This window comes from Oncorhynchus masou, chromosome 9 (genome assembly GCF_036934945.1).
Source record: "Oncorhynchus masou masou isolate Uvic2021 chromosome 9, UVic_Omas_1.1, whole genome shotgun sequence".
Taxonomy (NCBI): domain Eukaryota; kingdom Metazoa; phylum Chordata; class Actinopteri; order Salmoniformes; family Salmonidae; genus Oncorhynchus; species Oncorhynchus masou.
The window spans coordinates 38,594,173-38,738,351 of record NC_088220.1 but is presented as its reverse complement, the minus strand read 5'-3'; the positions used below and the strand labels follow the sequence as shown (position 1 = coordinate 38,738,351).

Sequence of the window (144,179 nt, the reverse complement as noted above, 5' to 3'; positions counted from 1 at the left end):
TCAAACATCACACATACAACTTATGTCTCTCCTGAGTTCTGCAAAATAGGAAAAGTCCCTAATTATTTTATTAAGCCGAAGTCCATCCCTAGTGATGTCTCTGCATACATCATTACCTTCTACTCATCAGACCAAGCCCATGCATACACAGCTATGCAAACTTGCAAGAGAGCTACAATAGTTCCAGTGTTTTCTAAGGGCTCAGTAGTAAATGTCCACTCCCCAAGTTGATTTATAGAGGTATGTCTGACTAGTCCCTTATCTCTTTTCACTCCCTGGCAGGGTTCTGTGTCTAATCTCTTTTAGCCTAGAGGTGCCTTCTCACAGACACCCTGCAATAATTCACACATCTCTCAGACCATTTCTTTATAAGAGGCAGAGACCAGAAAAGACTGGAACAACATTAAACCTTACAATGAACATATATTGTTAATCTGTAGGCTAGGACCCTATAAATGTGGAGGAGGTTTCCCATAGCCCCTCCCCTTCTGTTAATACAACATTCACATAATCAATTATAATAAAGGATAATCAATTATTATAATACATCAAACATTTGGTGCAGCCCCTGTCATGACCCCAATTTGACCCCATCAAAGGCCCTAAAAATTGTCAAAGACTCCAGCCACCCTAGTCATAGACTTTTCTCTCTGCCACTGCATGGCAAGCGGTACCGAATCACCAAGTCTAGGTCCAAGAGGCTTCTGAACAGCTTCTACCTCCAAGCCATAAGACTCCTGAACAGATAATCAAGTGGCTACCGAGACTATTTGCATTGCCCCTTTTCTGTGCTGCTGCTACCCTCTGTTATTATCTATGCATAGTCACTTTAATAGTTCCACCTACATGTACATATTACCTCGACACCGGTGCCCCCGCACATTGACTCTGTCCCGGCACCCCTGTATATATCCCCGCTATTGTTATTTACTGCTGGTCTATAATTATTTGTTAATCTTATCTCAACATTTTTTGGGCTATTTTCTTAAAACTGCATTGGTGGTTAAGGGTTTGTGAGTAAAATTTTATTTGACCTCACTAACCATATTTTTTCTGATGCGAATTGAGTATATAGAATGCTTATTGGTCATAGTATGGATATAGTTAGTATGCCAAAAGTTCCCGAATGTTGTAATGACTTTACCAAAATACGATGTATACATGCAGAGGACACTATTTCCGTACTTTTAGGGCCCATAATTCAATTATTCAGAAAATGGTTGTGGCTTCACAACATTTTCAGATTTGAAGAAAATGGCGGAAAATATGCAGCAGAAGTCCGACGAGAGCGAATTCAAATTCATTGAACTAACTAATGACAAATGTAAATAAAATGTTGGCTAACAATGTGCTAGCCACGCTATCCCTTGAATCACATAGCATTACTGCAGTATGTACCAGTATGTTTTAAAAATGTTATTTAACTAGGTAAGTCGGTTGAGAACAAATTCTTATTTACAATGACAGCCTAGGAACAGTGGGTTAACTGTCTTGTTCAGGGGCAGAACAACAGACTTTTACCTTGTCAGCTTACCTAATGTTAGTTGGATACTAATACATCGAACATGCCAGGCAGTTTATTAACTCTGTTATCTAACTAGCCAACATTTATTGACAATTATTCACATCATTCTTAGCTAAGTGGTATAGTCATTGTGCGTTTCAATGGACATGGTTAATTCTGGCTATACACTACGATTTCAGAGCACTCTTACGCACTGTTGAATATGGTTGGTGTCAGTGAACATCGGCAAAAAAAGCGTAATAAAATGTTGCCAGCAGGACAGTTACAGTCATCAACACTTTGGATAACATGAAAACAGCCTTGCAGCTCTGCTATGGTAAGTAAAATGGTCAGTGTTGTGTTCTCTCATTTGTGTCTGGAAGTAGCAAGCCAACGTTAGCCAGATAGCTAAAGCTGGACGCTCGGAACAATCGTACTAATTGGCCAGAGAATCCTGTGTGCACTCGAGACGCTCCGAGAGTAAAACGCTCTGAATTTACTATCTGACAACGCTCTGCATTTACGAACGCCCAGAGCGCACTCTGGCACTGCAGGTTTAATTTACGTTTAGCTAGTCATTTGTTATGCTAACAAGCTATCTAGAAGTTACATAGCAACAGCATCAACTTCCGGTAGACAGGCGAAGCTCTAGTACTACAAACTATAGTTTGTTAACAAGTCGGTTAGGACATCTACTTTGTGCATGCCACAAGTAATTTTTCCAACAATTGTTTACAGACAGATTATTTCACTGCATCACAAATCCAGTGGTTCAGAAGTTTACATACACTAAGTTGACTGTGCCTTTAAACAGCTTGAAAAATTCCAGAAAATTATGTCATGGCTTTAAAAGCTTCTGATAGGCTAATTGACATCATTTGAGTCAATTGGAGGTGTACCTGTGGATGTATTTCAAGGCCTACCTTCAAACTCAGTGCCTCTTTGCTTGACATCATGGGAAAATCAAAAGAATCAGCCAAGACCTCATAAAAATTATTGTAGACCTCCACAAGTCTGGTTCATCCTTGGGAGCAATTTCCAAACGTCTGAAGGTACCACGTTCATCTGTACAAACAATAGTAGGCAAGAATAAACACCATGGGACCATGCAGCCGTCATACCACTCAGGAAGGAGATGCGTTCTGTCTCCCAGAGATGAACATACTTTGGTGTGAAAAGTGCAAATCAATCCCAGAATAGCAGCAAAGGAGCTTGTGAAGATGCTGCAGGAAACAGGTACAAAGTATCTATATCCACAGTAAAATGAGTCCTATATCAACATAGCTTGAAAGGCCGCTCAGCAACGAAGAAGCCACTGCTCCAAAGCTGCCATAAAAAAAGCCAGACTACGGTTTGCAACAGCACACGGGGACAAAGATCAAACTTTTTGGAGAAATGTCTTTTTTGATGAAAAAGAAATAGAACTGTTTGGCCATCGTTGTGTTTGGAGGAAAAAGAGGGAGGATTACAAACTGAAGAACACCATCCAAACCTTGAAGCACGGGTGGCAGCATCATGTTGTGAGGTGCTTTGCTGCAGGAGGGACTGGTGCACTTCAGAAAATAAATGGCATCAGGAGGAAGGGAAATTATTTGGATATATTAAAGCAAAATCTCAAGACATCAGTCAGCAAGTTAAAGCTTGGTCACAAATGGGTCTTCCAAATGGACAATGACCCCAAGCATACTTCCAAAGTTGTGGCAAAATGGCTTAAGGATAACAATGTCAAGGTATTGGAGTGGCCATCACAAAATCCTGACCTCAATCCCATAGAAACTTTGTGTTCAGAACTGAAAAAGCATGTGCGAGCAAGGAGGCCTTGAAACCTGACTCAGTTACAGCAGCTCTGTCAGGAGGAATGTGCCAAAATTAATCCAACTTATTTTGGGAAGCTTGTGGAAGGCTACCTGAAATGTTTGACCCAAGTTAAATTGTTTAACTTCTTTCAGATCAGCATCCCACCTTGACAACATCCGGTGAAATTGCAGAGCGCCAAATTCAAATTATATAAATATTTAACTTTCATAAAATCACAAGTGCAATACATCAAAATAAAGCATAACTTGTTGTAAATCCAGATGCCGTGTCAGATTTCAAAAAGGCTTTATGGCGAAAGCAAACCATGCGATTATCTGAGGACAGCGCCCCGCATACCAACACATGAAAAACATATTTCAACCAGGCAGGTGCGACACAAAAGTCAGAAATAACAAAATAAAATCATGCCTTACCTTTGAAGATCTTCTTCTGTTTGTACTCAAAAATGTCCCAGAAACATCACAAATGGTCCTTTTGTTCGATAAATTCCTTCTTTATATCCCCAAAATCTCCATTTATTGGGCACATTTGATTCTGAAATACACCGGTTCCAACTTGCCCAACATGACTACAAAGTATCTAGTAAGTTATCTGAAAACTTGGTCCAAACATTTTGTTACGAATCCCTTTTGGCCCGACAGTCTAGGGGGGGTTGGTAATGAGACCCGTAACATAACTCATGCAATTGATAATAGTGACAAAGTAAAAGTGTGAACGAAATAACCACGACAACTGAAACCTCCCGTCAAACTCAGGGTTTATTGTAAAACACACGGTAATGGGGGGAGCAGGAAAAGGGGCTGAGCTGGACCCAAGGAAAGAAATAATAAGTATTCAAAAACACCCCTAAGCTAGACTAGCCTGTTTCAACAACAGCTAACTAACTAACCATAAATACAGTGGGTGGTCCGCCCAGTTCTAACTAGGGTATTTAACAAAGTTTACCTACGGGTAGTGTATGCCCATGGGCGACTTGTCTTGGTTCCCCCTTTTCCCACCAGCAAACAAACAAAACAGCATAACCAAAAACAATACTCACTGGTGATGACAAAGTGCTATGGAGGTGCTCAAACAAAAGAGAGGTCAATACACATAGAGAGTGAAACAGAGAGACCTACAGACATGGCATTTACAGAGAGATTGAGCTCCACAGCAAACAACTGACAGGGTTTTTAAACAATGGGAAAGGAACGGTGATTGGGTAGGAAACAGGAGGAGGTACGTCTTCTGATTGATGATTGTTGATTGATTGGGGAATGATGATTTTCACCTGTGAGGGGAGAAGGACAGAAAAGAAACACACACACAGGATACACACACAGGATACTTGTATCCGTAACACATTTCAAACAACTTTCCTAATCCAACAGGCAGTTTACTTTCGGCACACTTTTCATCCGGACGTGAAAATACTGCCCCCTATCTCAATTAAGTTTTAAAGGCAAAGCTACAAAATACTAATTGAGTGTATGTAAACTTCTAACCCAGTGGGAATGTGTTTAAAGAAAAAAAAGCCGAAATAAATTACTCTACTATTATTCTACATTTCACATTCTTAAAATAAAGTGGTGATCCTAACTGACCTAAAACACTAGGACACTAGGATTAAGTGTCAAGATTTGTGAAAAACTGAGTTTAAATGTATTTGGCTAAGGTGTATGTAAACGTCTGAATTCAACTGTATACTCATTAACTATGTAGTATACAGTATGTTAGTATGGGTTTCAAACACAAGCCATGGTCTTTTTTTATTATTCACTTTATTAAGTACCATACTGAGTAAGTGTGAGAAAAATATGCTGGCCCACACTAACATGCCACTCCCACTGGCTGTGTTCTATTGAGCTGCATTGAACATGTTCCCAGAGGAAAAAAATGCAAAGTGTAAAATGAAAAACATTTGTTTTGGAAAAATGCATCAGTGTCTGATAAAAAAAAATATGTTCATGAAGAGTTCCTTTCAAAGGGTCTCAACTGGGTATTGACAGCCAGTGAAAATCTAGAAGGTGTTATTGGTGGCATTCCTCTGCAACAAATAACGTTAGCTACTTAGTAATGCAATTATCTAATGTTATAGCTAGCTACAATAAGGGAGTGAACGTTATTTATAATAAGGGTTACTTGAAGAAAATTTGATCTCTCTGAAATGAAAATGGACGGCCCTCTGTTCAGCAAAATATATTTGACCTAAACCCTCCCTGAATGCTTAAAAAAAGTGTCACTCCACTATACCTCAAATAACAATTAAAACAAAGTGGATAGCAGAGAACATGACTACCACTTACCATCACTTCTTGGACAGACCAGAGCCCTACATGCTGACGAGACGGGGTGGGCGGGTGCTTTAATGTTTTCCATCCACACCATATGCGATCAGGGCATGCAGTTTTGGCATTTGATTAGGATCCCCATTAGCTACTCTTCCTGGGGTCCACAGAAAACATGATACAGAATGACATAATACAGACAAGAACAGCTCAAGGACAGAACTACATCATTTTTTAAAAGGCACACGTAGCCTACGTATCAATGTATACACACAAACTATCTAGGTCTAATAGGGGAGAGGCGTTGTGCCATGCTTAATCTGTTTTATGAAACCCGGTTTGCTGTTTATTTGAGAAACTTGAGATGGAAGGAAGTTCCATGCAATAAGGGTTCTATATAATACTGTACTTTTTTTTGAATTTGTTCTGGATTTGGGGACTATAAAAAGACCCCTGGTGGCATGTCTGGTGGGATAAGTGTGTGTCAGAGCTGTGTGTAAGTTCACTGTGTAAACAATTTGCGATTTTCAACACATTCATGTTTCTTATAAAAAGAATAAGTGATGCAGTCAATCTCTCCTCAACTCTTAGCCAAGAGAGACTGGCATGCATAGTATTTATTTCAGCCGATTACAATTAAGAGCAAAACGTGCCGCTCTGTTCTGGGCCAGCTGCAGCTTAACTAGGTCTTTCCTTGCAGCACTGGACCACACAACTGGACAATAATCAAGATTAGACAAAACTAGAGCCTGCAGAACTTGCTTTTTGGAGGGTGGTGTCAAAAAAGCAGAGCATTTCTTTATTACGGCTAGACTTCTCCCCATCTTTGCAACCATTGAATCTATATGTTTTGACCATGACAGTTTACAATCTAAGGTAACGCCAAGTAATTTAGTCTCCTCAACTTGTTCAAACGCCACACCATTCATTACCAGACTCAGCTGAGGTCTAGCACTTAAGAAATGATTTGTACCAAATACAATGCTTTTAGTTTCAGAGATGTTCAGGACCAGTTTATTACTGACCACCCATTCCAAAACAGACTGCAACTCTTTGTTAAGGGTTTCAGTGCCTTCATTAGCTGTGATTGCTGATGCATATATGGTTGAATCATCAGCATACATGGACACACATGCTTTGTTTAATGCCAGTGGCAGGTCATTGGGAAAAATAGAAAAGAGTAGAGTACCTAGAAAGCTGCCCTGCGATACACCACACATTACATGTTTGACATTGGAGATGCTTATATTAAAGAAAACCCTTTGAGTTATATTAGATATAATAGCTCTGAATACACAATATGGCAGAGGTTGAAAAGCCATTGCGCTTAAGTATTTTCAACAACAGGTTATGGTCAATAATATCAAAGGCTGCACTGAAATCTAACAGTACAGCTCCCACAATCTTCTTATTATCAATTTATTTCAACCAATCATCAGTCATTTGTGTCAGTGCAGTACATGTTGAGTGCCCTTCTCTATAAGCAGGCTGTAAGTCTGTTGTTAATTTGTTTACAGAAAAATAGCATTGTATTTGGTCAAACATAATTTTTAAAATGCACCTAATTCATGAAAGTTGCCAATCGCAATATAAAGTCAAGAGAAGAAAAGTCCTGGAAGGAAGAGAGATGACTATGGTTAGCAAATTTGCTAGCAAGAACAAGCTAACTAGCTAAATTGCCATAAATGTTTAATGCTTTTCGACCTGTCCCCAAATTAATATAATTGGTTCAGAGTTTGTGTTGATATTTGAACCTGTGTGTCGTGATCTCTTTTGGTGTGGGGGGACAAAATTAATGTATGCACGATGGCACGCGCGCAGACGGTTTGGGTTCCCTATGAGAATGGACAGAGAGATGGGCCTTTGTGTTCATCTTATCATTTTTCTCCAATGCCAAATCAGCGTTTCTTGTTTGCAACAAAACTGTCCATGTTTACAAATAATTAAATCTGTGATTTCATTAGGAATCTGAGCATGTTACTTTCAAAAGTTTGGCCTACCTTTCCACCCCAGACAGAGTAGCCCTACCAATGCAGAAAAATGTAAGCGTTAACAACAAGAGGTCACAAGTGTTTCCCTAAAAGCTGTCTGTGTTTAATCATCTTTTATTGCACAGAAAGTGAATGGCTTAATCAACTGATAGAATACTTCTGAAGCAAAGTCATTTTTTTGATTCCTCAGCTATAGGTTGTAGCTCAGCCTCTGAATGTTAACGAAAAAATGATATCCCCATATGTATCGGAGTCACGTCTTTCCCGGGTATTTTACAACTTGTTTGTAGTATAAAGCATCAAAAGGACATAAGCTCTGTTATAGATCACTTTATATATTATGATCCGTTTCATTTGCTTCCAAGTCTAAAGCTGACAAGCCTGTGCTTTTTGCCATTTTCTTTAATAAAAAGGTAGGCAGGCCTATGGCATACCCTCTCATACCCCCTCAATTCAAGTCTTGGTTTTAATTTAAGAGCCATTCACTGACACAGCAATTGACCGACAAATATATGGATATAGCAGCCAGTAGCTTCATTTCCTCTGTCAAACAGGTAGGCCGACCTCTTATATTTTAAATAGGAAGAAACAGGCTCCAACACAAAGCCCTCTTGTTGTTAGCAAAGTCAGATTAAAATGAAGACTGTTGAAATGAATTATGCCTACTCAAATTTGCCTACTTTCATCACCATGAGCTGTCCATGTCCGATTGATTGCTTCAGGTTTCAACACCACACCGTAAGTTACTCGAATCTGGCTTATTGTGAGGTAAATAACTCAGATAAATATGCCAACATTATGGGCAAACAAATATATATTATAGTAGCAGAAAGCTATCAAAGTTGACCTCCGGTCCTTCTTCTCACTTAACGCTCTCCTTCTCAAACTGAACAGAACATAGGCTATAGGGTAGTCCGCGCGTAAGATATTGCATTTTTTGGACTAGGCCTAATAAATATAAAAATCAGAAGAAGATTTTACTCCCATCGTAGCCCTACACAGCACAGCCATTGTTTAAACAGCAAACAAAAAAGTTGAACAGGCTGAGGCTCAGGGTTGTAATATCCATTGCAGTGTGTGATGCAGCCTAGTTTAATTTATACCATCCCAGCAGCTATCTTTGAAATATAACTTTGCTCTGTGTATGCCATTTGTAGCCTATAGATCATTTGATTGAGACCACACTAAATAGCCTATAGGCACACTTGATATTGAGTGCCCAGCTGAGAATCAGAGATGAGGGGTGGCAACACATCAATATATAGCCTAGTAAGCAACTAATTCAAAATCAGATTTAATAAATTACACATTACATGACCCACCCCCAGATTAGATAAAAAAAATAAAAAATACTAAACATTCCCCTTCACTGAAATTGAAAAAGCATGACCCTCCCCCATTTTCCTCCAGTTACAGATCTAGAAATGATACTATGCATGTCAATTTTTTTTTTTGCATTTTAGCTAGCATTTTAGCTAGCCCTAAGCCTTTATCTAACCATGCAATTCTCCTAACCTTCTACATTAATTCTCCTAACCTGCAATCTCTCCTAACCTGCTACGAAAGCTAATTTTTGACATAAACTGATCTCTACATCTCGTCAAAACCCATGAGCTAGCCTATACTGCCCTCTGCTGCATATACAACATACTAAAAATGATCTGTCTTATTTATGTACAGTTGGAAATGTAGCCTTGATGTAGGCATTTTCCTTGTTCCTGAATTAAAAGTGCACTAAACATTTTTACATTCCCCTACTCCTTAAGGAATAAAATTATTTTGCACTATATACAGTCTGGTTTACAAGTTGCAATGAATTTAGCCCCTAAAATGCATCGCCACCAATAGTGGACTTGCTTTGATTGTTCAAGAAAAAATGTATCATGATTACAGATTGATATTGACTTCCGTCATAGAAATGGCACTCCACTGCACACAATGACAACGAGAGCCACTATTTTAATACAGGCACAGAAACAGCAGCTGGACAATATTATATCAGCTAGTTCAGTGAGGACTGCTTGCGAGTGGCATATGATCCCCTCAGTATAGCAGAGCCATGCTCAAAAGAGGGGGCAATATGACAGAGGAAACAGAGAATCCGTTCGCTTCGCTGCATTATTCCAATGTTTACCTCACCATACTGGCACTGTTTTGCTTCAAGCTCTTTATTAAGATAAGCCTCAACTGCCTCTCCTACTTTTACATCATCAGAGGGAACCGCAAGGAGGCAGCCAGGATATCTGCAGAGTTTTATGATTTTGGTCAAGGACACAGTGAGTACACACATCTCTCTTTTACATTGATCCATTGTCCCCAAAAAATTGGAACATTGGAATACTGACTATATTCAAATGATTATGCTATTTATATTTGCCATTGCATTTTGCCTTGTAACCTGGAGAGTTCATATTTAGGAAGAGATTAACTGATGGAATGGAAGGGTCTCTTGTTTTATGATTAGGCTACACACTGAATACTGAGAATAACGCATATACTCACTTTAATGACCTTAACATGAAAAGTACCTGAAACGTGTCTGTGTATACACAGTACATACTGGTCAGTTCAATTTCTACCCTGCTGTATTAATAGAACGGGACCACGCGCTGCCTCCCCACCCCCTTGCCCTAGTTTCCATTCCTGTCTGTCTTGTACTATTGCTCCCGAAAACCCTTCTCCTTATGCAGAGTTTTCAGCGGTTACATTCGGCCACATTTGGCTCCATGAGAACTACAATTCCGACGCTGTCTTTTAACGTTTAAAAAAAAGTCAATAGTCATTGTTTCAAAACAGTTTTCGAAATCAGTGAGCAATTATCTTTGAAATAAAAAAGTCATACTTACTGTAGAAGTTGTGCACAGATCCACAAGCTGTGTGGTCCTCCAGTTGACCAACTACATTTCCTCACTGTTAAGCTTACACACAGGTGTTCAGAGCACGCTAGATAGCTAACTAGAACAGGTGGCCGTCTATGTCTTCCATCTGGCTTCCGTAAATAAGTGATGTAACATGGAGATATGCTGTGTGGGAACACTAACCCTAACCAATAAATAAATAAATAAATAACACTAACCCTAAACCTATGAAAGTATTTAGAAATGTAACCTCTTGTCTTTAGAAAATTATTTCGCGCTGATATGAAAGATTTGATTTATTATTTATTTTACTAGGCAAGTCAGTTAAGAACAAAATCTTATTTTACAGTGACAGCCTACCCCTGCCAAACCCAGACAATTCTTGGCCAATTGCGCAACGCCCTGTGAGACTCCCAAATCACAGCTGGATGTAATTCAGCCTGGATTTGAACCAGGGACTGTAGTGACACCTCTTGCAGTTCCTTAGACCACTGCACCACTCGGGAGCCCAAGATACATTCCTTATGTTTCCAAAAACGTACCACAAGTGTTGCGTGTTTAGAGCAAGCTTCAAGGCTCTTAACAAAACTCCCCCAGTCAGAAGATACTATCGTCAATCGGCGCTAAAGCATTTAGAGTCTACGAATAAGGTATGTGTACTGTAAACACTTAAACTTCTCAGTGTCAGTGACAGACAGTGTGCCAACATGCTTGGTCCATGGAAAGAGAGCACCAATGCAGCAAACAGCAACACAAAGTAAAATATTGTTGTGCGTCATTAAAGGCCAGTGATGTAGTTCACAGAACAAGTTTTGTTTCTGACTAACAGTGGCTTGGTCTTTGATTGCTACATCAAGCAGGTTATTTCAAGATAACTTGAACCGAGAGTCAAACGATTTTCCGGCTATTCCCAGTGTAGACATATTGGCTCAGTATGTATTCATCCCACGATTGGACTGCATGGAACTTTAGTACTTTACCTCAAACTAAGAGAAATAGAATACAACATTTTCAGCAGTGTTATAGATCTGCGATATGGAGGGAGGCAACAATGATGACGCAGTCTGGAACACATCTGGCGTTATTCTGGATATTGACCCAGGTGTATGCATTTGCCCAGTGAAATGGAATCATTCATCAAAACTGTAAGACTGTAAGTTGTTATGAGTGACATAAGCATTTATGTTTGCACAGGGTCCTGGGCAGACCGCTCACCCTTACATGATGCTGCATGCCAAGGTCGTCTCTTCGCCCTGAGGAATCTCCTTTTACAGGTGAGCCAAAGGTAATCCAATTCAGTTCAGTGTGTGCACCCACTTACCTTCTTCAATGTACTATGGTCGTGTTCTGCTGCTCCCACAGGGCCACAATGTAAATGCAGTCACTATAGACCATGTGAGTCCTCTCCACGAGGCCTGCTTTGGAGACCATGTAGCATGTGCCAGAGCTCTGATCGCTGCAGGAGCCAATGTGAGTCACTGAAGAAGATACAGTTATAATCAAGAATACTGTATTTTTTATGAAACAATAATAATTATTAGAAAATAATGAATTAAGAAATGTGTCAATACTTCTTGTTCTCTGTAACTTGTTATTTTTCATCTGCCCCAAAATGGTGCTATGTTATTCAGCTGAGCGGTCAGAGTTAACATGAGACTTTGTGCAGGTGAACATCACCACCATTGACGGGGTAACTCCCCTGTTCAACGCGTGCTCAGTGGGTAGTGTATCATGTGCAGAGGTCCTCCTGGAGAACGGGGCCAAACCCGAGGCGCTGGTATTTCAGCCCTCGCCCATTCACGAAGCCAGCAGTAAAGGTATGCTCAGTACCTGTATCACTCCAACATCCTTATCTTAATTAATCTAGTACAAACCTTGAAGTATGCTTCACGGACCTTTGGGCTGTATTCTAACTTGGGATTGAGGCGAATACATTCAACTTAAAAATCTGAATCAAAATGTCACCGATCAGAGTACATATTTGATGTAACAGTGCACGTTTGAGATACACAAACATAATTCAAGTCAGAGTATGTCCCATAATGCTTAGAGGATATTACGGGTGCAGAAATGATTAGCTAAGACAACCACCGCAGTAATCGGAAAGACGATCCTAATGACTCCCATGTATGTGCCCATTGTGGGCAGGCAGCAGTGAGTGTGTGGAGACTCTAGTCAGATGGGGAGCAGATGTGGACTTTGAAATTCCTCACCTGGGAACGCCCCTCTACACCGCCTGTGTCTCTCAGGAGATAGAGTGTGTCCGGAGGCTGCTGAGGGAAGGTGAGGCACATGCACCTCTTCTCTGCCAAAGCACCATAGCATGATGAGAGGAGGAGTGAAAACTAGTGGTAAGATTATTACTGTCTCCCAAAGTAGTGAAATGTACAGTAAATGTATAACACTCTCACTATGCAGTAGTAGCTTGGCCTTGGTGGGATAGCTCAGAGCATCTGCTCTTTTCTACACCACTAATATGTTGCACCCACCTGCATAAAAGTGTACACAAGTCTAAATACATAATGTTATACCAGCGATAGAGTACTCAAATCCTGTAACTGAATGACCAAGGACTATTAAATGTGTATTAAATCCATGGTATGCTTACCTTGGTTTCCCTCCACACAGGAGCAAATGTACAGAAAGGTATATATATGGAATCTCCCTTACATGCTGCTGCTGAAAAGGACTGCACAGCCATTGTTAAGCTGCTGTTGGACTTTGGGGCAGATATCAACGCCAGGAACATGGAGTTCCAAAGACCTGTGGAGGCCGCTCCCCCCAGCAGCCTGACAGAGGGGTTCCTTTTGGTCTATGAGGGTAAGTTCTATAGTCTTATCCAGTCATCTTTTGAAATCTGTAAATTCCTATATCCAAAGTCTCGTAGTGTTTTTGCTTCATTTCCCAAGTCCAACTAGCTGTGATATGTTTTTTTCCTTTTTTCAGCCACGCCCCAACCACTGAGTCAGCTGTGTCGCCAGCTCATCCGTGACTGTGTGGGCCGCGACAGGTTTCACCTCATCAACCATCTACCCCTGCCCAATCCCCTCAAGAACTACCTCCAGTACAGATGATAAGCAGAGAGCATCACAATTTCATACTCTGTGGTGGTGGCTTCGTCCATGTGTCAATCATTCATGGGAATTCAACAGCCTGCAATGGTTGAAGGAGCACTTTTGACACAACTGGCACTTTAAGGAATGGAATACATACTTGATTTAGCTTATACTTGATTTTAGTGTGGTTCACAAGATCAAATGCTCAAATTTGGGATTGGAGCAATGACCAACAACCATGGTTTGCTATGAACATTTTCAAGGGAGAGATTCATGTAAATCCAGAGCTCAATTGTAAAACACACTTAGAAATTGAGTGCCTCTTTTCACTATTTAGTCAATAAAAATGGCTGGCACATATGCTCATACATGTACAATAGCACAATTTAAAGTGCATGTGTTTTATGGAAACATTTTCTCAATTTGGATTATTACACTATAGTGGTTTATCACCTTGTTCTATGATTTACGTTAGACGTATGCATTGGCAAAACTTGAAATTCATCAAAATCCTTACCAATTTGGAGAACAAAAAAATTATGCATTCATATCCTCCAAAATATAGATATACATTTGCTTGCTTGGTGTGTTTTATTATGTGCAATATCATTGTCTGAGCTGCGAGCTATTATCTTATTAAAACACTTTGAATTCAATGTTACAGTTTGCATTTCGCAAGTCTTTCAAAAGCAAGCTGCTTTCAGTGCGTGGCAACATTTTCCATTCCCAGTGGGTTGCAACAATGTACCTTCCCGTGAAAACATTCACTTTCCCGAGAGAAAGGAGAAGTAGGGCCGTTGCCATAGAACTGTTGATCAACGTGAAATCTATCATATCATTATGGGCTAGTAAAGCAGGTTAACTTAGCTAGCTCGTTTACCAAAACAAGACTCAGTATTTTATAGCAACAACTTTAGCTAAATACTGAATCGGAAAAGTAACAGCAACAGTAAATAATATTTTCGTGTCATGTCATAAGCATGTGGCTGGTTCATAGAAGCTACAGCTGATTGGCTAGCTAACAATGACCTATGCACAGACTTTTTTTTCCCACAGACATTTTACAGTAAGGTCTTCACTGTAGGCTTTCTTTCAATTCTACTCACTTTTACTTTTTTAGAGCCATGTGAATCATCCATCGGGAGCAAAGTCCTATGTTTCAGGGTGATTGAGGTGCATCAGACACACACTCGCTGATTACAAATGAAAAGGCCAGGAGGTGCAGCCGTTTGGTGTGTATTTGTGAGAGATGCCTCTGACTTGCCTCTGACATGATAGCTCTAATAAAAGTACCTCTACACCTCTATGAACTAATAAAAGCACATCAGTTCTTAATAACTATCATGGAAGGTATTATCTAGTTATTCACTAGTCCATTACACTTACAGTAGCTCAATCGTTAGTATTTGCTCTAAAATTACAATTTCAGCTGGTTACCAGCAGGTGGCGGTGCTGTGGCTGGTTTAAAATCATGGGCAAGGGAGTTTGAATATCAAAGCACGACCAACGGCAGTTTTGAAAAATGCATGTTGTATTATAGCTCCGTGCTATCTATTAACATTACAGTTATAACATACACAGCTTTTAATAAAATAATGTGAATAGGACATTTGTCAGCCTCTCTTGTCTGTCTGCAAATTCTCTCATTTCATTTGGAGTGTCAAGTCTCGTTACTACAGTATATTTTAGTGCTAAGTAATATGCCTAGTGCATCTATCTCAACCATGTTGATTTATGACTACCCAGATAACACATTTGGTTCCTTGGGAGTTGTTGGAATAAAGCCATACGTTTCTTGACAGGTAAAATGTTTTCTAAACATTCTGAGAACAGTCGTGAAAGTTTTGCTTGTTCTGGGAATGTTTATTTTTAGGTTGCGTGGAGGTTCGGGGAACGCTTTACTCTGGTTCCTTGAAAGCTTTGTTGTTTTATTAACACTCTGAATATGGAAATTCTAGGTTATTTGTAGGTTTTTAAATAACAACTTTCACTGAATGTTTGAATAAGACTTCAGTAACACTGCTAGCTTATTTTAGCTTAACCTTTTTGAACTCCAAGCACAGATAGGACACACATTTCCTTACACATTAATCATGCAAACACACATTTTTTCTTGTGCATCAGTGAAACGGCATCAGTGAAATTTTAACATATAATGTTCTGTACTCGAATCATAGAATTCGGCTAGTCCCCTAGTCCACTGCACCACCAGGATGGAGCTCACAACTGACTGTTTTTTATGCTTACAAAGCTGTTACTTTTAGTCTACAAACACCTTTTCAAAGGAAACAAGCACTCATTAAGATCAGGTGTGGTCAATTAGTGTGCGCAGCCAACACATCTGAGCACACTTAACAAGATAGAGCATAGAGATAGTTTTGATGATGCTGAAAATGGAATGTATATGTTTATTTTTAAACATTCTCAGAACTTTCTCTGAACATTACTAAAGTTTTCTTATGGTTTATATGGAAAGTTTTCTTAACATTCCCATAACAATTTGAGAACATGACTTTAAATAGAAACATGAGGAAAACTGTTTTGCTGGAATACAAAAATTCTCACGGAACTACGTTGTTTCTTAACATTCTCTGAACCATTTGAGAACATTCGGAATGTCAAACCATTTGGAGAACATTCCCAGAACATTCCAGAAATTGAAATGAATAGTAACCATGTTTGAACTTGTAGCCTAGGGTCCAGGAAAAATGTTGACTTTTAGAAATGCATTTCACACAATTCTACATAATTTTAGATGACTCCAGACTTCAGCAGAATCTTTTTTTAATACCTCACAAATTATCAAAATGACAGGCTACTTTGACACTGACAAACTTAGAATCTGGGATCAATAAACACGACCTTGTCTTGAATCCATTGTGTGCTTTGTTTGCACAGCTTATACAACGGGTTATATCGGTCCGCTAATACAGGCAAGGCAGGCACGCTATTTAGTCAGAATTAGGCAGCCTCCTATGGCGGCAGATTGAAAAGACAGACATTTTCTGAACTGAACTGACCAAGACGCACCTCCAACAACACATAAAACCTCACATAATTCAGCCCAATGACAATTTCTCTCAACCAGTGGCATATGGGCTGTTTGGGTGAGTTCTGATGCCGCCCTGTGATCCATAGTGCCCACTTTGTCAAGGGCAGAGGCGGAAAACATGTTGCTTGTTCATTCCCAGATCTCTAGGGTGCTGTTGGAGAGAGGCATAAATCATGTAGCAGATATAGTATATGGTAGAACGAGTATGTGCCCTTTTCTGTATCCTACAGGCTGGAGATAAAAATGTATGACAATGTAATGAGACAGGCATTTTTTTATATAATGCCGGTTTCTCCGATCAAATAGCATAACCAAAATGGTGCCCAATCAAATGTCATGATGTCATGACCAATGGTTTCAATTTTGTATGAACTGATTCAAACAAAAAATTAAATACATACGTGTTTCCTGCTGTGTAAACACATTGCAAATAGGCTCAGGATAACTCCTGATAAAGTGGGGTAGCTGATATTCAGAGCTTAAATAGCCAAATTGATTAGTTACAGGAATCAGGACTAATAAAGCCAATGCAACAGCCTGTTTTACAAATGGTGGGCCTAACACATGGATGGGCATTCATAAAATTCCATTGCAGGCCAACACCAGTAGGCTACACCCAAGTAAGCGCGGACCGAAGCCAAAGTCTTTTGGACATATTTTTTTGTTCCTGTCCAGACCAGCCTTGATTTCCCAGCACGTTGGTTTTTGGTCCGTTCTAGACCAGCCTTGATTTGTCCCAAACATAGACCTCTGTGTTTGGTTCAGAATTCATCTGAATCGACCTTGTTTTGGTTGAAATATAGACATGGATGTCTTTTCAACTTTCATTCAGAACCGAAAATGACCCTGATTTCACCATATTTATTTTTTAATTGTCCGGAAAATATGTATTTTCAATGAATGGAAAATACATATTTTCAACTTTCATTCAGAACCGAAAATTAACCTGATTTCAACGTCTGCAAAAGACGTCTTTCACCTTTCATTCCGAACCTATCTTCAATGTCATTTTGCTTACTGAGTCTATTCTAGTTTTGTGGGGACTAAAATATTTTTGGATCACCTAGGGCATCAGAATGGCGAGGACCAGCCCTAAATACAGGAGTAGTAAAGGCACAGTGCACTACTTTTGTAAAAAAAGCACTCCTACTTTCCACAGCCATAAACAGAACCATGCTTCTAATTATTAGGACAGTATTTTATTTACACAACTGTTTAGTTGATTGGAACTGATCTGATATTTCAACTGCCAGAGCTGGTGTCTGCTTATATCAACTGCTTATTTCAACATGTTACAATTGTATTTAAAATGTGCCATTTAGTAGATGCTTTCAAACCTTTGTTAGGTCAGCTAATATGCCTGTTAACTGCTGGCATTGCATCATCATAACGATTTTCATTGCATCAAGACTGTGTCACGGCAATTGCCATACACTGTCAACTGTCATGACATCTGCTGTCATTGAATGACAGCATTTTGTACAGTACAAAGTTTAAAGTAAAGATTTACCCTCATAAACACTTATTATTATTTTTGTTTGGAAGAGTTTCTTATCATCCTGAATAATTTGGGAATATTTTGTGAGAGCGCTTGCTGCTGTTGCTGTTTGCTTTCCATTTCGATTGAGAGTAGTCCGATTACACTGAAAGCCAATTCTAACTCCCGATGGGCTGCTCTGTAGTTTCTAAATCTCACCGCAGCCTGTGCCCCTTGATGCTCAATTTACAATTGAGCTATAAACTTATTTTTATGGATGACAGCCTGATACATTTTTTTGTCTGTGTGCCCAGCCCTTCATGTGGTCTGTGAAGCCTGTGGTTTAGCAAATAGGATAATGCTCTGGAAGCCTGGTCCCTCAGGCTTGACACCCATCTATCTGGCTAGAGATCTCCTGGAGATAATGTGAAGAAAGGGAGAGACTGCATACTGTGATATACACTGAGTGTACAAAACATTAGGAACACTATGACATAGACTGACCAGGTGAATCCAGGTGAAAGATATGATCCCTTATTGATGTAATTTGTTAAATCCACTTCAATCAGGGTAGATGAAGGGGAGGAGACAGGTTAATTAAGGATTTTTAAGCCTTGAGAAAATTGAGACATGGATTGTGTATGTGTACCATTCAGAAGGTGAATGGGCAAGACAAAGATTTAAGGGCCTTTGAACGGGTTATCGTAGTAGGTGCCAGGCGCACTGGTTTGAGTGTGTCAAGAACTGCAACGCTGCTGGGTGTTTTCTGCTCATCATTTTCCAGTGTGCATCAACAACAGTGGTGTAAAGTACTTAAGTAAAAAATACTTTAAAGTAATACTTAAGTAGTTTTTTGGAGTATCTGTACTTTACTTTACTATTTATGTTTTTTTACAACATTTACTTTAACTTCACTACATTACTAAAGAAAGTAATGTCAACAACAAAAAACAAGAAAATTGTGCCGTCTGGTTTGCTTAATATAAGGAATTTGAAACGGTTTACACTTTTACTTTTACTTTTGATACTTAAGTACATTTTAGCAATTCCATTTACTTTTGATACTTTAGTATATTTTAAACCAAATACTTTTATACTTTTACTCAAGTAGTATTTTACTCACTTTTACTTTAGTCATTTTCTTTGAAGTTATCTTTTACTCAAGTATGACAATTGAGTACTTTTTTCCACCACTGATCAAGAATGGTCAACCACCCAAAGGACATCCAGCCAATGTGACACAACTGTGGGAAGCAATGGAGTCAACATAGGCCAGTATCCCTGCGGAATGCTTTCGACACCTTGTAGAGTCCGTGCCCCGATTAATTGAGGTTGAGGGAAAAAGGGGGTGCAACTAAATATTCATGTTTTGTACACACAGTGTATGTGTTACCATTTTCCCAATGAAAATGTATACATTTTCTGATTTTATGCATTAACTGTACATAGCTTCGTGTGTTTATTGCACCAATGTTTCTGGTAAAGCGAAAGGTCAAAATTCTGCTACAATATACTGGCAAGCCTTATATTTTTCCTTTGAACGTTGAGGCTATTTGATATCCAGCATCTGCTCAAAGCCGTCAGATATGCATGTGTTCTTTTACCCTTTTGCCCACAGATGATGTCTATCGACAAATCATATGCAAACTACTAGCAGCATTTCTTAAGTGTCAGCTGCATGCTAGTTGATATGCAGCAAACATGAGTCATACTAAATAACTCGCCATAGTGGTTTTGTGGTGTCTTTCCCTAAAAGGAAACATCAATTCTCTCTCCGTGGCTTCATTCAAACAACCCCCGTCTTGTTACCATGGTTGTCAAAGAGAACCAAAGCCCTTTTCAAGTATTAACCTCCTCACTGGTGTTCTGTAAACTTTAACCTCTTGAATATGTCAGATTCTGTTGATTTCTCTCAGCTCAACTGGGCGTGAACACACATTAGCACTTAACACCGAACACTCTCTTGGCTTGTTCGGTTGCCCAGTGATTTGTATTGGAATTGCTGGGTTTTCGAGGTTGAGCAAATAATACAGTATATTTCAATGGTGGGAGTAAAATGCCACTGTACAAACACATTTTGTGAACTTTTTTTAATGTGTTCATCTGAAACAAGTAGGAATAAACCATAATGATGAATAGAGCAAGTGGCTGAGGTTACAGAGGAGCTGTTTTTATTTATTCCATACCTGTTCATCTTTCCTATTGAACAATATCTGGGGCTGGTTGCTAAGGCAACTTGTGAGCACATAGAGCACAAACTGGAGAGCAACCAGGGACAGTAATAAGCTTACTGTGAGCTTCTTTGGCTCCCTCTGTTTGTGATGAGCAACAAATGCTGGCATATCATTTCAAATGGACGCACGTACACAAACACATTCATGCACACACGCACATACTGACACACACAAACACACGCAAACTCTTACACATCATTTCATACAGGGCTTGGCAATGCCAGCCAACTGACGAGGGATGCGTACTGCCTAGATGCCCTCACGGAGCGTTTCGCCATCTGCCGTTTTTCTCTCTCTTTCCATCCATCAATACCGACAGTGCTAAACAGGAGGGATGGGGGGGATGAGAGGGAGGGAAGTGGGCATGAGGAGGGGGGAGGTCAGCCCCCTCATTGATAGCGCAGACAGGAACATGACTAGCCAGGGTGGTATTGCGGGGGCTTGCGAGCTGAGGATTCCCCCGAAAAGCCCCAACAGCAAATCTCCCAGCCCTATTAGCAAAGCAGCCACGGCAGGCCTGTGTGTGTGAGGCAATGGTATCCAAGCCAAGGGTGGGGCGCTTTGTGTGTGTGTGATTGTACGCGCGTGTGTGTGTATGTGCGCGCGCGCGTGTGTGTGTGTGTGTGTATTTAGTGGTGCATCCTTTATAGCAGATGCTAATATGTTCCATTATTGTGTGGGCAATGAACCACACTTGCTTATTTACATATTTTATTACATTTGGTAAGAACAACATGCATTCAGGACTAATTAGCTGTCAGCTACTTTACTGTACATGCTAAATTCTCATAAGACTGATTCAAATACATTTCCCCTTATTCCTGAGATAAAAATGTCAACAGAAATTACCAAACTGCCAATGACAGTCCAATGAAAAAGTAATGTAGTGGGAGGACACTGCTTTGCCCCAAATGGCACCCTATTTGCAATACAGGCCCTGGTCAAAAGTAGTGCACTATAAAGGGTAATATGGTGACATTTGGAATGTAAACTGAAATTCAGCTATCTTGTGACATTTAGTGGCAGCCTCCCACCACTCTATTGCCACTGTATCTAACCTTAGATAACTCCATGTTAGTAATGCCCTCTGACAGGACCCCATACCTACACTGTAACAGCAGGCCCTAAATTGATCCCTTTTTATTCTCTCTATAGAAGTTAAATATAGCATATCATTGGGAAAAGACAGTGGAGCAGATGTACTCCCCGTTTAAACTATGTTTGGATAGATAGTGGAATATAACCACAATGAAATACAGAGATACTGCAAATGTTTGTTTGTTTTCTTTGAAATTTCATCAGAGATGTGAACAAATATATGAACATGTTGTTAGATTATTTAAATAAATGTTCCCAATCATTGACCAATGGTTTGAATTTCACTCATAGAACATTCACAAAAGGTGTCTTTTTTCCCGAATGTATCAAGCTACTCAGTGTAGGATTGCTGATTTAGGATCAGTTTTGCCTTTCAGATCACCACGACTACATGGACAGTGGGACGGATCTTTTTTCCATCTACGTAACATTGCAAAAATCAGAAACTTTCTGTCTAAAAATGATGCAGAAAAATGTATCCATGCTTTTGTCACTTCTAGGTTAGACTACTGCAATGCTCTACTTTCTGGCTACCCGGAGAAAGCACTAAATAAACTTCAGTTAGTGCAAAATACGGCTGCTGGAATCCTGACTAGAACCAAAAAATTTGATCATATTACTCCATTGCTAGCCTCCCTACACTGGCTTCCTGTCAAGGCAAGGGCTGATTTCAAGGTTTTACTGCTAACCTACAAAGCATTACATGGGCTTGCTCCTACCTATCTCTCTGATTTGGTCCTGCCGTACATACCTACCCGTACGCTATGGTCACAAGACGCAGGCCTCCTAATTGTCCATAGAATTTCTAAGCAAACAGCTGGAGGCAGGACTTTCTCCTATAGAGCTCCATTTTTATGGAATGGTCTGCCTTCCCATGTAAGAAACACAGACTCGGTCTCAACCTTTAAGTCTTTACTGAAGACTCATCTCTTCAGTGGGTCATATGAGTGTAGTCTGGCCCAGGAGTGGGAGGGTGAACGGAAAGGCTCTGGAGCAACGAACCACCCTTGCTGTCTCTGCCTGACCGGTTCCCCTCTTTCCACTGGGATTCTCTGCCTCTAACCCTATTACAGGGGCTGAGTCACTGGCTTACTGGGGCTCTTTCATACCGTCCCTAGGAGGGGTGCGTCACTTGAGTGGGTTGAATCACTGATGTGACCTTCCTGTCTGGATTGGCGGAGATCTTTGTGGGCTATACTCGGCCTTGTCTCAGGATGGTAGGTTGGTGGTTGAAGATATCCCTCGAGTGGTGTGGAGGCTGTGCTTTTGCAAAGTGGGTGGGGTTATATCCTTCCTGTTTGGCCCTGTCCGGGGGTGTCCTCGGATGGGGCCACAGTGTCTCCTGACCCCTCCTGTCTCAGCCTCCAGTATTTATGCTGCAGTAGTTTATGTGTCGGGGGCTAGGGTCAGTTTGTTATATCTGGAGTACTTCTCCTGTCCTATTCGGTGTCCTGTGTGAATTTAAGTGTGCTCTCTCTAATTCTCTCTTTCTCTCTTTCTTTCTCTCTCTCGGAGGACCTGAGCCCTAGGACCATGCCTCAGGACTACCTGACATGACTCCTTGCTGTCCCCAGTCCACCTGGCCGTGCTGCAGCTCCAGTTTCAACTGTTCTACCTTATTATTATTGGACCATGCTGGTCACTCATGAACATTTGAACATCTTGGCCATGTTCTGTTATAATCTCCACACTTCACAGCCAGAAGAGGACTGGCCACCCCACATAGCCTGGTTCCTCTCTAGGTTTCTTCCTAGGTTTTGGCCTTTCTAGGGAGCTTTTCCTAGCCACCGTGCTTCTACACCTGCATTGCTTGCTGTTTGGGGTTTTAGGCTGGGTTTCAGTACAGCACTTTGAGATATCAGGTGATGTACGAAGGACTATATAAATTGATTTGATTTGATTTGATTCGATCTTACACCCCTTTCAAACCAAGACGAAAAGCCTGTACTTTAATTTCCGCCAACCCGAGGTAGTCATGATTGCAGTAATATACTGTATGTAAAAGTCCCGCTAACATCTCAGTATAAGCATCTGCTTTCATCTTACTGGCTTTTGACTGGCAAAAAATCATGAACATTCTATTGTTGTTGTCCGACATTAAACTTGTCCTAAGTATAAACACATAAACGGTATAACATGCTCTATTTTTTTCACGCAGAAAACCCCTCTGATCTAAATGTATTTAGAACAAGCCAGGCAACTAAAAGCTATTTTCTACTAATGTTTTGGTTCATTGCTATCTTGTTAGCTACAGATGAAGGATATTAATTTGATCACCCTGTTGCAGAAGAACCATCCTTCAATGCAGGAAATGTAAAATGTGTAATGCATTTGAGGTTTAAAAAGGAATCTGAAGTTTGTAAATTCCACTTTGAAATGTCAAGCTTCAAATGAAATGCTATTTGTCACATTCTTCATAAACAACAAGTGTAAACTAACAGTGAAATGCTTAAGGGCCCTTCCCCACAATAACAATAACACAAGGAAGACATGCACAATAATTCATGATAAATTGGCTATATATACGGGGTACCAGAATCGAGTCGAAGTGCAGAGTTATTTGTATTTATTATGGTTCCACATTATTTGCTGCCAAGGCAGCAGCTACTCTTCCTGGGGTCCAGCAAAATTAAGGGGCAGTTATACAATTTTAAAAACTTTACAATACATTCACATATTTCACAACACACTGTGTGCCTTCAGGCCCCTACTCCACCACTGCCACATATCTACAATACAAAATCCATCAGTTACTTGATGTGGAATAGAGTTCTATGTATTCATGGCTCTATGTAGTACTGTTGTGCACCTCCTGTAGTCTGTTCTGGACTTGGGGACTGTGAAGAGACCTCTTGTGGCATGTTTTGTGGCGAGGTAGATATGTTCATATACAGTGCCTTCAAAAGGTATTCACACCCCTTGACTTTTTCCACATTTTGTTGTGCTACAGCCTGAAGTTAAAATGTATTACATTTAGAATTTTTTGTCACCTGCTTACACACAATAGCACAAAATGTCAAAGTGGAATTATGTTTTTCAACATTTTTACAAATTCATTAATAATGAAAAGCTGAAAGCATGCGCAAACCAGCTGGCTGGTGTGTTTCCAGATACAGTATATTCAATCGCTCCCTATCCCAGTCTGTTGTCCCCACATGCTTCAAGATGGCTACCATTGTTCCTGTACCCAAGAAGGCAAAGATAGCTGAACTAAATGACTACTGCCCCATAGCACTTACTTATGTCATCATGAAGTGCTTGACTAGAGACAAGTCAAGGATCAAATCACCTCCACCTTACTGGCCATCCTAGACCCACTTCAGTTAGCATACAGACCCAACAGGTCCACGGACGATGCAATAGCCATCACACTGCACACCGAATATCCCATCTGGACAAAAGGAATACCTATGTAAGAATGCTGTTCATTGACTACAGCTCAGCATTCAACACCATAGTTCCCTCCAAGCTCATCATCAAGCTGGAGGCTCTGTGTCTCAACCCTGCCCTGTGCAATTGGGTCCTGGACTTTCTGACGGGCCACCCTCAGGTGGTGAAGATAGGAAACAACATCTACACTTCGCTGACCCTCAACACTGGGGCCCCACAAGGGTGCGTGCTCAGCCCCCGCCTGTACTCCCTGTTCACCCACGAATGCGTGACCATGCACACCTCCAACTTAATCATCATGTTTGCAGATAACACAACAGTAGTGGGCTTGATTACCAACAACGACGAGACAGACTACAGGGAGGAGGTGAGGGGACTCGGAGTGTGGTGTCAGGAAAACGATCTCTGATCAATGTCATGATCTTGGACTTCAGGAAACAGCAGAGGGAGCACCCCTATCCACATCGGCGTACATATCACAGACAAACTGAAATGGTCCACTCATACAGACAGTGTGGTGAAGAAAGCGCAACAGCACTGCTTCTACCTCAGGAGGCTGAAAAAATTTGGTTTGTCACCCAAAACCCTGACAAACTTTTACAGATGCACATTCGAGAGCATCCTTTTGGGCTGTATCACAGCCTGGTATGGAAACTGCACCACCCTCAACCGCAAGGCTCTCCAGAGGGTTTTGCGGTTTACCTGCCCTCCATGACACCTACAGCACCCGATGTCACAGGAAGGCCAAAAAGATCATCAAGGACATCAACCAAATGAGCCACTGCCTGTTCACACCGCTACCATCCAAAAGGCGAGGTCAGTACAAGTGCATCAATGCTGGGACCTAGAGACTGAAAAACAGCTTCTATTCCAAGGCCATCAGACTGCTAAACAGCAATCACTAACTCAGAGAGGCTGCTGCCTACATTGAGACCCAATCACTGGTCACTTTAATAAATGGATCAGTTATCACTTTATACAATGCACTCTAAATAATGCCACTTTAGGAATGATAACATATCTTACATTACTCATATCACATGTATATACTGTATTTTCTGCCATCTATTGCACCTTGCCAATGCCGCTCGGCCATCGCTCATCCATGTACTTACATGTACATATTCTCATTCACCCCTTTAGATTTGTGTGTATTAGGTAGTTGTTGGGGAATTATTAGATGACTTGTTAGATATTACTAGATATAACTAGAAGTACACGCATTTCTCTACTCTCGCATTAACATCTGCTGACAGTGTGTATGTGACAAATAACATTTGATTTGATTTGCAATATCTTAGGTCAAGTATTCAACCCCTTTGGAATGGTAAGCCTAAATAAGTTCAAGAGTAACAAATGTGCTTAACAAGTCACAAAATAAATGACATGAAATCACTCCGAGTGCAATAATAGTGTTAAACGTGAGTTTTGAATGACTACCTTACAGTATCTCTGTGCCCCACACATACGTTGTTAGGTCCCTCAGTCAAGCAGTGAACTTCAAACACAGATTCAACCACAAACACCAGTGAGTTTTTCCAATGCCTCTCAAAGAAGGGCGCCTAGTGGTAGATGGGTAAAAAAATAAAAATAAAAGCAGACATTGAATTTCCCTTGGTGCATGGTGAAATGATTAATTACACTTTGGATGGTGTATCAATACACTCAGTCACTACAAAGTTACATGCATTAAACATTTAGAGAATTACTTTACAACAGTTAGAGAGTTAATGGCTGTGATAGGAGAAAACTGAGGATGGATCAACAACATTGTAGTTACTCCACAATGCAAACCTAATTGTCAGAGTAAAAATAAGGAGGCCTGTACAGAATACAAGTACTCCAAAACATGCATCCTGTTTGCAAGAAGGCACTAAAGTAATATTGCCCGCCAAAAATGTGGCAAAGCAATTTACTTTTTGTCCTCAGTACAAGGTGTTATTTTTGGGCATCATGTTATGGGTACAGTATGCTTGTAATAGTTAAGGACTGGGGAGTTTTTCAGGACAAAAAATAAATAAACATAATGGATCAAAGCACAGGCAAAATCCTAGAGGAAAACCTGGTTCAGTATGCTTTCCACCAGACACTAAGAGATTAATTCACCTTTCAGCAGGACAATAACCAAAAACACAAGGCCAAATATAGACTGGAGTTGCTTACCAAGAAGACAATGAATGTTCTTGAGTGGTCGAGTTACAAATTTGACTCAAATCTGCTTGAAAATCAATGGCAAGACCTAGAAACGGTTGTCTAGCAATGATCAGCAACCAATTTGAGCTTGAATAATTTTGAACAGAACAATGGGCAAATGTTGCACAATCCAGGTGTTGAAAGCTGTAAGAGACTTACCCAGAAAGACTTACAGCTGCAATCGCTGCCAAAGGTGCATTTACTCAGGGGGTTGAAGACTTATCTAATCAAGATATTTCAGTGTTTAATTTTTCACAAATTTCTTTCCATATTGTGGATTATTTTCAGACTTTGACATTAAAAAAGTATTTTGTGTTGATGGTTGACATAAAATGACAAAATCAATTGTGATCCCACTTTGTAACATAATAAAATGTGGGAAAAGTAAAGTGTTGAGAATACTTTCTGAATGAACTGTAGTTAGGGGTAAATTGACGAGGTAACAGGATAGATAATAAACAGTAGCAGCAGCGTATGTGAGTCAAAAGAGTTAGTGCAAAGAGGGGCAATGCAGATAGCTATTTAGTTATTAACTATTTAGTAGTCTCATGGCTTGGGGGTAGAAACTGTTCAGGGTCCTGTTGGTTCCCAACTTGATGCATCGGTACCGCTTGCCATGCGGTAGCGGAGAGAACAGTCTGTGAAAATGTATCAACCCCTGCAAAAATGTAAATTAATTATATTCCACATTTCCTTTTGCAGCAGGGTTATTTTTCTGCTGTAGCAAACTCAAATGATAATTCTACGTCTGTAGCTAGCCAGCTCACATAATTACCAGAACATTACCAGCCCTCTCTTTTCCTCCTTTTGGAAAATCTGACCATGACTCAATTTTGCTCCTCCCCACCAACAAACAAAACCTGAAGAGTATGTGACAGGGTCTTTTAAGGATCACGGGAAACAAAAGAAAACCAGTATTTCGCGGACACCAACGCCGCTCTACTGGACGAGCTAAACACTTTTTTTCTCGCGCTTTGAGCATAACTACTCTGAGCTATGGTCTCCACGGAGGACGTATGTACGTCGTTCAAACAAGACGACATCCCTAGCCAGGCTCTCAGAGCATGTGCAGACCTGCTAGCTGTTGTGTTTTCAGACATTTTCAATCTCTCTCTAGCTCAGGCAGTTACTCCCACCTGCTTCGTCCCCATGCCCAAGAAAGGGAAAGTAACTGAACTGAATCACTGCCAACCAATAGCTCTCACTTCCATCATCAAGAAGTGCTTTGCTAGGCTAGTCAAAGAACACATCACCTCCTCCCTCCCCAACACAGTCAACCCTTTCCAATTCGCCTACCGCCCCGACAGATCCACAGATGATGCAATCGCTATTACACTGCCCACTGCCCTCACCAACCTGGACAAAATGAATGCATATGTGAGGATGCTATTCATCGACTACAGCTCGGCCTTCAATACCATAGTGCCCTCCAAGCTCACCACAAAGCTCAAGGCCCTGGGACTAAACTCCTCCCTATGCAACTGGGTCCTGGACTTCCTGACGGGCTAGCACCAGGTGGTGAAGGTTGGCAACATTACCTCCTCCACACTGATCCTCAACACGGAGGCCCTCGAAGGGTGCATCCTCAATCCCCTCCTGTACCCCCTGTATACCTACAGTGGGGCAAAAAAGTATTTAGTCAACCACCAATTGTGCAAGTTCTTCCACTTAAAAAGTTGAGAGAGGCCTGTAATTTTCATCATAGGTACACCTCAACTATGACAGACAAAATGAGAAAAAAAATCCAGAAAATCACATTGTAGGATTTTTTATGAATTTATTTGCAAATTATGGTGGAAAATAAGTATTAGGTCAATAACAAAAGTATATTTCAATACTTTGTTATATACCCTTTGTTGGAAATGACAGAGGTCAAACGTTTTCTGTAAGTCCTCACGAGGTTTTCACACACTGTTGTTGGTATTTTGGCCCATTCCTCCATGCAGATCTCCTCTAGAGCAGTGATGTTTTGGGGCTGTTGCTGGGCAACACAGACTTTAGTATGTTTTCATGTGGGAAGGGTTTGTGACTTGAAATGATTTCATCCTAAGAACTGTTTTTGTAAGAAAGGGTTATGCGATGTATTTATTTGAGTCAATACAAGTTAGAATAACCTTTGGCAGTGATTACAGCTGGGTAAGTCTCGAAGATCTTTGCACACCTGGATTGTACAATATTGCACATTAATCTTTAAAAAATTATTATAGCTCTGTCAACGTGGTTGTTGATCATTGCTAAACAGCCATGTTCAAGTCTTATCATATATTTTCAAGCAGATTTAAGTCAAAACTGTAACTAGGCCACTCAGGATCATTCAATGTAATATTAGTTAGCAACTCCATTGTATATTTGCCCTTGTGTTTTAGATTATTGTCCTGCTTAAAGGTGAATTAATCTCCCAGTGCCTGTTGGAAAGCAGCCTGAACCAGGTTTTCCTCTAGGATTTTGCCTGTGCCATAGCTTTATTCTGTTTCTTTTTATCCTAAAAAAAACTCCCTAGTCCTTGCCGATCACAGGCATACCCATAACATGATGCAGCCTCCACCATGCTTGAAAATATTAATAGTGGTACTCAGTGATGTGTTGCATTGAATTTGCTCCAAACATAATGCTTTTTATTCAGTACATAAAGGGTATTTCTCTGCCACATTTGTTTTTTTGTTGCAGTTTTACTTCAGTGCCTTATTGCAAAAAGAATGCATGTTTTTGTTATGAACTTGAGTGAAGACCCAAAAGCGGTTTTAACAGAAAACAGAGTTCTTTAATGAAAAACAGGAATGGCATAAATCCTCTTCCAACGTTGACAGCGGAACAAAAAGAACGTTAGTATAGTGCAGGAAGCACCTGCCAGGCAGACTCCGACAGGACAGGACAAGGTGGAAGCAAACGAGACGACAGCTTGCTTCTGGCATCAAAAAACACAAACAAGAATCAGACACTGAAAGTAGCAGGAACAGAGAAAGAAATAGAGACCTAATCAGAGGGGGAAGAGAGAACAGGTGTGAAAGAGTGAATGAGCTAGTTAGAGGAGATGTAGAACAGCTGAAGAATGAGAGACAGAGAAGGTAACCTAAAAAGACCAGCAGAGAGAGAGAGTGAAGAGAAAGGACAGGAACAGACATAACAAGACATGACAGTACCCCCCACTCACCGAGCGCCTCCTGGCGCACTCGAGGAGGAAACCTGGCGGCAACGGAGGAAATCATCGATCAGCGAACGGTCCAGCACGTCCCGAGAGGGAACCCAACTCCTCTCCTCAGGACCGTACCCCTCCCAATCCACTAGGTACTGATGACCACGGCCCCGAGGGCGCATGTCCAAAATCTTACGAACCCTGTAGATGGGTGCGCCCTCGACAAGGATGGGGGGGGGAGGGACGAGCGGGGCGCGAAGAACGGGCTTAACACAGGAGACATGGAAGACCGGGTGAACGCGACGAAGATAGCGCGGGAGAAGAAGTCGCACTGCGACAGGATTAATGACCTGGGAAATACGGAACGGACCAATGAACCGCGGGGCCAACTTGCGAGAAGCTGTCTTAAAGGGAAGGTTCTGAGTGGAGAGCCATACTCTCTGACCGCAACAATATCTAGGACTCTTGGTCCTACGCTTATTAGCGGCCCTCACAGTCTGCGCCCTATTACGGCAAAGTGCCGACCTGACCCCCTTCCAGGTGCGCTCGCAACGCTGGACAAAAGCCTGAGCGGAGGGGACGCAGGACTCGGCGAGCTGAGATGAGAACAGCGGAGGCTGGTACCCGAGGCTACACTGAAAAGGGGATAGACCGGTAGCAGACGAGGGAAGCGAGTTGTGGGCGTACTCTGCCCAGGGAGCTGTTCTGACCAAGACGCAGGGTTACGAAAAGAAAGACTGCGTAAAATGCGACCAACAGTCTGATTGGCCCGTTCGGCTTGACCGTTAGACTGGGGATGAAAGCCGGACGAGAGACTGACGGAAGCCCCAATCAAACGGCAAAACTCCCTCCAAAATTGAGACGTGAACTGCGGGCCTCTGTCGGAAACGACGTCAGACGGAAGGCCATGAATTCGGAAAACATTCTCGATAATGATCTGAGCCGTCTCCTTAGCAGAAGGGAGCTTATCGAGAGGAATGAAATGAGCCGCCTTAGAGAATCTATCGACAACCGTAAGAATAACTGTCTTCCCCGCTGATGAAGGCAGTCCGGTGATAAAATCTAAAGCGATGTGAGACCACGGTCGAGAGGGAATGGGAAGCGGTCTGAGACGGCCGGCAGGAGGAGAGTTCCCAGATTTAGTCTGCGCGCAGACCGAACAAGCGGCGACAAATCGACGCGCGTCACGTTCCCGAGTGGGCCACCAGAAACGCTGGCGAATGGAAGCGAGCGTACCCCGAACGCCGGGGTGGCCGGCTAACTTGGCAGAGTGGGCCCACTGAAGAACGGCCGGACGAGTAGGAACGGGAACGAACAGAAGGTTCCTAGGACAAGCTCGCGGCGACGGAGTGTGAGCGAGTGCTTGCTTTACCTGCCTCTCAATTCCCCAGACAGTCAACCCGACAACACGCCCGTCAGGGAGAATCCCCTCGGGGTCGGTGGAGACCTCAGAAGAACTGAAGAGACGAGATAAAGCATCAGGCTTGGTGTTTTTGAGCCCGGACGATAAGAAATAACAAACTCGAAACGAGCGAAAAACAGAGCCCAACGAGCCTGACGCGCATTAAGTCGTTTGGCTGAACGGATGTACTCAAGGTTCCTATGGTCAGTCCAAACGACAAAAGGAACGGTCGCCCCCTCCAACCACTGTCGCCATTCGCCTAGGGCTAAGCGGATGGCGAGCAGTTCGCGATTACCAACATCATAGTTACGTTCTGACGGCGATAAGCGATGAGAGAAAAACGCGCAAGGATGGACCTTGCCGTCAGAGAGAGCGCTGAGAAAGAATGGCTCCCACGCCCACCTCTGACGCGTCAACCTCAACAACAAACTGGCTAGAGATGTCAGGTGTAACAAGAATAGGAGCGGATGTAAAACGATTCTTAAGAAGATCAAAAGCTCCCTGGGCGGAAACGGACCACTTAAAGCACGTCTTAACAGAAGTAAGGGCTGTGAGGGGAGCTGCCACCTGACCGAAATTACGGATGAAACGACGATAGAAATTAGCGAAGCCCAGAAAGCGCTGCAGCTCGACGCGTGACTTAGGAACGGGCCAATCAATGACAGCCTGGACCTTAGCGGGATCCATCTTAATGCCCTCAGCGGAAATAACGGAACCGAGAAAAGGGACAGAGGCGGCATGAAAAATGCACTTCTCAGCCTTCACATAAAGACAGTTCTCCAAAAGGCGCTGGAGGACGCGTCGCACGTGCTGAACATGAATCGAGAGAGACGGAGAAAAAATCAGGATATCGTCCATGTAAACGAAAACAAAAATGTTCAGCATGTCTCTCAGGACGTCGTTAACTAGTGCCTGAAAGACAGCTGGAGCGTTAACGAGGCCGAAAGGAAGAACCCGGTATTCAAAGTGCCCTAACGGAGTGTTAAACGCCGTCTTCCACTCGTCCCCCTCCCTGATGCGCACGAGATGGTAGGCGTTACGAAGGTCCAATTTGGTGAAAAACCTGGCTCCCTGCAGGATCTCGAAGGCTGAAGACATAAGAGGAAGCGGATAACGATTCTTAACTGTTATGTCATTCAGCCCTCGATAATCCACGCATGGGCGCAGGGACCCGTCCTTCTTCTGAACAAAAAAAAACCCCGCTCCGGCGGGAGAGGAGGAGGAGACAATGGTACCGGCGTTGAGCGAAACCGACAAATAATCCTCGAGAGCCTTACGTTCGGGAGCCGACAGAGAGTATAATCTACCCCGGGGGAGTAGTTCCCGGAAGGAGATCAATACTACAGTCATACGACCGGTGTGGAGGGAGAGAAGTGGCCTTGGAACGACTGAACACCGTGCGCAGATCGTGATACTCCTCCGGCACCCCTGTCAAATCGCCAGGCTCCTCCTGTGAAGTAGAGACAGAGGAAACAGGAGGGATAGCAGACATTAAACAGGTTACATGACAAGAAACATTCCAGGATAGGATAGTATTACTAGACCAATTAATAGAAGGGTTATGGCGCACTAGCCAGGGATGACCCAAAACAACAGGTGTAAAAGGTGAACGAAAAATTAAAAAAGAAATGGTTTCGCTATGATTACCAGAGACAGTGAGGGTTAAAGGCAGCGTCTCACGCTGAATCTTGGGGAGAGAACTACCATCTAAAGCGAACAAGGCCGTGGGCTCCCTAACTGTCTGAGAGGAATGTCATGTTCCCGAGCCCAGGTCTCGTCCATAAAACAGCCCTCCGCCCCAGAGTCTATCAAGGCACTGCAGGAAGCAGATGAACCGGGCCAGCGGAGATGGACCGGAAAAGTAGTGCGTGATCCAGAAGGAGAGGCCTGAGTAGTTGCGCTCACCAGTAGCCCTCCTCTTACTGATGAGCTCTGGCTTTTACTGGACATGAGGTGACAAAATGACCAGCGGAGCCGCAGTAGAGACAGAGGCGATTGGTGATTCTCCGTTCCTTCTCCTTGGCCGAGATGCGGATACCCCCAGCTGCATAGGCTCAGCATCCGAGCCGGCGGAGGAGGGTGGCAGTGATGCGGCAGGTGGCAGTGATGTGGAGAGGGGAGCAGCGGAGAACGCGAGCTCCTTTCCACGAGCTCGGCGACGAAGATCAAACCGTCGCTCTATGCGAATAGCGAGAGCTATTAAGGAGTCCAGACTGGAAGGAACCTCCCGGGAGAGGATCTCGTCCTTAACCTCGACGAGGAGACCCTCCAGAAAACGAGCGAGCAAAGCCGGCTCGTTCCAGTCACTTGAGGCAGCGAGAGTGCGAAACTCAATAGAATAATCCGTTATGGATCGATTCCCCTGACATAGGGAAGACAGGGCCCTGGAAGCCTCCTCCCCAAAAACAGAACGGTCAAAAACCCGTATCATCTCCTCCTTAAAGTCTTGATACTGGTTAATACACTCAGCCCTCGCCTCCCAGACTGCCGTGCCCCACTCACGCGCCCGTCCGGTAAGGAGAGAAATGACGTAGGCGATGCGGGCTGCGCTCCTGGAGTAAGTGTTGGGCTGGAGAGAGAACACCACGTCACACTGAGTGAGGAATGAGCGGCACTCAGTGGGCTCCCCAGAGTAACACGGCGGGTTGTTGATCCTGGGCTCCGGAGACTCGGAAACCCCGGAAGTGGGCGGTGGATCGAGGTGGAGTTGGTGAACCTGTCTTGTGAGGTCGGAGACTTGGACGGCCAGGGTCTCAACGGCATGTCGAGCAGCAGACAATTCCTCCTCGTGTCTGCCTAGCATCGCTCCCTGGATCTCGACGGCGGAGTGAAAAGGGTCCGGAGCCGCTGGGTCCATTCTTGGTCTGATTCTTCTGTTATGAACTTGAGTGAAGACCCAAAAGCGGTTTTAACAGAAAACAGAGTTCTTTAATGAAAAACAGGAATGGCATAAATCCTCTTCCAACGTTGACAGCGGAACAAAAAGAACGTTAGTATAGTGCAGGAAGCACCTGCCAGGCAGACTCCGACAGGACAGGACAAGGTGGAAGCAAATGAGACGACAGCTTGCTTCTGGCATCAAAAAACACAAACAAGAATCAGACACTGAAAGTAGCAGGAACAGAGAAAGAAATAGAGACCTAATCAGAGGGGGAAGAGAGAACAGGTGTGAAAGAGTGAATGAGCTAGTTAGAGGAGATGTAGAACAGCTGAAGAATGAGAGACAGAGAAGGTAACCTAAAAAGACCAGCAGAGAGAGAGAGTGAAGAGAAAGGACAGGAACAGACATAAGACATGACAGTTTTCCCCAAAAAATTATTCTGTAAATACACTTCCTTCTTTTCACGCTCTCATTTAGGTTAGTGTTGTGGAGTAACTACAATGATGTTGATCCATCCTCAGTTTTATCCTACCAAAGCCAATAAACTATATAACTGTTTTAAAGTCATTATAGGCCTCATAGGGAAATCCCTCAGCGAATGCCTTCCTCTCTGGCAACTGAGTTAGGAAGGATGTCTGGATCATTGTGGTGACTGGATATATTGATACACATCCAAAGTGTAAGTAATAACTTCACAATGATCAAAGGGATATTCAATATCTGCTACCAATAGGTGCACTTCTTGGCGAGGCATTGGAAAACCTCACTGGTCTTTGTGGTTGAATCTGTGTTTGAAATTCACTGCTTGACTGAAGGACTTTACAGATAATTGTATGTGTGGGGTACAGAGATGAGGTAGTCACTCAAAAATCGTGTTATTGTTTGCACACAGTGAGTCCATGCAACTTATTATGTGACTTGTTAAGCACATTTTTACTCCTGAATTGATTTAGACTTGCCATAACAAAGGGGTTAAATACTTATTGACACAAGACATTTCAGCTTTTTATTTTTTATTAATTTGTAAAAAAAAAAATTAAATACATAATTCCACTTTGACATTATGGGGCATTGTGTGTAGACCAGTGACACAAAATCACAACATGTGAGTCAAGGGGTGTGGAAACTTTCTGAAGGCACTGTATGTATTTATGGAGACAAGCAGAAGAACCCTTTTTGGTTCTTCTTGGCACCTGTTTTCTATGAGTGTATGCCGCAAGCTAATTTTGGGATTCTATGATTTTATCACTGTGGTTAATGCACATCTTAAGGTAAACAGCTAAACTGATATTCTACATTAAATATAGTTTAATTCTTTGTTGTATGACCATCATTTTCCCGATATTTTTGTGTTTAAAGTGAACCGGTTTTTCAATGGAGTACTGCAATGGCAGCCTACAGGTGAAAAATTAGGGACCCTGAATAAAAACATGTTTTAAAACATTATTTGATAGCGAAGGACACGTTCAATCAAACAAAGCAACTCCTCTGCCTGCTCGGGTCAGTTTTCATTGTTGAGACTGTGTTTCTCCCATTGCCTCTCTCTGCTTTCTGGGCACCTGTGCTTGCTATCCCGCCCTCCTGCAAACATACTGCCTACTGAGATCCCCCCTTTTCTCTACTGTAGAAAACAGGTTTTCCAGCACTTGCCAGAGCTGCTCGCAATGGACAGCGCTGTGAAGATACAATGATCTCTTTCGCGGCACGACCAATTGAATGAAATCACTGTTGACAAGCGGTCTTAACACAGAACCGAGAGAGACCGAGAGGGAGAGTGAGAGACCGAGAGACCGAGAGGGAGAGTGAGAGACCTAGAGGGAGAGAGAGAGACCGAGAGGGAGAGAGAGAGAAGGAGAGCTCTGTGGACTATCTTTGACACAAAGAAACAGGGTTTTGAACCTGCAAACCAAGGAGCTTCTGTCACATCTCTAGTTGCTCTACATCTAGAATAGCCAAGATGGAAGAAGACTTGGATGACGGTCAGACTCAGAAAGGTAAGGAAAGAGAAAGAGTATTTTTTTTTACATTTAAGTGGATGGATTGAGATTTCCCTAGAGTAAAATCTTCCCCTAATTTCTTTGTCTGTCTATCATGTGGACGATTTATTCAAATAAGAGTTGGGTAAATAGTTGGTTAATAATCTGGGTATAAAAGAGCATCTGTTTTGGTTGTTCCTTTGTCCACTGAGTGTCTGCTTGACTGAAGTGTGTTTGTGTGTGTGTGTTGTCTGCTGTCGAGACAGTCAGAAAGTGGTGTGAACTGCTTCTCTGAGCATTGACTGTGAAAGCACAGGGAGAATTGTCTTTGTTCACAGGCGTCTCGGTAAGGCTCTCGCATGCCTGTCGAGATGGCTCAGGGGAACATTGAAGACAAGAGACCTCGAGCCAGCTCCTTTCACTAATAAAACCATTGTATCCAGGCTATCCACATGTCCAGCTATTGTATTTAAATCAACACTATTTTATTATTTTAACAACCCCCCACCCCCAAAAAATGATAAAAGCATCTGAATTTGATGCATGTCAGAATTTCTCTCTTGTTCATGTGCATGCAGGGTATGTTGTTCGCTTTGTGCAGAGGGGTTGCTATTTAAAATGCAAACCCACCCCCTCCCATTCACCAGTGTTTAAGTGTATGCTTGAGGGGTAAATAGCTGTGTACTGTATAAATCCATTTATGATTACCAGGCACTGGCATTAGTTTGAATTTGCATTCTCCATATTAATAAAATTGCTCCCTGTATGAAAAAAGGATGCTATCATTCTCTGAGATGTGTCTCCCCCTTCACTCCTCCTTCCTTCCTTTTTTCCCTCCATCCCAAGTTCTGTGCACGTGACAGGGCTTCAAACGTCTGTGCTTCTTTTCTTCCCACCTCCCCGTCCCTCCCATCCTGCTTCCTCTCATCCCTGAAAACCAGTGTGTGCTTCACAGGCATGAGTGAGAGCTGAAACAGTTACCATGGCACTGGCCAAGTCTAGTCATCCCTGCAGATGTCATTTTGGTACCCTGGGCCAATCAGTTTACTCAGTGTCTGTGTGCATATGAGTGTGTTTGTGTGTGTGTGAGTGTCATGGATGCTAGTTTACCTAGAAATACTTATTGCAAAGTGACATACCTTTATTGTCTGGTAAGGTGTTAATACCATTAGTGGCTGCAAAATGACATTGGCTCAGGAATTCTATTTTCACAGTATGGTTCATGACTCTATAAGACTATGATGTCTCAAACCTGTGGGATGACTACTAGAAACATCCTGATAGCAGTGTTGATTAAATGCCGATCAGTCATTCGTGTCTGTAGTACACCACGTCCATTAATTTGGCTGAAGTAACCAGCTTGTTAGTCCACATATAATTACTTAGCCAATCACGCTTTCCACTACTGGTGCTGTGGCCCCACTGGCCCAAATGTGGCTAACTGCCACATATCTTCTTCATCAAATCTGGAAAGTTATACATAAAACATGGCACTAAAGCAGTTTGGCTGAGTGCTGCTCCACATTAACGTTCTTCTTTACTGCTTCCTCACTAAATCAACACACTGACTGATGAACTTCAGTAACCTGGTCCCAGACCTTTTGGTGCAGTATATCCAACGCCTCTGGCCTTACGTCATGCTAAACCATGACAATGATCATAGGAGTTGGATATACAGCACAAACAGGTCCGGGACCAGGTGTAACCGGTGTGAAATGCCTAGCTAGTTAGCGGTATGTGCTAGTAGTGTTCAACCGGTGATGTCACTCGCTCTGAGACCTTGAAGTAGTTGTTTCCCTTGCTTTTGTGTGCAGCGATACGTAATGGAGCTTCGTGGGTGGCGGTTATTGATGTGTTCAGAGGGGCCCTGGTTCAAGCCCAGGTTCAGGTAAAGAGAGGGATGGAAGCAACACTGATACACATGCTAGAACTTCATCTAGGGACACTTAGCTAGATGTCTTGTGCTTGAAACAAGATGATTTGATGCTCCTGTTTGCAATTATGAGGCCCGAATGCATGAATAATGCAAGTGCCAATGTAATAGGCTGGCCTACATGCTGCTACAGTACAGTATATGCAGTGTGTCTTGTCCACTAGAAAATAATGGAATTTTGGTTCTCGTTTAATAATTGCAGTTTGGTTCCACCATGCAAACCTAATCCCCCCCCCCCCCCAAACAGTAAAAGCAACAACCTCAAACAAACAGAAATATGCCCCAAAACTATCATGACATTTAAAGTACTGACACAATGAAATACATTTGACTATACACAGCTAGAGTAGCCATATTGAGGGTGATTGTGGTATGGGCTCACAGTATTACCCTCACAGTGAGGTTATGTGTTTTATGTTATACTTTAAAAAAAATAGCAGTCATAATCCACAGTGCAGCCATAAATAAACCTATTATTTGGCAAGCACCAAAACAACAATGAGTTATAACTATGCAATAATGATTAATAGACGACATATTATCTAATAATGATCTATAAACTACCTATAAAACTACAACCCCTCATAAAGTGAAGATTGGGCCTTACTCTTATATTTACGGGTTCGAAGTCTCTTGTCACTTGGATGAGACAATTTTTCACATGAGCACTGCAAATTGTACTAACTTGGTGCTACATGAAAAGAACAGCATGGTCACCTTGCTGGTCTGAAAGACTGGCTTAAGAGCACATGACAGCAGAGATTTAAAACCCTCCTGGGAAGAAGGACAATTAATGACTTGGAGTCCTTGCCTTGAGGGCCTCTCAAATGGCTTCATGATGCCTATATTTAATGTTCAGTTTTTTTGTGTTTTCTTAGATGACAAATTCATTTCTGTTCTTTGGAGTTGTGGAGATTATTTTACATTGTTGAAAACAATGAATGGGAACACTGCTACTGTAGCATTGATTTTAGTCTGAACTGAAGTCGTAACTGTACATGCATTGTAAAAGAGCGTATTTTTATACCCCTCAGTGCTACTTTGTAAATCCTGAAAATAACAATAAACACCCACAAATAGTTTGCTTCACATTCTTTCCTTTTGTTACCATTAACAAAGGGTTACAAGGTCTATTTTAAGAGACTTTCAATTGTCATGTCACAGTTATTGATCATCTTAGTGTTGATATTCTGTTATATTGCTACTGATATTACAGATCTAGTTTAGCTTTCTAATGGAAGATGAGTACTTCTTAATAATAATGTCAATTACAGAGTTATAGATTGGGCCTTACAATTATTTTAGGGTTCAAGAAACTGACCAAATATTGGAAAATATTGTATTATGGGTTCTCTATGGTCCTTGAACCTCCTCCTCAGACTGAAAATCTCAGATTGTGAGTCAGATGCACCAGCTGCTCTCTTCATCTGTTAGCCAAATGTAGCGCTTCATGCCGCGTGCCACAAGTCACCAACAACAACAGCGGACAATCCTTATTCCCCAAAATAAAATGGCTTAATCAAATGAATTTTTTATGTCAAAACATAAAATTAAGTCATCATCATCTGTCCTAGCTTGATATGGAGGATTCAATTCCACTTTAGGTAGCATTTGTAATGACATACTGCTGTGACTGCTCCAGCTCCGAATTAAAGGGAAAATATAGTAAGGCCCACCTGTTAAGACTACCTGAGCCAAGCGAAGGAATTAGTTCTCCTTCCGTTCAACTCGGTTGATCAAGTTCTATCGCCAATGTGTGATAATGTGCTCAGGAGTCAAGGCTCAATAGAGGGAAAATACAGCAAATAGAAACATATCAGATCTATCCTAAAACATTAATTGAACTAGGAAAGCTATATCATTCAGGTATTGTATTGCTGTAGTATATTACATTTAAACCAATGATATGTGTGGTCCGGAACCATTATCACACACCGTATGCTTCATTGTCCCCTATAAACTGGACATTTGTATAAGATGCAGCATTGCACATTTTGAGCCCCTCTAACTTGGGCTGTGACTTTTCATGGTTTGATACATGGTTTTCCCTCTCCCAAAATCCTGAACTGATTATCCATGGAGTTAATCTTCTCACACAGTGAATTCTGGCTTTCTTCACTGCCAGCTGACCTGCTCTTCCATTTCCATTGTTTTGGACTCCAGCTGCATCCCTCCACCCTATGGAGGTCAAGGGAATTCCACCAATTGTTCCCAAATGTTCCCCAAACTTCTGTCACAGTTATTAGGTGAGAGTTGGGTAAGTTGAGTTGAGGAAGTTGATCTTTTATAATCAGCATCACTCCGCCAAGGGAAATATGAAACACTTTCTAACAAAGATATCTACACACTGTACCGGTCAAAAGGTTGGACACACCTCCTTCAAGGACTTTTCTTTACTTTTACTATTTTCCACATTGTAGAGTAATGAAATAGCACACATGGAATCATGTAGTAACCAAAAAAATGTTAAACATATCAAAATATATTTTATATTTTGAGATTCTTCAAAGCCCTTTGCCTTGATGACAGCTTTGCACACTCTTGGCATTCTCTCAACCAGCTTCACCTGGAATGCTTTTCCAACCGTCTTGAAGGAGTTCATACATATGCTGAGCACTTGTTGGCTGCTTTTCCTTCACTCTGCAGTCTAAATATTCCAAAACCATCTCAATTGGGTTGAGGTTGGGTGATTGTAGAGGCCAGGTCATCTGATGCAGCACTCCATCAACCTCCTTCTTGGTCAAATTGCTCTTACACAGCCTGGAGGAATTTTGGGCCATTGTCCTGTTGAAAAAAAATGATAGTCCCACTAAGCGCAAACCGTTTATTTGGGCTGCAATTTCTGAGTCTGATAACTCTAATGAACTTATCCTCTGCAGCAGAGGTACTCTGGGTCATCCATTCCTGTTGCCATCCTCTGGAGAGCCAGTTTCATCATAACGCTTGATAGTTTTGCAGCTGCACTTGACTGACCTTGGTGTCTTAAAGTAATGATGGATGGTAATATATCTTTGGTTATTTGAGATGTTCTTGCCATAATATGGACTTATTTGGTGTTTTACCAAATAGGTCTGTCTTCTGTATACAACTCCTACCTTGTCACAACACAACTGATATGCTCAAACGCATTAAGAATTAAATAATTTCCACAAATAACCTTTTAACAAGGCACAACTGTTAATTGAAATGCATTCAAGGTGACTACCTCATGAAGCTGGTTTAGAGAATGCCAAGAGTGTGCAAAGCTGTCATCAAGGCAGAGGGTGGCTACTTTGAAGAATCTTAAATATAAAATATATTTTGATGTGTTTAACAATTTTTTGGTTACTACATGATTCAATGTGTATTATTTCATAGTTTTGATGCATTCACTATTATTCTACAATGTAAAAATAGGAGAAATAAAGAAATAAAGAAAAACCCTTGAATGAATAGGCTTGATCAAACTTTTGACTGGTCCTATATATTTAATTCGCACGTTCGTCATATCGATGAGACCAAGGCGCAGCGTGATTTGAATACATTCTTCTTTATTTACAAAGAACACTAAACAAATGTGATGCTAATAATAACGAGTGCTAACAAGCAACTACACATAGACAAAAAAACACAAAAACCAACATGAAAAATGGCAACCTAAATAGGATCCCCAATCAGAGACAACGATAAACAGCTGCCTCTGATTGGGAAGCAATTCAGGCCACCATGGATCTACATTTACTTAGACATACCAAAACCCCATAGATATACAAAAAACCCTAGACAGGACAAAAACATACATACCACCCTCGTCACACCCTGACCTAACCAAAATAATAAAGAAAACAAAGATAACTATGGTCAGGGCGTGACATTCAGGGTGTTGTGCAATTTGACACCATCACAATCACTTTTTGTCTTTCTGTCATTTTAATCATTTTAATTTTTTCAACACGTTTAACACTTTTTTTCATCTTTATTTAACCAGGTAGGCTAGTTGAGAACAAGTTCTCATTTGCAACTGCAACCTGGCCAAGATAAAGCGTAGCAATTTGACACATTCAACAACACAGAGTTACACATGGAATAAAAAAAAACATACAGTCAATAATACAGTAGAACAAAATTTAAAAAAAGTCTATATACAGTGAGTGCAAATGAGGTAAGTAGGCCATGGTGGCGAAGTACTTACAATATAGCAATTAAACACTGGAATGGTAGATCGGCAGAAGATGAATGTGCAAGTAGACAAAACGGATGGCACTGTGATAGACTGCATCCAGTTTGTTGAGTAGAGTGTTGGAGGCTATTTTATAGATGACATCCCCGAAGTCGAGGGTTGGTAGGATGGTCAGTTTTACGAGGGTATGTTTGGCAGCATGAATGAAGGTTGCTTTGTTGTGATATAGGAAGCCAATTCTAGATTTAATTTTGGATTGGAGATGCTTAATGTGAGTCTGGAAGGAGAGTTTACAGTCTAACCAGACACCCAGGTATTTGTAGTTGTCCACATATTCTAAGTCTGGACGGGCGAGCAGGTGCGGGCAGTGATCGATTGAATAGCATGCATTTAGTTTTGCTTACGTTTAAGAGCAGTTGGAGGCCATGGAAGGAGAGTTGTTTGGCATTGAAGCTCGTCTGGAGGTTAGTTAACAAAGTGTCCAAAGAGGGGCCAGAAGTATCCAGAATGGTGTCGTTTGCATAGAGGTGGATCAGAGAATCACCAGCAGCAAGAGAAACATCATTGATTTATACAGAGTAGAGAGTCGGCCCGAGAATTGAACCCTGTGGCACACCCATAGAGACTGGCAGTGGTCCGGACAACAGGCCCTCCGATTTGACACACTGAACTCTATCAGAGAAGTAGTTGGTGAACCAGGCGAGGCAATCATTGGAGAAACCAAGGCTGTCGAGTCTGCCAATAAGAATGTTGTGTTTGACAGAGTCGAAAGCCTTGGCCAGGATGATGAATACGGCTGCACAGTAATGTCTCTTATCGATGGCGGTTATGATGTCGTTTAGAACCTTGAGCGTGGCTGAGGTGCAACCAAGAACAGCTCTGAATCCAGATTGCATAGCGGAGAAGGTATGGTGGGATTCGAAATGGTCAGTAATCTGTTTGTTAACTTGGCTTTCTTAGACCTTAGAAAGACAGGGTAGGATAGATATAAGTCTGTAGCAGTTTGGGTCTAGAGTGTCACCCCCTTTGAAGAGGGGGATGACCGCTGCAGCTTTCCAATCTTTGGGAATATCAGACGATACGAAAAAGAGGTTGAACAGGCTAGTAATAGGGGTTGCAACAATTTTGGCAGATAATTTTTAGAAAGAGAGGGTCTAGATTGTCTAGCCTGGCTGATTTGTAGGGGTCCAGATTTTGCAGCTCTTTCAGAACATCAGCTATCTGGATTTGGGTAAAGGAGAAATGGTGGGGGCTATAAATACTATATAAATATAAAGTATAAATACTTTAGAAAAAAAGAAAATCCACGCCACATTGGGTGAGGCGGGTTGCAGGAGAGTATTTAGAAGTTGAGGTTTAGCTAAACATTTTAAAAGATAATCGAAGAAAAATATGTAAAACGGTATATACAAGGGACACTTTTAACATATGCCACTTACCCCAAGGCAAACATTTAGACTATTAGCCCACACAGTGACAAGAATGCACTTTCATGCCTGGTTTAGGACCTCATATTGAAGCTTATAGAGATCTTTAAAGTAGCTACTTTGGTTTAGATACAAGCTTCATGTAACCTCTAACCCAATAAATGTATTTGACTTGGTGAAAATCAGTTTTTCAAACCTAACTTGCTTACCACTTTTCCACATGGTTTCTTTCTTCACAGACTACGTGAAATGATTACCTCTTCATTAATATTTGGCCACATTATATATTTTGTATATTATTTCCTATAAAGGGTGGCTCAACTGACCACTTCGGCTCAACTTACTTCGAAAGTTATATGACTTTATATGATGTGATCATATTAATATAAATATGAATTGTGCATCTAAAAACTTAATTTTAATGGTAAATATAATAATTTGGGACTGAACTTAAAATCACACATTGGAGACAACTGCACGAAACCTGCTCACATGGTTAAATATTTCACCAAGCATTACAGAAACATGTACATCATTTGGGGGGCTTGATTAATTCAGTCCCTTTCAAAACCAATGCCTGGGCTTTCAAATCTGACCTGGGCCTGCAATGTACTTCACCCCAGAGGGTTATCTGTGTAATGAGTCTCATTCACCATTGTCCTAGTGAATTTGTTGACACAAAGTAACTAGGTCACAGCTCTGAAGTACCCTTGTCTATTCTCAGATTTTGCACCGTGGTTGACATGGCAACCATACTGGTTGATTAAACATGCGCAGAGTAATAAGGGACACGGAGAGCTCTAAAAACCTGCATGCTCCAGGCAGGGGAAGAGGCCCGAACAAACGGTATCGGGAAAGCGAGCGTGGAGACACACACTCTTCCGACATTCACAGACTAGAACATCCAACCATACCCCCCACTGCTTAGTGTAAGTCTCCAGGATTCCAGATCTAGTGAACAATAAACGCGCAAATGTACCTTATGTACACCACAAGCCACTCCAACCACACTCATTTGCTTTCTCTTATGTATTCTCTTTCCTTCTCTCTCAAGATCTCCCTCTGTCCCCCCCCTCCTCACCTCTTCATCATCAAACTTTGCATCATCAATGTTTTATGAGAGGTGACCATTATATGATGGCAACCTCAACCATTTATATGAGTCATGGGTGGTTGAGGGTTTGTGCATGCGTGCACGTTTGTGTGCCTATGTGCATTTGTGTGTGTGTGTCTGTGTTCCCCTTTTGCCTGTCGGACATGATGCAGACAGATGGGAGAGAGGTGGGAATGGGGAGGGGGCATGGGAGGGGGGTGTCCTTTCTCTTTGTATTAGAGAGAGACGCCTGCTGTTGATTGGACTGGAGAGACGGGTCACGACCAAATTACAGGCTTAAATTTTTGAAGAGGGGCTTTTTGTGCGGGAGACAATTGATCCTTCTCTAAGCCCGCCCCCCTTGGTTACTGTTGCAGCGTCAGACAACATTTCCCTCTGAAACCCAATTCCTAATTCAAACTACTAAAACCACTTCAATGATCTCAAAATGTGGTTGTATTACACAGTGAAATTAAACACAGACTACCCCTTGCTAATCAGAAGATTCTTGGGTATGTTGTGGTGGACTGCATACAGTCAAATCTACCACTTTTGGAGTTAACTTGCTCTCAAATCATATCCTGATGTCGACAGCAGATGAAAGTTGTATTCATAATATAAACTCAGCTAAACAGGAATCGTACCTTTTTCAGGACCCTGTCTTTCAAGGATAATTCGTAAAAATCCAAATAACTTCATAGATCTTCATTGTAAAGGGTTTACACACTGTTTCTCATGCTTGTTCAATGAACCATGAACAAAGAACAAACATGTACCTGTGGAAGGGTTGTTAATACACTAACAGCTTACAGACGGTAGGCAATTAAGGTCACAGTTATGAACATTTAGGACACTAAAAAGGCCTTTCCACTGAATCTGAAAAACACCAAAAGGAAGGTGCCCAGGGTTCCTGTTCAGCTGTGTGAACGTGCCAAGGCGTGCTGCAAGGAGGCATGAGGACTGCAGATGTGGTCAGGGCAATACATTGCAATGTTCATATTGGGAGACTCCTAAGACAGCGCTAAAGGGAAACAGGACGGACAGCTGATCATCCTCACAGTGGCAGACCACGTGTAACAACACCTGCACAGGATCAGTACATCCGAACATCACACCTGCGGGACAGGTACAGGATGGCAACAAAAACTTCCCTAGTTACACCAGGAAAACACAATCCCTCCATCAGTGCTCAGACTGTCCGCAACAGGCTCAGAGAGGCTGGACTGTAGGCCTGTTGTAAGGCAGGTCCTCACCAGACATCACAGGAAACAACATCGCCTATGGGCACAAACCCACTGTCGCTGGACCAGACAGGACTGGCAAAAAGTGCTCTTCTCTGATAAGTCTCAGTTTGGTCTCACCAGGGGTGATGGTCGGATTCACGTTTATCGTTGAAGGAATGAGCGTTATACCGAGGTCTGTACTCTGGAGCGGGATCGATATGGAGGTGGAGGGTACTTCATGGTCTGGGGCGGTGTGTCACAGCATCATCGGACTGAGCTTGTTGTCATTGCAGGCAAGTTCAATGCTGTGCATTACAGGGAAGACATCCTCCTCCCTCATGTGGTACCCTTCCTGCAGGCTCATCCTGACATTACCGTCCAACATGACAATGCCACCAGCCATACTACTCGTTCTGTGCGTGATTTCCTGCAAGACAGGAATGTCAGTGTTCTGCCATGGCCAGTGAAGAGCCCAGATCTCAATCCCATTGAGCACGTCTGGGACCTGTTGGATTGGAGGGTGAGGGCTAGGGCCATCCCCCCAGAAATGTCTGGGAACATACATGTGCCTTGGTGGAAGAGTGGGGTAACATCTCACAGCAAGAACTGGCAAATCTGGTGCAGTCCATGAGGATGAGATGTACTGCAGTACTCAATGCAGCTGGTCACACCAGATACTGACTGTTACGTTTGATTTTGACCCCCCCCTCCCTTTGTTCAAGGACTCATTATTCCATTTCTGTTTCATACAAATATTTACACATATTAAGTTTACTGAAAATAAACGCAGTTGACAGTGAGAGGACGTTTATTTTTGTACTGGCTAACATACAATTGGAGTAAACAAATCATATTAACTAACTATCTAGCGTTCTAGCATTAGAAACACTTTCAATGGTGGTCAATGAGACTGAGATCTAGCTAACCAGCAACCAAGCAATTTCAGATAACCAAATACTCCAACAGGCCTTGCATTTCAGGAATCACAGTTGCAAGTACCCTTGGTAAACTGTTTGGTTATTTAACCAATTTAAACCATTTATTGTTTGATAAACTCTCAGTTTTTGCCATTGCTCTCATTGGCTTCAAACAAGTTGAGCTTGTTCGAGGAGTCGGACTTGATGCCAGTTGCTATCCACCAGAACTTTGCGATTGGTTGCTCCAAATTCTGGAACAGGGCATAGCGAAGGGTCAATTCTGTTATATCAGGTGCCAACAGAGATGGCCGCCTTGCTTCGCGTTCCTAGGAAACTATTCAGTTTTTTGTTTTTTTTACGTGTTATCTCTTACATTAGTACCCCAGGTCATCTTAGGTTTCATTTACATAGAGTCGAGAAGAACTACTGAATATAAGATCAGCGTCAACTCACCATCAGTACGACCAAGAATATGACTTTCGCGAAGCGGATCCTGTGTTCTGCCTTTCACCCAGGACAACGGAATGGACCCAAAAAAACGACTCCGTAAAAGAGGGAAACGAGGCGGTCTTCTGGTCAGACTCCGGAGACGGGCACATCGTGCACCAGTCCCTAGCATTCTTCTCGCCAATGTCCAGTCTCTTGACAACAAGGTTGATGAAATCCGAGTAAGGGTAGCATTCCAGAGGGACATCAGAGACTGTAACGTTCTTTGCTTCATGGAAACATGGCTCACTGGAGAGACGCTATCGGAATCGGTGCAGCCAGCGGGTTTCTCCATGCATCGCGCCGACAGAAACAAACATCTTTCTGGTAAGAAGAGGGGCGGTGGGCGTATGCCTTATGGCTAACGAGACGTGGTGTGATCACAGAAACATACAGGAACTCAAATCCTTCTGTTCACCTGATTTAGAATTCCTCACAATCAAATGTTGACCGCATTATCTACCAAGAGAATTCTCTTCGATTATAATCACAGCCGTATATATTCCCCCCCAAGCAGACACCTCGATGGCTCTGAATGAACTTTATTTTTGTCTCTTTGCAAACTGGAAACAAGACTCCCTAAATTGTATCAGCATATCGATTGCGCAACCAGGGCTGGCAAAACCAGCCATTAGTGAGGTCTGCACAACGCATCACCGGGGGCAAACTACCTGCCCTCCAGGACACCTACACCACCCGATGTTACAGGAAGGCCATAAAGATCATCAAGGACAACAACCACCCGAGCCACTGCCTGTTCACCCCGCTATCATCCAGAAGGCAAGGTCAGTACAGGTGCATCAAAGCTGGGACCGAGAGACAGAAAAACAGATTCTATCTCAAGGCCATCAGACTGTTAAACAGCAACCACTAACATTGAGTGGCTGCTGCCAACACACTACTCAAGTCCAGCCACTTTAATAATGGGAATTGATGGGAAATGATGTAAAATATATCACTAGCCACTTTAAATAATGCTACCTAATATAATGTTTACATACCCTACATTATTCATCTCATATGTATACATATATACTGTACTCTATATCATCCACTGTATCTTTATGTAATACATGTATCACTAGTCACTTTAACTATGCCACTTTGTTTACATACTCATCTCATATGTATATACTGTACTCGATACCATCTACTGTATCTTTCCTATGCTGCTCTGTACCATCACTCATTCATATATCTTTATGTACATATTCTTTATCCCCTTACACTTGTGTATAAGACAGTAGTTTAGGAATTGTTAGTTAGATTACTTGTTGGTTATTACTGCATTGTCAGAACTAGAAGCACAAGCATTTTGCTACACTCGCATTAATAACATCTGCTAACCATGTGTATGTGACAAATAAAATTTGATTTGATTTGATTTGATTGGAGGTGGAGCCTGTCTCTTGAGTCAGCATTTATTTATAGCTTAAAGCGTCTCCACATGTAGCCATGTTTTTATGTACTGTAGTAAGTTCATTGTATATGTAATGGTGTCCTAATTTAAAGGTTTCATACAGTAAAGTCCGAGAGCATAGTATGATCATCATTTAAAGGGATAGTGAAAGATTCTGACAATTAAGCAGATGAGTCAGATGAACTCATGGATACATGGATAACATTTTTTATATCTCTACGTGCAGTTTGAAGGAAGTTGTTGGTAGTTTTGCGAGCCAATGCTAACTAGCATAAGCACAATGACTGGAAGTCTACCAGACTCTCCCACCATCCCTTTAAAGAGCGATAGCCCCTAAAAATAAACTTCTCATTTTGAAAATGACCTTTGTGTCATCGATATGAGTCAGGACCATTTATTCTAGAGTGAAAATGTACTACAAAGAGTAAATAGGATAATTTTGGTTATAAAGTCAGTCTCTTCCAAAACTGAGATATGCGAGAAGTTAGACAAAATATACATACAGTACCAGTCAAAAGTTTGGACACACCTACTCATTCAAGGGTTTTTCTTTATTTTTTTACTATTTTCCACATGGTAGAATAATAGTGAAGACATCAAAACAATGAAATAACACACATTGAATCATGTAGTAACCAAAAAAGTGTTATACAAAACTAAATGTATTGTATATTTCAGATTCTTCAAAGTAGCCACCCTTTGCCTTGATGACAGCTGTGCACACTCTTGGTTTTCTCTCAACCAGCTTCATGAGGTAGTCACCTGGAATGCATTTCAATTAACATGTGTGCCTTGTTAAAAGTTAATTTGTGGAAATTATTTCCTTCTTAATGTATTTGAGCCAATCAGTTGTGTTGTGACAAGGTAATCAAATCAAATCAAATTTATTTATATAGCCCTTCGTACATCAGCTGATATCTCAAAGTGCTGTACAGAAACCCAGCCAAAACCCCAAACAGCAAGCAATGCAGTTGTAGAAGCACAGTAGGGGGGTATGTAGAAGACATATTATGGCAAGAACAGCTCAAATAAGCAAAGAGAAATTACAGTCAATCATCACTTTAAGACATGAAGGTCAGTCAATGCGGAAAATGTCAAGAATTTTGAAAGTTTCTTTAAGTGCAGTCGCATAAACCATCAAGCGCAATGATGAAACTGGCTCTCACAGGAAAGAAAGACCCAGAGTTACCACTACTGCAGAGGATAAGTTCATTAGTTACCAGCCTCAGAACTTGCAGCCCAAATAAATGCTTCACAGAATTCAAGTAACAGACACATCTCAACATCATCTGTTCAGAGGAGACAGTGTGAATCAGGCCTTCATAGTCGAATTGCTTCAAAGAAACCACTACTAAAGGACACCAATAAGAAAATGAGACTTGCTTGGGCCAAGAAAAATGAGTAAAGGACATTAGACCGGTGGAAATCTGTCCTTTGATCTGTCAAAATTTGAGATATTTGGTTCCAACCGCTGCGTCTTTGTGAGATGCAGAGTAGGTGAACTAACGATCTCCGCATGTGTGGTTCCCACCCTGAAGCATGGAGGATGAGGTGTGATGGTGTGGGGGTGCTTTGCTGGTGACACTGTCAGTGATTTATTTAGAATTCAAGGCACACTTAACCAGCATGGCTACCAAAGCATTTTGCAGCGATACACCATCCCACCTGGTTTGTGCTTAGTGGGACTATCATTTGTTTTTCAACAGGACAATGACCCAACTCACCTCCAGGTTGTGTAAGGGCTATTTTTCCAAGGAGGAGAGTGATGTAGTGCTGCATCAGATGACCTGGCCTCAAAGATCACCCAACCTTAACCCAATTGAGATCTTTTGGGATGAGTTGGACTGCAGAGTAAAGGAAAAGCAGCCACCAACAAGTGCTCAGCATTTGTGGGAACTCCTTCAAGACTGTTGGAAAAGCATTCCAGGTGAAGCTGGTTAAGAGAATGCCAAGAGTGTGCAAAGCTGTCATCAAGGCATAGGATGGCTTCTATAAAATATTTTATGATTTGTTTAACTACGTGATTGGTTACTACGTGATTCCAGATGTGTTATTTCAAAGTTTTGATGTCTTCACTATTAGTCTACAATGCGTAAAATTGTAAAATTAAAGAAAAACCCTAGGTGTGTCCAAACATTTGACTGGTACTGTATGTCACGTAATGAAAGGTACCGTAACAGTGTTCCTTGGGTTGGGTTGGGTTCATGTTAATCCTGCCCACATACCCACAGCTGGCAACACCTAAGTAATTATACATCATTATACAGCTGTTTGGCTTGGGGGTGTGGTTTGATGTGGGTGTTTCTTGGGTGTGTCCTTTCCATCACCAAGACACACACATCTGTCAGAACCTTGCCTGCAGAACAAACAAACCTCCTGCAAGTTTAGTTCAATAACTTCAGGCAGATGTATGGTGAGATGCCAAAGGAAGCTTTGAATAGGTAGGTCAGTAGCCTATAGTGTAATATGAGAAGAATGCAATTGCTGAATTTATGTAGATATTCTAATCTAAGTGTTTTGATAACTGTCAAATGTAGTAACAGATCCATGTAGAATAAACAACCCTTACATAATACCATAGAAGTAGTGTTCTGTTAATATAACAATGTCCACATTTCATCTTTCATTGTAATTCCCAGCCGATTCAATAGCTATCAGCATTTTATCTTGTGGTAATAGGGCTACCTTGGAAACATGTCAGAGTGGTCATACTGTCCTGTGTGGTGTCCCATATTTTTTATGGGCTCCAAACCAACTGTGCTATTTTTATTTTTTTTCCCATTGTTTGTAACTAATTTGGTACATAATGTTGCTGCTACCGTCCCTTACGACCGAAAAGATATTCTGGACATCAGAACAGAGATTACTCACCTCAAACTGGACGAAGATGTTTTCTTAAATGAGTCAGATGCGAAGGATATACTGCTATGTCAAGACAAGGTCCAAATCCCAGTCACCTGTGTGAAGAAAAGAATGAGAAAAAGGGGGAGTGCCTTCTAATAACTTGCCAACGAGTAGGTAAACCACCACCACCCTCCATATTATTGGCCAACGTGCAATCATTGGAAAACAAACTGGACTATTTACGATTAAGACTGTCCTACCAACGGGACATTAAAAACTGTAACATCTTATGTGCATCGGCAGGACAGAGCGGCTACGTCCGGTAAGACGAGGGGCGGGGGTGTGTGTCGATTTGTCAATAACTGCTGGTACACAATGTCTAATATCAAAGAATTCTTGAGGTATTGCTCGCCTGAGTTAAAATACCTCATGATAAGCTGTAGACCACACTATCAACCAAAAGAGTTCTCATCTATATTAATCGTAGCCATCTATTTACTACCACAGACCGATGCTGGCACGAAGACTGCACTCAAACGAGCCAAATACGGCCATAAGCAAACAAGAAAATGCTCATCCAGAAGTGGCGCTCCTTGTGGCCGTGGACTTTAATGCAGGCAAACTTAAATCCGTTTTACCTCATTTCTACCAGCATGTCACATGTGCAAGCAGAGGAAAAAAAACTCTAGACCACTACTTCTCCACACACAGAGACGGATACAAAGCTATCCCTCACCCTCTATTTGGCAAATCTGACCATAATGCCGGATGTAGACTGACTGGCTCCAGATTGAATTAGATTCAGGTCAGTGAATACGTTACAGTATGCAACCAACTGTGACATGTTTTGCTATGGCCCTGGGTTGGTTTGTGTTTTTTTTGCTGCTAGTTAGTACACTGTTGAATAGTAGTCAGACATGAGTAAGCTAGGACCACCATAGCTGCATCCAATATTTATTTGAGCCATAGACATGGGTTGCACCTCGGATGCTGGTGACTGTTTAGTCTAAATTACACTAAGATACAGTGGCATGGAAATATGATGACATCGCTAAAGTAGGCAAATAATTAGTAGGAAACAACTTTTCCATATGATGTGGTCAAATGTATTTTATATGTCAATGTTGCCATTACTGTAACTGGCAGAATTCGTAAAAAATACACTATATATACAAAAGTATGTGGACACTTCAAATTAGTGAATTTGGATATTTCAGCTACACCCCTTGCTGACAGGTGTATGAAATGACCAAATACATAACCAGCAATCTATGGTCTAGCTGCTGGTATACTCACCACCACTGCGGACCAACAAACTCCAACCACCTATTCCGCATCATGACAGGCTCCAACCATAGTTTTGGCTGTTCACCCTGCTGGAAGCATGCATTGCATGTTCAATCCATGTAGGGCTTTTCAGTCTCAAATGGCAGTGGTCCTTTGTACGCGTTGGTTGGGGGTGATGAAACAAGATCCCCAGTCAACGGGGAAGCAAAGTGGACGTGGACATGCCCCTTTGTGGAGCTTGGCAAAAAGGGGCATGATTTGTTGAGATAATTATAATCCAAACCCAACCTTCAATTACTCATTTGGACGCACTGTTCCAAACTTTGTTTTTGACGGGACTGACTTTATGACCAAAATTATCCTATTTACACTTTGTAGCCAATTTTGAAGCTAGAATAAATGTTTTTGACTCATATCGATGCCACATAGGCCATTTTCAAAGGGATTAGTTGTTTTTTTTAGGGGCAGTCGCTCTTTAAGCATCTTTTAACACAGGCTTAACGCCTAACAAACATTAAATTATTTTTTGAACACTTTTAACATAGGCCAGGCCTGTTGCTACCTCCTATCCTAGTGACGCCTTGCATTATGCCTGGGAAGAAAACTTTTTGTCTCAACTTTCCATTGTCTCAACCATTGGCTCAACTTACCCCAAGGCAAACATTTGTATTATATTATCCCACACAAGGATGCACTTTCATGCTAGGTTTGGACCTCATATCGAGATCATTGAGACCCCAACTTATGTAAAGAACAATCTTTAAAGTATCTTCTTTGGTTTAGATACAAGCATCATGAAACCTTTAACACAAATCAATTTGACTGTGAAAATCTTTTTTTTTTTACCTAACATTCTCCATGTGGTTTCTTCCTTCACCTCTTCCTAAATATTTTGTGTATGGTTTCCTAGAAACCCTTTTTGTTTTATTTCCACCACTCTCTCCTACATATGAAGCTGTTCTATCCGCATGCATTGATGTCAAAGGGACAAAAATAGTTTTTGTTGTTGACATTAACTACTTTGTTGTTGTAATATGACATGGCAGTTTCGTCAGGATTCCAGGCTGGTCATGGCTCACATCAACATCATTATCCCAGAAACCCTAGACCCACTCCAATTTGCATACTTCCCTAACAAATCCACAGATGACGCAATCTCTATTGCAGTCCACACTGCCCTTTCCCACCTGGGAAAAGGAATACCCATGTGAGAATGTTATTCATTGACTACAGCTCAGCGTTCAACACCATAGTGCCCTCAAAGCTCATCACTAAGCTATGGACTCTGGGACTAAACACCTCCCTCTGCAACTGGATCCTGGACTTCCTGACGGGCCGCACCCAGGTAACAACACATCTGCCACGCTGATCCTCAACACGGGGGCCCGTCAGGGATGCGTGCTCAGTCCCCTCCTGTACTCCCTGTTCACTCATGACTGCACGGCCAGGCACGACTCCAACACCATCATCAAGTTTGTCAATGAAAAGCCTATAGGGAGGAGGTCAGAAACCTGACCGTGTGGTGCAAGGACAACAACCTCTCCCTCAACGTGATCAAGACAAAGGAGTTGATTGTGGACTACAGGAAAAGGAGGACTGAGCACACCCCTGTCGTGACGTTGTATTAGTTAATATGACAACTGTTGCTCATCAAATTATTAAAAGTTTCTAATTACGTGATTAACTAAATCAAGCAATTATTAACTCATTAACCTGGGGCACCATGGGAAAACTAGTTTTTATTGAGTTTCTATTTCCCAAATTAACTCAAAGAATATCAGAATATCGATTTTACAACAGCCTCTAATTAACCAGTTACCTCTACAATCTAGTTCTGAACATCATATAGTCCGTGAATCTGCACGGACCCAATCTTAGTTTATTTACTAGAAAGCTAAAATGATAATAAAAGATACACATAGACAAAACACATTATAGGCTATTGATGATAACTTAGTATAACGGGCAAACACACTATGGCGCGTGTTACCCAAAATGGGGATTTCAAAGAGAGGGAGGAAAAAGTAAGTACACGAGAGAAATATACATTGCGGTGAATTTGTCAGCTATGCTATTCTAACCCTAGCCTTGCCCCAAACTGCCGCTCTTATGGGTCAGAATATAATGATGTAATTATGTGGGGAAGATCTCAGAGGATTCTCTGCGTGGACCGTTCAGGTGACGCACTTCTCCGGCGCACCTTTCTGGTCATCCTCACGATGTCAGTGTTCTTTTGGCTTAGGAGTCTGTTCCCTCACCCTTGCTCTGGAAGGGGTCTTCTAAGAACAGACAGCTCTGTAGCTCAGAGCTCACAGCATAGGAATGAAACCGTTTAGATACCACGATTCGCTGGGATTGGATGCTAGGGGGTCCGGCTTGAATTCACCCGCTTAGACACAGCTACTCATCCGTAGCTTGGGTAGAAAAATATTTCTTTGTCTTCAGACTTGTGTTTCGTTCTGGGTTCATTTACTTTTTAGACCTTGGCTGCAGCTTGGGTCATGTAGTCTTATCTCTAAATTCTTTACTCACAGGTTTTATACCCTCGTGTCAGAAGTGGCCAATTCTCTGGGCATACCAAATTAACAGCAAGGTCTAGGTTTTTCTCAAATCCAATTGTAGACAACTAACTTCACATTTCATCTTTACCAAAACATTCCCTTTGATTTGGACATTTTCCACACAACGTATAATGTATAAACATAAAACATATACTAGGAAAACTCTTCCTGTTACAATGTTTTCGTAATAACGTCATCTATTAACCTTTAATAACAAAACAAAGATGACATACATTTTCATATTCCATCTATCGTCATGACCACCATTGTGGCTGACGGAAACCATGGTTCCAAAGTCCCTTTATTTCATGTTTAATGTTCTGAGGCTGGTTCTCCATAGTAACAGGACAAAGGAATTTGTCTGTGGCCTGAGATTTACTAGGGGCGTGAGGGGTCATAAAACCCCCACATCTTCAGACCCCTAGATCTCTCCTCCTCTGTTGGGGTTGAGAGATAATCTGCAGGGTTGTGGTCTCCTGTAACCTGACCTGATCAGGACAGTCATGACACCCCCATTCTCATTGACGGGGCTGTAGTGGAGCAGGTTGAGAGCTTCAAGTTCCTTGGTATCCACATCACCAACAAACTTACATGGTCCAAATGTTATGTAGCTGTACCATCAAGAGCTCCAGAGCTACTGGTTGCATCACTGCCTGGTATGGCAACGGCTCGGGGCTCCGTACGCAAGGCACTTCTGAGGGTAGTGCGTACGGCCCATCCTGGTCCTCTATGCAAGGCGGTGTCCTAAGAAGGCCCTAAAAATTGTCAACGACTCCAGCCACCCTAGTCATAGACTGTTCTCTCTGCTACTGCATGGCAAGCGATACCGGGGTGCCAAGTCTAGGTCCAAGAGGCTTTTAAACAGCTTCTACCCACAAGTAATAAGACTCCTGAACATCTAATCAAATGGCTACCCAGATTATTTGCTATGCCCCCCCCGACTCTTTAACACTGCTGCTACGCTCTGTTGTATGTACATGTACATATTACCTCAATTACCTCGACTATCCGGTGCCCCCGCACATTGACTGTACAAGTACCTCTGTATTTAGCCTCGCTGTTGTTATTTTACTGCTGCTCTTTAACTATTTGTTACTTTTATTTCTTATTCTTATTTTATTTTATATTTTTAGGTATTTTTTATTATTGTTTTTTTTTTAACTGCATTGTTGGTTATGACTTGTAAGTAAGCATTTCACTGTACCTGTTGAACTTGGGGCATGTGACAAATACAATTTGATTTGATTTGATTTATAAATATGAGTTAAGTCGGCTATAAAATACAATATATGTAATTGTTAACCATTATCCACCTTTGGCCAATCTGTAAAAACAGATGTAACAGTTAATTTAACTTGTCTCCTAGCAACACTGTAGCTGCTCTCAGTTTTGGTATGACAAGGAGTAGCAAGAAGTGTCATGATGTTACAAACAGACTGGTACCTACAGTAGGCTAGCAAACCTTGGTTTCTTGCTAAATACATCGCTAGAGAGAGTGAATGCTCCCTTTCATAACATATACCCAAAAACACTTACAGCAGGGATGCTGTAATATGTTTTTACTAAGGAAAATAGTACTGTAAAATAGAATACAGCATCTTCGCTGTAAAGCAAAATTACAGCATTAAGATGGCAACTCTGGCGCGTTTTTACAGTTCACCTAAACTGACCTTGGCCAGTTGATACCCAACAACAACACACCCAATCCTCTTTCACTGTGAGCACAATCAATTGGAACCCCAGTGGCAGCTCATTCAACAGGGATCTTTCTCATCCCAGGTAATGTAACACCAATGCAGCCGCCGTGGAATAACGGATGGAAATGGCTGGCGCTCTGCTGTGCTGTTCCTGTGCTGCCTTGCTCAATTATGAAGAAAGCGTCCAGTGGCTCTTTCAGTCAAATCACACTAGTTTGTCATTTTCCCTAGCATCGCATCAACACACAAAGATTTGAGTTAGGGACCTCAAGATCAATGTAGTACTGTGAAATTAGACTGTGATGATGGGAGGAGTAGCTGTTGTTTTCCAATGGAGAGTTGTTGAGATTGAAAACTTGTGAGAAGACAAAAGTGCCATGGAAATCTGTGTTAATGCCAAGATATTGCATCTCCTTCTCCTATAAATATTGAATGAGTAATGAAAATATGGCCATATTATCTTTTGGTCATATATGCGGCCGTTGAGATGATTTATACAATATATTGATGACATACTGTTCATTATTGGCCTATTGGTCTAATGCGAATTTGCTACCGATCCTTGTCATTATTTGATACCATCAATTGCCTTTATACTGACAAAGCATACCGTAACCTCAACTACCTGCCAATCATGAATTCCCTATCCCTCGAGACAGAGTTTGGTGTGATCAACCCATATCCGCCCCAGTTGCCATGGCAACACTATCCCATTTAGCTTTAGTCTTCATTGTCAGGTCACAGGGATATTATAACAGTATTTGTCGTGGCTAGTGATCCATAAATCCCACCACCGCCTATTAACTCTGTCCAGTCATAAGCAGCCACGGTGTTTCATTATTGATTAAAATGGCAGGTGTATACATCAACACTAATGTGAATTCTTTCAACGTTTCTGCAATGGAAGTGTGAAAGCCAAGCTATGCCAAAAAATATCTAAGTTATGAAAAGAAGACAAACATTTATATATACTGTATATATATATATATATATACAGTATATAAACCCAGGGTCGTTACAATATATATATAATATATAATATAATACATATATTATATATATATATATATATATATATATATATATATATATATATATATATATATATATATATATATATATATATATATATATATATTATATACAGTGCCTTGCGAAAGTATTCGGCCCCCTTGAACTTTGCGACCTTTTGCCACATTTCAGGCTTCAAACATAAAGATATAAAACTGTATTTTTTGTGAAGAATCAACAAAAAAGTGCAGGTGCATTTATACGGAGACTTGATTACACACAGGTGGATTGTATTTATCATCATTAGTCATTTAGGTCAACATTGGATCATTCAGAGATCCTCACTGAACTTCTGGAGAGAGTTTGCTGCACTGAAAGTAAAGGGGCTGAATAATTTTGCACGCCCAATTTTTCAGTTTTTGATTTGTTAAAAAAGTTTAAAATATCCAATAAATGTCGTTCCACTTCATGATTGTGTCCCACTTGTTGTTGATTGTTCACAAAAAAATACAGTTTTATATCTTTATGTTTGAAGCCTGAAATGTTGCAAAAGGTCCCAAAGTTCAATGGGGCCGAATACTTTCGCAAAGCACTGTATATGTTTACCGTAGGTTCCTATTTTAAACCTGTGTAGTTTACATGTGTTGTAACATACTAATGGTTTGTAATGATAAATAGACACAACTTAGTGTAAAGCATAACAAAGTTTCAGATTACCCTTTTAAAATCCAGCTCAAATAAATGTGTCCTCCAATTATGGGTGACATATCTGAATAATGCAAAAGCCTAGTAAAACCATTTTAACAAACATGACATGAGTCATTCAAGTGAAGAGAGCCCCTAAATAGAGATGTCATAGCTGGGAAATGATGTGAATCGGCCATGACGACAAGACGATACAGGCTGGCATTGGATTACAACTGTGAGGATCCAGATAGGCAAGCCTAGGATGAGGATCAGTCTGAGACGCTCAGCCCTCCCCAACCTAAGCAGGCTGTGGCGGAGGTAGCAAGCTAGACTACTTGGTATTCCATTCACAGTCTGTATAGAAACATAAGCAGAGCGTGGAGGAGGGAGGAAGAAGAGGGCTATTGCGTTCGCATCGCAGAGAAAGGGAAGCTCAACACGAGGCGTGATAGAGGAAATGATTGCCTGGCTGCGATGATGGAGTTGCAATTGATTGGTATCTTTGAGAATTACAATAAAAATGGACTCTGCTTGGTTTATAGACTTTTTCATTTTGAATGGGAAACGTGAGCGGGGATTGAATAAGGATGAATGGGGAAGAGTTCATCAAGTGATGTAGATGCACTGAAGGAAATTCTCCAGTCATATGAGCGTGAAATTACATTTGTGCATTTCAATAGCGCTGTTCATTGATTTGGGGAGCATATTTCAGAGTGCAGTGGGAGGAGAGGAAATACTATTTGACTCAATATCAGTTTATACCTGACCGTGAAAGAGTGAGGTTCACTAATAAAATTGAAATGGGACAAACCTGATGCATATTGCATTAGCCTGAAAGAAAGCTATGCATGTACAAAATGTATTTGTAGAGTATGTTGGCATAGCAGCCATAACTCATAGAATTAACTCACTGTCCAGATACGTACACAAGCAGCAACATACAGGAACCTTTAAATGGGTGTGTGATGCTTTCTTAATATGAAACACAATAATCCAGTCAAATACATGCTTACATTCCATTCCATTCACATACACAAAGACACAGACTGAGGAACGGAGAACTCTATTAACTATTTCTCCTGATCCAATGGGATGTGTGGCCAGACAGAGTGGAAGGCCTGAAAGCCTAGAGGTCAGACTTCACCTAGGGCTCAGGCTGAAAGGGTCAACTGCACCAGAGTTTTGCTGGGTTCAGTAGGGGTTCCATTGAGTTCATCTCATTCCTCATACTAACCTGCATATCAATTTCTGGACCGAGACTGCAGTTCACCACCAATGTGTAGAGGATGACCACTGTGTATAAAGATACGTACTGTACTACATTGTTCTTAGGTGAAGAATCTCCTGTGTCGAAACCCCATGAAGTGTGCCACCCAGTTACATAATATTTGTGTTTAAAAACAGTTACCATATTGATTATGGTAACTACTACTATGGTTACCAACTATCATAACAACATTTTAGTTGTTGTCGTGGTCAAAAAAGGCCTTGAACTGACCCCAGCTTAGTCTGATTGATTCCTCTCAAGATTATTGTATAGCACTCTCAACAAATACTCTCAAATGTTTTTCTCCAACCTTCTGTTGTCCCGTGGCTGTGATGTACTGTATATAGTGACAATTCCCTTTTATCTTTCATGAGTGATGTCTGACCTTCTCTGTCTCACGTCTCTGTGTGTGCTCAGGATGCCTGGAGTGCTGCATCAAATGCCTGGGTGGCATCCCGTACCCGTCGCTCATCGCTACCATCCTGCTGTACGCTGGGGTGGCACTGTTCTGCGGCTGCGGGCACGAGGCCCTCTCCGGGACCGTCACCATCCTGCAGAACTACTTTGAGGTGGTCCGGGGACCCGTGGATTCCTTGGACGTGTTCACCATGTGAGTAAGCTACACACCTAGGAGCTACACTGGAAACATTCAAGATGTACTGCTGTGTACCAACTGAAAGTTACTCCTATACCAGGTAGCTGCTATGTACTTTGAGGAACCTTACATTAAGGAACCTAAATGTACAGTAATTGCAGACGGGGCAGAAAAGACAAACATTGTATTCTGGTAAAAGAACACGGTCTCAAACAAGTCTACAAACATGTCCCCCACGAATGATGTAGCGCTCCTTCTTGTTCAAATTAGTGACAATTATTCCAAATTATGTTGCGTGGATTTATGGATTAATGAAAGAGAGAGAAAAAAAGATTTTTTCCCTTTGCTGGAAATTTTAAGTTGATAGCTGACTATGGCTGGTTTGTTAGAGAATGGACTATACTGCTTGAAAGGTAGATGCATTTATATAAAAAAGGATTTGATTTTATGGGCAGACATTGATACTGATAGTAGTCTTGCAGGATTATACTGATAGTAACATAATGGTTGATCTCAATGAATTGACTGTGACATCATTACATTGATAACTTCCAAGACGTGTGTATTTGTCTTGTCCCGTCCTGTCCCGTATTTACATCGTTTTCTTCATATATATTTTAATTTCTTATGTATGTATTTTAATGTCACTTTCCATCTACGGACTGAATATACTCTCCTGCAACCCGCCCCACACAATGTGGTACGGATCTGCTATTATAATACTTTAGAACCGGAACCCCCATCAGAAGCTAGCCAGCTAACTAAATTCAGCCAAAAAAGAAACATGCTTTTTCAGGACCCTGTCTTTCAAAGATAATTCCTAAAAATCCAAATAACTTCACAGATTTTCATTGTTTCCTATGCTTCAATGAACTACAAACAATTAATCAACATGCACCTGTGGAACGGTCATTAAGACACTAACAGGTTACAGACGGTAGGCAATTAAAGTCACAGTTATTAAAATTTAGGACACTAAAGAGGCCTTTTTACTGAATCTGAGAACACCAAAAGAAAGATGCCCAGGGTCCCTGCTCATCTGCGTGAACGTGCCTTAGGCATGCTGCAAAGAGGCATGAGGACTGCAGATGTGGTCAGGGCGATGCATTGCAATGTCCGTACTGTGAGACGCCTAAAACAGCGCTACAGGGAGACAGAACGGACAGCTGATCGTCCTCGCAGTGGCAGACCATGTGTAACAACAACTGCACAGGATCGGTACATCCTCACATCCCTACTGCGGGACAGGTACAGGATGGCAACAACAACTGCCCGAGTTACACCAGGTACGCACAATCCCTCCATCAGTGCTCAGAATGTCCGCAATAAGCAGGACTGAGGCTGGACTGAGGGCTTGTAGGCCTGTAGTAAGGCAGGTCTTCACCAGACATCACCGGTAACAATGTTGCCTATGGGCACAAACCCACCATCGCTGGACCAGACAGGACTGGCAAAAAGTGCTCTTCACTGACGAGTTGCGGTTTTGTTTCACCAGGGGAGTTGTTCAGATTTGGATTTATCGTCGAAGGAATGAGCGTTACACGGAGGCCTGTACTCTGGAGTGGGATCGATTTGGAGGTGGAGGGTCTGTCATGGTCTGGGGCAGTGCGTCACAGCATCATCGGACTGAGCTTGTTGTCATTGCAGGCGATCTCAATGCTGTGCATTACAAGGAAGACATCCTCCTCCCTCATGTGGTACCCTTCCTGCAGGCTCATCCTGACATGACCCTCCAGCATGACAATGCCACCAGCCATACTGCTCGTTCTGTGTGTGATTTCCTGCAAGACAGTAATGTCAGTGTGCTGCCATGGCCAGCGAAGAGCCCGGATCTCAATCCCACTGAGCAAGTCTGGGACCTGTTGGATCGGAGGGTGAGGGCTAGGGCCATTCCCCCCAGAAAAGTCTGTGAACTTGCAAGTGCCTTGGTGGAAGAGTGGGGTAACATCTCACAGCAAGAACTGGCAAATCTGGTGCAGTCCATGAGGAGGAGATGCACTGGTGGCCACACCAGATACTGACTGTTACTTTTGATTTTGCTCCCCCCTTTGTTCTGGGGACACACTATTCAATTTCTGTTTGTCACGTGTCTGTGGAACTTGTTCAGTTTATGTCTCAGTTGTTGAGTCTTGTTATGTTCATACAAATATTTACACATGTTAATAAGTGTACTGAAAATAGTGCCTTGTTGACAGTGAGAGGACGTTTCTTTTTTGCTGAGTTTAGCTACTAGCTAGTAGTCAGTTAGCCACTGCTAGCGGTCCTCAACGTTACCTCAGACATCAGCCAGCCTCAACCCGGTCAATTCCTGCCAGTCTGCACAGCGCGATATCAACCCAGAGCATTTCAAACTGCTTTTTGTCTACCACATTTTCCTATCGTAAGCTCTGAACCTTTACACCGGATCATCGCAGCTAACTAGCTGCTATCCAAGTGGCTACTCCTGGCTAACGCCTCTGTCCCAAAGCAAACACCAGTTAGTCTGGAGCTAGCCACGAGCTAGGCCCATCTCCCGGCTAGCCAAAGAGGTCCACTAGCTAATTCTTGGGCTACAATACCTGTTTTGCCAATTGGCCTGGACCCTTTACTGCCGACATTGAGCCCCGTCGATCCAACACGACTGGTCTGCCGACGTGTCCGTCCGAGGTGGTTTCAGCAGGCTCTTCCATTGCGACGTCGCCGGATGCCCATCTGCTAGCCCCGGCCTGCTAGCTGTCTTAATCGCCGTGGCTCCAGCTCGCCTAGCGAAGCAGTGACTACGGAATTGACTCCCTGACTCATCTAGTGCTACTCTTTGGACCCTATCATTACTTGGCTACACATGCCGAGTGTCAATATGACAATATGCCTTGTCTATTGCTGTTTTGGTTAGTAATTATTGTCTTATTTCACTGTAGAGCCCCTAGCGCTGTCCAATATGCCATAGATATCCATTTTTTTCCACCCACCACACATGCGGTGACCTCACCTGGCTTAACTGGTGCCTCTTGAGACAAAAACTCTCTCATCGTCACTCAATGCCTAGGTTTACCTTCAATGTACTCACATCCTACCATACTCTTGTCTGTACATCATGCCTTGAGTCTATTCTGCCCCCAGCACCACTCCCATAACCCAGGCGCTCTCGTTTGTTGACTTCTGTAACTGTAAAAGCCTTGGTTTCATGCATGTTAACATTAGAAGCCTCTTTCCTAAGTTTTGTTTTCTTCCACTGCTTTAGCACATATTCCGCCAACCCTGATGTCCTAGCCGTGTCTGAATCATGACTTAGAAAGGCCACCAAAAATCCTGATATTTCCATCCCTAACTATAACATCTTCCGACAAGATAGATCTGCCAAAGGGGCAGAGTTGCAATCTGCTGCATAGATAGCCTGCAGAGTTTTGTCATACTATCCATGTCTGTGCCCAAACAATTCGAGATTCTACTTTAAAAAATCCACCTTTCCAGAAACAAGTCTCTCACCCGTTACAGTTTGTCATAGACCCCCTTCAGCCCATAGCTGTGCCCTGGACACCATATGTGAATTGATTGCCCCCATCTATCTTCAGAGTTCGTAATGTTAGGTGACCTAAACTGGGATATGCTTATCACCCCAGCCATCGTACAATCTAAGCTAGATACCCCAATCTAACACAAATGATTAAGGAACCTACCAGGTTCAACCCTAAATCCATAACAATGTGCACCCTCTTAGATATTATCCTGACCAACTTGCCCTCTAAATACACCTCTCCTGTCTTCAACCAGGATCTCAGCGATCACTGCCTCATTGCCTGCATGCTTGATGGGTCTGCGGTCAAACAATGGAAACAATCTGGAACCTCTCTTTATAAAATGATCAGCCAAAATTGTTGCAACCCATATTACCAGCCTGTTCCTTCTCTCTTTCGTATCGTCTGAGATCCCCAAAGATTTAAAAGCTGGGGGTGCCACAGGGTTCAATGGGGGTGCCACAGGGTTCAGCTCTCGGGCCAACTCTTTTCTCTGTATATATCAATGATGCCGCTCTTGCTGCTGGTGATTGTCTGATCCACCTCTACGCAGACGACACCATTCTGTATACATCTGGCCCTTCTTTGGACACTGTGTTAAAAACTTCTTAGGGATAGCCCCCTTTAAAAAAATGTTTTGTCTACATTACATACCCAAATCTAACTGCCTGTAGCTCAGGCCCTGAAGCAAGGATATGCATATTATTGGTACCATTTGAAAGGAAACACTTTGAAGCTTATGTAAATGTGAAATGAATGTAGGATATTATAACACAATAGATCTGGTAGAAGAAAATACAAAGAAAAAACGAAGTGGTGTTTTTTTACCACCATCTTTGAAATGCAAGAGAAAGGTCACTGTTATTTCCATCACCCTGGTTACAATTCCGATAGTGTCAAAGTTTCAAATTGATAACCTGGAGTATGATTGATCCTCAAGACTTTTAGTGTGAAGTCCACATGTACATTTGGGCAAATCGTTTAGAAGACATTCGCATTCATATTCCATTTTTCTGCAAGAATATCGTCAAATCTTTATACTTGGACTTTGATTAAGTTTTCCAAGTATTAGTAGCCATATTATAAGTTCAAAATTTGCAAAACAACCAACAACTTCATAACCCATAATCCTTATATTTTTTGTCCAAAATGAAAAGGCATGGTGTCGTACAAGGTAAGAAGCTACATTTTACTACATAAAAGTTTACTCCCATAAAGCCCAGCCCATTGGCTATCTAGCTAGCTTTGTTTGACCACGAATGGTGCTTATTTGACCAAGATACGGCATGCCATGAAGGCGTCGCTCTCTGAACAAATATGGTCCCTATAGGATATACTACACCCCTAATGAAATAGTGAAGTCTTGTTACCTTCTAGGATCTCTGAGGAATAGGTACGAATTTGATTTGACTCGTTGAAACAAAGTTCAGGGTGAGAGTTTCACAGATTCCTTTCTTTGCAAATTGAACGAGTGGAAATACAACATCAATAGTGCATGCTATATGGACCTTTTTAGGATATGAAAAAGGATTTTATCTAACAAAACAACACTTCATGTTATCTCTGGGACCCTTTGGATGATAATTCAGAGCAAGATTTCAGAATGTAAGTACACATTTCACCTTCAGAGGAGAATTTATCCAACCTATTGCAGTGAAAAAACTGTTTTGTTAGGAGCTCTCCTCAAATAATAACATAATTGGACAGTGCAGTTACATTAACAAGAATTTAAGCTTTCAGCCGATATAAGACACTTCTGTGTACCGACATTTGTTCTTACTCTAAAATGTGTGATCTTGACATAACGTGCTGAATGATTTACAACTGTCCCGTTGATGGGATGCCAATCCTTAACTAAATACCTATTTGTAGTTGTCCACATAATCTACGTCAGAACCGTCCAGAGTAGTGATGCTAGTTGGGCGGGCGGTTGTGGGCAACAATTGGTTGAAGAGCATGCATTTAATTTTACAAGCATTTAAAAGCAGTTGGAGGCCAAATTGCAAAATTAAATCTAGAATTGGCTTCCTATTTCGCCCCAAAGCCTCCTTCACTCATGCTGCCAATAATACTCTCGTAAAACTGACTATCCCACCGGTCCTTGATTTCGGCGATGTCATTTAAAAAATTTCCTCCAAAACTCTACTCAGCAAACTGGATGTAGTCTATCACAGTGCCATCCATTTTGTAACCAAAGCCCCATATTCTACCCACCACTGCGAACTGTATGCTCTCGTGGGTCAGTCCTCACTACATATTTGCCAGCTTTCGCTGTAAAGCCTATTTGAAATCGGACTCTGTGGTGGGATTAACAGCACGATTACCGTTAAAAGGGTATAAGATACATGTATGTTTGAGGAATTTTAATTATGAGATTTCTGTTGTTTTGAATTTGGCGCCCTGAACTTTCACTGGCTGTTGCCATATCGATCCCGTTAACGGGATTGCAGCCATAAGAAGTTTTTCAGCATCAGCTGTCAGAGCAGCTTACTGATCACTGTACCTGTACACAGCCAATCTGTAAATAGCACACCCAACTACCTCATACCCATATTGTTATTTATCCTCTTGCTCTTTTCCACCCCAGTATCTCTACTTGCACATCATCATGTGCAAATGCTAAATTGTAATTATTTCACCTCTGTGGCCTGTTTATTGCCTTACCTCCCTACTCTTCTACATTTGCACACACTTTATATAGATTTTTCTAATGTGTTATTGACTGTACGTTTGTTTATATGTAACTCTGTGTTGTTGTTTTTGTCACACTGCTTTTCTTTATCTTAGCCGGGTCGCAGTTGTAAATTATAACTTGTTCTCTACTGGCCTACCTGGTTAAATAAAGGAGAAAAATGTATTCATTGTTGTCTATCATTTACATGCAAATGGTGTCTGTACAGTAGGCATGTAAAACGCTTTAAAGGCATTTGAGATTATTTGACTGTTTGATTACTCACTTTAAATTATTATCAAGTACTTGCAAAAAAAGCGAGATGAGAATATCTAATTCATGCACAATTATGTTAATAATTAGGCTTATGTCAGCAATTCTATTGTTTTAACAAATAACCAAGGTTTTTGATCAATAATGAAAAGAAGTTTGAAATGAATTTATTATATCTGTCAAAGTACGAGAAACACAATGAATGCAAATGTGCAATGTTGTGTAAGGACTGTGTAAGGGCTATTTCACCAAGACGAAGAGGGATGGAGTGCTGCATCAGATGACCTGGCCTCCACAATCACCCGACGTCAACCCAATTGAGATGGTTTGGGATGAGTTGGACCGCAAAGTGAAGGAAAAGCGGCCAACAAGTGCTCATCATATGTGGGAACTCCTTCAAGAATGTTGGGAAAGCATTCCAGGTGATGCTGGTTGAGAGAATTCCAAGAGTGCAAAGGTGTCATCAAGGCAAAGGGTGGAAGAATCTTAAATATAAAACATATTTTGATTTGTTTAACACTTTTTTGGTTACTACATGATTCCATGTTATTTCATAGTGTTGATCTCTTCACTATTATTCTACCATGTAGAAGATGGTAAAAATAAAGAAAAACCTGTGAATGAGTAGGTGTGTGCAAACTTCTGACTGGTACTGTACATTCTAACATAAATTCATCAGTTTTTCTGCATTCTGGCACACACAGCCGAGAGTGTTCTGAAACAGTTGTTGCAGTGACATTCTATTGCAATGATGTCTTTTGTTAAGTTTTACTACACGATACATTAAAAACTGAGTTAGACAGGAATAATTACATATACTGACCAGCTCAAATAGACAGAAGCTTGCTATATGGCAGACCAATCCAAACTCATCTCTCGGCATGTCCAGCCCACTCTTTGTCTCAGCCAATCATGGCTAGCGGGAAGGTTGCTTGCTTTTTCTATGTTTTAACCAACTAGACTTGTAATTTAACAATTTTATTCTTATTTACAGATGGCATACAAGTTTCTTTTTAAACACATGAAAGTTCACGTTTCGAGAAGGCATTTCTACCCAAAAAGATATTTTGATAACAAAACAAAAAAATGTCTTTCCTGTGAAGTAGTGACCCATGACATACGCCTAGTTTCCTGAAATGGGTCACGTATATGGGAACTCCTTCAAGACTGTTGGAAAAGCATTCCAGGTGAAGCTGGTTGAGAGAATGCCTAGAGTGTGCAAAGTGGTCATCAAGGCAAAGGGTGGCTACTTTGAAAAATCTAAAATGTCTTTTGATTTGCTTAACAATTTTTGGGTCACAAACTGATTCCATGTGTGTTATTTCATAGATATGATGTCTTTACTATTTTTCTACAATGTGGAAAATAGTACAAATACAGGAAAACCCTTGAATGAATAGGTGTGTCCAAACTTTTGAATGGTGTTGTATATGAACATTTCCATGACAGAAGACATGCTTGTTCAAAGTTGGATTTTTCCGTTGATTACTATAGCGCCCTCCCTTGGGCCAATCGGTGTAATTTTGGAATTTCAGTTGAGTACTATAGCACCCATCTTTTTCCAATCAGTGAAATTTTGTGGAATACGAATCTCTATGGCAAGACATTCACCCAAGTTTTGTCAAAATCAGTCCAGTGCTGTCTGAGATATCTCGTGTGACGAACGCACGACCGTACTAATGTACTAACGGACGGAGAACAGATCCACTGTCCCCTCCCCGATTTCATTGTGGGGGAGAATAAGTCACTTGTATAATTACTGTATAATAAAAGTACACATTTGCCCTTTTCCCTCTAGGATTGACATAATCAAGTATGTGATCTATGGCATTGCCTCAGCGTTCTTTGTCTATGGCATTCTGTTGATGGTGGAGGGCTTCTTTACCAGCGGAGCCATCAAGGACCTGTATGGAGACTTCAAGATCACCACCTGTGGACGTTGCGTCAGTGCTTGGGTAAGGGATAACTGTTCACTGAATGATGAGGTTTATTGACATTCAAGAGTATCTCGTAATGTTTTATATGAATGACCTGTATGTAATGCGATGGCCCTTAGGGGCAAAGTTGCTTTTAAAATTGTTTTGCCATATATCACAATTATTGTCATAATTTAGAGGTTAATGGGCATAATGTTTCCCAAATTTCTTTTGAGTAGCCCCATCCATTCCACTTTCCATTCCAGTACTGGCACACTTGTTTCAAGTGGCCAATCATCAAGTCCATGATGAATTGAATTAGGTGTGCTAGTACTGGAATAGCTCAAATACCTGTAAGTGGAATGGGGAGTACCTGAGGTGATGTTTGGGAAACACCGATACAGACTCTGTCTCAATAAATCCTGATAGGAAATTGGTGGGACGTCGATGTTGTTCCTAAATCGTTCTTTGGAGCACGGTATAACAAATGCATCCTGGATTCTGATGAGTCTCTTCTATCTGTCTCAGTTCATCATGCTGACGTATATCTTCATGTTGGCTTGGCTCGGGGTGACAGCGTTCACCTCCCTCCCCGTCTTCATGTACTTCAACATCTGGAGCATTTGCCAAAACACCACCATCTTGGAGGGAGCCACTCTGTGCTTGGACCCGCGCCAGTATGGTACAAAATCAGGATAAAGCTTGGTCTGATGCTTCTCTCTGAGATTTTTTCCTACATACAGTATTGTCCATGGAGTGGGCTACTGATGGACAGATTTACTAAGTGTTGTTACTGTTGCACAGAAATGGGTTGTAAAGGTGAAACATAGCTTTGGTGGGGGGCATGATGTGTAAAGGACTGCTTCATAGTTTAGTTTGATTTTGGTCTTGTATTTGCAGCAGTGGAAATAACAGGTGCAAATATCTAAGTGGCCTTTGTTCTCCTCTCCTCTCAGGTATTGTGCCAATTGGGGAGGGGAAAACTGTATGCGCTGGTTCTGAGAAGTTTTACAAGATGTGTGAATCAAATGAGGTATATCAAATAAAACACTTGACAAACATTGACATACCATGTGAGTACAGTATATGTTTGTTTATGCAGTATGTGATTCTTGCTTCCAAAGTAATAAAACATCTCAAGTCATATTGAAATATTGACGTTTGAAAGCCATAATAACCATGCATTTTAAAACATTCCCGTTTACACGAAGGCTTTTGCTTTTTCAAGTAATTCATTTGACCGGATTGCAAAAGGTGAGTTTCACGGGGAAGCGTGACTAACATCTCCTCTCCTTTGTCTTTAATACAGCTGGACATGACATTCCACCTGTTCATTTGTGCCCTGGCTGGTGCTGGAGCAGCTGTCATTGCTATGGTAAGACACAAAAACCAGCTACTTGTCTATCTCTGTTGATACATCTGACATTACAGCGTTGATTCATATCCATTTGAAGGCATTATCACATCTAATGGACCACGCCATTTGTATGAACCGCTGACATCTGTACAAGACGCTGTATAGATTATATCTCATGTTCCTCATGTGAGAAAATATGAATCAGACATGTCTGTTTTATTGAACTAGTCTATAGGCTTACAAATGGAAGTACACGGTTTTGATTTGACGTGGCCATTTTATATATGACAATAATAGGTCAAATACAAGCGTTAACTGGGTTCATTTCTATAGCTACAGTAAAAAATCTATGTTTTGCTATATGCGTGTGGGAATGGCTAGTGAGGCTGTATTTGGCGGAGTAGAGAGGGAAGATTTTTCGCTCTCTCAGAGATGCAAGGCATGTCACAGCATTGTCATGGAAACTGGGAGAAGAAAGGTCCAGAGCTTGGTGAAAACATCACTCAGTCATTTGTGAGTGGCCATTTTCTAAGAGAGGGAATGTGGTCGTTAGTCAATGATGATGGTGCAAAGTGCAGCGCAACATTGAACTAAACAAATTGCTGGCAAAATTAAACAGTGGTGGTACACAGATACAGACACCGATCAATGATTATTTAAATGATTAATGAAACAAAATACTAAGACGAGATGATAAACGGAATGGATGTAGTGTTTTCACTATTGCAGTCCTCACAGCTGAGACTGCATCTTTTGTTCGAATCCTTTCGAGACCAGTTGGTCTTTGTGTAGATTTAAATCCATTAGCAGGCTGCTAATAATGTCCATGATTCAATTCGAAGTGTGGCAATGTAACAACTGCAGTCATTTAAGCACAATACATTCACAATTGCAGTCTCAAAGGATCCTTTGCTGCCACGGAAACCCTGCCTACAGCCCAATTCTTTTAATGTACTGCCACCTGCTGGAACATCAGTGAAATTACACAATTGTACATCAAAAATAGAAAATATATCATCAAAACATTGTTTTTCGCCTCGAGAAGACCTATTGTAACTCTTTTTTTCAGCTTGAACAAAAGATGTGGGCCACAATTATAGCACTTTATATTTCTGCTGATGATGTCATGATGTGAACATCTCTCTTCAGCTTGGAGCTTGGAGCATGGAGCTTGATTAGAGGCCTACATTCATTTGTGAAGACTTTTCCACATTTGAAAGAGAATGGACCCAAAAAGTGTGTTTTCCACTTACATGGTGGAAATAGGGTACACTTTCTTCCATTTCGTGGCAGCTATTCTTCTTTCCCAAATCAATGTCAGTGGAGAATCGAAAGACCAATAATTTTCTACATTTTTTTTCTCCATGAATGAACTCATGGGTGTCTCTGTTTCAGATCCACTACCTGATGGTGCTGTCGGCCAACTGGGCCTACGTGAAGGACGCGTGCAGGATGCAGAAGTATGAGGATATCAAGTCCAAAGAAGAGCAGGAGCTCCACGACATCCATTCCACCCGATCCAAGGAGCGTCTCAACGCCTACACATAAGGCCAGCGTGAGGCCAGGCCCTGCCCCCCTGCCCCCATCCCCTCCCCTCCTCTCCACCATCCCCTAAAGAGGGGGGTGGCTGGCGCCCGGGGTCCTCGCCCCCTCTGATGTCACTGGTGCATCATATGACAAAGTGGTCCGGGGGACCCTCATACAACCCCCCCAAACAGCATTTCAGATGACAAGCCCCATTATCACTCTCATGGACTGCATTATTATTATTGTTATTATTATTATTATTATCATCATCACCTGTATTATTGTGTTTTTATAGTATTTGGTAGTTTAGTACGTAGTAGAATTAGAAGTAGCTAGCAGCAGTATTTTTAGTTTACGTTTTTACTTTGGAGAACTTTTATTTGTATTTTATCTAGTGTCATCATTTTTCCTTCTTGTATTATTTATTTCTCTTCATTTATGAGGTGGTCAGTTGGGGCTTAAAAGGGTTTCAAGCACATTTCTCGTGTTTGTGTGTCTATTTAGATTTTAAAGAACTATGTAAATGGTGGGTGATCAGTTTTGAAGACTTCAATATTTTCAATCACACAGGGGAACTTTTATAGCTCCTGAAGCCTTTACATACCAGTACTGCCAGGGATCTAAATCATAACTTTGAAGTGAAAGAAATTTGAATTGTATTTGAATTTATTTAAAAAATTTTACTCCGGTCACACGATAGTGTTACCAAATTTTTATTTAAAAAAATATTATTTTCTTGCTGTGCCAAGACTGTTAATCAGGAAAAACTTAGGTCAATATCAAGGAAGAAATTAGTCCCCAAAATGACAAACAATTTATTATTTTGTTACTATATGAGGCATCTTGCGAATTTAAAGCTGTGTATCTACTGTCACGCAGGGCTCTCCAACCCTGAGAGCGAACATCCTGTAGGTTTTCACTCCAAACTTAATCTAGCACACTTGATTGTAATAATTAGCTAGTTGATCAGCTGCATCAGATTAGTTACAACTGGGGTTGGAACAAAAACCTACAGGAGGGGAGCTCACAAGGAACAGGGTTGGAGAACCCTGTTCCAAGGACTGGGAATGATTTGATTGTCTTTAATCACATGCCACACAAGCACATGCAAATATGTTCTCATGCCCTCTTTTTTTATTTCATAAAGTTGAACTTTATAAATACTAGTATAAAACACATTTTTGCAGATTCTGCGCTGTATATATTGAGATATAAATGCATACTTATATGTTTAGCACTACAAATTCAGGACAATTCATAAGATAATTCAAATAAGTTACTGTGGTTGAATCCACTAGTGATCTCTGTCTTACAAAAATCTCGATGCTAAAAAAAGTTGTTGGTGTAACATGTCACTTTTTGGTGGATTCATCAGACGTCAGAAAAGTGTGTGTCACAACAGTAAGTTATTTTGTTTATGACGTTAAAAGTTTGATTGTCTTGCTTATGCCATAGGACTCCGAAGGTGGCCTACCATTTCATTGCCTGGCAATATTTGTTTTATCAGTATTTCTAAGAGCTAGTTTTGGGAACTTATTTGACCATTTCTATGCTCTCTCTAGGTGTAAGCGCATTGATGTTCAACTCAGAGTTGGATAACTGTAATGTTAGGTAAAAGACTGTGAATTTAGATGTTTTTCGTGGCATGGACATGCATTAATGGTATAGAATTATTAACTCAAAAGTCATTTTATTTACACTTTGCCTGTCTTGCCGTGTCAACCCTTTATGTGCAGTACTAACCCCCTCCCCCCCATGCTAGCAGCATTATACTACTGATATTAGACTGTATTGTTTGAGTTGTCTCTGTTTTGTGATGAGCTATCAACCATGTCTTAAAGTGATTCTTGTGCCAACGTTGCTTCTACAGTAAATGACTTGACAATGTTGTCGGCTTCATCCTCGTATTAGTCTTTTGTACTTTCACAAGAATGCTTACTTAAGTAGTAGCAGGATTTCAATTGGAAAAATGTGCTTGCATAAATAAAAATTACTTGTGTTAATAAATACTTTGTGGGTCTTGTGTGTTTATTCCCTGTTAACACTTTGCAGTGTTGGTAATACTCTGTAACTATTCATGTAAGTACAATGTAATATATTGTAATTTCCTATGTCCAATTGGGTTGGGGTAAGAGTTAGTGTTAATGCAGTAAGCACAGTACAGTGTAACACTGACTAACTACAAAAAGAAAATGGTATGTATTGTGACAGAGAAGCCACCAGGGGGAGACTCGTCGAGGCCTGGTGATAGACGGAGTCTACATTTTTAAATATATTTTACTTTTTTAATATTTTTTCATTTGTTGATATTTGTCAGACGTTCTTTTCAATTAAACATTATAGAGTATTTTGTGTAGACCAATGACCCGAGGCATCATTTGGTTACCCTCCAAACAGCTATCTACAGGACAGGCTTGGGCCACTGCTGCCCTCCATGACAGCCCCAACCCTGCAACAGGAGCCACACCGATGCAGGTTGACATATGCACAAGTGGTGTGCAGACACAGAAACATTACCAACACTGCTGAACCTATCCCCTGCATCCACTGACTTGAGGGAAATCCACCTATTGCTCTGTCTGCTCCGCACACACCTATTTGGTCAGGGACCTTGGCAGAGCGTTTTCCCACTCAACCCCAGCAAATATTAACCACAAACACCACACCTATTTGGTCAGGGACCTTGGCAGAGCGTTTTCCCACTCAACCCCAGCAAATATTAACCACAAACACCTCCCAGTATCAACCACAAACACCTCCCGGCAGACTGGCTACATCCCCTCCCTCTGGTCAAATCATCCAGACTGGTATCATAGACTATAAAAAAAACGTACATCGGGGACACTCATATTTGTATGATAACATATGTTACGTTTGGTATGGATACATAAGATAGAAGGTTAAATAAAAAAGGAACAGAGAGCGGTTGGTCGGGCAGGGTGGTCATATAAGGTGAATGCCAAGGACAACATTAGCATTTGAGCTAATTAGCAACTCTGCAACTACTTACTACTGTTTAGCTTCTTTGAAACTAAGCATGTTAGCTAATCCTAACCCTAACCTTAACACTTTTAGCTAACCCTAACCTCAACTCTAACCACTTACGCTAACCCCTAGAGCTAACATTAACCAGCTACCTAAAATTATCATAAGCCACCTAGCCACCTAGCTATGTTAGCCACAACAAATTGGAATTTGTAACATATCATATGTTTTTCAAATTTCTAACATGTTGTGCATTTTCCATGTCCATAACATATTGTACAAATTGCAATTTGTAACATATCATGCAAATTATAATTTGTAACATATCATACTAAATGGATGATGGACATCCACAAATTAATACTATACGAAACGTAACATGTCTCAGATTTAATTATAGACGCTTTATTTTTAAACTGCTGCTACTTTGCTATTTTTTGAAGTGCACCAGTACCTCCTGCAGCAAAGCAACCCCACAACATGATGCTGCCACCTCTGTGCTTCACGGTTGGGATGTTGTTCTTTGGCTTGCAAGTCTCCCCCTTTTCCCTCCAAACATAATGATGGTCATTATGGCCAAACAGTTTTATTTTGGTTTTATCAGACCAGAGGACATTCCTCCAAAAAGTACAATCTTTGTCCCCATGTGCAGATGCAAACCATAGTCTGGGTTTTTTATGGCGGTTTTGGAGCAGTGGTTTCTTCCTTGCTGAGCGGCCTTTCAGGTTATCTCGATATAGAACTCGTTTTACTGTGGAAATAGATACTTTTGTACCTGTTTCCTCACGCATCTTTAGCGGGTCCTTTGCTGTTGTTCTGGGATTGGTTTGCACTTTTTGCACCAAAGTAAGTTAATCTCTAGGAGGCAGAAAATGTCTCCTTCCTGAGCGGTATGACGGCTGCGTGGTCCCATGGTGTTTATACAGATGAAGGTGATACCTTCAGCAGTTTGGAAATTGCTCCCAAGGATGAACCAGACTTGTGAAGGGCTACAATTATTTTTCTGAGATCGTGGCTGAATTCTTTAGATTTTCACATGATGTCAAGCAAAGAGGCACTGAGTTTAAAGGAAGGCCTTGAAATACATCCACAGGTACACCTCCAAATTAATCAAATGATGTCAATTAGCCTATCAGAAGCTTCTAAAGCCATGACATCGTTTTTTTTTTCCAAGCTGTTTCAAACTTCTTATGGCTGGGAAAAAGTATTTGTCACGTTCTGACCTTTATTTCCTTTGTTTTGTCGTTATTTAGTATGGTCAGGGCGTGAGTTGGGGTGGGCAGTCTATGCTTGTTTTTCTATGATTTGGGTATTTCTATGTTCCGGCCTAGTATGGTTCTCAATCAGAGGCAGGTGTCATTAGTTGTCTCTGATTGAGAATCATACTTAGGTAGCCTGGGTTTCACTGTGTGTTTGTGGGTGATTGTTCCTGTCTCTGTGTTTGCACCAGATAGGGCTGTTTTGGTTTTTCACGTTTATTGTTTTTGTTCGTCTATTCATGTATAGTTTTTCTTTATTAAAGAACCATGAATAGAAACCACGCTGCATTTTGGTCCGCCTCTCCTTCGACTCAAGAAAACCGTTACAGAATCACCCACCACAACAGGACCAAGCGGCGCGGTAACTTGCAGCAGCAGGAGCAGCGCGATAAAGACTTCTGGACTTGGGAAGAAATCCTCGATGGGAGAGGACCCTGGGCAAAACCAGGGGAGTGTCGCCGCCCCAAGGTGCAGCAGGAGCAGCGCGAGGAGGAATGGACATGGGAGGACGAATTGGACGGAAAAGGACCCTGGGCACAGCCTGGAGAATATCGCCGCCCCAAAGAAGAGCTGGAGGTGGTAAAAGCAGAGAGGCGCTGGTATGAGGAGGCAGCACGGCAGCGTGGATGGAAGCCCGAGAGTCAGCCCCAAAAATGTATTGAGGGGGGGCACACAGGAAGTGTGGCGAAGCCAGGTAGGAGACCTGCGCCAACTTCCTGTGCTTACCGGGGGGCGAGATAGACCGGACAGGCACCGTACTATGCGGTGGAGCGCACAGTGTTCCCAGTGCGGGTGCATAGCCCGGTGCGGTAAATACCAGCTCCGCGTATCGGCCAGGCTAGAGTGAGCATCGAGCCAAGTGCCATGAAGCCGGCTCTACGCATCTGGTCCCCAGTGCTTCTCCTTGGGCCCGCTTACATGGCACCAGTCGTGCGCACGGTGTCCCCGGTTCGCCTGCATAGCCCAGTGTGGGCTATTCCACCTCGCCGCACTGGCAGGGTGACCGGGAGCATTCAACCGGGTAAGGTTGGGCAGGCTCGGTGCTCAAGAGCTCCAGTGCACCTGCACGGTCCGGTCTATCCGGTACCACCTCCACGCACCAGCCCTCCGGTGGCAGCCCCCCGCACCAGGCTGTCTCTCCGTCTCATCCCTACAGGTGCTCCCGCCTGTCCAGTTGCTGCCAGAGCCTTCCTCCTCTCCAGCACTGACGGAGTCTCCTGCCTGTCCAGCGCTGCTAGAGCCTTCCTTCTCTCCAGCGCTGCCGGAGCCTTCCTCCTCTCCAGCGCTGCCGGAGAGGCATTCCAAAGGCGCTGGAGCCCCTCATTCCAGAGGCAACAGAGCTACTCAGTCCAGCGCTGCCAGAGCCTTCCTCTCCAGCGTTGCCGGAGCTTCCCGTCTGCCCAGCGCCATCAGAGTCGCCAGTCTGCCCAGAGCCGCCAGTGCCGCCAGTCTGCCCAGCGCCGCCAGTGCCGCCAGTCTGCCCAGCGCCGCCAGTGCCGCCAGTCTGCCCAGCGCCGCGAGTGCCGCCAGACTGTCCAGCGCCGCCAGTGCCGCCTTTCTGCCCAGCGCTGCCAGTGCCACCAGTCTGCAAGGAGCAGCCAGTGCCGCCAGTCAGCCAGGGGCCACCAGTGCCGCCACTCAGCCAGGGGCCGCCAGTGCCGCCACTCAACCAGGGGCCGCCAGGGCCGACAATCAGCCCAGAGGCGCCAGAGCCCCTCAGCCTAGAGGCGCCAGAGCCCCTCAGCCCAGAGGCGCCAGAGCCCCTCAGCCCAGAGGCGACAGAGCCCCTCAGCCCAGAGGCGCCAGAGCTCCTCAGCCCAGAGGCGCCAGTGCCCCTCAGCCCAGAGGCGCCAGAGCCCCTGCCCCTCTGTCCAGAGCTGCCCCTCTGTCCCGAGCTGCCCCTCTGTCCTGAGCTGCCCCTCAGTCCAGTGGGGTCATTTAGTAGGGTCACTGTGGTTAGGAGGCCACGGAAGCGGACAAGAAGGCGGACTAAGACGATGGTGAAGTGGGGTCCGCGTCCTGCGCCAGAGCCGCCACCGAGGACAGACGCCCACCCAGACCCTCCCCTATTAGTTAAGGTTTTGCGGCCGGAGTCCGCACCTTTGGGGGGGGGGGGGTACTGTCACGTTCTGACCTTTATTTCCTTTGTTTTGTCATTATTTAGTATGGTCAGGGCGTGAGTTGGGGTGGGCAGTCTATGTTTGTTTTTCTATGATTTGGGTATTTCTATGTTCCGGCCGAGTATGGTTCTCAATCAGAAGCAGGTGTCATTAGTTGTCTCTGATTGAGAATCATACTTAGGTAGCCTGGGTTTCACTGTGTGTTTGTGGGTGATTGTTCCTGTCTCTGTGTTTGCACAAGATAGGGCTATTTTAGTTTTTCCCGTTTATTGTTTTTGTTAGTCTATTCATGTATAGTTTTTCTTTATTAAAGAACCATGAATAGAAACCATGCTGCATTTTGTTCCGCCTCTCCTTCGACTCCGTTACAGTATTGAGTATCTTGGCTGAATAAGGTGCCCAGAGTAAAACTGCCTGCTACTCAGTCCCAGTTGCTAATATATGCATATTATTAGTATATTTGGATAGAAAACCCTCTGAAGTTTTAAAACGGTTTGAATGATGTCTGTGAGTATAACAGAACTCATATGGCAGGCAAAAACCTGAGAAAAAATCCAACCAGGAAGTGAGAAATATAAGGTTGGTCGTTTTTCAAATCATTCCCTATTGAAGATACAGTGAGATATTGGTCATGTTGCACTTCCTACGGCTTCCACTCGATGTCAACAGTCTTTAGAACCTAATTTGATGCTTCTACTGTAAAGTGGGGGTGAATGAGACGCGTATGAGTCAGAGGTCAGAGGTCTGGCAGAATGTTTTGAGCTCGTGACGCTCGTTCACATAAGAGGTAGCTCACGTTCCATTGCTTTTCTACAGAAAAAGGAATTCTCCGGTGGGAACATTATTGAAGATTTACGTTAAAAACTTCCTAAGATTGATTCTATACATCGTTTGACATGTTTCTACGGACTGTAACGTAACTTTTTGACATTTCGTATGCTCCTAGTGAACGCGCTTCATGACTTTGGATTTGTTTACAAAACGCGCTAACAAAAGTAGCTATTTGAACATAAATGATGGACATTATCGAACAAAACAAACATTTATTGTGGAACTGGGATTCCTGGGAGTGCATTCTGATGAAGATCATCAAATGTAAGTGAATATTTATAATGCTATTTCTGACTAATGTTGACTGCACAATATGGTGAATATCGTTTTGGCTTGTTTAGTCTCTGAGCGCCATGCTCAAATTATAGCATGGTTTGCTTTTTCCGTAAAGCTTTTTTGAAATCTGACACAGCGCTTGCATTAAGGAGAAATGTATCTAAAGTTCCATGCTTAGCACTTGTATTTTCATCATATTTATAATGAGTACTTCTGTAAATTGATATGGCTCTCTGCAAAATCACCGGATGTTTTTGGAACTACTGAACATAACGCGCCAATGTATACTGAGATTTTTGGATATAAATATGAACTTTATCAAACAAAACATACATGTATTGTGTAACATGAAGTCCTATGAGTGTCATCTGATGAAGATCATCAAAGGTTAGTGATTAATTCAATCTCTATTTGTGCTTTTTGTGACTCCTCTCTTTGGCTAGAAAAATGGCTGTGTTTTTCTGTGACTTGGCTCTGAACTAACATAATCGATCCCATTAGCGGGATCCCAGCACTAAGAAGTTTTAAGAGCACAGTCAACTTAGTGTATGTAAACTTCTGACTCACTGGAATTGTGATACAGTTATAAGTGAAATAATCTGTCTGTAAACAATTGTTTGAAAACTTACTTGTGTCAAACAATACATTTGTGGAGTGGTTGAAAAATGAGTTTTAATGACTCCAACCTAAGTGTATGTAAAGTTCTGACTTCAACTGTACATGTTCATGTACAAATTACCTCAACTACCCTGCATCCCCGCACATTGACTCAAAACCGTTACCCCGTGGACATAGCCACATTATTGTTATTTTTATTTTTTATTGTTTTACTTCAGCTTAATTAGTAACCGGGTTGAAGCCAGCAAGTGACGGCTATTTAACAGTCTGATGACCTTGAGAATTGGAGCAGTTTTGAAGACTCTCAATCCCAGCTTTGGTGCACCTGTACTGATCTCACCTTCTGGATGATAGAGTTGACCATTTCAGATCATCAGGGATGTGTACGCTCTTCACTGTGGTCCCGTCGATGTGGATAGGGGTTTGCTCCCTCTGCTGTTTCCTGAAGTCCACGATTAGCTCCTTTGTTTTGTTGATGTCGAGTGAGAGGTTATTTCCCTGGCACCACTCTCCCAGGGCCCTCACCTCCTCCCTGTAGGCTGTCTCGTCATTGTTTGTAATCAGGCCTACTACCGTTGTGTCGTCTGCAAACTTGATGATTGAGTTGGAGGCGTGCGTGACCACAAAGTCTTAGGTGAACAGAGAGTAGAGGAGGGGGCTCAGCACGCACCCTTGTGGGGCCCCTGTATTGAGAATCAGCGAAGTGAAGGTGTTGTTTCCTACCTTCACCACCTGGGGGCGACCTGTCAGGGTGTCCAGGACCCAATTGTACAGGGCAGGGTTCAGACCAAGGGCCCCGAGCTTAATGATGAGCTTGGAGGGTACAGTGGTGTTGAATGCTGAGCTATAGCCCTTTGCTATGAGACTCGAAATTAAGCTCAGGTGCATCCTGTTTCCATTTATCCTCCTTGAGATGTTTCTACAACTTGATTGGAGTCCACCTGTGGTAAATTCAATTGTTTGGACATGATTTGGAAATGCACACACCTGTCAATATAAGGTTCCACAGTTGACAGTGCATTTTAGAGCAAAAACCATTGTGTTGAGGCACAGACCTGGAGAATGGTACCAAAAAATGTCTAGATCTAGATCTGGCCAATATGGCCTAGATCTGGCCGCCCAGCAAAACTGAGCAATAGGGGAGAAGGGCCTTGGTCAGGGAAGTGACCAAGAACCTGATGGTCTCTCTGACAGAGCTACAGAGTTCCTCTGTGTAGATGGGAGCACCTTCCAGAAGGACAACCATCTCTGGGGCACTCTACCAATATCACACCTCTTAGATTTAGATAACAGGTGGAGCTCATTCAAGATAATGTCACAACTTCCACTGAAGTCGGTCCCTCTCCTTGTTCGTGTGGCGTTTGGTGGTCGATGTCACCGGCGTTCAAGCCATCGCTGATCCACTTTTCATTTTCCATTTGTTTTGTCCTTGTCTTACACACCTGGTTTCAATCCCCCAATTACTTTTTCATTATTTAACCCTCTGTTCCCCCATGTTTGTTTGTGAGTGATTGTTTATTGTATTGCAGTCCGATATTGTGGCCTTGGATTTATTTGACGTGTATTGTGATTATTGTTGAGTAAAGTTGTGTACATTACTCATATCTGCTGTCCTGCTCCTGACTTATCTACACCAGCTACACACAGACGCAAAACAGATAAATTCTTACATTACTGATATATTCACCTGGCACGTCACTGAAGGAAATCCTTATGTAAAATGCTGTATTTGGCAGTACATTATATGCTTTATATATTTCAACAAATATATACAATTCTTCAACTAATTTCCCAGACTCCGTACCAAATATCAGCCATAGCCATGAATTTTTTCAACATCAGCCCATACATTTCTAATATTTAAGCCCCATTTATGTACTTTAATTAGCTTTTATAACACACAATTACATCAAACAAAACTGCATTACTCTAGACTGAGTTGAACCTCAAGCACTACTTATGTCATTGTTTCCTGTGTGTGTGTGTGAGTGTGAGTGTGAGTGTGTGTGTGTTCTTGGAGGCCATGTTGTTGAGCTGTCAGTCCATGCCCAGTACAGTCTGGCCTCCCAAGCCACCCCCATCATCTCCTCCAGGGAGATAAATCACTCCCCAGACTACAGCTTGCACCTTTGTGTCACTTGGAGCTCCCTCACGCAACCGTTAGGAAAAGGCCCAACCCAGTGTCAGCACGGGCACGGCTAGTGCCATAACAGCGTAGGTTAGAAGAGCTGTAAGGGAGGAGTCAGCCGTGTGAAGGGACCTCCCCTGGCAGAAGTGTGGTAGCCGATTAGCGCTCGTGACCCCAAGGCTGATTTCCATCCTCCCTGCCCTGGCTTGCGTGACCTAGTCGGCCCCGTAATATCCTATGCTAATCTGGTCTCACTGTCCTCCCCCTCCCCCTTCTCCCATCCTAATAATGGATCACCTGTAAGCACTTCTTATGTGTTCAGGACTCCGGGACTATTCATATTTTTTCCTTTCTAAAATGAGTTATTTTCGACATTTCGAAATTATTTCGGATGTGTTTTCCTCTCCTCTTTCTCCTGACCTTGTGATGTGAGCACTTTGGGTTGATTTGGTGAACCATGCATCATCTTCTCTACGCCCATGTCTTCTTGTGCTGCTTCAGTGTGGCCCATTCCTTTTGTCCTTCCCAGTGCACTTGTGTTTACCACGGACGGAGTGATGGAATGGGGACCAGGTATTTACAATTGTTTCTTAGAGGACGGTGTTTTAGATATTTTATTATAGTGTAATCTGGACCCTTTTCCACAGATATACCATGACTGTATAATAATTATCATAATTCATCATGAGTTTTATCTGGATTATTTGACCTGTTTTGCCATCTGGCAACTATGAGACATTTACATTTTGATTCATTATTATGTCAAGACAGTGGGTCCTTCTCAGGATTTATTTGAATTTTGATCAAATTCATTCATTCATTCTAGCAGACGTGTAGGAGGTTTGCTGTTTGTTTTCCCCTGGAAATTGGATTGTAGGTTTGGTTGAATATACATATCTACAGTAGTAGAACATGTGATCCAAAGGTCTCTAATAATTCACATAATGCCCATCTTAGACTTATTAATGAGATCAATAGAGGAGCACTTTTTTTCTCTCAATACGTATCACACATTTAGGATGACCGGATTCAAGAGTTCTGGACATTTTTGGAGTCTTGAAAAAGAGTCTGTTTGCAAGTAGATGAAGGAAAAGGATGCTAGAACAACTTTTCTAAAGTTCCACAAGTATGTATGAAATAAACTGTGCAGGTGGAAGCACAAAGTATAAGCCTACACGCCATCCAGCTCAGAGGTCTATAATCCCGGACCGTTGTCTGGGCTTTTGTACCAGCCCAGCACTAACACACATGACTCAACATATTAAGGGCTAGATTATCAGATGAATCAGGTAGTTTAGTAGGCTACTGGGCTGAAACAAAATCCTGCACACCCTGTGGTTCTCAAGGACACAGACTGAACCCCCCCCCCCCCCTCCCTGAATTGTAATCACTTATCTGACTAGACTGGGTAGGCCAAATGGATCCCTCGATTTGACCAATCCAGAAAAATGATAACTCCATGGAACGGAGAGAGGAAAGATTTGTGATGCAAACTACATGACCAAAAGTATGTGGACAGCTGCTCGTCGAACATCTCATTCCAAAATCATGGGCATTAATATGGAGTTGGTCCCCGCTGTTGATGCTATAACAACCTCCATCCGCTCTGTTTAAAGTCACTGAGTTATTCAGTAAGGCCATTCTACTGCCAATGTTTGTCTATGAAGATTGCATGGCTATGTGCTCGATGTCATACACCTGTCAGCAATGTGTGTGGCTGAAATAGCCGAATCCACAAATTTAAAAGGGGTGTCCACATTCTTTTATATGTATAATTTTGGTATTCTATTTATTTCCCCTTTATTTAACCAGGTAGGCCAGTTGAGAGCAAGATGTCTTTTTCAACTGCGACCTGGCCAAGATAAAGCAAAGCAGTGCAACAAAAACAACAACACAGAGTTACACATAAACAAACATATTTAAACCAAGTCCATGTTTTCTGTTCCTCTCAGATCGGTGATATGCAATGACCCAGACATGTCCGACATCCCCGTCAACGTCCCCGTGGATACAGTCAAACTGCGGGTGGAGAAGACGGCTGTGCGGCGCATCCCCACCGAGGCCTTCTACTACCTGAACGACCTGCGCTACCTGTGGATCACCTACAACTCTATCTCCTCTGTGGACCATGCCGCCTTCTACAACCTCAAGGTCCTCCACGAACTGCGTCTGGATGGGAACCTGATTTCCACCTTCCCCTGGAAGTCCCTGAAGGAGATGCCCAGTCTGAGGATGCTGGATCTTCACAACAACCGCTTGACCACTGTGGCTGTGGAGGCTACCCCATACCTGGTCAACATCACCTATCTGGATATCTCCAGCAACAAGCTGACCACTCTGTTTTCGGACTTCGTGGATATCTGGCCACCTTTCAATGGAATGCCCGTCTCCTCCAACTTGTCCCAGAAAGTGGTGCTAGGTAAGAGAATAGGGTGTGAGTGGGTGATATGGAGATGAGGGTTTAAGGTTAGGACTTAACATACCCTCACTAGCTACTGGTTGTGCATGCTTTTGCCCATCTCTAGCAAACTTGCTTCTACTGATCAGCTGCTCTTCAGGAAGACTTTGATGAGCTGACTCAGTTGTATTAGAGCAGGGCTGGAGCAAAACCCTGCACTCCAAGTGGCTCTTCGAGAGGTGGGTTAGCCACCCCTACAGCAAAGCAAGTATTCAGAGATAACAGAAGATGGGATTTACCTGCATTGGAGTGTGTAGAGTTTTTGGTCATTACGTAGCCCATAAATGCATTGTGTATACTTAGTGACTGCTAACTTTAATCCAAAGGGATATTTCAATCTTCACATTGAGGTTCCAATACCTATTTGGGTAACTCTTTATTTGGAAAGTCCTACGACAGATGCTCAAAAAAACTATCAACAGACTATCAACATCATGTCCACAACTTTTGGAAGTGGACTTTAAGGTCTAGTACCTACAGGTTACCGGATGCTTGTTCAACAAGGAGAATAGTTTGCGAACCTTCACTAACTTTAGCAAATGTTTGCGAACGTACAATTAATATATACAGTTTGAGGCAACGAAGCTCAAAAAGGTAGCGGGCGACGAAGAGAAAGTGGACTTTGCCGAGATGGATTCAAGTAAGTCGATATTATTTACATATGTATTGAAGAACTAAACGTAATAGACATAACATTCATCATGTTTTCTACTTTGCGTCTATTGATCTTTCATATCATTTTGTTTAGGTTATCCTATTTGTTTTACCCTCTTGACTTGTTGTAACGTTACAGGCAAGAGAGATGCACAACAAGGTTGTGGGGCTACTGGAGAAAAAGTTAAGCCAACTTGTAGCTATCACAAAACAGTAACAGTATGGTGTGTAATTACTTAGCTAGCTAGCTATCTAGATACCCATCTGTTAATTTTTTAGTTGATCAACAAATATGGATATTGGTAATGAAATAGTCTAGCTTAAGATGAAGTTAACCGTTCAACATTATGTGATCTAGCTAACGCTAGCTAGCGAACAGTAAAAGTTAACTTAGCTAGCTAAAAGTTTCCCATTACATCTGTGGTTAGGTGTTACAAGATAATTATAGTTATTATTGTTAAGTCATGAAGTGAGGAGACACAGACACCATAGTTAGCTAGTAGGAAACATGAATGACTTTATCTGTCTTCAACACAGTATTTATCAACTCAGTCACCTTGCACCCCCTTCCTTAGGGAGATCCCTTTCAAAAAAAGATAGAAGTTTTGAAACCACAGTAAAAGTGCATTAACTGCAGTCGACTGGGGCATTTTGGATGCAGTAATTGTGGAATAAGTTATACTGCACTCCAGCTTCAGTTACACAGCAAAATTACTGCAGCCAAAAGTGTATAAAAAGCACCTCAAACATTGAAAGTGCTATTTCTTTAAACATGGACACCAGAGAAAATGTATCAACAACAATTATACATTTTGTAGAGCAGGTACATTATGTTGTCCCTCTTCTGCACAGGATCAGGGACTGGCTCTATGTAATACATGCCACAACAAGGTCTTCATCTACAGAACCAGTAAAAGTTTGGACACACCTACCTATTCAAGGTTTTTCTTTATTTTTACTATTTTCCACGTTATAGGGTAATAGTGAAGACATCAAAACTATGAAATAACACGTATGTAATCATGTAGTAACCAAAAACGTTTTAAACAAATCAAAATATATTTTAGATTCCTTAAAGTAGCCACCCTTTGCCTTGATGTCAGCTTTGCACACTCTTGGCTTTCTCTCTAACAGCTTCATGAGGTAGTCACCTGTAATGAAATTTAATTAACAGATGAGCCTTGTTAAAAGTTAATTTGTGGAATTTCTTTGCTTCTTAATGCGTTTGAGCCAATCAGTTGTGTTGTGACAAGGTAGGTGTGGTACGCAGAAGATAGCCCTATTTGGTAAAATACATTGGTATTCTCTCAACCAGCTTCATGAGGTAGTCACCTGGAATGCATTTCAATTAACATGTGTGCCTTGTTAAAAGTTAATTTGTGGAAATTATTTCCTTCTTAATGTATTTGAGCCAATCAGTTGTGTTGTGACAAGGTAATCAAATCAAATTTATTTATATAGCCCTTCGTACATCAGCTGATATAAATTCTTCACAGAATTCAAGTAACAGACACATCTCAAGATCAACTGGTCAGAGGAGACTGCGTGAATCAGCCCTTCCTGGTCAAATTGCAGCAAGGAAACCACTACAAAAGGACACCAATTTGAAGACGAGACTTGCTTGGGCCAAGAAACACGAGCAATGGACATTAGACCTTGTGAAAATCTGTCCTTTGGTCTGATGAGTCCATATTTGAGATTTTTGGTTTCAACCTCTGTGTCTTTGTGAGATGCAAAGTAGGTGAACTGATAATTTCTGCATGTGTGGTACCCAGCGTGAAGCATGGAGGAGGAGGTGCGATGGTGTGGGGGTGCTTTACTGGTGACACTGTGAGTGATTTATTTAGAATTCAAGGCACACTTAGCCAGCATTGCTACCACAGCATTCTGCAGTGATACACCATCCCATCTAGTTTGCGCTTAGTGGGACTATCAATTGATTTTCAACAGGATAATAACCCAACACACTGCCAGACTGTGAAAGGGCTATTTGACCAAGAAGAAGTGTGATGGAGTGCTGCATCGGATGACCTCAACCCAAAAATATGGTTTTGGATGAGTTGGACCGCAGAGTCAAGGAAAAGCAGCCAACAAGTGCTCAGCATATGTGGGAACTCCTTCAAAACTGTTGGAAAAGCATTCCAGGTGATGCTGGTTGAGAGAATGCCAAGCATGTGCAAAGTTGTCATTAAGGCAAAGGGTGGCTACAGTAACTTGAAGAATCTAAAAATGAAAATATATTTTGAATTGTTTAACATTTCTTTTGGTTACTACATGATTCCATGTGTGTTATTGCATAGTTTTGACGTCTTCCTTATTATTCTACAATGTCGGAAATTGTAAAAATAGAGAAAACCCCTTGAATGAGTAGGTGTGTCCAAACTTTTGACTGGTACTGTAAGACTGGTACTGCCTAATGGATGAGGACCATGTTGGATGAGGACCATGTTGAATGAGAACCAGTTAAATAAGGTTAAATAAAAACATTTAAAAATGTTGTGGAGGACTCAAGCATTCGCAATGGTATCTGTGATTTTCTCCAGCAGCAGCATGTTCAGAAGTTGGAACCTACTCCATTTGCATTTTAATAGCCCAAAGGATGTCTCAATTTTGACTCGGGTGGAGCTGTGGATCTGCTTCAGTCTCTTGTGTTCGTCCAGTTGACCATTGTCCCTGAATGGCACATTCAGATCCAGGCTTAGGGGATACGCAGTAGCCCAAGAGGTGGTACTGCTCTGGCAGAGGGTGGGCCTTTACGTCGCTGGTTCTATACAAGCATGCATCATGCACAGAACTAGCGTTGCCCGCATAGCCCTGCCGCACACAGCTTGCAGCTGGAATCTGGGCTGGCCTTTACGATGTATGTAGGCATCCCGTATTTCGGAAGGCCCCCTGATGGGAATGTGAGTGCCATCACCATGTATGCACCCAATCACACCAGGGAACCCTCTGATCCTCTGGAACCAAGCCTCCAGAACTAGAAACTGGGTGGGTGTTTGTCACTTTATGCAGGAAGTCATCAGCTGGTTCAGGCCATCTACTATTTGGAGCAGTTACTGGAGCAAAATCCCTTTGCAAAGAGGTCAAAAACACCACAAAAACTCTCACAGAAAGGTCCAACAAGCAATCCTATAGGCTTTCTCATCTGTACGGAACCAGAGGGTTGAGTTCCTCACACAATATCTGAAAAACCAAACAAAATTGGATTCTATCATGTTCGGGTTTTGTCCTTCACCACTGTAACACAGAGGCAATTATTAACGATACAATTATCTATTGTTCATCATAGTCTTACTGTTCACAATGTAGGCTACATTTGAATTATGTACCCTTTGTGGCAAGTGTTGATAGATAAGGGGCCTTATAAATAATATACAGTATTTACTGTATAACATTGTAACATCTGCTTCCAGCTCACACTCTCAAATACGTAGATCCCCTGAACGAAGCTTACTTTCCAGACCACTTTCCAGATCACAATCTCAAACACATTGATCCCCTGAACGCAGCTCACGCTCCAGATCCTAATGTCCTGAATTCTGATCACCTGTTCACACACCTGTATGTCATTATCACACACTATTTAGTTCCGTTCTTTGCACCCCATCATTGTGAGGTATTGTTTTGTGACACACTTCTATTCAGAGCTGTTTTTCCCGTAGTTTTGATCCTTGTATAATAGTTTTTGCCTGTCTCACCAACGACGCCTTTAGTCTCTTCCCTGCCTGTACTTTAGCCTATCGGATTTCCTGTAATCAACCTATTGCCTGATCTCCTGGACGACATTACTAGCCTTTTCCCTGCCTGTATTGTTGCTTATTTGGACCCCCTGTGTATGACCTTCTGCCTGCCCCTGGACCCAACTACCTGCCTCCCCCTGCGGTCCCTTACAAATAAACACCTGCTGCGCCCTGCGCTTGAAACAAGCACTCTGTCTCACATCGTGCTCATTACAAACGTGCATAAATAACAATTTTACTGATTATAAAGTAATTGGGTACAGTATTGCATTTTTATAGCCTATTAGTTATCACACTGTCACGCCTTGGTCATTGTATTTTGTGTTTTCATTATATATTTGGTTAGACCAGGGTGTGACATGGGTTTATTGTATTGTATTTTCGTATTGGGGTTTGTAGTGTTTGGGATTGTAGCTGATTAGCGGTGTGTGTGTGTTTAATAGGTTGGCTGCCTGAGGCGGTTCTCAATCAGAGTCAGGTGATTCTCGTTGTCGCTGATTGGGAACCGTATTTAGATAGCCTGGTTTTCGCTTTGTATTTCGTGGGTGATTGTTCCTGTCTCTGTGTAGTGTGCACCAGTCAGGCTGTATTAGGTTTCACGTTCTGTTTGTTGTTTTTGTATTTATTTAGTTATTCGTGTATAGTTCGTTCGTTTGTCTTCCTAATAAACATGAGTAACTTACACGCTGCATTTCGGTCCGACTTTCTTTCAACAAAAGAAGAACGCCGTTACACACACCCTGGCCGTCTAGTTGGTTGACTGTACACCTCACCAACCCAGCTGTCTGGACGGTCAACTAACTTGCTGGTTGGTGTGCATTTGCAATTACTTATAGATAGATAGCTAACTAGATGCTGCAATCATTGGGGATTTCCGTGACGCTTAACTTTGTTAAGACTACTTTAATCAAAACAAAGAGGCCGTCTAGACATGCAAATTACCTGAAAGGTTTCCAAATCAAATTTTATTGGTCACATACACATGGTTAGCAGCTGTTAATGCGAAATGCTTGTGCTTCCAGTTCCAACAATGCACTAATATCTAATATCTAATATCTTAACATCTAGTAATCGAACAAATTCACAACAACTACCTTACACACAGAAATGTAAAGGGATGAATACTAATATGCACATATAAGTATATGAATGAGTGATGGCCGCAGCAGCCTCTCTATGTTAGTGATACACCATCTAAAGTGTAATTAATAATTTCACCATGCTCAAAGGGAAATTCGATGTCTGCTTTTATTTTTACCCATCTACTAAAAGGTGCCCTTCTTTGAGAGGCATTTGAAAAACTCACTGTTGTTTGTGGTTGAATCGTTGTTTGTAGTTCACTGCTCGACTGAGGGACCTAACAATGTATGTGTGGGGCACAGAGATACTGTAAGGTAGTCATTCAAGAATCATGTTTAACACTATTATTGCACATGGAGTGATTCCATGCAATTTATTATGTGACTTGTTAAGCACATTTGTTACTCTTGAATCTTGAATACTTATTGACCTAAGATATTGCAAATCAAATCAAATCAAATGTTATTTGTCGCATACACATATGGTTAGCAGAAGTTAATACGAGTGTAACAAAAAGCTTGTGCTTCTAGTTCGGACAATGCAGTAATATCTAACAAGTAATCTAACAATTCCCCAACAACTACCAAATACACACAAATCTAAAGGGGTGAATGAGAATATGTACATGTAAGTAGATGGGTGAGCAACATATGGTATAAAATACAGTATATACATGAGATATATGAGTAATGTACGATATGTAAACGTTATTAAAGTGGCATTATTTAGAGTGCATTGTATAAAGTGACTCGTGATCCATTTATTAAAGTGGCCAGTGATTGGATCTCAATGTAGGCAACAGCCTCTGAGTTAATGATTGCTGTATAGCAGTCTGATGGCCTTGAGATAGAAGCTGCTTTTCAGTCTCTCGGTCCCAGCTTTGATGTACCTGTACTGACCTCGCTGTCTTGATGATAGCGGGGTGAACAAGCGGTGGATCGGGTGGTTGTTGTCCTTGATGATCTTTTTGGCCTTCCTGTGACATCAATGCTGTAGGTGTCCTGGAGGACAGATAGTTTGATGTGTTGTGCAGACCCCACTACCCTCTGGACACCCTTGCAGTTGAGGGCGGTGCAGTTACCGTACCAGGTGTTGATACAGCCCGACAGGATGCTCTCGATTGTGCATCTGTAAAAGTTAGTGAGTGTTTTCAGGTGACAAGTCACATTTCTTCAGACTCCTGAGGTTGAAGAGGTCGCCAATTGTGCCTTCTTCACCACGCTGTCTGTGTGGGTGGACCATTTCAGTTTGTCCGTGATGTATATGTTGAGGAACTTAAAACGTCCCACCTTCTCCGTTACTGCCCCATCGATGTGGATGGGGGTGCTCCCTCTGCTGTTTCCTGAAGTCCACGATCATCTGACACCACACTCAGGGTGCCCTCACCTCCTCCCTGTAGACCGTCTCGTTGTTGTTGGTAATCAAGCCTACCACTGTAGTGTCATCTCCAAACTTGATGATTGAGTTGGAACCGTGCATGGCCACACAGTCATGGGTGAACAAGGAGTACAGGAGAGGACTGAGAACACACCCTTGTGGGGCACCAGTATTGATGATCAGCAGGGTGGAGATGTTGTTTCCTACCTTCACTACCTGGGGTTGGCCCGTCAGAAAGTCCAGGACCCAGTTGCACAGGGCGGGGTCGAGACCCAGGGTCTCCCCCAGGTGGTGAAGGTAGGAAACAACATCTCCACCCTGTTGATCCTCAACACTGGGTCCCAATAAGGGTGCGTGGTAGCAAGATGTCGATGTCTGCGACGGGGCTTGTTTTCTTTTTGTAATCTGTGATTGACTGCAGACCCTGCCACATACATCTCGTGTTTGAGCCGTAGAATTACGACTCTATTTTGTCTCTATACTGACTGTTTGCTTGTTTGATCGCCTTTGCGGAGGGGATAGCTGCACTGTTTGTATTCGGTCATGGTTCCAGTCTCCTTGCCTAGATTAAAAGCGATGGTCAGCGCTTTCAGTCTTGCATGAATGCTGCCTTCAATCCACAGTTTCTGGTTAAGAAAGATTTTAATTGTCACGGTGGATTCAACATCTCTGATGAACTTGCTAATAAACTCGCTCTCCCAGTCAGCGTCTACATCAATGTTGTTTTCTGAGGCTATCCGGAACATATCCCAGCCCACATGATCGAAGCAATCTTGAAGCGTGGAATCCGATTGGTCAGACCAGCTTTGGATAGACCTGAGCACAGTCAGATATGCCGAAGGCAGGGCGGGGAGGGCTTTGTATGTATCGCGGAAGTTAGAGTAGCAATGATCCAGAATGCGACTCTGACAACATATCCCAAGTGAGCCATGTTACAATCTCTCTGGAAGGCAACTCATGCCCTAATTCCGTCCACCTTATCATCTAGAGATTGGACATTGGCGAGTAATATGTTCTGGAAGCGGTGGATGGTGTGCTCACCTTCTGTGTCTGACCAGTAGGCCACTCCGTCTGCCCCTTCTGCAGCGACCGTGTTGTTTTGGGCCAGCCTCTGGGATAAGATCCCATGTCCAGGGTGAAGGTTCGAATGAAGTATCCGCTTTAGGAAAGACGTATTCCTGGTCGTAATGTTGGTAATTTGACATCACTTTTATATCCAATATTTCTTCCTGGCTGTATATAATAACACTTGAGATTTTCTGGCTCACAATGTAAGAAATAATACATTAAAAAAACAACTGCATAGTTTCCTAAGGACCTGAAGCGGGACGACCATCTCTGTCGGCTCATCCGAAAATGAGACCGAAAGGCGAAGTCGTTGTAGCGAGAGATGACTTTCTCCATAACCATATACATTTTATGAATAGAATGGGCGTCCCCATTTAAGTCCATGATGGCATAATGGGGGGACTGGCGGCTATTGAGATTGTACCCATAAGAGCACAGCAAGAAGCAAAAGCAAGACGCAAAAGCAGAAAGTGTACCCATCAACATGTGCTGTGATTTGTTGATTCAGCTCAACTGACATTACAAAATTTTAATTTCATTGCATGAGCCACATCAGTTAACATAATTTGAATAAACATTCTATGTTACCATGGAAAATATTGTATCATGAGTTTACCAGTGTTCTATTCATTCTATTTCTCTATGCACCTGAACCTTGACTCACTTTTCGGTGTTGATACACCCACTAAAATCTGCAGCCACTCCATGACATCGGGAATAGGATCTGGAAAGTTATCCATTATGGCGGAAGCCATAGCTAAAGCCAACATTTTGCATGGTCGGTCCATTATGTATCAGCAAGAATAGCTCGAACTAATGGAATGCAATGTTTGTGCAATTTTTTTTTTTTTTTTACAAATTATGTTTTTAAACAAACACAGTTCACAGCAAATGTTTGCTAATGCATTGCTTGTTAAATGCACCTCTTGATCCACCTCATAAGAAGTGGGGAGTTAAAGTTATCATGCATTGATAGTCCCTTTCTGACCCCTGGCTTTGACGAATCTAATTTGCTATTTTTCCATGCTTTGATTTGCACAAACATGCCATGTATTGTGGGCTTGACACTAAATCTGACAGATTGTGAAGGTGTCTGAAGGTGTAAGCAGGCCCTCAGATGTACTCAACTTTTAATTGACATGTCAAATGCTGAATGGAAAGCTGATGTACCAACTGATTTATCAACTGATGTATCCAACTTTAAGGGCATTCAGATACAATAAAACATAAAAAAATAAAAAATAAATGGGGACTTGGTTAGGGACTTACAGTTACAGTGGCACGTTTATTTAATTATTGATAATTAAGCAATAAGGCTCGAGTGGGTGTGGTATATATGGCCTATAAACTGTATGGCTAAGGACTGTTCTTAAGCACGACGCAACGTGGAGTGCCTGGATACAGCCCATAGCCGTGGTATATTGGCAATATCCCAAAAATACCTGAAATGCCTTATTGCTATAGTAAACTGGTTACCAACGTTATTAGAGCAGTAAAAATACATGTTTTTTCATACCCGTGCTATATGGTCTTATATACCACAGCTGTCAGCCAATCAGCATTCAGGGCTCGAACCACCCAGTTTAAAATATTCAATAATCAATGGGTATACAGTATATAATTAATTTAAAAGCCAAAAATGTAACAACTGCAGATTGCACCTTTAAAAGAAAAACAGGTAGTGCACTGTAGTATGTTGGGAAAAAAGCCAACACCAGATTTAGAGTTTGCTGTTGGGTTGGCCGCTGTTAAGTACGTCTAATCTGGTTAATTTTACTACAGTGGGCTAAATCAGGGTTTCTTGGTAGTCTTAAACACATCTACTTTGAAACAAAAGTATACACCTCACACATATGGTTATGGCCTTAAAAAAAGTAACACAAGTATCATGTTAGATATAGAGTTGAAATGTATTCAATTTTGAGTTTGCATCACAATATTACACTTTAAGTATATATTTTGCATTCGGAAAGTATTCGGACACCTTCACTTTTTTCACATTTTGTTACGTTACAGCCGTATTCTAAAATTGATTAAATTGTTTTTCCCCCTCATCAATCTACACACAATAACCCATAATGACAAAGCAAAAACAGGTTTTTAGAACTTTTGTTTGAAAATGTATTCAAAAAAAATTATGAAATATGACATTTACATAAGTATTCAGAGCCTTTACTCAGCACTTGTTGAAACACCTTTGGCAGCCTTTACAGCCTTGAGTCTTCTTGGGTATGACACTACAAGCTTGAAACACCTGTCTTTGGGGAATTTCTCAAATTCTTCTCTGCAGATTTTCTCAAGCTCTGTAAGGTTGGATGGGGAGCATTACAGCACAGCTATTTTCAGGTATCTTTTCAGGTCTCTCCAGAGATGTTCGACCAGGTTCACGTCTGGGCTCTGGCTGGGCCACTCGAGGACATTCAGAGACTTGTCCCAAAGCTACTACTGCGTTGTTTTGGCTGTGTGCCTAGGTTCATTGTCATGTTGGAAGGTGAAACTTTCCCCAGTCTGAAGTCCTGAGCGCTATGGAGTAGGTTTTCAGGATCTCTCTGTACTTTCAGGATCTCTCTGTACTCCATTCATCCTTCCCTCAATCCTGACTAGTCTCCTAGTCCCTGAAGCTGAAAGAATCTCCAAAGCATGATGCTGCCACCACCATGCTACACCATAGGGATGGTGCCAGATTTCCTTAAGATGTGACGCGGGACATTCAGGCCAAAGAGTTCAATCATGGTTTCATCAGACCAAAGAATGTTGTTCCTCATGGTCTGAGTCCTTTAGGTGCCTTTTGGCAAACTCCAAGCAGGCTGTCATGTGCATTTTACTGAGGATTGGGTTCTGTCTGGTCACACTCCCATAAAGGCCTGGTTGGTGGAGGGCTGCAGAGATGATTGTCCTTCTGGAAGGTTCTTCCATCTCCACAGAGGAACTCCGGTGCTCTGTCAGAGTGAACATTGGGTTCTTAGTCACCTCCCTGACCAAGGCCCTTTCCGCCGAGTCTTTGTGGTTCCAAACTTCTTCCATTTAAGTACGATAAAAGCCACTAAAAAACCTATTTTCGCTTTGTCGTTATGGGGTATTGTATGTGATGAGTATGTGATTATTCAATCAATTTTAGAATAAGGCTGTAACATAATAAAATGTGGAAAAATTCAAGGGGTCTGAATACTTTCCAAATGCACTGTACATCTCAAAAGACTGTAATATAACAAAACCGTTAGACATAGAAACACTGAATTTTCGGCGTTTGAAAATAAATCATGTTCATTACTTATGAAATTATGAAAAATATTAATAACATTCCACCCACGAGGCCACTAGAGGGAGATTTGTTTATTTGACTGCAGGAAAGGCTACAGGGTTTCTGCAACATACATGCACTTCCGTGTGTGTGTGTGTGTGGGTGTGTGTGTGTGTGTGTGTGTGTGTGTGTGTGTGTGTGTGTGTGTGTGTGTGTGTGTGTGTGTGTGTGTGTGTGTGTGTGTGTGTGTGTGTGTGTGTGTGTGTGTGTGTGTGTGTGTGAGAGAGAGAGACAGAGAGAGAGAGAGAGAGAGAGAGAGAGCGAGAGATAGGGTTTGTGTATTTGTGTTGATGTGTGCAAAAAAAATTATTCTGGGGTGAATTGAAACTGACAAAAAAAAGGAACAACATATAATTGCATGTCATTTCGATTTTTTGTTAATTTCATTATACACAAAAATGTAAAGTTAAACTCAATGATATGACGTAGATGGAGGAAGTAAACTGCAGAGTGGGTACATTTCTGCCCCAACTAAGAGCGCTGAAGCATGAGGCTCAATTTCTCCGCTGTTCTGGTGCCCTGGCTACGACACTGTACACAACGTGAAGCAAACCTGTGCACATGCGCAGATACTTTGTGTGACTATGTGAGTCTACCTATATTAACAAATCCAAGTTAATATAATCCAAGTTAATGTAAGTATCTTGATGCGGGTAACCACAGAGATAGAACATCGAGTGATTTATTTACTCAATTTAATAATATTTCTATAAATGTAATAATTTTAAGTTCGTGCAACAATATGCCACGTGGCTCCGTTTTTAGAGGATTGTGGGTAATTAAAAATGTTTAGACTTGATGATAATTTGACAATGTTTTATGCATGTTTGAAAAAAGAAAATTATATTTCTACTTTAGTATTAACCTGCTGTGCCATGAGATGTAATGGATCAGGATGAACAGATATCAAAACTGTAAGACAAATTGATGTTCAACGATGATACTACCGATTTCTACAATCACCACTTTTCAGGACAGAGGCAAACACAGCGCGCTGCAATGCTGTGGTTCCACCAATGTTTTTCATATTTAAATTTTATTTAGCTAGGTGTTCATTCCTAATTACAATGACAGCCTACCCCGGCCAAACCCTAACCCGGATGATGCTGGGCCAATTGTGCTCCGCCCTATGGGGCTCCCAATCATTCCCGGTTGTGATACAGCCAGAACTAAACCAGGGTATGTAGTGACGCCTCTAGCACTGAGATGCAGTGTCTTAGACCGCAGCACCCCTCAGGAGCCCATTACTGCTGGTGGATTGAGCACTGTGCTCAACAATGCCTGACAAAGTGGGTTAAAATGGCAAATATATTAAACAATGTTAAAGTTGTGTTTGTGAAACACTAACATTTTGGGTTTACTACTCAATATTGTGTGTAATTGTGTTGCCTTGAAGGGACAGTGCAATCAAAAATGTGATTTTCCTGTAGATTATAATGATATTTCCACACTTTGTTGTTGAAATAACACTGAAATTGTGGAAATGATGATAGAGTCCAAGAATTTCATTATGTTCTGGTGGAATGGAGACACAAAATGACAATGATCAGTCGTCTTTTATATGCATATGCATCGTCCTACTTTGAAGGGGTAAGCGGTTTGGTAAATCTGATCATTGCAGAAGGATGGCTCAGTTGTGACACTACTGTATGCATACCTAGAATCAGAACACTGAATTACAATTCCAGCTGTTCAAAAATGTAACTATGTACAGTTTTTGTTATATAATTTGGGTGGAAATATTTATAAACATGGAAATCATAGCATATTATGCAGTGAATGTTTTTTGTTGAACTTGGATATGTACAAGATGTACCGAGATGAGAACGTATCATGTTAGAAGTATACTTCAACTAAACAAAATGTGTATAATTTGTGTATGAGCTAGGATAAACTGCAATTTACGTTAATAGCCACATTAGTATTAGCATTGATCACAGCATTGTTTGCATGTTCTTAATCTCGGATCCACTGCCATGTTCCCAACCTTTTCACAAACACAAATGTAAGTTGAATTTAACATAACAGTCACAAACATTTCCACTTTTGTCCTCTGCAGGTCTTCAGGACAACCCGTGGGTCTGCGACTGCAGGATCTCCAAGCTGATCGAGCTTTCCAAAATGTCTGACACGTCAGTGGTACTAATGGACCAGTTCCTGTCTTGCAGCGGGCCTGAAAACCTGGCTGGTGTTATGTTCCAAAGGGTGGAACTGGACCAATGTCTCAAGCCATCCGTCATGATGTCAGCCACCAAGATCACAGCCTCGGTGGGCAGCAATGTGCTCCTGCGGTGTGATGCCACGGGTTACCCCACGCCTACCCTCATCTGGACTACTTCAGATGGCTCACGTGTCAACAACACAGGTATCAACAGTGACACATTTTATCATAAGAAAATGCATACAGTGTGTTATTCAACATGTTTATAAAAATTGTTTTAAATGAACAAATTCCTTTGTTAAGATTTACTTATGTTCTACAGTTGTGATACAATAAAATAATCTTTGTTCTTCAATAAGATAAAGTCTACATCTTGGCAATGTTGAAGTGTTTGCATTTTCATGATCTACCTATAGTTGTCCAGGAGTCTCCAGGAGAGGGTGTCCGATGGTCCATCATCAGCCTGAATGGGGTCTCGTACAAAGACAATGGGGAGTACAGCTGCAAGGCTAAGAACTTTGCCGGCAATGCAGAGGCTGCCATCACCCTGTCTGTGGCAGGTTATGTCACTACAAACATGCCTCCAGAGAGGCCAGACATAGAGGCTGCAGGGAATAGCCCATCCACAACGTCCTCTACTCCTGAAACTGGCTTCTCAAACTCCCCTAGTGCCCCGTCTACCACCACCGCCCCACCTACCACCACGCATCCAGCCATCTTGCCACCCATCCTCACCAAGAAGAAACCCACGCCCAGCAACGTGCAGCAGATAGCACCATCCAAACCATCCGAAACCCCGCAAGGCAGCGACAGGAAGCTAGCGGCGGATCAGAGTGAAAAGAAAGATGCTTCGAAGTCTGTCCAAGATCTCGAGATCGTGGAGGAAACGCCGGATAGCGCGGTTCTACTCTGGACGACCGAAGGTTTGCCGAGCAATGCACCTCTCACCGTTGTTTACTCCACTTATGATGAGGAGGACAACTCCAAAAGGACAATGGACACCGATGCCGGGAGTGGCAAAGTTCTACTCGAAGGCTTGACTTCTGGAATGAGGTACCAGGTTTGTCTGGTTTCCAAGGGAAGTGCCGCGGGAAAAGACCCCTGTATCAACTTCTTTACTCTGGACCTTGTTGAGGACAATGCTGCGAACAAGCTGCTGATGATCATCAGCAGCTTTGCCTGCGCCGTGGCTTTACCTGTCATTGGTTTGCTGGTCTACAAGATCCTCTCACTCTATTGCAGGAGCAATGTGCCTTCTTCGGACGAGGAGCTATCTAAAGACACATATGTGAAGTTTGAGACAATATCAATGAAGCAGAGGACCTTCAACGCTAATCCCGCTGAATTGTGGACCTACAGGCAGACCAAGGAGTCCCAAGAGAGGATGCTCCTCTGCTCCAGGTCGAGCATTGACTCACAAATAACATACAAGAGTGACAGTTCCAGATCAGAATTTTTGTGCTAGCGTTAGATTAAGACTCTACATGACTCGAAAGTTAATACTAAATCTGGAGAATCTTTTGAGGATAACTACAAGGTTTTGCGTGTTCAAAACTTTTTTGACAATTATTGCCAGATGAATCACTGTTTGTTGCAGCCTTAATTTCTTTGTAATAAAAAACAACAACTTTGAGATACAGTTACCTCAAAGTATTGGGACAGTGACAAATGTTTTGTTGTTTGTATTCCAGCAATTTGGATTTGAAATGATACAATGACTATGAGGTTTCGTGCAGACTGTCAGCTTTAATTTGACTTATAATTTGATTTATATGTGTATTTAAGTAGTCAAACGTGTATTATATGGTCCCATATTCCTAGCACACAATAATTATATGTTGGATGCATTTGCTGTTTGTTTTGGTTGTATTTCAGATTATGCCCAATAGAAATGAATGGTAAATAATGTATTGTGTCATTTTGGAATCACTTCAATTGTAAATAAGAATAGAGTATGTTTGTAAACACTTCTACATTAATGTGGATGCTACCATGGTTACGGATAGTCCTGAAAGAGTTGTGAATAATGATGAGTGAGAAAGTTACAGACCGGCAAGACATGCTAACCTCTGACCATTGCAATAACATGGGAGGTTAGCATTCTTTGGCGGGTTTGAAATGTATGCCTCCATAACTTTCTCACTCATCATTATTCACTATTTCATTAAGGATTATCCGTAATCATGGATGCAAGTGTTTAGAAACATCTCCTATTCTTTTTTACAATATAAGTTACTCAAAAATGATGCAATACCTTACTAAGCATTCATTATTATTGGGAACAAAATCATCTGAAACACAACCAAAATAAAAAACAGCAAATGCATCCAACAAATGAGTAGAATCACAGGCTTGATGTAGTCATTGCACGCTATGAATATTGGACCAAATATTAACTTTTTACTATTTGAATAGTGGCATCGATAATGGCACAGGAGGGAGGCTGATGTTTTACAGGCTCCAAACCAACTGTGGTATTTTGTTTATTTTTTTGCATTGTCTGTAATTTATTTTGTACATAATGTTACTGTTACCGTCTCTTGTGACCGAAAAGTGCTTCTGATATCAGAACAGCGATTACTCACCTCAAACTGGGTGAGGACTTTTCTTTAATGAGTTTGACGCGAAGGATATACTGCTTCTCGGAGACCAGGCCCAAATCCTCATCATTCGCATGAATAAAATAAGGAAATAAATGGGGCAGAGATCGGGGTGCCTTGTGAGAATTCATCGACGAGCGGGTAACCCGCCTCTACCATCCGTTCTATTGGCCAACGTTCAATCAGACATTAAGAACTGTAATATCTTATGTTTCACCAAGTCGTGGCTGAACTGTGACACGGATAATATACAGTTGGCTGAGTTTTCTGTGCATTGGCAGGACAGAACAGCTACATCTGGCAAGACGAGGTGTGGGGGGTTTGTCTACCTGTCAATAACAGCTGGTGCGTGATGTCTAATATTAAGGAAGTCTCGAGGTATTGCTCGCCTGAGGTAGAGTACCTCAGTGGTTGGTCAGACTGTTTTGCTATCACAGACTGGAATATGTTCTGGGATTCATCCAATGGCATTGAGGAGTATACCACCTCAGTCACCAGGTGCATCAATAAGTGCATCAACAACAGCGTCCCCACAGTGACCATTGTTACATACCTCAACCAGAAGTCATGGATTGCAGGCAACATCTGCATTGAGCTAAGGCTAGAGCTTCAAGGAGCAGGACACTAATCCGGAACCTTATAATGAATCCTGCTATGCCTTCAGACGAACCATCAAACAGGCAAGGCATCAATACAGGACTAAGATTGAATCCTACTCCACCTACTCTGATGCTCGTCGGATTTTGCTGGGCTTGCAAACTATTACAGACTGCAAAGGCAAACCCAGCCGTGAGCTTCCCAGTGACGTGAGCCTACCAGATGAGCTAAATGCCTTTTATGCTCACTGTCGAGGCAAGCAACACTGAAGCATGCATGAGAGCACCAGCTGTTCTGGACGACTGTGTGATCACGCTCTCCGTAGCCAATGTGAGCAAGACCTTTAAACAGGTCAACATTCACAAGGCCGCAAGGCCAGACAGATTACCAGGACGTGTACTCAGAACATGCGCAGACCAACTAGCAAGTGTCTTCACTGACATTTTCAATCTCTCCCTGACCAAGTCTATAATACATACCTACATGTTTCAAGCAGATCACCATAGTCCCTGTGACAAAGAAGGGAAAGTAACCTGCATAAATGACTACCGCCCCACACCACTCACGTTGGTAGCCATGAAGTGCTTTGAAAGGCTGGTTATGGCTCATGTCAACACCATCAACCGGGAAACCTTAGACCCACTCCAATTTGCATACCGCCCTAACAGATCCACAGATTACTTAATCTCAATCGCCCCTACCCACCTGGACAAAAGGAACACCTATGTGGGAATGCTGTTCTTTGATTACAGCTCAGTGTTTAACACCATAGTGCCTACAAAACTCATCACTAAGTTAAGGACCCTGGGACTAAACACCTCCTTCTGCAACTGGATTCTGGAGTTCCTGACCAGCCAACCCCAGGTGGTAAGGGTAAGTAACAACACATCTGCCACGTTGATCCTCAACACGGAGGCCCCTCAGGGATGCATGCTTAGTGCCCTCAGGTACTGCCTGGTCACCCACAACTGCGCGACCATACATGAGTCCAACACCAACATTAAGTTTGCGGATGACACAACAGTGATAGGCCTGATCACCAACAAACGATGAGACAGCCTATAGGGAGGAGGTCAGAGACCTGGCAGTGTGGTGCCAGGAAAACAACCTCTCCCTCAACGTTAGAAAGACAAAGGAGCTGAATGTGGACTACAGGAAAAGTAGGGCTGAACACGCCCCCATTCACATCAACGGGACTGTAGTGGAGTGGGTTGAGAGTTTCAAGTTCCTTGGTGTCCACTTCACCAACAAACTATCATGGTCCAAACATACCAAGACAGTCGTGAAGAGGGCACAACACCTTTTCCCCGTCAAGAGGCTGAAACGATTTGGCATGGATATATAGCTGCACCATCGAGAGCATCCTGACCGGTTGCATCACAGCCTGGTATGGCAACTGCTCATCTGACCATAAGACGCTACAGAGGGTAGTGCGTACGGCCCAGTACATCACTGGGGCCAAGCTTCCTGCCATCCAGGACCTATATACTAGGCGATGTCGGAGGAAGGCCCAAGAAATTGTCAAAGACTCCAGTCACCCAAGTCATAGACTGTTCTCTCTGCTATCGCACAGCAAGCAGTACCGGATGACCAAGTCTACGTCCAAAAGGCTCCTTAACAGCTTCTACCCCCAAGCCATAAGACTACTGAACAGCTAATCAAATGGCGACCCAGACTATTTACATTGAACCCCCCTTTGTTTTTACACTGCTACACGCTGTTTATTATCTATGCATAGTCACTTTACCCTTACCTAAGGTACATGTACAAATTACCTGTACCCTTGCACATTGACTCTGTACCGGTACTCCCTGTATCTAGCCTCATTATTGTTATTTTGTTGTGCTACTTTTTATTACATTTTTTACTTCAGTTTATTTTGTAACATTTTTCTTAACTCAATTTATTGAACTGCATTGTTGGTTTAGGGCTTGTAAGTAAGCATTTCACGGGGTCTATACCTGTTGTATCCGTTGCATGTGACAAATACAAATGGATTTGTTTTAAGTACATTTTTCCCAATACTTTTAGTTCCCACATCTTAGGGGACCATGTACAGAAAGTGCTTTAATTTCTAAACGGTTCACCCGATATGGATGACAATACCCTCAAATTAAATCTGACAGTCTACACTTTAACCTCATTTAACCTTGTTGTAATCATTTCAAATCCAAAGTGCTGGAGTACAGAGCCAAAACAACAATATGTGTCACTGTCACAATTCTTTTGGAGCTCACTGTAGGTTTGTGACAATACCAATACCGCGATATTCAGAAGTATAGTGGCAAGTAAACAAACCATGTTTTAATTTCTTGAGGAAAACAGCCCTATTGGAAACAAATATCATTTTATTGTCATAGCATCATCATCATATTCTAATACGCACAGATGTCAATTCAACGTCTATTCTAGGTTGGTTCATTGAAATTACGTGAAAACGTTGATTCAACCAGTGTGTGCTCAGTGGGCTCATGATACTGGTATTGTAACAACTCAATTTTGATATTGCTGTCTTTACAGCTCAACACTTAAATTAAACTCAGTTGAATGCAATTTTACGTACTCAATAGTATGCCTGTGTTCATTCTGGCCTACTTCTTTGTCACTATACACTACACCGTACCAGGTTTAAACAGATATGACATTCATTGATCTCAATATGGTATCAATAGACATACCCGCTAGCCTATTCCAAGTCCAACAACCCATGTATTTATACTACTGACAATGGTGACAAGAATTATTAACTTAAAGTCAAACCTTCAAGCTAATCGATGCCTTACTTTCCTAAAACATTTCCTCGATCCCTCGTAAATTAAAAGATTTGACCTGCCCAACAAACAAATGCCACAGTTTCTGTGTGACCTATTGCATGTATTTGTACATAAAATTGTATTGTATTCTTATTTTTAATAAAAACAAATCTTTATGCATTTCATATTTCATATAAGCATTTGGGTATATATGGCAGTGTTAGTCAGTGTGATGCACTACTTACAGTGCTGTCATAGGCTCTCTGTACAACAACTCCACTATTGTCTATTAGGTGTGGTATTTCCCAATGTGATAATCTCTGGCCTACGTCCATGAAAATTGGGATTCTGTGCCCTTTCCTCACTTGAGCAACAGGTGCATATATTTCTCAATGTTACAACCCTTCCTCTGTCCTCTCTGTCGATCCCACAGTGAGCTCCACTTCCACTGTCTCACAGATGTTAGGTATTGAGAACGTCGATGTCTGTACATACACCAACCATGTGTGTGACTGTGTATATGAGCATGTAAATGTCAAAATATATCCACTGTCACCCATGTGTGTTCCTTTCCTATCCCACTGGCTGGCGAGCACAGTGAGAAAGCGGGACCGTAATCAATGGGTCACGGCCTTCTGGGTGCCTGAACAGGCATGGCCGTAAATCCCGATAACATGGGTGGAGCCGGAAAGACATTCCCATGGATAACCTGTCCTATGCCACCAGCTGCATGTGTCTGGGTTCTGCCCGTCATGCCAGCTGTTCTGTTAACATGACAATGGCCAAGGTGTTTGACAAACAGATGGAATGGTGTGGTGATGGGATTGGTTAGTGGGCCAGAAACCTGCTAGTCCTGAGCACACCCCCTTGCCTCTTTGGTAACACTTTACTGTGTTCTTACTTTTGTGTAGTTATTCTTCAGTGTAACATACACTCATTATAGTGGCTAACACCGTAATAAAAACACTAGTTATTGTGTTACCATGTCCCTCAATATACAACAAAAGAGTTAAGAGTGACAGTATTCCAAGGTGCATTGCATGACATTTCCAAATACATCAGCGTGTTTAGATGACAATGAGAGTCCACTATGTGCAGAATTTGATCGAGAGTGACATTTCAAATGTTGTCAACAGAGGTGAAATCACAAGACAAAGGCCATTGTTTAGGCACGTTTCCAGCTCCACTATAGCTGTGGACACTGAGCCCTTTCCAGCCTCGTTAGCCCTCCTACAGCTACGTCAACGGCCACTTGTGACACTGCTGCTAACAATATGCTAGTCATCCTGGGCATGAATAGGGGTTTGGTTGGTGGAGTCTGACGATTGCACTCCTGAGTAAACAGAAAACAAGCAGGCCACTGACAAGTCTCCTCCACTCCTCCGAGATCTCCCACTTACTCATCCAGCCTGATTCACCCAGGGAGACGGTCATACAGGAGAGACAGATACACACATATAAGGTACACGTTCTAATCCGAATACACATGATATCTGTACAATCTGTACAACAGTGTAAAAATGGGGGAAAGATGATAACAGTGGTGTGTGTGTGTGTGTGTGTGTGTGTGTGTGTGTGTGTGTGTGTGTGTGTGTGTGTGTGTGTGTGTGTGTGTGTGTGTGTGTGTGTGTGTGTGTGTGTGTGTGTGTGTGTGTGTGTGTGTGTGTGTGTGCGCGTTGGTGCGTGTCAATAGGTGTGTTTGACAGTACGTGTCTGTTACCCTATGTGTGTGTACAGATGTGTGTGGAAGGTTAAGGGTGTCAGAGGTCACCTTAATTCTCTTCTGAAAAGAATCCACAAAAGAGTCAGATATCTATGCTAATGGGTCCACACGCACACATACACACAAAGGGGTAGGGGGTGGGGTGAGGACTAGGAGCTGCTGTTGTTTTCTGGGACTTTGCTGCAGTCCTTGTCTCATTACTTGCATATTCTGCATTCTGCTTCAGACACCGACTCCTGTTCGAGGAAAATCCTTCTCCAGCCTGGCCCGGGATGTGTAAAATTTACCACGGGGGTGTCCGGAATTTCATACTTTGCTTCCAAAACAGCTAAGCAACCTGGGAGCCAGAGTGAGGAGCCCAAAAGATCCCACAGAGCCTAGTTTGGGAGAGAATCCACTGGCTAACTCATTGACCCTCCTTTTTGTGTCCACAGCCTCCATCTCGTTTTCCACCTCTTTTGGGATGTGAAACTGGCTTCTCCTTTCTCTCATCCCGCCGGGGCCTTGGAGAAGGATGCCCAACAGCCATCAGCGACCGTCGCAGAGTTTTGGTGGAATTCTCGCACGCACGGTCTGACCAAGATAAGGAATGCCTGGCTGGTGTGAGTAAAGTGCGGCTCCCCGGATTGAGACGGAGCGCAGGATTATGTTGGTTGTGACGGTCGCAGCAGTGCTGGTCTATTTCTCAGTGCAAAACGACAGAGCCTCAGCGGCCCCTGGGAAGGCATGTTGGCTCGGAAACCCGTCAGGTGTGGGTAATGGGAGCTGTGTGGGTGAGTTGGGTTCATATCTGTACTTTAGCAAAGTGTGCACTGGTTGGTACAGTAACATTTGTGTTCACTCTAGAACAGAGTCAAACTGGTTGCATGGACTAAGGAGCATAGTGTTACGTCTATTTACTTTTTCTTTTTAGATTTTGTGAAAACATCTACGTTTAACAAATTGGACCTTAATAAAAATGTAACTTGATCCTAAAAGCCTTCCACTTTGACACGTGTAAACGATAACCGGTACCAGTGCATAAATGATATTGAGCTCCATTATCAAGCATTGACTTTCTGTCTAATATTCACAAATGACCAGATGCATTGTATTGGTAGTACTCTCCTTTAAATTAGCCTTACATTATTTTCAGTCAGTCGCCACACCACTATACATTACAGTACATGTAACCGAAGGCATCTGACACTGTTTCGTTTTTGGCTGTGGCAAGTTGGTAAATAGTGACCCTTACACAAGGGTCACCTTTATCCCTGAGGGAAAACAGTGAGTGGGAGGGTAACAGACGGACTTCTCATGCGTCACAGCGAGCTGGCTGGGCAGAATGTGCGATCTGGGTAGGGCGGTCTTAGCTGGCCGTGGACAGTACTGGTCTCTGGTCAGTTGGAAGAGTGCCTGCCTTTAGTGGTGTCAGTGAAGGCTTAAGTCAGGGTTATCCCCTCACACACCCGGAGAGGTTATCCCCTATGACCGGGTCATGCCACTCCCATCGGCATCAAGTGTAGTGGACGCAGTGGAGACTTGTGGAATGCATTCTCCATGGTCAAGAGGTTATCCCCTAGACTGGGTCACTTCCATGTCAGGTGTACTAGATTATAGGGGGAAATTCCAATTTGATGTCAACATATGTCACTTGTTACACAAATATCTCCAATTTACATAAATGCATGATTTACACAAAATGACCACCATTGTTTAAGGGGATTAAAAAAAAATCTAAAATGAAGATGGCCCCCAAGGATGGCCCTGAATGGTCTCCATTGTGTATCCTAGCAACTTAGAAATGACCTGTTTTTAAAGTTCACCATTGGGCATCATTGACCTCATGAACCACCACACAGACAGATGATTCATTGTTTTTCTGCCCCTGGCCTATGGAGATTCATTGTTGTCTTCATTCCTCAACACCAGTGACTGGTGTCCATGGGTGCACATGATAATGATGCTTCACCCATGTGTTGACATGGGCATGTTAGACTAGATTAGCATATTGTTTTGGGTCAAGGTCAAAGGAAGAGCAATGCGACACAACACATCTGGCATTCATGTTGTTAACCTTTTCAACGTGTCGCAAGACAATGGTTGTCTCAGATGTTCTGTTTCCACTTAACAATAAGATTTTGGATTCACTCAGTTAATAGCTTTCTCTTCCAAACAGCATGAAATAATTATATTTGAGTGAAATATAACATTATTTGGTATGTTACGCGCTACTATGATTTTAAACTTCCAAGGACTGGAAAGTCCAAGACAGTCCTTACTGACATGTGAGGATGTTCACCATGTGAAAGGAGAGTATGAAAGCACATGTTGCTAAGAGACGACTGTTTTATTGGGAAGCAGCCAAAGCTGCCTTGAACTCCGCCCCATTAAACAACCATCAATAGGATTTTAGACAGCCACATTGATTCAACTCATTCAACAAAGGTATCGGCACAGAACAGCACACATTGAAAAGGGACTGCCAGTAAAGTTGCAAATTCTATAGCAATGGTGACTTGTGCAGCCCTGGACGTCTTTCAGTCAGGAAACTATGTGACAGGAAGGAGAAAATGGACAGCTATGGTTTACCAACTGCTACACTATAGTACTGCACACTGTGCACTGTTTACTCACCTTGAAATGTCCGAACTGCGTCTGCATGCCACTCGTTTGATCTCAAGCGGTTTAATGGAATGTGCATTTAGATTTTCTTCAGTTACTGTACCAATGCATATATTCTGCCGAGTTATACGGGCCGTTGAGTTTTGGCTGCATGACACAAGAAATGTGACTATTCAACTTCAGCTCCTAAAGTCTCACTAGAAATGAGGTATGTGAGGTATAACAGTAACATTATAGGCTTCCTTTGTCGTGGTATTATATTATATCATATTATCAGCTTCAGAACATTTTTCCCAGAAATAGTTTTAGTAGCTCTGTGTATTCTCACATTGAAAGCACTCAGTTGGTCCCATCTAGTACCTGATTTCAAATCTTAGGTTACTTCCGGTCTATGATGTGGGTCCAGTGTGTGTCACGTCTGAAATCCCTAACATCACAGTTCTCCAGATTTATACAGTATTTTGGTTGTCTGATGGGACGACGACTATTATCATACACTATCTACCATCTATGATTTAGAATCTGTGTTCCTTTTGGAAAGCTCCAGAGCCCTATCTGATCTTCGGCCATGGTAAGGCTATATACCGGGTGGACCTTGATGGAGGGAATCAAAAAAGGGTTGTGACCGGTGTTGGAAACTCTATCCTACTGGACTTCCACTACACAGAGGGGAGAGTTTACTGGGCCGATAAAAAGACAGGGGTCATCTACAAAGCAGCGATGGATGGAACACAGAGACAGGTGCATCCACATACTACTAGTTCACCTTAAAAAAAAATGTATCACCTTAAAAAAATAAACAGAATGTAATATTACGGTGTCCATATAAGGACCGAGTCGGAGTCAAAAGAGTCACAGTCACCTACCTCTTGAAAAGAGTATCTCGATTAATGCCACAACACCCCGCCTCCCCATCTTTCCCCACCGCAAATAAACAACCTTTTCTTCTCTTGAACTAACGCTTGCACTTTTCTTATTATCATTGCATTTGCCGATAGCTACTTATTGAGGAAGATTCATGTGCTTACTATGACGGTGATTTGCAGTTGTCTCTCTTAGCTACCTTAAGATGAATGCACTGTATGTCGCTCTGGATAAGAGTGTCTGCTAAATTACTAAAATGTAAAATTCTGTCCTTATATGGACACTGTGACTCTGAGGCTTTCCTAATATGGTCACCGTATCCCATGGACAAAGTATTACCTCCTATTTGTCACTGGTCAATATGCTAATATCTATTGTATCCAAGGTTGAGTCAACAACATGAATGGTTGTAGATCCACAACTGTACTGCATCCTTTTCAGAAGCTGCACTCGTCTGAGAAAGGGATCTCAGGCCTTGCGGTCGACTGGGTTCACAATTTTGTCATTTGGACCAGTGGAGAAGTGGGAAGTATCAAAAGAGTGGATACAGATGGGAAAAATGAGAGGACTCTTCTAAGACATTTATCACAGCCAATCTCCGTAGCAGTTGCACCAAATGACAGGTAACGCAATACATTATCTCAACGTGTATCTCTGTATGTTTTCAAGTAACTATGAGTAAGATTAGAGCACTGGTGACAAACATCCCAATGCAGTTCCTTAGAGTTACCCACCATCTTGTTTGTGGGTTACTATAATGCTGGGGTCCTTTAAAGGGTCCTTGTCTATTTTAACATGGCTGGCACATACCTGTAGGTGTAATCTGGCAGATTGCCTCTCACTTACCTCCACTCTCTGGTCAGAGAAAAGGGGAGCCATTTTGACCCTCAGAGGCGATTGCTTCATGCCAGGCAGGTATAAGTGAAGAACACCAAAACGCAGATGCATATATTTTTCCTACGTGAAATTCTCTCCTGTTCACTAACGTGTTCTACACTGAGTGTACAAAACGTTAGGAACACCAGCATATTGAGTTGCTCCCACTTTTGCCTTCAGAACAGCCTCAATTTGTTGGGGCATGGACTCTGCCATACCCCATTCAAAGACACTTCAATCATTTGTCTTGCCCATTCACCGTCTGAATGGCACAAATACACAAACCATGTCTCAAATGTCTCAAAGCTTAGAAATCCTTATTTAACCTGTATCCTGCCCTTCATTTACTGTACACTGATTGAAATGGATTGAACAAGTGACATCAATAAGGGATCATAGCTTTCACCTGGATTGACCTGTTCAGTCTGTATCATGGAAAGAGCAGGTGTTCCTAATGTTTTGTGCACTCAGTGTTGTGTACATTCAATCTAACCTTGTGTTAATGTGGATGGATACATTTGATGTAATCACCAATACCCAGAAATCGCATGTGTACTTGGTTAGGCATGTCTGGGCATGTCCTCTTACCTGATTTCGAGTCTTCAATGTGGGCCACTTCCTTATCCCTAAAACCACTGTACCTTTCCTCAGATTTATATTCTGGCTGTCTGACGGAATCACACCCAGTATTCAGAGGTCGGATGTAGCGGGAGAGATGATTACTACAGTGCTGAAGATTCCGGAGAGACTGGGAGGGCTGTCGGTCGACCGGACAGACAAGAGACTGTTCTGGGTCCAGTTCAGTCTGGAGGGAGAAAGTGCCATTGGGTCATGTGACTACAATGGGAATGTTGTCAATGTCATTGACCAGCCACTACTGTAAGCAGATGTCATTATAGTGATGTCACTCATTTTTCAGCACAGGTGACATATAACTCCAGTGGTTAAATATCACCATTTTGACATATTCTAATGAGGCCATGTTGCAAATGGCCAGCTACCTGTATTTAGCACTAGAGCAGTATACTGTATAATTAGATATATCACTTGAAGATCGGTTTATATTATTGATAACTGCTGAGTATTCTTCCCTCCAGGCCTCAGTCTTTGGGGATGTCTGTGTTCCTGGAGCAAGTCTTCTACACTGATATGAGTTCACGGACCATACGGCAAGTCAATAAGTACTCAGGGGTTGAGGCAGAAATCATCAACCTAAAGAGACTGACACACCCCCCTACTGCTGTCAAGGTGGTACATCCCCTCAACCAGCCAATTGAAGACTCCATGCCTGTCTTTCCAGGTCAGAGTTCAGTGCATTTTAGCTGTTTCTTCAATAAGTTTGGACCAACTCTGTTCCAAAACCTTGAACTCTGTTCTAAACTTATTCCATAACCTTTTTAATACAGTGTGTGATGGTCGTACAGGAGTGTGTGTGAATGTGTGCTCCAACCCAGCTGAGCAGGGGATCTGCCAGTGCACTAAAGGCTTTGCCCTTAGCAAACATGGGAACTACTGTGAAGGTATGGTATTCATTCATTTAGCACCAATGCTGGGTTCTTGTTATGCTTTGCTATGCTTTGATATACAATACTGTGTGATGCTATGAAATTGCAATATCAGCAATTGGCAATTGTATTCATTATTGAGTGTGGAATGGATTATTACCTACAATGATTACTTGTAGACTAAACATACAAAAATGGAATCCTAGATGTCAATGAGTGTGGCCTGTGGGACCACGGCTGTTCCCTGGGCTGTGAGAACATTCCAGGCTCCTACTTCTGCACCTGCCCCAAGGGTTACGCTCTGCTTCCTGATAGGAAAACCTGCCACGGTAAGAAAGCACTTCTGCAAGAAAGAAATTCTCCATCAATGTCTTTGCTGGTCCTTGACCACAAGTGGTATTGTCCTGTTGATTTGGAAAGTATGGTTATTTACTTCTTGAATGTTTCTCTTGACAATAATACAATAAGAGAACAGGGCTTTGTTGTACATGTTGTGTGTTTAGGCTTTGAGATTGTGTGCAATGCCAGCTAATCTTGTGTTCAGTATTGAACACTAGTTACAGCAAATGTTTTTTTTTTTAATTAACCAATGACAATGGTGACAGCCAGTCTTACTGGGGTTCGACATATAACGAAAAATACATAACAGATAAGACTTACATGCATTTAAAAACATTAACATACAGTGTGTGTGTGTGTGTGTGTGTGTGTGTGTGTGTGTGTGTGTGTGTGTGTGTGTGTGTGTGTGTGTGTGTGTGTGTGTGTGTGTGTGTGTGTGTGTGTGTGTGTGTGTGCATATACAGTGGGGCTCTGTAGAATACTATACATTTCCTTGAATTTGTTCTGGACCTGGGGACTGTGAATGACCAATGTGTGTAAGTTGACCAAACAAAAATTTAGCCAAGAGAGGCTGGCATGCGTAGTATTAATGTTAGCCCTCTGAATACAATGAAAAGCAAAACGTGCCGCTCTGTTCAGGACCAGCTGCAGCTTAACTTCTGTGCAGCACTTGACCATATGACTGAACAATAATTAAGATAAGATACAACTAGAGCCTGCGGACCTGCTTTGTGTAATGATGTGTCAAAAAAAGCAGAGCATCTCTTTATTACGGACAGACCTCTCCCCATCTTTACAACCATTGAATCTATGTGTTTTGACCATGACAGTTTACAATCTAAGATAACACCAAGGAATTTAGACTCCTCAACATGTTCAACAGCCACACCATTCATTACCAGAATCAGCTGAGGTCTAGAACTTAGGGAATGATTTGTACCAAATACAATGCTCTTAGTTTAAGAGATGTTCAGGACCAGTTAATTACTGGTCACCCATTTCTAAACAGACTGAAACTCCTTGTTAAACTCTTTGTTAACTTTTGTTAAATAAAGATATGACAGATTGGAGGGGCTATAGAGTCAGCTACAGTACCATCCTCAGTAGCTTTCCATCTAAGTTGTCAATGCCAGGAGTTTTGTCATTATTGATCTATGACAATACATTTTCCACCTCTCCCACACTAACTTTATAAAATTAAAATGTGCAGTACTTTTCTTTCATTATAATTATTTTTTTCATCCTTGAGTACAATGGCTCACTGTTCGTTGTTGGCATTTCCTGCCTAAGTTTGCCAACTTTGCCGATAAAATAATCATTAACATAATTGGCAACATCAAATGGTTTTGTGATGAATAAGTCGTCTGATTCGATGAAAGAAGGAGTTGAGTTTATCTTTATTAATTTCATTTAAAGTACTCCAAAGTTTCCAGCATTCTTTATGTCATTGAGATTGGCTTCATAATACAGTTTCTTATTCTTTTTGTTGAGTTTAGTCACGTCATTTCTCAATTTGCAGTAGGTCAGGGAGTCAGATGTGCAGCCAGCCTTATTAGCCACGCAGTTTTTCAATTCCTTTCAATACCTCATCATGGAGCCTCACCAGTTTTAACAGTACATTTCTTAACAGGTGCATGTTATCAATAATTGAAAGGAGCAATTTCATAAATGTATCTAATAAAATCAAATGTTATTGGTCACATACACATGGTTAGCAGATGTTATTGCGAGTGTAGCGAAATGATTATGCTTCTAGATCTGACAGTGCAGCAGTATCTAACAGGTAATATCTAACAATTCCACAACAAAACCTAATATCTAACAAATTCCACAACATAACCTAATACACACAATCTAGTAAAGGAGTGGGATAAGAATATATAACAATACAATATATGGATGAGCTGTGACAGAGCGGCTAAGATGCAATAGATAGTAAAGAATAGATAGTGAAGGATACAGTATACATTATATACATATGAGATGAGTAATGCAAGATATGTAAACATAATGCCACACAAAGTGCCATTATTAAAGTGACTACTCTTCCATTTTTTTTAAAGTGGCCAATGATATCAAGTCTATAGGTTGGTAGCCGCCTCTCTTTGCTAGTGGTGGCTGTTTAACAATCTGATGGCCTTGAGATAGAAGTTGTTTTTCAATCTCTCTGTCCCAGCATTGATGCACCTGTACTGACCTCACCTTCTGGGTGGAAGCAGGGTGAACAGGCAGTGGCTCGGGTGGTTACTGTCCTTGATTATCTTTTTTGCCTTCCTGTGACATCAGGTGTTGTAGGTGTCCTGGAGGGCAGGTAGTTTGGCCCCGGTGATGCGTTGTGCAGACCACACCACCCTCTGGAGTGCCTTGCGGTTGTGGGTGGTGCAATTGCCGTACCAGGCGTGATACAGCCAGACAGGATGCTATCAATTGTGCACCTGTGAAAGTTAGTGATGGATTTCGGTGACAAGCCATGTTTTTTCAGCCTCCTGAGGTTGAGGAGGCGCTATTGCACCTTCTTCACCACACTGTCTGTGTGCCTAGATCATTTCAGTTTGTGATATGAACACCATTGAAACTTTCCACCTTCTCCAATGCTGTGACGTTGATGTGGGTAGGGGGGGGGTGCTCCCTTTGCTGTTTGCTGAAGTCCACGATCATCTCCTTTGTTTTGCTGACATTGAGTGAGAGGTTATTTTCCTGACACCACACTCCGAGGGCCCTCACCTCCTCCCTGTAGGCTGTCTCGTCGTTTTTGGTAATCAAGCCTACCACTGTTGTGTTGTCTGCAAACTTGATGATTGAGTTGGAGGTGTGCATGGCCACGCAGTCGTGGGTGAACAGGGAGTAAAGTAGGGGGCTGAGAACTCACCTTTGTGAGGCCCCAGTGTTGAGGATCAGCGAAGTGGAGATGTTGTTTACTACCTTCATCACCCGGGGGGGCGGCCCGTCAGGAAGTCCAGGACTCAGTTGCACAGGGCAGGGTCGAGACCCAGGGTCTCAGGCTTAATGATGAGTTTGGAGGTTACTATTGTGTTGAATGCTGAGCTGTAGTCAATGAACAGCATTCTTACATAGGTATTCATCTTGTCCAAATGGGATAGGGCAGTGTGATGGCGATTGCATCGTCTGTGGACCTATTGGGACAGTAAGCAAATTGAAGTGGGTCTAGGTTGACAGGTAGGGTGGAGGTGAAATGATCCTTGACTCGTCTCTCAAAGCACTTCATGATGACAGAAGTGAGTGCTACATGGCGATAGTCCTTTAGTTCAGTTACCTTTCTTGGCAACAGCAACAATGGTGGCCCTCTTGAAGCATGTGAGGACAGTAGAATGGGAAAGGGATTGTTTGAACATGTCCGTAAACACACCAGCCAGCTGGTCTGCGCATGCTCTGAGGATGCGGTTTGGGATGCTGTCTGGGCCGGCAGCCTTGCGAGGGTTAATACGTTTCAATGTTTTACTCATGTCGGCCACGGAGAAGGAGAGCACACAGTCTTTGGTAGCGGGCCTTGTCAGTGGCACTCTGTTGTCCTCAAATTGGGCAAAGAAGTTGTTTATTTTGTCATGAAGCAAGACGTCGATGTCCACAACCGGACTGGTTTTCTTTTTGTAATCCGTGATTGTCTGCAGACCCTATCACATACGTCTCGTTTTTGAGCATCCACTTTGCGACTCCACTTTGTCTCTATACTGACACTTTGCTTGTTTGATTGCCTTTTGGAGGGAATAACTACACTGTTTGTATTCGGTTATATTTCCAGTCGCCTTGCCATGATTATATGCAGTGGTACGTGCTTTGCAGTGGTACGAGCAAATGCTGCCATAAATCCACTGTTTCTGGTTAGGGAAGCTTTTAATAGTCACAGTCGGTACAACATCTCCTATACAGTTCCTTATGAACTCGCTCAACGAGTCAGAGTATACGTCAATGTTATTCTCTGAGTCTACCCGGAACATATCCCAGTCCATGTGACTGAAGCAATCCTGAAGTGTTTAATCCGATTGGTCAGTCCAGCATTGGATACACCTATGCATGGGTGCTTCCTGTTTACGTTTCTGCCCATAGGAGGGGAGCAACAAGATGGAGTCATGGTCAGATTTGCCAAAAGGAGGGTGGGGGAGGGCCTTGTATGCATCGCGGAAGTTAGAGTAGCAATGGTCGAGCGTGTTACTCAGTCGTATACAGCAATTGATATTCTGATAGAATTTAGGTAGCCTTGTTCCCAAATTAACTTCGTTAAAATCCCCATAAATGCAGACTCAGGATACATGGTTTCCATTTTGCATAAAGTCCAGTGAAGTTCCTTGATGTTTGTCTTGGTGTCCGCTTGCGGGGGGATATACATGGCTGTGATGATAACCGAGGAGAGTTCTCTTGGGAGACGATACGGTCAGCATTTGGTTGTGAGGAATTCTTGGTTTGGTGAACAAAAGGACTTGAGTTCCTGTATATTGTTACAATTACACCATAAGTCGTTAATCATGAAACATACACCATCGCCGACAGCATGTCCCCAGCTAGCCATGTTTTTGTGAAACAGAGTATGTTACGATCCCGGATATCTCTTTGGAAAGCAACTCTTGCCCAGATTTCGTCAACTTTGTTAACTAGGGACTAGACATTAGCGAGTAATATACTCGGGAGCGGTGGGTGGTGTGTGCGCATCTGAAGCCTCAATCGAAGACCACTCCGGCACTCTCTCCTCTGGCGGCATTGTTTTGGGTCGGCCTCTGGAATCAGTTCATATGCCCTGGGAGGTGCAGACAAAGGATCCGCTTTGGGAAAGTCGTATTCCTGGTCACCATTTCACAATGGTGAAATGTATGAGAAGACCAACATAAGCCCCTTACTTTGATTGTTTCTCATTGATGACTTCACCTGAACCACTGTTATCCAGATGGATTTGAACTTTTTTAAATCATAAGTTAATAATTGATTCCAAGCAACATAAAGTTATGTCAGCATATTTCAAGAGATTTCAAGGCAGAAAGCTGGGGCGGCTGGTGTTGGACTAGTAACCGAAAGGTTGCAAGATCGAGTCCCCGAGCTGACAAGGTCAAAAAAATCTGTCGTTCTGCCCCTGAACAAGGCAGTTAACCCACTGTTCCTAGGCCGTCATTGAAAATAAGAATTTGTTCTTACCTGACATGCCAAGTTAAATAAAGGTAAAATAAAAAAAAATAATGGCAGAAAGCTTCAATTTAGTCTCCACTTCAGCATTACCAGGCAACTGTGGTACAGCACACACATTCGTTGACTGTGGGCCTTGGACTTAGAAAGCATTCTCATTACACTTTCACCTTTTGGGATGGGATTAGTGCAGACATCTTAAAGGGATTTCATTAAGGTGCGTAGAGGTTAAGAGGATTTTTTCCCACTAACCATCTGGCTTTGTCCAGTGAAAACTGTGTTGTTGCCAAAAATAGGCAAGAGAGTAAAGTTGTCATGTACGCTACTTATTTAGGCCCATAGCTCCTCTGGGAGCGTTGGCCATTGACAAATCCACTCCACTGTTCTGGGCAGTCCTCTCCAACTCCATCCAATTCCGTTTTTTTCTGTGTCTGCTTCTGTAACGTGTGTGTCACGGCCGTCGTAAGAAGTGGACCAAAGTGCAGCGTGGTTAGCGTACATTACTTTAATATGGAATGACGCCAACAAAACAAAAAACAACATAAACAACCGTGAAGTTTAAGAGGACTATAGTGCCACTAAGTCAACTACCCACCACAAAAGGAGGGAAAAGGGGCTACCTAAGTATGGTTCCCAATCAGAGACAACGATAGACGGCTGTCCCTGATTGAGAACCATACCCGGCCAAAACATAGAAACACAAAATTATAGAAAACAAAACATAGAATGCCCACCCCAAGTCACACCCTGACCAAACCAAATAGAGACATTAAAAGGCTCTCTAAGGTCAGGGCGTGACAGTGTGTGCTGGGAGTCGGGAAGCATGTTCAGGGAGTGAATAATCAATAAACTAAACATAATACAAAACACAAACAACGGCACAGACAAGAAACCGAAACAATGACGCCTGGGGAAGGAACCAAAGGAAGTGACATATATAGCGCAGGTAATCAAGGAGGTGTTGGAGTCCAGGTGAGTGGGGATGGTGACAGGAGTGTGCCATAACGAGTAGCCTGGTGACCTAGGGGCCAAAGAGGGAGCACACGTGACAGCTTCAAGCTCCTGCCTCCATGCACATCAAATTATAGGCCTACAATTGAGATCTACCTTGGATTTAAATGTTGTTACTATTAGTGTTATATTATGTGGTGTTAGGAGCATTACGGGATTTTTGGTTTTCATCACTGGTGTAAAGTACTTAAGTAAAAACACTTTAAAGTACTACTTAATTAGTTTTTTTAGGTAACTGTACTTTACTATACTATTTATATTTTTGACTACTTTTACTTCACTTTATATCTTTGCTAATTATCTGCCCTTGCATCAACAGAGACCTCACCATGTCTGGCCAATATGACCCAGTGCGATAATGGATGTCTTGCTACTGGTGAGGGGACCATCTGTGTGTGTCCAGAGGGGTCCCTACTACAGCCAGATGGACAGACCTGCAGAGGTACTACTGCACTAAATGTTTTCCTAAAGCCACTGGAGATGTGTTACAGAGTTGAGGTTTTATCAGTGTTACAGAGTGGAGGTTCGAGCGGTGATATGGAGTGGAGGTTCTATCAGGGATACGAGGTTCTATCAGTGATACGGAATGGAGGTTTTTTCAGTGTTATGGAGTGGAGGTTTATTCAGTGTTATGGAGTGGAGGTTTAATCAGTGTTATGGACTGGAGGTTTTATCAGGGATACAGAGCGGAGGTTTTATCAGTGATACGGAGTGGAGGTTTATTCAGTGTTACAGAGTGGAGGTTTTATCAATGTTACAGAGTGGAGGTTTTTTATATGTGTTTTACAAGGGGAAGGTTTTATCAATGTTACAGAGTGGAGGTTTTATCGGTGTTTCGGAGTGGAGGTTTTATCAATGTTACAGAGTGGAGGTTTAATCAGTGTTACAGAGTGGAGGTTTTATCAATGTTACAGAGTGGATATTTTATTGCTCAGTGTTACTGAGTGGAGGCTGTGTCACTGAATCTCTCCCTTTTTTTGTGTGTGTATGTGTGTGTGTGTGTGTGTGTGTGTGTGTGTGTGTGTGTGTGTGTGTGTGTGTGTGTGTGTGCGCATGCGCGTGTGTGGTTCACCCAGGCTGCACCTCTTCCGACCGAGGGGGCTGTAGTCAGCAATGTTCCCCCATCACTCCTGGTAGGTGGGAGTGTGACTGTCTGCCTGGGTACAAGCTCCACCAAGACGGTAAACGCTGCACAGCCACTGGTGAGTCCTCACTGATACATACTCACACACACCACATACGCAGCCACGCATACAAGTACATGTAAACACACATCATAAATAAACACATAAACACACAGGCACACACACAATCACATGCAAAAATAGGTTTGTTTGCCCTCTTGTTTTTTTATTTGTCATCACTTCATTTCATTATATTCCAGGACCCCCACCTTATCTGCTGTTTGCCAACATAGTAAACATCAGACGTGTTAATCTGGATGGGACTGGTGACCAAAGCCTTGTGGAGGAGCCGAGGGGAACAGTAATAGCTCTGGACTATGATCCCGTACAAAACAAAGTAAGGAAGTGATCTACAGTGAGGTCAGTTTTACTACTTCAAAACTGCAGCGCAAAATCACTCGACTGTTCTGAATTTACTATGGAGCACTTTGGGTAAGCTGTATTCAGATCTGTTGCCACCTATTGGTCATTGCTGATTACTTCATGACTCTCAATGATGAGTTATTGAAACTGTTTGGTCCATGTCAGGCAATGATGCTTATGAGGCATATTGATTAAAAATAATACAAGGTATGTGTTTTCCTAGGTGTACTTTGCCAGTACAGTACTGAAGCAGATTGAGCGTGCTGATTTGGACGGCGGGTCCAGGGAGGTTTTGCTCACTGAGGAGTTGGACTCGCCAGAGGGCCTGGCTGTGGACTGGGTCAACCGCAAGCTCTACTGGACTGACCGAGGGTGGGTGGTGTACCCCAGGGTTCAGAACTGGGGCTAATGCTATTGTCAGAACCTCATTTAAATTTAGCACACACACAACTACATTGACATTGACATTCAGACTGGACTATTCGAAGTTCAAGCAATGAATTATATCATGCATGGTTTGTTTCTATTCTATTCATTCTTCATTCTCCTCAGATTATATCTACTCTTTTTTAATGTATATTTTAGCTTGGGCCTTGGACATTACTTTTGAATTCTGTGTTTCAGCCTCTCAACTATTGACCGCAGCACCTTGGATGGCTTCGATAGAGAGACCATTATTAGCAAAGGCATACAGAAACCAAGGGGAATTGCAGTTCATCCTTTAGCCAAGTACGGTATTTTAAATAGATTTATTTATCAGAATTTTTATACACATTGTCTTCTGCCTTATAATTGCAGATGGGTGAGTTATCATTTCTGTTCTGTTTCTTGAGGAAGTTGTTCTGGACCGATATGGGTACCAGGCCTGTGTTGGAGAGTGCTTCTTTGGATGGAAGTGATCGTGTGGTCATCGCAAGCGCCAACTTGGTGTCCCCTAGTGGTCTGACCATTGACTTCACTGAGGACAGACTGTACTGGTGTGACAGCAAGAGGGGCGTACTGGAGACGGCATCCCTGGATGGCTCCAACCGACAAGTCTTGACAGAGAACGAAGTAGGTGAGGCTTCTGTGGAACACACACACAGTCAAAAGGTTATAGCATATATTAACTAAATATGATACATGTTCTTTTTGTAATTCCATTATCTCTTCTGATTGGTCCAGATCATCCTTTTGACCTGGCAGTGTTTGAGGACAGGTTGTGGATCACGGACAGGGAGCAGCAGCTGCTCTTGAGCATTGACAAATGGACGGGGATGGACCCAGAGCGTCTCCATGGCAACATGGTCCAACCAGCATCCATAGTTGTGGTTCACCCCCTCGCGAAGCCAGGTAGCAAGAAGAGTGAGAGAGACTCCATAATATTATTGTTAAAAACCTATGTTTGCTTTATTGCAGTCTTTTACCAAATGTGTTTAATTGTCATCCTCAGGAGCAAATGTTTGTCTCTATCGAAATGGGGGCTGTGCTCAGGTGTGCGAGAGCAGGCTAGGATTCGCCCACTGCTCCTGTCACTCACACATTGCCCAATCAGCTGATGGCAAAGGCTGCTTGCCATCCTTCAGATCAACAGGTGATATGAACCCCAGTTGACACCTTTCATAAAGATTCAGGTCAAGTTTGATTTAAAAAGATACAACGTTGGTTTGCTCCTCATTTTTCCTACAGATTCTGGAGATGGTGAGTCTGCAGACCCATTCTCTCTGAAAAACAAAACTTTGAACGATGAGAGCATGCCTCTCCCTGTGCCTGGTCTCTCTACTGACGGGGAGGAGGCAGAGGACAACATGGACGAAGGGAGTGAGCCCACACTCTTCATTGAGAAGATGGTGTCAGGTAAAAGCCACACTGCTATAACAACAATGCTGTAGATTTCATAGTAGCACAAATGGCTGCCACCCTGATTTTGTCTACATACACAGTTTAGAAAGTGAAATTGGTATTTTGAAACATTTTCGGCAACATCCTTGCACTTCCAGACCAGGATGACTGTTTCTCTCTCCGCTGTGATGTGAATGCGCAATGTCTACTGGATGGAGGCAACCCCACCTGCCACTGCCTGGAAGGTTTCACTGGGGATGGAGAGCTGTGTGTGGGTGAGTGCGTGTGCGCATACATGTGTACCTTTTGATTTCCAATTCAATTCCTGTTTAGGAGAATTGGGCGGCAGGTAGCCTTTAAGAGCATTTAGCAAGTAACCGAAAGGTCGTTAGTTTGAATCCCCGAGCTGACAAGGTGAAAAATCTGTCGATGTGCCCTTGAGCAAGGCACTTAGCCCTAATTACTCCTCTAACTTGCTCTGGATAAGAGGATCTTCTAAAGGGACTTAAATGTCATTCCTGAACTCAGAAAGGGAATTAGGTGTGTTTCTTGATGTGTAATGTTGTGTTTCTAGACCTTGATGAGTGCATGTTGGGGATGGCCCTGTGTAGTATCCAGAGCTCAGTGTGTGTCAACACTGCTGGTGGATATCACTGCCAGTGTCGCCCTGGCTTCAGTGGAGAGGAGCACCACTGTACCGGTGAACACTCACTCATGAACTTTGATGATTAAAAAATACATTTTCTTCATTTCTTTTTCATATAGTTTACATTTTCACAATCGTTCTCATGTTTATTTTCCCCCACATTTAGATTTTGACGAGTGTAAAATGGGAACACACAAATGTGATGAGCGAGCGGAATGCATCAATACTATAGGGAAGTACAGCTGCAAGTGTCAAGCTGGCTACAGTGGTAATGGACACACATGCCAAGGTGCAGTTCTACACACAGTATCATAACAAACATTACTACTGCAACAATCTCTATGAAGACAATTATGCTCAGCTTCACCTTAATTTTTTTTACGACACCCCTTTGTTTCACCTACTTTTTTATTTGTGTCTCCTCCCTCTCTTTCTCTTCCTCTCTCTCTCTTTCTCTCTCTCTCTCTCTTTCTCTCTCTCTTTCTCACTCTCTCTTTCTCTCTTTCTGTCTCTTTCTTTCTCTCTCTCTCTCTCTCTCTCTCTCTCTCTCTCTCTCTCTCTCTCCCTCTCTCTCTCTCTCCACCCTCCTCCCCTCTGCATGTTTGCAGAGTTGTCAACTACGTCCTCGTGGGTGACCACCAGTAGGCCTATGGACGTCACCAGCCAATGGCTGAACACTAACACAGTGGAGAGCTGCCCCTCATCTCATGACACGTACTGTCTCTACGAGGGAGTTTGCTTTTACTTCCCAGAGATGGAGTCCTATGCCTGCAAGCAAGTACCCCTATTTCCCTCCTTGTACATGGGTCAACACTGTTATTTGCTGACTTGTCAACAACATTAGTGGGGCAAAAATACTGTTTTTATTACTGTTATCCAATCCTTTCAGATACCGTGGCTGGGAGTTCAGGGATAAAATTGTTTTTTTTATAGGGATTTTCACTCTCGTAAGTCAGTCTTGATAACGGCAGTAGGTGGCACTGTTGTTTCATATATACAGCTTGTCTTTACCTTTGGTAACAAAGTGAGATAAAGGATTGCATCAACAGTGGGATAAAGGCTATAGAACAAACAGTAAGATGTAGGATTCTAAAGTTTGCCTCTGCATCGGTCTGCAAAATATACAGAAATGTTCTCAATAAGCATTCCGTCGACTTTTCTCATAAATCAGTCAACACCAGTTTTGAGTTTGTTGTTTTTTCTGAATTTGTGTTGTGTCATGCTGTATGTGTGTGTTATAGTGAGTATTGTGTGTGGTTTTCCCAGCTGTATCTCGGGCTACATGGGAGAGCGCTGTCAGTTCAGTGATCTGGAGTGGTGGGAGCTGCAGCAGGCCGAACAAGAGAAGAGAAGGAACGTGGCCATCGCCCTGGGCATGGTTGTCCTCATCACCCTGCTCTCCATTGCTGCCTGCGTCACCTACTGCTACGGGTGAGAGAGAGAATTGGGAAGGTGGGGGGACTGGGATTGTTGGTTGGGTGGGTCTTATACCACAGTAACCCTCAGTGTAATAAATAATGTACTTAACCTGTAACAGGCTGCTGTAGTCCTTACCACGTTTGGTCAAAAACAGATGTAGCTGTGGTATGCAGTACACACAGTGTTACAGCCTGTACTTATATATTAAGTTCAAGATAATTACATAAGCTATTCCCTTTTGGAACCATAGAGTAAAGTGTATTAAATACCCCAGACACAAATAGGCTTTGTTCAATTTTGCTCAAAATGAATGGTCCAAATTGCTATCAGACTGGGGCCATTTGCTGTGTGTTTACTGCGTATGTGATGTTGGTGTGTGTGTCCATGTAAACGTGATGCGTAAAATTGTATACGAGGCAGAGGCATCGGGAGCATAGGCCCAACAGATTAAAGACGTGGGCCCTCCGTGGGGCTAACACCATGACAAGTATGCAATCTCCTTTGCAGAAACATAAAGAGGTGTCTATCAAACGCAGAGTGGCGTGGTCCGTGTAATATAGGTGACGGCACAACAGCAGGGGAGAAAATACAAAGTGAGCTAATCACATAGAACAAATGGCGGCGTACGGACCCGCATTTTTGCTGAGGTGCCATGAGCATACATAAACTCTATATTCCCGTCCTTTTGATTCCACACGCACACACACCCTCCCTTAACTGAGTTAAGTGGCTGATTCTCTTGAAGGATGTTTTGGTGGCTTAGAGAGACACACGACGGTGTCTCTGCGGCTCTTTTGACTCACAAAGCAGGGCCTTTTACTCTTCCAGGATCGCTTGCTTTGGCTTCCTGCTGAAAGAGGCATGCTTTCAATTACATGCTTGGTTTAGCTTGTTCTACAGCAATTGCACATCAAAATAGGTCATTTCTCTGCCCCAAGATGGACCCACTGAGCTATATCCCGGTTCAAACGCTACACTGGTGACAATAGGCAATAGCTCTTTCCCAAAATTGTCTTTCGCACTTGGCTGCAGGTGCAGATGTACCTTTGTGCAGTTTAGTTTTTGTAGCTGATGCACCCAACACATTTGAGCGTGCGGGGACACATGATGCACACTCACACTCTCTCGCCCTCTCTTGCTCGCTCTCTCTCTCTCTTTCTGCTGAAAATATAGTTACACACACACACGCACGCACGCACACACACACACACACACACACACACACACACACACACACACACACACACACACACACACACACACACACACACACACACACACACACACACACACACACACACACACACACACTCCTCCAGGTGAAAAGACAGGACACAGAGATCAAACATACACCACTGTAATAAAGTAATAGAGCCACTTACTCTATACGACCTACAGTGGACTGTAAAATTGATGTTTCGCCATCCTTTCCTTCATGACTCATGGCTCTTTGCATGTGATATTATCTAGAGGCATGCTGTAGTTCGTGGGTACATGCTTTACTGTGGATCTGATACGGCCTGTCAAAATGATACCACCAGTCAGGACTCCCAGGTCACCATTTACATAGATATGAGCATCCATATTTACTTGTCGGTATTGACACAGCTTACTCTCTATCAGTGTATTATATATCCGGGGGTGACACTGGCATTGTAGTTGTCATGTGTAATGCACTGAAGACAACATAACCCCTATTCCCTCTAGATCTGTGAATGAGATACCCTATGGTTTCCATTATATTATATGAAGGGATGTGTCTTTTGTCATGCAATGCTTGCTAACAACGGCTCACGGTTGCTAACGACAGCCTGTATAAATGCATGTACACTTTAATAATGAATTATGGACAGATGCTTTGCATGTTACTGTATTGTCCACCGGAATGATTTGACGTATACAAGTGACATTTTTACAGGTTAGCAGACACTCTTATCCAGAGCGACTTAAGTAGTGAGTGCATCCATTTTCATACTCGTCCCCAGTGGGAATCAAACCCACAGCTCTGGCATTGCAAGTGCCATGCTCTACCAAGTGAGCCACACAAGACTATATGTTGACATATGACACAATGATACGCCATGTGATTGCAGGTCCAGGAGATTCGTTCGGAAACACCCCTCGGTGGATGACATGAGCGACACAAGCACCAGTGATGACACTATGTCAGAGACCACCGTCCCCAAGACTCCACGGGTAAGTCTGAACCCAGTTAATGGTGACTTCCTTACAGAAAAACAATGACCACTCACAAAAGGCCTTGTGGGTCACATGCAGAGAATATTGTTTGAGCGGTGTCCCAAAACTACAATTAGGCTAATGTATGTTACCTTACTGTGTTCCCCAACTGTTATCCCTTCTGTTTAAGTTCTATGTTGTTTTGGAACACGGTGGCGATGGAAAGGTCATTCACGTCATGGGCTGTCCAAGAAGAGCTGTATGTCCCTCTTGCTCCTCCGAAACAGGTGCCATCACACATGCTTGTTTTAATGAATCCCAATCAAATAAAACATGTAATTTATAGGTTATTAGTATGTAGTTATGGCTTTACTATGTAATTCCATTGTAAGTACCTTCCAATATCTGTATGGTGAAATAAAGCACAACCACATTGTATTATTGGACCCTGGATTGAAGTGAGCTTTGCTTTGATTGGACAGGTGAAAGCCTTGTGTCAGAGGAGGCAATGGCTATTCCCAAACTCAATAAAGGGTATGAGTGCTCTTTTGGATTGGCTACCATGGAGACCAACAAGACGGGCGCTAACCACCTCAAGTCCATCGACAACCTCATCTTCCTGGATGACCCTCAGCCTGCCTCTGCCATCCCTCAGCTCACCTGAGGCCATGCCCACTGATATACCCTTATGAAATGAACCCACCCCGGATTGAGAAACCAAAAACACACACTGGGACCTGGAGATTGCTAGCCTGGAATCCACACTGAATATCGTCCTAGTAGACGGTCCAACTGCCCATCTATTGGAGCTTCTCCAGACTGAGTTCAGGAAACAACAGTGAAACAAAGTGATATTCAGTGTCAATTCCAGGCTAGGAGAACCCTTAGGTTGCTGAAGACTGTCTTTCCTTGATGTTTATAGCCCTGTTTTCTCTAGGGAGTGGGTGTATTGCCGGCTTCTCTGGATGGCTCTTCCCGATAGCTAAACAACAGCACCTTCTGTGCATGTGAGACACTCGCAGAACACCTACACATGCAGAAAGTTTGGCTGCCCAGTGGTGGAAGGCTATTTCATTGACGCGCTGTCTATCCAATCGTGCAGTATTGCATGATCACTGAGAAGTGAAATAACAGCTGTATCTTATTTATGGTTGAAATGCCGTTGCTTCGCCCCAGTGCACTGTGAAGACAGGTCTAAGCTATGTGTGTGTGTGTGTGTGTGTGTGTGTGTGTGTGTGTGTGTGTGTGTGTGTGGAGGGGATGGGGTGTTCAAATCACCACAAGGTTTTTATTTCAGCTGTTCAGAACTAAAGTAAAGTAGCACATGCACAAAAGGTAATACGGTTGTTTAGCTCTGGCGAAGAGGCGTCCTGAAGGGGCGAGACTGGAGCTGAACAGGTGGTCCAGTCTGGTCACACAGCCTCTGCCTAGTCTATATTTACGTAGACCTATGTGTGTGTGTGGGGGGGGGGGGGGGGATTATTCTCTATCCGCAACATTTGCATATCCTTCATTTTGCGTTCCAACTAGGATATTTGTTTATAGTCACCTTTCCTTGCTAGCTGCTGTATAAGAGATGTGTTAATGTTTTATCAGACAAAACGTGCCATGCTATATCACATTTCAAGTGCACGTATTGAATCAAGGCTTGCTTTATTAAAAAAAAGAAGAAAAATATCATTGATTAAAAAGTTGCTTCTCTGAGTGTAAGGTTGCTCAGTGTAGATTTGTGCCCTCCGAAGATTGCGTTGCCGTAATACACGTTCAAATGTTTTCGAGAGGTGTTTCTTTTTATCAGCTTCAGTGTGATGATGTCAATGTGACCTATTCCAAGATCGCTTGCTTTGGTAACGATCAATGATCAACAACCGATTCGATTTGGACAGTAACCTGCGTTGCACAGTGAATCATTGTATTGCGATCACACCTCTCAGAGGTTTAGGCATACTCATTAATGGCAGCATAGTGAAATAGAGGGAAATGGAACAGAGTGAAGAAAGAACATACCAAAAATGGAGAGTTCAGGCAGAGCACCTGTGTATAAGCGTGGAGGAGGAGAGTGGAGGATAGTATCAACATCAATCAACAAATGTATAGCTCTGTCAATTTTATGAATAACTGCAGTAAATCTTTTACTTGTATTTTAGTACATTTTTTAGCCATCCTGTCATCTGCCAGCATATATTTTGTGTGACTTTGATGGTATATTTATTTTTATACAGGCAAATATCATTTTCATTTCTAGTCCTCCAATTTTCTGATATAATATACTGGTCAAAAATGTTAGAATACCTACTCATTCAAAGGTTTTTCTAGATTTTCTACATAGTAGAATAGCAGTGAAGACATCAACACTATGGAATAACACATATGGAATCATGTAGTAACCAAAAAAGTGTTAAACTAATCTAAATATTTTATATTTGAGATTTTTCAAATAACTACCCTTTGCCTTGATTACAGCTTTGCACATTCTTGGCATTCTCTCAACCAGCATCACCGGAAATACTTTTCCAACAGTTTTGAAGGAGTTCCCACATACACGGAGCAATCATTGGCTGCTTCTCCTTCACTCTGCGGTCCGACTCATCCCAAACCATTTCAATTTGGTTGAAGTCGGGGGATTGTGGAGGTCAGGTCATCTGATGCAGCACTCCATCACTCCCCTTCTAGGACAAATAGCCCTTACACAACCTAGAGGTGTGTTGGGTCATTTTCCTGTTGAAAAAGAAATGATTGTCCCACTAAGCCCAAACCAGATGGGATGGCATATATCGCTGCTGAAGGTTGTGGTAGCCATGCTGGTTAAGTGTGCCTTGAATTCTAAACAAATCACAGACAGTGTCACCAGCAAAGCAACCCCACACCACAACACCTCCTCCTCCGTGCTTCACGGTGGGAACCACACATGTGGAGATCATCCGTTCACCCACACCGTATCTCACAAAGACACGGCAGTTGGAACCAAAAATCTCTAATTTGGACTCCAGACCAAAGGACACATTTCCACCAGTCTAATGTCAATTGCTCGTGTTTCTTGACCCAAGCAAGTCAACTCTTCTTATTATGGGTGTCCTTTAATAACGGTTTCTTTGCAGCAATTCAACCATGAAGGCCTGATTCACGCAATCTCCTCTGAACAATTGACATTGAGATGTGTCTGTTACTTGAACTCTGTGAAGCATTTACTTGGGCTGTAATTTCTGAGGCCGGTAACTCTAATGAACTTATCCTCTGCAGCAGAGGTAACTCTGGGTCTTCCTTTCCTGTGGAGGTCCTCATGAGAGCCAGTTTCATCATATCACTTAATGTTTTTTGCAACTGCACAGTTCATGAAATGTTCCGTATTGACTGACCTTCATGTCTTAAAGTAATGATGGACTGTCATTACTCTTTGCTTATTTGAGCTGTTCTTTCCATAATATGGACTTGGTCTTTTACCAAATAGGGCTATCTTCCGTATACCTACCCGACCTTGCCCCTACCTTGTCACAACACAACTGATTGGCTCAAATGCATTAAGAAGGAAATAAATTCCATAAATTAACTTTTAAGAAGGCGCACCTGTTAATTAACATGCATTCCAGGTGACTACCTCATGAAACGGGTTGAGAAAATGCCAAGAGTTTGCAAAGCTGTCATCAAGGCAAAAGGTGGCTATTTGAAATAAACATTTAAAATACATGTATTTTGATTTGGTTACTTTTTTGGTTACTACATATGTGTTATTTCATAGTTTTGATGTCTTCACTATTATTCCACAATGTATAAAATACTAAAATAAAGAAAATCCCTTGAATGAGTAGGTGTTCTAAAACTTTTGACCGACAGTGTAGACTAACTTTTCTTATTGATCGTGGAACAGATAAGATTGATGCTGGTTTTTAACTACATTGTTTTGTCTGGAAAAGCGAAGTTTCCATTGGAGATGCTGGGGGTGTCTGAATAAAAGAAAAACAGAGAGAGACATGGGATGCATAGTGCACCGCTAAAAGTGCATCCCAAATGGCACCCTATTCCCTACATAGTGTTCTACTTTTGAACAGAGCCCTATGGGCCCTGTTCAAAAGGAGTGGACTACATATGGAATAGGGTGCCATTTGGGATGCATCCATACCTATACGCTATCTGTGAATACTTGTGCAGACCACAGAAAGACTACTAATAGTAGAGAAGGAAAGTGGAGGCTTGTTATGGTACTGACTTCTGCTTTTTCTTTGTTTGCATGTGACCTTTTCTATACTGTACCTGCTCAAGTTATTGACAGCGACTGTGATCTTCTTCAAGAACTTCATAACAACTGGTTTCCTTTTCTATTTGGTTTTGCTGTATTCTGTCGTTCAGCACACACATGCTCCATTTGACTGGATTGACCTGTTAAAACGTACATTTGTGTCAATGCTTGTATATCTTTGCTGGTAATAAAATCCTTATATTCACCCAAAAAAAACGTCTGGTGGAAATAAGGATATCTTTTCAACAGTACTTTAAAATACCAAGTGGGATATGGGTTTGTCTCAGTGCAACAAAGAAAGTGGAAATTGATTACAAATCTCAATAATCAATGGCGACAACAATACCACCTGGCCTTAATTATCTAAAAAAGGAAGGCATGTACCACCATTATCTCAAGATCACGGCAAAAAAGCACTATGATTAAGTGTAAGAAAACTGGGAGAGAACTATAGGTCAAAAGCCTTGGGGCAAGATTACTCTCATTGTATGGATCCTCTCAATACAGCCTACTACCTAAACCCATAAGAAGAGCTAACAATGAGAAGAGTCAATCAACGACAGTGAATTATTTGAGTATTCATTATGAAACTTCTAAATATTCGAAGGAGGCTATTATTTTATTGAATCCTTCATGGATTGCTTGAGCCTCACTTCCTCTGGATGGAATTCAATAATTCTGTCTGTCTGTCCGTCCGTCCGTCCGTCCATCTGCCCGCCTGCCCCCCCCCCCTCTCTCTCCCTCTCCATCCTTCTTTCTCTCTCTCTCTCTCCATCCTTCTTTCTCTCTCTCTCAATCCTTCTTTCCCTCTCTTTCTCCATCCGTCTCTCTCTCTCTCTCTCTCTCTCTCTCTCTCTCTCTCTCTCTCTCTCCATCCTTCTCTCTCTCTCATCTTTCTTTCTTTCTCTCTTACTCACATGCTCACATACTACTGTTTAGTTCGAGCTGCGATGCATTCCCATTCAGGGACCAAATGGTTTTATTTGTAACGCTCTGGCAACGTTGGTGCCCAATGCGCCAGCCTCTCTCTCAAGCCTCACTGACGACAGTAAATGGAGGGCCGCTGTCACTCCTTTGTTTCATGCTGATAGGAGGAAAACAAAGCACTTTCCTTCAAAAACCATCATTGGCCACATCGATATTGATTTCCTGGTAAGGGAACACTTATCTATATATTGCCCTCAGTTATATAGCCATTGCCCTCTACTCTAAACAGTGGTAGATAGGCCCTGAAATAAAGATGCAATTGGACCTGTGTCCATTTTTTTTGTATTACTCCTCAATGGGTGCAATAGAGTCAATCGTAAGTAAAAAGCTTTTTCTTTCAAAATATTAACATTTGACCCATAGTCAGCCTCTAAACTTTTAGGAATTGTATTTGTTTGACCATGTGGTGACAGTTTTTATTTGGATAAAGAGATGTTGAGTTCACAGTTCCATAGCGATACATATTCTGTCATTGGAATAAATGACCCGTGTTGAGCTACTACTGCTACCACAGAAACAACTGCATTCACTGTGTATGATACAGAATGCTCAGTAGGAATGCGTTTTCAATAGCTAACTGTATTGCGTTGCCATTCACACTAAAACCACACTCATTTGCAAGACGCCTCAAAGCCAGAGTGAGTGGAGGCAAATGAAGATGTCTTACACTTCCATCTGCGCTCCTCAAGATGTACAGGACATACAGTATAAGCTGCCCAACCCCTCCTCTTTCCTCTGATGGACGGCAAAAAATGGAGCATTTGGGTTTTGAGCTGTGTGTGTGTGTGTGTGCGTACGTGCGTGCTTCTGTGTGTGCCACAGTCAAGTCCCATTTTCTCCTCAGCTGTTGGGAATTAAAAAGGAGGGATCAAGGGATGAGGGAGGTAATCCACCTGAAAGGGATAGAGCGAGAGAATGAGAGAGGGAGAGCAGGAAAAGAGAGAGAGAGCTCAAGAGAGAGAGGAAGAAAAGAGAGAGGGCAGAAAAAGGAGAGAAAGTGGCGAGCGAAAGGGGGAGAGAGGGAGAAAGCGAAAGACAGGCAATGACAGACGGACAGACAGACAGACAGACAGACAGACAGACAGACAGACAGACAGACAGACAGACAGACAGACAGACAGACAGACAGACAGACAGACAGACAGACACCAAGTGACTTTAGAACTCCTTCATAGTAAGGTTCTCACTTGTAAGGGGGAGGGGGAGAGAGAGAGATGGAAAGAGACAACACCAATGCACACACCTTACCTTCCCAGACAAAATTGTATCTTATTATTTTCCCCTTAATTTCCCAGTCAGATGCTGTATGGGAGCCGTTGGCTCAAGGTGGCCGTTGTTTCTTCACTCTGCTAGGTCCACAGATGAGGGTGGCTAAACAGAGTATTAGCTTCCCACTCAAAGGCTTTACCCTTATCCTTCAGGTTACTAATTCGACCCCCTGGCATCTGACCTGGGCCCTTCAGGCCTGTTTTTCAAGGCTTTGGGGCAGATTTAGAAAGAATTGGGGATAATGTGTCTTTAGTGTATTTAGGCTTGAACACATGTGCCCAAAAGCTGGTGGACTATCAAACAGTGAGTGAGTGAGTGAGAGCCCTTATGTCTTGGAGCTCCCTTGATGGAGTTGTCGAGGTGATAGAGGGGGTCAGAGGGATTGACAAGAGAAGGAGGTGGAGTGTGTTTACCCGTTTCGAGGGCTAAACCATGGAAAGCTGGCACAACGGTCATCTAGATCGGCGTGCCTGCAACTGTGTGTCTTCGGGTGGCAATTACGTAATGCAAAGAAGCACAGATATTCACCGAATATCAAGCAACTTGACCTATCCAAGAAAACTAAAGCGACTCATTGTATGATAAAATATCCATATATTTTTTAAATGTTTACATTTGTGAAAATATGTACATAAACACAAATAAATTCACACTAAACAGATTCAGAATCAGAGTAGGTTGATTGATCATTAAATTTGATAGGGATGGTGTAATAGAGACTGAAATGTCAGTGAAGTATGCACTTCTCAAGGCCAATGAAGCCGATTGTCACCTGAATCTGGGTTATAAGTGTATTTTGTCCAGAAGATGGCGATAGTGGACTACTTAAACCTTTACAAGAGTTCACAAACTTCTCTTTTGATCACTAACATGGTCATGCATATGTTTTTATAGTTATTCTTGTTAGAAACATTTCAATTTGGCCCTATCCATATAGGCCAATTTCCAATTCGTGTAAGGGGTTAATACTGATTGGCCAGATGTTGTTACCTCTTGATGAAGAAACAGGAAGTTGATGCCTATGGCCTCTGCTTTGATTTATGGACCCTTTGCCTAGCTCACATGAAAAAATACTGTAGTGGAAGATGGTAAAAAATAGTATTTACTGTAGTATACTGTAATATTTACAGTTAATTATAGTATATATACTGCAGTAAATAAAACTGCAGCATATACTATAGTAATTTATGTATTGTTTTTGCAGTTTGTAATATACTGTAGTATTTACTGTAGTGTTTTTACAGACTGTAGTATTTACTGTAGTGTTTTTGGCAGACATCTGTAGTATTTACTATAGTTTTTTGCTTTATTGCCTTTGACATAGAAGTATAGGCTTTATTCTTGAGGAAACTTACTGGAGAAGTACTAAAACAGCATGTGTTCCATAATTGTAACTCAGTTCATACCTTGGTCAAGTGCCATTTCTTTCTGTCTCCCATGCTGTTTTTTTTAGCCTAAATCTTCTCATTTAGATTTCCTAACTTAACTGGAATTGAAATACACCTCAATGGTGTATACACCCCAATGGTTTGACCCCAATGGTGTAGATAGCCAGCCGTATGTAGTGCCAGTAGCATGGTAACATGTTAGACAAGTACTCACTATTTCACATAAATTCCATTACATTTAATTCATAGTCTTCATATCTTGTATAATTGTACATAGTCCTACTATGTTGGTACATACTGTATGCTACTGCCATGTTGAAGGAAATAGTTCATTTGAACCCTGAAGGGTAAGAGACCCAGTAGTAAATATACAAACCTATTGTAGGCTTCTCTTTACATATGTTGTGTGGCGTGAGCGACAGCTACAAGCCAGCATCTCCCCCTTTGAATATGCATTTCCCATTATATGCTCGGATGGTCTTAAAACAGATCGAGGTGTTTAAGCAGCGGTGCACGTTTGTAAATGCAAATTCATGGCAAATCTTCCTTTGATTATGCAAAGTGAGAGCCACCATACGCACATCTTTCGGGGAGGTGTTATACCAATGCAAATATGAAGGCCTGTTGCATGACATGGTAATTAAGAGTTGGTGTTGTCGGGCCACTTGGTTATCTCCACTAGTGAATTGGCTTCGGAGCTTCATTGTATTGGTTCTTGGTACAACATTGCTATCCCAGTCATGTGAACCGTCACCCATTTATACTGACGAATAGGAGCTGTTATTGGTGGTGTGTATGTATGCCTTTGTATCTCCTTCCTGTTTTTAGGTGTGGTATTATGAAAATTCAAGTTAAGAGGTAAAGATACTTTAAAGGTAAGGTATAAATAACATAATTCAGCATTGTACTAATCGGATGAATATATTTTAGAATATAAAAACCCAAGTGGCAGTGGAGACATTTCTACTTCGTATATTTACGGCTGTGTAAGATGCAGGCAAGGTAATAAGCCAAATGCAACCTTTTTGTCATCCGGTATCAAGTCATTTTGCGTTGATAATGGTGCAATATGCATATTGTGGATAGATTGCATATTGGATGGTCTTATTTAAGATCAGCTTCATGAGGCGTATGAGCTTGAATCAATTGACATTGCGGAGCTTGGGAACATGCATTGGTGCAACGTTTAACCATTTGCTAGACCAGCCTAAGTAAACATTTCAAAGACTGAACATACACTGACTTCATAGAATTCGTATAACTTCATCTTCCTCATCGTAACGTGATCCTTCTCGCCAAATAAAATGAAGCCAATGTGAAGTAGGCTTATGCAGAGTAGGTCTATATAAGAAAAGGTACTGTATGATACTACTAGCAGTGACAGAAATGAGCACTGTAAGCATACACACACACACACACGCACACACACACACACACACACACACACACACAAGCACACAAGCACACACACACACACACACACACACACACACACACACACACACACACACACACACACACACACACACACACACACACACACACACACAGCCTAATCTCAATTTTGACCAACTCTCTAAAATGGAGTGCCTATGGTAACGGAGGTACGGCGGAATAGAGAGGATACTGAGTTTATCTGACAATAGCTTGTTTATCTTTCGAAGCGCCTTCAAGTAGATAGCCATCGAATAATCTCTATGACGATAGTAGCTCTAAGTGTTGCATGATTGCTTATCACCCACCTGGACTATAATTGAACCAATTGCAGGGTAGATACTCATGTGCGCCGACAAATTTGACAATGTTATAGCATCTACTGTAAACCTGATTGCTGGGTTTGTGACACTTGTGCAGACAGATACGCTTGTTGCTGTCCATTGCAAGGGTGTTCTCTCTCTTTCGTCGTAATGAGCAATGAAGTCTTCTCGCTTAGGAGATCATTCTAGTTTTACTTTTTACCAACATGTTATAGAATAACGTGCGGTGTCAATTATTTTCATTATACTTTCTGAGATGCAGTTACTTCTGCAAGTGGTTTACAAAATACCCCCGACCTCAGGTAATTTAATTGCCTTAGCATTGATCGACCTAATTTGCGTCGTACCTACGAGGCACGTTTCAAATGATAGTCTTTGTGTAGTGTAGCTGTGTGTGAAGTATCCAACAGACACTAGAGACATGAACTACCATGATGTTGTTGTGGCTTCGGTTTCTCAGCCAAAACTAGCAGGTGGAATCTCTGCTATATTTTGGCCAGACCATACCCCTGGTATGCAATTTAACCAGTTTAGTTTCTTTATTAAGAAAAATAACAACACGCAAAATAGACAAGGTGCAAAAGGTCACTTCCTCACACACTCTCACACACATGCGGCTCTCACACACATGTGCAAGCTGCTTACGGCTGTGGTAATACAAGCTGATTACGGCTGTGGCATGATTTCCCCTTGATGTGTACTCTTTGCCTTCACTGACATAAAACTAAACCACTAACGACTGATGCCAAGACAGTCGCTGCTGAGAATAAAATAAACAGACATGACACTGTTGGCATCATAACACTCCATTGTTTGCACTCTTGGTTCATACGTTAATATCCCATGAACAATAGCGTGACAGACACCATTAAAAGACACCGGTAACTTAAAGTGTTATAACAGTGAATTTTGACAACTGCATGCTTTTTTCTTTAACAAAAAAAAATGTCTCAAGGCCTTTTTCCGAGACCCCTTTCTTTCGTTAAACTCTTTGGAAATGTATGGCGTCTCACTTTCCAATGTGGTCGGTGACGTTGTGAGGTCATTACAGGCAGGTGAAGAGGTCACTGTCAGACTTTCCTATCATGCCACATACATCCAGTGTGGTCACATGATTGTTTTTCTCCAATGGGCCTTCAGATCAGACGTTTGTATCTAATTAAGCAGCCTTCCCCTTCGACGCCTTTTAGCATCTTTAAGCCCATATCTGATCTTTATCAAGATGATATGCATATTTTGTGAAGGAATAGAGAGGAACCTAAGACCTGAGAAAATGTTGTGTTGCAAAGATGGATACAGAAGATACAGTGTCGCTTACTCCATCGGTACAAGTCATCCACCGAACATACATCAGCCGTCTTACAAAAGTCTACCTCTCACACACTCCCAGTGTCTAAAACAATTTGACATAGCAAAACAGAAAAACAAAGAATGATGAAGAAAAGACAAAAAACACCTCGATGGTTTCAATCGTAAATTGAAGCCACCTCATTATTCACAAGTACCAATACACTTCCTATTTATCAAGTAACACCTTTCAAGTAGATGTACTTCCTTTATCTGGTATAAATGTAACCGTCCCTTTGATATTATTTTATATTTTTTATAATAAATATGGAGAATCAAGTGGGAGCCAAAGGAACATCAGGTGAAGGACACACTGACTGTTTGTCGCCTTGGTAGGTAGTGCTTCCTTCTACAGTGCAGCTCTCTAGAGATGACACCTCCATCAAAGCAAAGGATTTGACATTTGCACGTTAGTAGTATTCTAAAGCACAAGCAGACAGCAGCCCGCCTTTTGTTCCTGCATGTTCCACACAACCCCAGCCTACCCTCCCACTTTCATTCCTCCACCCAACCATCTATCCATCACCCATACATCTCTCCATCCCTTCCTGGATAATTCTCCCCATCTCCTCAGTCAATGTTTACCGTGACTCGGGTACATCCTCTTCTTTCTTTCTTTCTTTTCCTCCCAAAACGCGTCTACTGGGTCTTCCTCGCGGCTGCGGCGGCTTCTGCTTTAGCTGCCGCGGCCTTCTTGGTCTTGTCAATGTAGGCCTCGTGGAAGAACTGGCAGAAGAGCACAAAGTAGCTGAGGTACATGAGCGAGGACCACACAATGTTCTGCACGTGCGACGGGCACTCCTGACCCTGCTGCATCCACGAGTACACCAGGTAGTTCACCACGCAGCCCACCAGCATCTGGGTGATCTGCGTGAGCGTGATGAACATGGCGAATTTCCTTGAGACCTTGAAGCCGACCGCCCTCAGGGCGTAGTAGGAGTACATGACGGCGTGGACCAGGTAGTTCATGGTCATGAACCAGCCGCCGCCGGCCACCATGTCCTTGTAAGAATACCAGGAGTACAGCAGAACAGTCATGTGATGGTACCAGTGGAGAAAGATGAGCTTCTGCTTCCGCAGCACGATGAACAGGGTGTCACCTGCATGGTGGGTGTGGGGAGAGAGAGAGAGAGATGGAATATAGAGGGAGGGACAGAGAAAGTATACAAAAAGTGAGAGACAGAGACATTGAGAAAGAGTTAGAAAAGGGGATGGAAATTGACATTTCACAGTTACAAATTGAAAGGAACAAAAGCTCAGACCTTCCATTTCAGGTAACACATTACTAGAACTGAGTTCTACTTCGGTGTTATCTTCTAATACCCATGCTCTTGGCACATCAATGTTGTAAGATCATGATGACAAAATTTAGGCGTGATAAGATGAAGTGAGGACTCAAATAAATCTTTACTTTTCTCTACAACTTGGCTTTATATTTGTCTTTATAAGTGAATACTGTATCTCTGGTCCTGTTTAATACATCTAGGTCCGAATTTAATCACAGATGCAATGCACTGTGGGTTCACTCACAATCTTTATGCTGTAGGTGTACTTTCACGTCAACATATAATAACAATGTCTGCGAACAGATCAGTCTCCAGGGTGTATCGGTTTTAAAGGTTTGGTGAAGAAAATTAAACTTTGCTCTGCGAAACGGGGCCCACCATACCTGACTAATTGGTGAACCCACTGCTTGAAAGTGGAAAACTACCAGAGGATTCAGAGTTCGCTCTGTGCCCCCGTCTGTGTGTGTGAGAGTGTGTGTTTGTACAGCATCTCTCTCTCTCTGCTCTCTCTCTCTCTGCTCTCTTTCTCTCTCTGCTCTCTCTCTCTCTGCTCTCTTTCTCTATCTGCTCTTTCTCTCTCTCTCTATCTCTCTGCCTCCCATATGCCTCTGTGACAGCAAGCAGTGCTTTGGCTAAGTGGCTGCTATGTTCCATTTGCAGGCCTCAATGTGCTGGTCACGGGCCAGCAGGTTTGGCTCCACCCAACCAAAGCTCTAGAACCAAGTTAAGGGTAGGGGCTTCTATCCCACTCCATGTGCCCCTGAGAGGGAGCTCCTGCTATGGGCTCGTACTCAGAGCTGACAGGGTGTGGAGCCCCAGTGACCACAGGACTGGGCAAATACAAAAGGGCTACACAGGAAGAAAATGTATTCCCAGACAGTTTTTGGGGACGAGTGAAAGGTCATCCAAACTTGCCCCCTTTGGGGTGAGAGGGCACGCCTGCCGCTGAGGCAATTGAGGACAGAAAAGATCATTGAAGACGTCATTTGTTTCTTGTGCTACTGTGTGTGAAATGTCTGACATGGCAGCACTTTCATGCCTACAGATCCGTGTGCCGATCCTCGGGTGGGTTATTTCAGCCACATGGGGGCAGAGATATTTCATGTAAATTATTAACATATTTTCATATGTCTAATACCACAAAGTCTCATAAACCACAATGGACACAAAAACACTTTATTACAGATAATGGTAGTAGTAGTATACTAGTAGTAGTAGTAGTATACTAGTAGTAGTAGTAGTAGTAGAAGTCAGTCATCTTACCCAATTCTGGTGCTTTACTGAGCACAAAGGCGTAGGCCCAGAACTTGCTGACCGGCCCGTTGTAGAAGCTCTGATCACACACTGACTGCTTGAGCCCTTTAGTCATCAGAATGTATGTCATGTAACTCCCAGTGCGGACAGCACCAAATATACTGGACAAGAGAGAGACAGACAGAGAAAACAGTTAGCAGAATACACTAAGTCAAGCCCAAGAACCCTAGAATACGGTCACTCCTGCCACAGCAAAGTTTGTACAGCATCGTTGTTTACACAACTACTGCCTATGCACACACGTGAACATTATGCAGTACGAGGACTTCTACACAGTGAGTTCTTTACTCAAAACTATCCGGAACATAACTTTAAAATTGACCCGATAGTTATACAGTGCCTTGCGAAAGTATTCGGCCCCCTTGAACTTTGCGACCTTTTGCCACATTTCAGGCTTCAAACATAAAGATATAAAACTGTATTTTTTTGTGAAGAATCAACAACAAGTGGGACACAATCATGAAGTGGAACGACATTTATTGGATATTTCAAACTTTTTTAACAAATCAAAAACTGAAAAATTAGGCGTGCAAAATTATTCAGCCCCCTTAAGTTAATACGTTGTAGCGCCACCTTTTGCTGCGATTACAGCTGTAAGTCGCTTGGGGTATGTCTCTATCAGTTTTGCACATCGAGAGACTGAAATTTTTTCTGTGTTACGTTCCCCAATAAGAAACCAAAAATCATCACTCAACAGAAATAGGGAACTAACAAATGACCCAACTGACAACCAGAACGAAACAGGTGAGGTTTTAAAATGGGTTCTAAAAGGCATCACTAGGGGTACTTACTGACTGGGTGCTTGCCAAGACAACTCAAGTAAGGTCCTAACAAACACTCACCATGGACGTCCACTAGATTGTCCTGACATCAGACAAACTAATGGAAAGGAAAGCCCACAACAACTTAGGTAAGGGAGTGCAAATAAACGTGGAGCAAACCAAACAGGGGAGAGATAAAAACTTAAAGAGGAAGAGCTAAACAGCGGTGTCGCTCTTCCGACATCGCTCATGCCAAGTTGAGAACTCCGCCAGCCACTCTGCAAACACAGGTGAAACTACCGACTGACTAATGAGGCGACAGGTGCAACACATCCTGACCAATGAGGACAATTCAAATCAGGGCAAACCACACCCAAACAGAGCCAACCTCGAAATTGAAACCGAGCAACAACAAAAAAACGAAAGCCCATAACAACTGGACCGGTGTTGAAAATATCTGTTGCCTCTTACCTGAATACTGCGAGAGTGAGGGACCACAGTGCCAACGGTTTCCTCAGCTCAAACTTCTCCCTTCGTTTCATCACATGGCGACCGCCTAGTATGAAGGCAGCATAGAGGGCTGAGAAGAGGAACGACTTCTTCCTGTAAAGGTTGGAGTTTTGTGAACATTACACATTCGGCACTCACTGCTACCTGTGGTAAATATTTTCAGAACTCTATGTCTTGAACTGCATTGTTGGTTAAGGGCTTGTAAGTAAGCATTTCACGGTAAGGCCTACACCTGTTGTATTCGGCGAACGTAACGAATAAAATGTGATTTGATGAGATTTTGGGGGGAAAAATCTAGGCCTTGCAAAAAAAACGTAAAAGGCAATAACTCCCCTTCTCCATTCTGCACCATCAGCTTCGTATGGTTGCAACAGCACTGTTTATTGCTCTTTTCAGCTGACGAGGTCTACAAGAACCAGGAGATAAGTGCACTATTTTGCGTAGCTTCCCTGTGAAAAATGGTTGAAGAGAAGAAAAAGGAGAAAGCTCATTTAGGGTCATTATGATCAAAGTTTAGATTGAGGAAAAAAAATGTGGCTTGTCATTATGCTTGAGTTCTCTCACTATGATAGGCTGAGAGGCGACGCCTTTGCTATCTGCCATCCGCCCAGGCAGATTGGAGTTGTTTTTGGTCAATTCAATGCAGGAGAGATATGACCTAAAAAGTCCACTCTCACCACCTTCTTTGCTCTGCCCATCCTTATAACACAAGTTCAACACAAGTTCCCAGAACCAATTCCCAGAAGCATTATAACCACGAACATTATAACCACGAACATCCTCTTTCCATGAAACAGATGTACAATTAGGAAGTAGATGGGAAGTTTACCTTTGGGCACTAGCTTTTATGGATTTATGGATAGATCCATTTGCTTTGAAGGGAAGGAAGAACTGTTTCCTGACCAACAAAAAAGGCTCTGTAAACAAAATAAACATGTTTTTTTTACCTTTACAAATTCTTATTTTCAATGACAGCCTAGGAACAGTGGGTTAACTACCTGTTCAGGATCAGAACAACTGATTTGTACCTTGTCAGCTCAGGGATTTGAACTTGCAACATTTCAGTTACTAGTCCAACACTCTAACCACTAGGCTACCCTGCCACCCCAACCTAATGCTATAGAAATGTAATAGATCCTAACTTCCTATAGGGACACTCCCGAACGAGCCTGTGTTGACCACGTGAATAATGTAATACTGACAGCATTACTGTAACACTTCTGAACAATCTTACATCAAAACAATATCCTGAAAGGACATTACTGTTATTCACGACATGTCACTCTTTGTGCAAAATGCAAAAAAATGAAAGCTTCCAGGCTTGATAACTGATTGAACAAAGGACAAAGCAGTGCAGTTAAAGTCCAAAGGAATCTGCTTTCACACAATAAGCGCAGAATGTCTTCGTTGTTTTGATGTAAATAAACAAGGGTGAAGAACGGAGCGACTCAGAGTAAGCACCCTACTTAGAGAGGCAGAGCCAATTCTAGATGAGCAACAATCCCATCATTCCTCACACACTGTCTTCAGACTTCAAAAGAAGGTTAAAGGTCACAATGATAAATGGCCTTCAGTGTGATTCCTCATAACAGTACGAAGCTTCAGAGATGTGGATACTAGGAAGTAGAGGACCAAATACCCTTTTCACACTATCACACCAAACTCAAACCAAACTCTGCTGGTTCGGTTATTTCCTTCTCACATTGTCCAATCCAGCACAGTTCCTAGAAACCAGGTACCCAGGTCAGCTCAGTATAGCTTGCTTTGGTTCAGTTCGGTTTGTCTCAGTAGTGTGAGAAGCCCTACAGAGTACGGTCTGAATGAGGTACAATAACATAAGAGGATGTATTGCGAATCGGAAAAACCCACGAATATCAGAGAAAACTTGAGGCACGGTCAAAGTCTACAAAGCCTCTCTCCTTGCTTGATCAGGTCAGCTGTGGCCAAGCTATGCCTCCAGGAATGGAAATTAATTTGAGATGTAAGTGTGAATTCACACCACGCCTCCACGACTCGTAGTAGCTGCAAGTGGCAAGGGCATTCAAGTCAGAGCTTCCATCATGGCTGAATGTGTCTCTTGCTGCCTGTCTATACCTCGGTCAGAGTACATTGAAGATTCCCCGATATGCTTATCACTGGTCAGTTTAGCATTTTCATCATGGTTAAGGTTATGATTGGGGGAGTATAAGCTGATCCTAGATCTGTGCCTCTAAGCAAATTAGAACAGAGCAGCTCTGTCAGGGGATATGCAAATGCTGTCAGGGATATGCAATCATCTCTGAATGACAACATCAGAGAAGGTGTACTAATCCATCTTCACCTGAAACAAGATTTATGCACTGCACTTCAAACAATTCCCAAAAATGTGACTTTCTTGGCACTGAACTAATTTCTTCATGACGGAGTTATTTGTACTCTACTCCTTTCTGACAATATTGAACAACAAAGCGACATGAGACAGGATACATTTAGATGAAAACTCGTAAAACAACAAAAAAGTGTCTCCTTAAATGTAAATGCAATGCTATTTGGAAATCCCAAATTATGGGAAACTGTACACCATAAAAGCTGTTCCTGACTAATAGTGATGGCACAAACCACTGGGCAAAAACTGGTGGAATCAACGTTGTTTCCACATCATTTGAAAAATGTAAATGTTACGTAATGAAGCTGAATTGACTTGGAAAACTGATCCGATTTTTAAAAGTCATAAACGTAAGGGATTTTTTTTTTACATCCAACTTCTAACTTAAATCCAATGCCATTGTGAAATGTTTTGTTAATTTAACATTGAATTTCCATTAGTTGACAACTCAACCAGTGGTTGACATTTTTCTTCATTAGTATATTGCACCTCTCACATCCCTGAGAACTATCCAACAGAGCTTCTCTTTTTGTCAGTCATCATCAGAGTCTGTGGAGAGCCAGCCAGCTCCCATGCATTCCCTTATCGCTGGGTGTGACTTGCTGGGCGGTAGTCGAGTCTGTGTATCAAAGCCACTGCTGGAGCAAAGACAACATTAGGGGCTCATCTAATGCATCTCTGATAGAGCGAGCAAAGCAGTGGTGGGGTCTGCATCATGCATCAGGTCATCCTGTCAAACAGAGCTTGCAAGTGGCGTGAACTATATATATATATATATATATATATATATATATATATATATATATATATATATATATATAAAATAAAACGTTGATGACTTTTAATATTTAGGTCATATTAGAACTAATGACTGAACCTGGTTTTAATCATAATGTAGGATCACACAACACTGAATCATAATGACAACCACATACTGCAACTCTGTGCATTTACTTGTGGAAGAATATGTCCACTGGTTTGGGGCTTTATTGAAAAATCGGTGCAATAATGATCTTGCTCTGCGAATATATAAACAGTATAAGAGGCCTTTTTTCAGAGCGAGAGACCAGCGAAAGTGTGAACAGATTTTGAAACAAATCTTAACTGAAGACATAAA

The 144,179-nt window shown here is 42.3% G+C and overlaps 5 protein-coding genes across 5 annotated transcripts in view; 4 read left to right on the top strand and 1 right to left on the bottom strand.

The window, feature by feature from the left end:
• Positions 1-9,628: 9,628 nt before the first annotated feature.
• On the top strand, positions 9,629-14,127 carry LOC135545216 (ankyrin repeat and SOCS box protein 5-like). Its single transcript, XM_064972844.1, has 7 exons — positions 9,629-9,856; positions 11,633-11,712; positions 11,801-11,908; positions 12,105-12,255; positions 12,587-12,721; positions 13,067-13,258; positions 13,385-14,127. Exons 1-7 carry the CDS (start codon positions 9,640-9,642, stop codon positions 13,510-13,512), a joined length of 1,011 nt encoding a protein of 336 aa, XP_064828916.1. The 5' UTR covers positions 9,629-9,639; the 3' UTR covers positions 13,513-14,127.
• A 21,852-nt stretch (positions 14,128-35,979) lies between these two features.
• Positions 35,980-74,184, top strand: LOC135545977 (neuronal membrane glycoprotein M6-a-like). The gene is made up of 7 exons (XM_064973997.1): positions 35,980-36,348; positions 60,760-60,952; positions 69,174-69,330; positions 69,820-69,973; positions 70,248-70,324; positions 70,601-70,666; positions 72,044-74,184. Exons 1-7 carry the CDS (start codon positions 36,312-36,314, stop codon positions 72,194-72,196), a joined length of 837 nt encoding a protein of 278 aa, XP_064830069.1. The 5' UTR covers positions 35,980-36,311; the 3' UTR covers positions 72,197-74,184.
• Positions 74,185-82,849: 8,665 nt separating this feature from the next.
• Positions 82,850-99,696, top strand: LOC135545215 (leucine-rich repeat, immunoglobulin-like domain and transmembrane domain-containing protein 3). Its single transcript, XM_064972843.1, has 4 exons — positions 82,850-82,965; positions 84,345-84,811; positions 98,130-98,435; positions 98,648-99,696. Exons 1-4 carry the CDS (start codon positions 82,850-82,852, stop codon positions 99,694-99,696), a joined length of 1,938 nt encoding a protein of 645 aa, XP_064828915.1.
• Positions 99,697-106,550: 6,854 nt separating this feature from the next.
• Positions 106,551-127,193, top strand: egf (epidermal growth factor). The gene is made up of 24 exons (XM_064972842.1): positions 106,551-106,677; positions 109,050-109,249; positions 109,814-109,995; positions 110,900-111,127; positions 111,346-111,548; positions 111,655-111,768; positions 111,960-112,082; positions 118,553-118,675; positions 119,310-119,435; positions 119,618-119,754; positions 120,004-120,152; positions 120,405-120,509; positions 120,614-120,837; positions 120,945-121,112; positions 121,213-121,368; positions 121,449-121,616; positions 121,760-121,876; positions 122,176-122,301; positions 122,414-122,536; positions 122,856-123,021; positions 123,514-123,678; positions 125,760-125,862; positions 126,035-126,131; positions 126,327-127,193. The coding sequence occupies exons 1-24, from the start codon at positions 106,551-106,553 to the stop codon at positions 126,506-126,508; spliced, it is 3,612 nt and encodes a 1,203-aa protein (XP_064828914.1). The 3' UTR covers positions 126,509-127,193.
• Positions 127,194-135,994: 8,801 nt separating this feature from the next.
• The window catches only part of LOC135545976 (very long chain fatty acid elongase 6-like), an 18,125-nt gene continuing 9,940 nt past the window's right edge, over positions 135,995-144,179 (bottom strand). The window contains exons 2-4 of the mRNA XM_064973996.1: positions 140,659-140,790; positions 139,376-139,527; positions 135,995-137,926 (exon numbers count right to left, since the gene is read on the bottom strand). Of these exons, the coding sequence (XP_064830068.1) occupies positions 137,466-137,926; positions 139,376-139,527; positions 140,659-140,790 (745 nt within the window). The 3' untranslated portion in view covers positions 135,995-137,465. The remainder of the gene's footprint in view (positions 137,927-139,375; positions 139,528-140,658; positions 140,791-144,179) is intronic.

Bases quoted from the DNA above. Each gene is read 5' to 3' on its own strand.
- LOC135545216 (XM_064972844.1), top strand. From the start codon at position 9,640: ATGCTCAAAAGAGGGGGCAATATGACAGAGGAAACAGAGAATCCGTTC. The intron at 12,256-12,586 runs GTATGCTCAGTA...CATTGTGGGCAG, and splicing joins TCACGAAGCCAGCAGTAAAG to GCAGCAGTGAGTGTGTGGAG. The intron at 13,259-13,384 runs GTAAGTTCTATA...TCCTTTTTTCAG, and splicing joins GTTCCTTTTGGTCTATGAGG to CCACGCCCCAACCACTGAGT.
- LOC135545977 (XM_064973997.1), top strand. From the start codon at position 36,312: ATGGAAGAAGACTTGGATGACGGTCAGACTCAGAAAG. The intron at 36,349-60,759 runs GTAAGGAAAGAG...GTGTGTGCTCAG, and splicing joins TGACGGTCAGACTCAGAAAG to GATGCCTGGAGTGCTGCATC. The intron at 70,325-70,600 runs GTATATCAAATA...TCTTTAATACAG, and splicing joins AGATGTGTGAATCAAATGAG to CTGGACATGACATTCCACCT.
- LOC135545215 (XM_064972843.1), top strand. From the start codon at position 82,850: ATGCATCATCTTCTCTACGCCCATGTCTTCTTGTGCTGCTTCAGTGTG. The intron at 84,812-98,129 runs GTAAGAGAATAG...TGTCCTCTGCAG, and splicing joins GTCCCAGAAAGTGGTGCTAG to GTCTTCAGGACAACCCGTGG. The intron at 98,436-98,647 runs GTATCAACAGTG...ATCTACCTATAG, and splicing joins CTCACGTGTCAACAACACAG to TTGTCCAGGAGTCTCCAGGA.
- egf (XM_064972842.1), top strand. From the start codon at position 106,551: ATGTTGGTTGTGACGGTCGCAGCAGTGCTGGTCTATTTCTCAGTGCAA. The intron at 122,537-122,855 runs GTGCAGTTCTAC...GCATGTTTGCAG, and splicing joins TAATGGACACACATGCCAAG to AGTTGTCAACTACGTCCTCG. The intron at 123,022-123,513 runs GCAAGTACCCCT...TGGTTTTCCCAG, and splicing joins ATGGAGTCCTATGCCTGCAA to CTGTATCTCGGGCTACATGG.